The sequence below is a fragment of the Rhyacophila brunnea genome, unplaced genomic scaffold (assembly GCF_057557595.1).
Source record: "Rhyacophila brunnea isolate RB1 unplaced genomic scaffold, BYU_Rbru_1.0 scaffold_1, whole genome shotgun sequence".
In the NCBI taxonomy this organism is placed as follows: domain Eukaryota; kingdom Metazoa; phylum Arthropoda; class Insecta; order Trichoptera; family Rhyacophilidae; genus Rhyacophila; species Rhyacophila brunnea.
This window is the reverse complement of record NW_028232751.1, coordinates 33,036,543-33,168,482: the sequence shown is the minus strand read 5'-3', so window position 1 is coordinate 33,168,482 and position 131,940 is coordinate 33,036,543. Positions and strand designations below refer to the sequence as shown.

Below are 131,940 nucleotides of genomic sequence, written 5' to 3'. Positions count from 1 at the left end.
AATGGCTCGACCGATTTTTATGAATTTTTTTATGAATATTTTTTAGGTATGAGAATAGGTCAACAAGTATATTTCATACCGCTAGGTGATTAGGGTATCTCTATCCAGAATTTTTTTTTTTGTATTTTTTTATTATTTGGCATCAAAAAATACCTATAACCCCAAATTTTCACCCTCCTACCTCCACCCTCCCATTTTTTAATCGCGATTTTATTATTTTTGTATGAACAAATTTAACCGTCGTTCGTATTTCAAACAGAACGAAATTATTTATGTTGTTGAATGACAGATGGCGCTACGTCCGAAATTCAAGAGAAGCATCGTGTCATTTTGACATTTCATTCGGCATATCACAACGCAGTGCGTGCAAAATTTTGTACGATTTATTTTAATTTATCTATTTTTGTGTGCGTGTATTACAGTGCACAATGCCAGCAAGACGCAAGGGGGGCCATTTGGGCCGTCGAACGAATAAAGCAATAAACATGCGAAACCGAGCCAAGTGCGCCGGTTCGTAGTTAACAAACGCAGAGCAAATGACTGACAACGCCAACAAGTACATCGAGCATTTACATCCGCTTCGTTCCTTCGTCTCGCATTCGAGTACGAGTCAGATATTGAATATTCCGCTCATCCGAAAGTGCTGATTGGTGCTATGGACAAAGAATGTCCCCATTGTCATGCGCTCAAATTCAAACATGAGTCAGCCGGGATGTGTTGCGCATCAGGAAAAGTGCAACTACCAGAAATTGAGATACCACCTGATACCTACAAACCTGTTCCTGAAGTCCATTCGCACATTCAATTCATGCTTCCAAATGACTTCGTTCAGAGCAACAGAAATAGTTCACAATACTGCGGCAAATGGTCAACAATTCCATTCTACGTTCAAAATCAAAGGCCAAGTATACCACAAAGTAGTCTCATTGCTGCCAATGCCAAACGAACCACATAAATTTTTACAAATCTACTTCATGGGCGGTGAGGACAACAATCGTGTGGATGCACGTTGCGGCTACAATAACCTCAATTTGCCTAATGCCAGGCGCATCGTCGGCGAACTGGACGCCCTATTGAATGAGCACAATGAATTATTGAAATTCTTCAAAGCACACATGCACGAATTGCAAAGTGACAATCACGCTATTGTTATCAATCCTGATAAAACACCAGCTGGAGAGCACGTGCGTCGATTCAATGCGCCTGTTGTTGACGACATTGCAGGAATCATAGTTGGCGACCGCACATTGATGCGAGAAATCGTGATTCGAAGAAGAAACAATAATCTGGAGTTCATCGCTGACACATACCGTTCATACGACACACAATATCCGCTAATTTTCTGGAAGGGACAAGACGGATATTGCATAAACATTAAACAACGAGATCCTGTCACAGGTAATTCATTCATTATGAACATCATTACTCATTTTGAATTGAGAAAATAAATGGTTGGTGTTTTTTTGTTTTTATCGGCGGTCATTGTCTACAGCGCTCCATTCCTCTTTCTGTCATAGATCCCATCCCCACACACTTACGATAAATTCGGTATTTTTTATTTAACAACGAAAATATTCACTAGAAATAATTTATATGGCAGAACAACATTTGCCGGGTCAGCTAGTAATATATATATCTTACTAATTCATCTAACACAGAAAAATGATATTATGGATCCCCCATTTCGAAAAAAATGCTATCATAATACTTTATTTTGATTTTTTTTAAGGTGGCGAGAGAGCTGGGTGGGGTAGCCTTTTCCATACCGTCCTGGTAAATCCCCTGTCTCCACTTTAGAAATACGTCATTTTAAGGCACTTCAAAAGCTAAATGATCGCTTGGGGTAAGTATGTTTTTAAAATGCAATTTAATTATCTTTTTATACTTTAGTTTGTGTATATAATATGCAATTAACACGTAATTGTATAAAAAATCGGACATCGGAAAATCATTATACTTGTCGGTCTACTTTAGAACTGACTGCCACCATTCATGCCGTCATCAATCGTCACCAGGGCAGAGCGAAGTAGAATATCGATGTGGCGGTGGTTGTTATAAAATCACATATTTTTCGTACGTACGTTCGCCACATCAAATAATACTACATTGAACGACCGAAGTAGTATTATTTTTATAGTACAATATTAGGTACTATAATATAAAGGCGAAAAAGTGATAAGATTAGGTTTGAGTGCTAAATACAATTATTAGGTGGGTACATGAAATGAGTAATTCAAATTTCAAATGTTAGCGTTAACAAGTAAGTGTAATTAATGTAATTAGGTATGTAAGTTATTAATAATGGAATTATGTAAGTGTTAATAAGTTTTCAAACAAAAATATAGGGCAATATGAGTAAAGTTAATAATGCAATAAGTAATAAAATAGGAAATAAAATAACAAAAATAAAAGTACATGGAAGCAGACAGAGTGAACTAGGTTGATCCTATCTTAAAAACTTATAAAATCGCGTCCACCTAAATTCACCCTCACGTAAGTGGAATACATCAATATCCGAAGTGATTTGATTAAACATAGTTATTGCCCTCCCAATTGGCAGGCAGGTTAGTTCTGCACCTTGGGAGAACAAACAACAGAGGCCCTCGATTCCTAAGACAATTATCAGAGACACACAAGCCAACACCACCAAAAATGGCAGAGTTTATGTGAGTAGAAAATATGTTTTCTAATATGTGCGTCGGTTTATAATGTCGTGGGTCCCAGGTTAGAAATTTGGCTCTGGCAAATACGCATATTGTTTTACTAGGTTGAACAACTGACTGACATCCATTTCTTGTAAAAACAAAAATCAGGTCCACATCACGAAGGCCCATATATTATGATCTTATTAGCATTGGACATGGTCAAAAACAGAAAGAAATAGTACTTAAACTGTAAAATTTAGTAACCACAAAAGACTATACCTACCTACATAACTAATAAAATTTTAAAATTTACAAGACACAAAAATATACCGCAACAAACTCAAAGTAAACTTAATGAATCATCAAATGCATAGTTTAATTAGACATATCGTCGCCGTAGATGTCAAGGGAGTCAAGCCACAAATTTGGCGAAAATGAGTTAAGTACACAAAAGCATTTTAAAACCATCAAAGATGCCGTGGTCAATGGATTTGAGCCACAAAAAGCCCTATGTATGAGTATTTTGTAAATTGCCAATAGACCTAGCACACATACATTAAAGCAGTCAATGACGACAAGCCGCATAAGTCTTTTGACTTCCGAATAATTTCACATGATTATGTGGCTTAACGCTGTTGACCACTGGGACTTCCCGCTCAATCTGTGGCCAGGTACGCACGCCTCGGCTCACATTCGACAAAGATTTATAGTGTTGTCTTGCTCCAACTCAGCATAAGAAACAGAGAAAACTGAGTTTAGCAAGTCGGGTTATTCACGCCAGCACCTGTATCATGTCATATTATTCATACTAACATTGCGGTCGGTTTATTTGGTGATCTTCTTTTTTCTTTGGGTTTGCGACTGTAAGCGTTTTTATTCAGTGTATTTAGTGTGATTGTTGTATTCAGTGAGAAAAGGTGATAAACAATGAACTATTCACGTGGGAGACTAATGGTTGCAGCCGTTTTAAATTCTACTAATCAACATACCCGTAAAGGTAAGTGTCGATTAAATATTGAGCTAAAAACACTTACTAGTTAAAAATGTTGATTCAGGCTGCTTTGACAGCAATGAGTAATGTGTGCGCAAGCTGTATTAGTTTTATTTCTTTTACAGACTCTCACGGGAATGCCGTACAAGCTGGATGTGCAGACCTCGAGCTGAATATGCAAGCTCCAGACAAGATTGCTGGTCCAGCCATATATATAGAGCTCCAAAATGTCTCTCCCGTGGGAGGTCAATATTTTAATTTGTTGGTTATCAATAATTGTTGGTTTGATTAAAACCTGTGACCATCAGAGAGTCATTTGCTAATAACAAATTATTAATATTTATCTTGGTGGTTTCAAAGAAATAAACTACTTTGTTTTGTTTTACAGATTGGAACGTCAACCTGGCACCAGCACTACTAGATTGAAATGAGTCATGCCAGCAGGAACCTGCATATTATCAACACAACATTAATGTTTCTGGAACTTATACTTCTGAAATAACCGAGAGCAACCATAGTAACAATCCTGCATCATCCATCCCCACTCCTACAGATCAGACTACAGATGATTTAAGTAGGAAACGCAAGTGAAACCCAAAAATGTGGAGGCGGAATTCACAAAAGATATTGAGAATGGCAGGCAGCGAATATCAAAGCAGATCCGGAAAAAAAATTCGAGCAAGGGCGATTAGAGAAGTTAACTGTAAGTGCCATTATAAATGCACATCCAAAATAGGAAAACCACAGCGGGAGCAAATGTTGGCCGACTATCTGAGTCTGGATTCCGAGAGAGCAAGATGGGCCTTCATTGGTAACAGTGTAAATCGTATTCCAGTGAAACGAAGGTACCATGGAGACTGCACCAAACGAGAGTATAGCTTGCAATACTCTGTGATGTGTAATGAACTGAGATCCCAAGTGTGCAAACAGTTCTTTTTGGCGACATATGACATCTCGAGCAAAAAAGTTGAAAATGCAATGAAAAAGTTGACTCCTTCAGGTGTCACTGATATAGATCGGAGAGGTCACAAAGAACCGCCCAACAAAAAACCAGAGGAAGTGAGGAACATAATCAGGGACCACATCAAATCGTTGCCCGTAGTTGCTTCCCATTACTGCCGGAGCAGCAGTAAGAGAAAATACTTGCCTTCTGGTTTGAGCGAGACTCGTATCTACATGGACTATGTATTCTATGTATTGCAAGGAGCATAATGTTGTACCAGAAAAGCACGGCTTCTACAAATCGATCTTTGTCACAGAATTTAACTACGGCTTTCACACTCCTAAAAAGGATCAGTGTGACTTTTGTACTCAGTACAAGAACAAGTCAGACGAAGAGAAGGCAAAAGACGAGGAGGAATACAAACTGCACTTGACTCGAAAAGAGGAAGCGAGAGAACACAAAAAAATCGACAAGGCCCAAGCTATGTGTGATCCAACAATTAGTTGCTTTACCATGGATCTGGAAAAAATATTGTTGACTCCAAGTTTGCAAGTAGGACAGTTGTATTATACCAAAAAGCTGAAAACCTACAATTTCACAGTGGACCTGGCTACTAGACAAGCGACGAACTACATGTGGCATGAAGGTGCAGGTACGAAAGGTGCTTCGGAGGTCGCCACGTGCCTGTGGAAGCTCTTGGTTTCAGTAGGCCCCAAAAAAGAAGTAACTCTGTATTCGGATACAGCTTCAGGTCAAAATCGCAACTCAGTTGTATCTACAATGTTCTTACGTGCCGTGAAACAGCTGCCCATCAACACAATAAGCCAAAAGTTTATGGAATCAGGGCACTCAGAAATGGAGTGCGATTCTGTGCACTCCACAATAGAGGCCCGAGGAAGGAAAGTGGACGTATTCACACCAGAAGGATGGTATATGGTCGCCCGTACCGCGAAAACTAGTAACCTCTACCATAAGGTTGTGGAAATAGAATATTCCGACTTCTTGGATTACAAGAAATATTGCAGTCAAGTGATGACCAATAAAACTCTGTCGGAAAATGGAGACAAAATGAAGTGGCTAAAGGTAAAGTGGTTCCAATATCGCAAAGGTGAACCCACGACTATCTTTTATAAATACCAATTGAGCCAGAATAACTTTGAGTCACTACAAATCCAGCGAAGACGGCATCGAAACGTACCTACCCTAGAAGTACCAAGGCTGTACAGTTCCAAACCTAGAATTGACCAAGGTAAACTAAAAGATCTGTCAAAACTATGCCAAAAAGGTAGCATTCCGTCCACCTATCACGACTTCTATAAAAAGTTGGAGCCTGAAGATGGTCCAACTCAGAAAAACAGCAGCTCAGAGAGCGATGGAGATGATTAAAATGTGTGTCTAGTTTTATTGTAACTTAATTGTAATTATATATTTTTTTTTCTTTTATTTTGTTAACTGTCAATTCATGGTGTAACTGCATTTTATTGTTGTTTTAATTTAATAAAACGCAATTTTTTTGTAGTACTTATTCCACTTTTAATCAATAAATTAGGACCGGTTTCGTCCGCCTCATAGGGACATTTTCAACTGAAATGAACAAGTTGAAAATGTCCCTCTGAGGCGGACGAAACCGGTCCTAATTTACTGATTAAAAGTGGAATAAGTACTACAAAAAGAAGCGTTTTATTAAATTAAAACAACAATGTAATTATATTTTTGAAAAGCTAACTTTTTGTTTAGAAGGAAGTTAGAATGAAATTAGGTAGATTCTAGGTTAAGGTGGGCACCATAAAAGGTCAATAATAGACTTTCCTTTAGAGTATATCCACAAAATGTTAGTGCTTTGTCCACAAATTCTCGGTGTTCAACAGGCATAAGAGGCCTAACTCTTTTGACTACCGCACAAGTATGCCAACTGTACATGTCAATATTCAGTGGTCAAGAGATATAACACACATAACTTTTAAAATAATATTTTTTTTAGTTATTCATTCAAAATAATAAAAATATAATATCACAAAGTATCTACGTTCAAAGTTTCACGATTCTATCTTTAAAAATAAAAAAGTTCAAACAAAAACTGTTCCTTTTTTGTCACACAAAATCTTTGCGCGCCGATTTCTCAGCTTTATGATTTTGTGGACTGGCTCCCTTGACATCATCTACGGCGACGATATTTAGTATTTTGTAAATACTTATATATTGTTTGGAAAAATAATTTACTACTTACCTTCGAAAAAATATTTATATATTAGATTAGGCAATAACGTGGCATAATAGATTATAACATTTAATTATAAGTATTTAGATATAAAATATAATATCAATGATTCTAACTCAAAATTTTTGTAACTATCTAAATAGTCAGTGCCATATGGCTAGGTACATTAAAATACTAATAAAATGTGTATTCTAATTGTTATTATAGTTGGCTAAGGACAACTAATGTGTACTTTTAATACAATATTCAAAAATAGTTTTGTGCCTTTTTTACACCAAATAATATTATTATATTCCGGGGGGAGACGGGATTCATCCTGAATTCCTCAAGTACAGCCTGAGCGCAATCCTGCACCCTATGTTTCATCTGATGACAAAGGTTGTGGGAAGAAGAGCGCTATCCAAGGGACTGGGTGAACGGTGAAATCATCACACTTCATAAAAAAGGTGAACCTCTAAGTTGCGACAATTACCGAGACATTACGCTACTCAGTATTCCGGGAAAGACTTTGGCAAACATCCTCTTGATAAGAATAAGGGACCCAATAATGCACGCCCTCAGGAAAAACCAAGCCGGGTTTCTACGTGGTCGAGCGTGTGCAGACTAAATCCACAACCTTCGATGTCTTCTCCAGCAGAGCCATGAGCTGAACAGTACGATGGCTTGCTGCTTTGTGGATTATGAGAGGGCTTTCGACAGTCCGCACCGCCTCTCCTTCTGGATGATACTGGGAACCAGTGGCGGCTCCTCTAATAACATGCAAGTGCAACGCACTGCCTGCATTTTTGAAGACATCGCTCAACTTTTCATTGTTATTCATACGTGTATCACTCACTTCGCGAAGTAGAACATGTAGCAGTATTATTAACATTCTCCGTTCATGAGCGCAAAGCGATTGCGTCCAAATAGATTTTCAGTTTGCACAGGATTACAATGATGTCATTATATACTGCTTAAACGGTGGCCGAATGTTCCTGAAATGGCGTTTTGTGTAGAATTTTTTACAGACTTTTAGATCGGCGCACGAAACGAAGGACTCTAGAAACAAAAATGCCAGTTTGTGTTTTATAACAATGTTGGGGAGTAAATTTTTAATATTTTTACAGTTAACATATTTAATGAATCGCCAACAGTTTATGAAAATACAAACCTGCCGCGTTTATTTCTGAACCACTCAATTTCATTCAAAATAATAAAAAAACACATCAGCGGTTATTTTTTTGGCTAACGCGCTAAAGCATTGTTCGCTCAGAGCGTATGCCATAAACTTTGACATTTATATTTCTTTATTGATATTAAAAAACAAAGACATATTTAATTTACATTCTGAGAAGTCGGTAAGAGAACATGGTAGCCTTCGGTGATTGACGTAATCATGAACAGACGCTTTACGACCTTACGTGGCTAGGACACGTTGTACCCTTATGGCACAGCCTCAAGGCCATGGCCGGCCCTCACTCACCCTGCAGCGGTGCCACAAAAGCGACCTACGTGACGCAGGTCTGACATGGCGGGAGGCGCAAGAGTTGGCGATGGACCAAGGGAAGTGGCGCGAACTTGTGCTTGCCTTATGCTCCAATGCTGGGTCGTGACAGGATGAAAGAAGAAGATCTTCTCTTTATAGGAAGGTAAACCATTGCGCACTACCAGAAAATGCTATTCTGAAGACCACCGGCCGCCACTGCTGGGAACATATGGGATCCCTCCCAAGATCATTGCCATAATCAAAAGCCTGCACGAGAATAGCGAATGCTGTGTCAGAATTGGAGACACTGTCACGGAATGGTTCGGGGTCACGACCGGAGTCAGACAGGGTTGTGTCCTTGCACCGTTTCTCTCCATCATTCTCTTTGACTTCATATATCACCTGACAGAGGCATACCTGTTACCCCCACGGTGAAGCTATGCGACCTGGAATACACCGATGACGCTGTCCTATTTGACAACTCAATCGAGGGCATTCAAGAGACAATCGACAAGTTGCATAACAACTCCTCTTGCGTTGGTTTGAAAATCAACACAAAGAACACCAACGTCTTGTGTAATAGCACCTGTCCTGATCCAGATTTCCCTCTGAGTAGCGACGGACACAACATCGAGAGCGTCGACAGCTTCAAGTACCTGGGTACTTCAAGTACTGTACACATCACGGGAGATGGCATTTTGCAGAAAGAGCTCGCTATCCGAATGGGAATGGCTGGAACAACATTCAACTCAATGCGGAATGTCTGGGACTCACGATTGTACTTGGTCAAAACCAAATGCCGCCTATTCGACGCTTGCATTCTGACGGTGCTGCTTTACGGTAGCGAATTATGGCACCTTATGAAGGCTCAGAGCAACCGTATACTGAGCATCGAAAACAGATGCGACGAATACTGGGTGTGCAGTGGTATGACTTTAGGAGCAACGAGGAGATAAGAGAATGCACCAAGCAACCTCTCATCACGCTGAAAGTGACGAGGCAAAATTGGACCTGGCTCAGCCACATGCTGCAGATGCCAGAAGAGAACTTCAACCTGGCTTGCCTGTTCTTCAAGCCGTCAGGATTCCGGCGTCCTGGAAGGCCGCTAAATACAATCTACAGAGTGTATACGGCGGAGCTACGGGATGCTGGTTTGACCTGGAACGAAGCAAGAAGACTGGCGAGCGACAGGGACTCTTGGAGGCGCCGCGTGGTGTCCATCTGTTCCAGTTAAGGCTAAAGAAGAAACAAAAGACCTACTTAATATTATATTAAGCCTAAATTACATAAAAATGTATTATAGGTACCTATTTGAAATGTATTTATTGACGTGGATAACGTCACTTATCTATGAACATCACACTGGGGCCACATGCTACGAATGGGTCACTGATAAGTGACTGATAAATAATGGTAATATATTGCAACAATGGTCATTATTCTAAATCTGGTTTCTTTTGTCTATATCGCCACTGATACAACATAATGCTCACATCATGTACTCTTATTTGAATTTGGACTTGACATTATAGAGCAGCGCTGTACAACTGGCGGCCCGCCAAATTTTTTTTGCGGCCTATGAGCTGTACAGCAAGTTTTTCATCAAACATTGGGAGAGAATTACCCATCATACAATAAAATATGAAAACATTTCATTATAATACTAAATTTTAAAAATACTTTTTCAAAACATAGAAATATACTTACTGCTTAATTTTGCTATATATCGTCTCTGTTCTGGCAGAACACACTAACTGGAGAATACTAGTTTTGAGTAATTTGACTTTGAAGTTGTTAAAATGTTTGAAATAATGGTCTATTATGTGAGTTTATTAAGTAATCGTAAAAAGGATGATTTTAAAATAAAGACTGTTTATTTATTAAGAAGGTTTCCAGACGGTAAAGTTTGAAATAAGGAACATTTTGGTACTAACTGTGTTTTTTAAGTGTTTTCTGCCAGAACAGTGACGATATACTGTTTAATTGCAACACATGTTGATATTGACATAAAATAAATTATTGCTCAACAACTACGACCACAATGCTCCAATTAAATAACTTATAAAAGCGCGTTGACACGGTCCAAGTATGATCCAAGTACACTTGGACCGAATGCCATCTAAGCGACAGCTTCATACTAATTATTCCTATCCAAGCTACTCGGACCACGTCCTACTCATCCAAGTTAGCTTGGATAGGAATAATTAGTATGAAGATGTCTCACACGAGTGCACTTGGATGGCACTCGGTCCAAGTATACTTGGATCGTGTCAACGCGGCTTTAGTACGTATAAGTATAATCTTTGTTTTGTAAATGTAATTAATTATCTATGGTGAATTAAAAATTAAAAAAAAAATAATAACTTAATTATTGTTTTTATTTTTCCTAGTTATGTGTTATTTTTGATTTTTTTTTGTCTAAAAAAATAACTTTTGAATTGACATTAACTGATTTACCATTTACATGCCACCACTTACCATTCATCATTAACCTATTCTCTTTGGCCCCGAAATGTTTCCTAAAGCAAAAATGGCCCGCGGCCTAAAAGAAGTTGGACTGCGCTGTTATAGAGCACAGTGTTGAAAATTAATTTATCTAATTTACTTAAGTAAACTTGTATTATCATGTTAGTTGCAAGATTGCATGCATGGACCAAAAAAGTTCAGTGGCTTCTGAATTTTCACGCAATAGTTCGAACTTGCATAATGTACCTATACACATTATCACCGGCCTTCCGCGTGTGAAGCAGAGATAGCAGGCCGTGATAACGTCAAGGTCAAAGCGGGGGTGGGAGACAGAAACGCACGGGGTATTTGGTCAAGGCTGGTTTATTTTAAGTCGTTACATGTTATTGTCATGGCGGTCGGTCGGTAATTGGCGGGCTGCAAACGTGGCTTCTTTGCGTCCTAGCTGCTGATGCTTGGCATCCGAGGCAATGCTCGCTGTCCGATGGGAGATAGGATCGGGGCTTGCGGCTTGGCGTGCTGCCGATGTGGTCCTTTATTTCCTGGAGATGCTTGAGAAGTCTGCCGACGCGGTCCTTTTGGCGGGATATGTATCTTGGCTTCGCGTCCGAGGCGAGCAGAGACGATGCTCGCTGTCCGGCGGCCAATCGAAGAAGAAGCTTTTCGCGCGTGTTCAACCGTCAGATTCGGCGTCATCCCGCTCTCGGTCGCGAACCTCCCTGTTTTACCGACAAATTGACCGGTGGCGGCGCTATCGGTAGGCCGCGTCTGTTTTGGCGGGATTCTGACGAATTTGGATTTTTGATTTCGAGGCGGGCTCCGCTCGGCCGAGAACCGCGATGAGTGGACGTAGGCTGTGGTGTTCTGGGAAAGTTGATGGTTCGGTCCGCCCTTTGAGGTAATCTCCTGTGGGAGACTTTCATCTGGTATCAACATGTGTAGTAGAATGATAGTGGCAAACCTTCCAGAAAAAATACGAACTACACAGTGCTGCGCATTTTGACGTTTACCAATTTCACAACCTATCAAATAAAATGACAACATCGCATCTCGCTTACTCTTGAAGAGTGAGATTGACGAGACAGTCAACACTATTACGTGTAAAGAATTAATATCGCGATAGTTTAATTTACACAATATTGGTGGGTGCCAGTATATACATGCATGTGTACAGGCGCTATGTCATCGCTTCGGATGATTTCAAATTTTCATTAATCAATTTGTAGTACATTGAATTGATAGTGGCGATGTTATGGAGACAAATATTGATAAAATAATATTAAAAAGTTTTCAGAAATCTCCACTGTCTTATTTACAAAGTGTTATTCATTTTCTTATACCATCACTCAACACAACATAAAGATACACGCCAAATCTATGTACACAGTGTACCAATAACCAAGATCACACTTTTATTTATTATTCATCGCGCATACGATTATTTGGACATATTATTATCAAAGGTTTTCAACAGTCTTTAAAGATGTTTTATGGCAAAAATTGCTTATTTTCCCTTTTCTAATTTATATTTATGGTGTCCACATTTGTTTCATTTCACATCAGTGTTGCTAACCATACTTTAATATTATTATAGTATCTGAACTATAATTTTGGTCCGCACACTATGTATGATGCCCAGTATGCCTGAAATACTATAACTTTCAACATTTCATCAGATTTTTTTTTTTCTTCAAATAAATACATTTATATTTTAAAAAATCTAGGCAGTAGAGGAGTGCTTTTTTTTGCTTCAATTTCATACATTTCAGCTCCATCTCTATAGAAGAAGGTTTTCTTCAACATCCTTGGTTCTGAAGCTATTCTCTTTTTACAACTCAGTTACTGGAAAAGTTCAACAAATGCATGAGGATTATGGTGCGACGCTCATCAAAGCAGGGTTTCTGACTAATATAGCAACGAAAAAAAAAATTCTAAGGTCCACACAGAATTCTCACAAGCTCATTACCATTTATTGACACTCTTGAAAGCATTAATGTGACGCTGACCACCTTATTTTCCGGCGCCAAAATGAAACAGTGTTTTAAGTTCATTTAGGAATTTAGGTATACCAGAGAAAGAGTTTATGAAATGTGGCCTAGACTGGAAACAGAGCTAGAAAAATAGCAGAGCGGTATGAATCTGCACTAATGAATTTCAATTTACCCACAATGACGTCAAAATGAATTAATATAATATACTATAATTATTATATTAATAAACAATTTTAAATTTTATCGAATGATAAAAAAGGAGGCCCACCAGCCCATGAAGTCTTATGGAACGCGACAACAAAACCAATGCTAAATGTTGCTGGGACCCAGTGAACATGGTATCCACACGGCAACCGGATTCCCCAGTGTACCCGAATACAATCAATGTGATAGCCATCATGCTATATATTCAAAATCCCCTGAGGATTCACTCTCAGGACGTCTCTATACTGTTGAAACAGCCGGAGAGTGATACAAGAAAATGAAAGTGTCAGTTGGATCCCTGGATGAACCATAATGACAATGATACACACCGAGGCGGACAAATTACATGTCCAATCTGTTGCTGTTATCAACTGTGCTCGTAGAAGGTGCCTTCCCGGGAATCTGTCAGTTACTGAAGGATACTCTTTCACCACTTGAGGCGTGGCCGCACTGAAGGAAACCCTGTGTGATGACACGGTGGAGGTTCGAATACTACTGATCTGCCACTTGGTGCACTGCCCGATGACAGCTGCTGCCGAGTCTTTCCAATTATATTCATAAACTTAGAAGTGCCAGTTGAATTTGTTAACAACTTTATTGGTGTGTCTGGATGATGTTATGTTCATCACAAATTGGAAACATCATTCTCGGCACTTGCACCTGATATACGAGAAGCACCATAATTTACAGACCTCAAGTGTCATATCGATGGGAATGCTCAGATGTTTTGTTTTGAGAAAATTTAATATGAAAGATTCGAACTGGTTGAAAATCGAATTTGACAAAACAGGGCAGAATTTAAAACTCGCACCTCGATAGACTGGTAGACCAATTGATATAGCATATTATACAGTACACTCTCAGTAATCCGCCGCTCGATTATCCGACAACTATTATAATCCGCCATTAGTTTTACTTGTTGAAAGCACAAAATCAAGCTCTATAATTCGCCGGTATTCGATTGTCAAATTCAATAGTCCGCTGCATACAAGTATCAACGCAGATGAGACGGGTTTATTTTGGAAACTTCTCCTTCGTAAAACATATGTTCTCGCGGAGAAAGTATGTACCAGGGAGGAAAGTGGCCAAGCATAATTATGCCGTGCTCCAATGCAATTGGGAAACACAAACTGAAGCTTTTGGTCATAGGGAAAGCCAGGAATCCTAAGTCGTTCAAGAATATCTGCCTCACTGAACAACTGGTTGTGTCAAGTGATTTACTGTTTAATATTTAAATATGTATAATTTAGTAAATACTTGATTTAGATTATAAATAAAACCGTAATTTGCTAGTACCTACAAATCTCTCAAAAAAACTGTTTTAATTTTTACCATATTTTGTATGTATGCACTAATCCACCGCTTTCACTAATTGGACACTTGTCTGGTTTATGGGGTGGCGGATTACTGAGAGAGTACTGTATATAATATAATAATACTTGAATGAGACAATATGTTTCAATATCATATTTTAACATACAATCTTTTTGCATCTTAAAGGCTAGCGGGTGTTTTGTGTATATCGGTTAACTGTTACAATAAAACATGTGGAAAAGATACATGTTATTTATTAAAGTGAATACATTCGCTTTCAAATAATATGTAATACAGGTTGCCCTCAACTTTTGAACGTTCTACTTTCACACAACTCGCTATTTCATACATATCATAAAATTTAGTATATAATGCAAAAACTGTGCGCTTTCATGCAGTCATCCTCTCTCCTCCGCTCCCCGTTACCTTCTCAAATACGTAAAAGGGTGGTATTCAACTATCTCTTGACAAGTTTATAAAGAAAACACCTAATTGCGGATACGCCTCGTTAACTTTATTATATCCATTGATAAATAAATATTTTAAAGTACACTTTTTGATGTTTTTTTTACATTTCTCTACTTTCGAACATTCAACATTCGAACACGTTTTCAGGAACCAATTACGTTCGAAAGTCGAGGATCGCGTGTACGTAATAGAAATGTACAAAATATTGAATTACATAACTAAAATACTTATATATAATGATGAAAACTTCCAGCTGCCTTTAAAAATTAGACACAATAATTTAAAAAAAAAAATAATCAGTAATAAACACAGATCCATATTTCTTTGATTCATTCTGAAGATTGCATATTATGCAGATTATAGAAGTCTTATAAAAAAACAATGTATAACACATTGCAATTGTGACACATGATCGAGGTAAAACCTACACATTCTTCATGGTATACCCTTTACAAGGAAGGCTGTATCTAATCCATCCAAAATTTGAACAAAAATGTGAATTCAACCCAGCTGAGATTCTAAATAATATGATAAATATTAACATGAAGGGGTTGTCATTAATAATTTATTGATAACATCTACTCAGAAACTTTAATTTATTTGTGTAGCACAATTATTATTAATTGAAAAACTTACACCTAGCTGTAAGGATCTCATTTTTATTAATATATAAATTTTATTCGAAGATATCAAACGTGTGCACAGCGATATGTTTAATCAAGAGAGCATATTCTTATTGTAACGACACTTGTGTTTCAATCGTATTGCTGGGAGAGAGATTGTACAGCACTTCGCGTGGTACACTTGTGAAAATACCGCCAGCGATGGTTGTGTGGTAACGTATCCACTCGGTAAGTTGAAGGTCAAAATTCACATGTAGCTTTCAATGTGTGTTTGGATCCAGAGCGTGGACCTAATAGGTAAAGCGAGTGGCTAACATCTATTTCTTGTTAAAAAAGTGAATGAAAAAAAATACCAGTCAGTTGGGCAAGTGCATGCAAAGGCAATTTCTAACATCACAGTTAATTTTTTAAACCTGACGGATACCAGACTTACAATTTTTAATAGTTTACTAAAATGTTAAAAGTTTGTTAAAATTCAACATAAAGAGTGCACACGAAACTTTGTGAGTCATACTTTTTGTACTACAAATCTAACGTGAATTAAGAATACAATTTGCAGATGGTATTGGTGAGTTTTTAAAATTCCTTCTTCTCTCTCATTGGTAGAAACTTTATTGCGCCAGTTGGAATTCGTATGACCGCCGTATATTGGTGCATTGTTGTTCTCTGGTTGTTGCCAGGATATGGATTCGACTGTATTGCCAGAGCTGTCAAAAGAAACACAAATATAATATTTAAGTAATGAAGGTTTCACGAAATGTCAACAGTAATGTGCTTTTGGTTTGAACTACAGACCATAGATCATAGACTATAGATACATCTAGACGCCACCCGTTGTATTGCTAAATGAAGCTGCGTGCCGTGCGTTTGGTTTGTGGGCGAGCGAACGCATTTGTCTACAAATGTTCGAGACCATAGACCATTTCGCTAGTGCTCGCCCAAAGTGTTCGTACTAGACGCTCAGAATTAAAATATAATTTTTTTTACGTTATATAGTATTTTTAAGCGGTCAAAATGCAACCATTAGGTAAAGATATCCATAATTTAAGTTATTTTAAAGAAACACTAGGTCACTGATATTAAAATATATCATCATCATCATCAGCTGGGGTCAATCCACTGCTGGATGAAGGCCTCCCCAAGCTTTCTCCAACTCTCTCGGTCCTGTGTCGTTCGCTGCCATGTATTTCCACCGAACTTTACCAGTTCGTCAATCCAGCGGCTTTTAGGGCGACCCTGTGGCCGTTTCGTACCCCTTGGGTACCATTGGATGACGGCATTTGTCCAGCGGCCGTCCTTTCGGCAAACAATGTGCCCCACCCATCTCCATTTCAGCTGTTTGGAAACGTCTATTACATCGCGTACTCTTGTCAGCTACCTAACCCATTCGTTTCTCTTACGGTCCTTTTGCGTGATGCCCAACATGCACCTCTCCATGCCTCGCTGTGTGACTCTTAGCCTTTGGACATCTCTCGTGTTGAGGGTCCACGTCTCGCAGCCATACGTGAGCACGGGTAGCACACATTGGTTGAACACCCTACGCTTAAGACATAATGGTAGGTCACTCTTGAAGATACTATTCAGACGTCCGAAAGCACTCCATCCCAGCTTTGTTTTTCGAGCAATTTCATCGTGCATGCTTCCGTCTATGGACACCTGCTGTCCGAGATAGATGTAGCTGCTGACTTGCTCGAGTTGGGTGCCAGAAATACAGATTATCGCAGGGTCCGAAAAACAGTTCCTCATCACTTTTGTCTTTGAGACATTTATCTTTAGACCGACCGTTTGACTGACATCCGCGAGTTCTTGCATTCTACCTTGGAGGTCTTTCGGGTCTTGTGAGAGTATAACAATATCATCTGCAAAGCGCAGGTGACTGAGGTGCTCTCCGTTAATTGGAACACCTTTTTCCTCCCAATCAAGTTTCCTAAATAAGTCCTCAAGAGTAGCAGTGAATAGTTTAGGTGAAATGGTATCACCTTGCCGGACACCTTTGTTAATGGGGAATTTACACAACCGTTTGTGGAGTTTCATGCATGCTGTGGCATCACTGTATATACTGTTCAATATGTTTATGTTGCGTCTGGAAATTCCTTGATTGCTAAGGGCGTCTATAATTGAGAATTTTTTGATGGAATCAAACGCCTTTTCATAGTCTATAAAACCAAGATATAATGGCAGTTTGTATTCCTGGTAGCGCTCTATGATTTCCCTGACGACCTGTATATCGTCACCGTTCAGGCAAAAGTCACCAACCCTGAAAATGGCAGTTTTGAGTTGAGTATGTCACCCGAAGCGTACAATTATGTTCTTTAAGATGCAAAACTCACCACAGTACATTAGTTAGTAAAATTTTGCTTAAATCCGAATTATTTGTTTTTCACTAAATGACTTTCGATAAAATCTTAACAAGCAAAAGTCATTATAGGTGAATAGACATTATTGACTATACAAAAAAAAATAATCCTTCATTATAAATATACAAGCAAAAGTCACTATACTATGGATGGTGAGTTTTACTGATCCTTCTTTTGGCTAACATTGTTCAGATTATTAACAAGCAAAAGTCACCAAACCATAATTGAGCTACCTTGCCTCCTTCAAAACCTTCCAGATGTTTTAATTAGCATCAAAAAGTAAAATTACCTTAAAGAAATTATTAAGAAGACATGAGAAAATAATTTAATGTAGATAAAACCTTAAAAACATTAAAATCTGATTTTTCCTGCATTTTCAAACTTTCAAATTGCGATATCTCAAAACTATGTTTTTAGGGTTGGTGACTTTTGCCTGAACGGTGACGATATGATCCATAGTACTGTAGCCTCTTCTGAATCCGGATTGCTCTCTTGGTTGGTTCTCGTCTAGAACTGTTTCGAGACGGTTTGAGAGTATTTTCGTGAAAACCTTATACAGAATTGGCAGTAGACTAATTGGTCGATAGTTTTTCAGATCTTCAGTATCTCCTTTCTTATGGAGAATAATAATGGAGGCATTTTTCCATGACTCTTGGATGTTCTCTTCGTGCAGACAAGACTTGAACAGACGTGCGAGCACTTTGCTCACCGTCCTCCCGGCCCGTTTGAGAACATCAATAGTCAGCCCATCTTCTCCCGGGGCTTTCCCACTCTTCATGCACATTATAGCATATTCCACCTCTGTGGTAGTAACCTCGGGAAGAGGATCTCCATATTCTCCGGAAGATCTGAATTGATGTCAGTGTCACTTTGTATAGAGCTCTGTAAAACTCTACAACAGTGTCCAGTAAATGATCCCAGTTACGCACGATACTTCCATCTTGCGCTTTTAGTGTCGTGATCTGCCGTCTCCCTATTGACAGATGCTGCTTGTTCTTATGCAAGCTCCTTCCTGGCAACAATTGATTCTACAAGGTTCATATTGAACTTACGAAGATCTTCTCGTATGTTTTTACGTAGAGTTTTGCACAGCGTGGAGTACTCGAGATCATTTGCAACTTGTTGCTCGCTTTTCGTACTCCTACGCAGCTTCATAAGATCCAACGTTTCCTTTGAAAGTTTGCTTACTCGTTCAACCACAGCAGCAACTGTCTCTTCCGAAGATTCTATAATGATTTTTGTTATTGCTTCGGTGTTTTGTAGGGAGATGGGGTCATTTTCAGCCTGGAAAGCTGCTGGCCTGTTCTCCAGCTCTTGTTGGAATTCGACTCGGCTTCTCAAGCCTCTGCGGACTCTGGGCTTCTGCATCAGTTTGGATCTCTCACGTTTGATGTTAAATCGTACTTTACACCTTACCATTCGGTGGTCGCTGCCAGTATTAAATCTGTTAATGACTGTGCAGTCTAGAAAAATATCCTTCTTGTCGGTGAGGATGTAGTTGATTTCGCTGGTTCGTTTTGCTGGGCTTCGCCATGTCCATTTTCGGGAAGGCTTCTTTTTGAAGAATGAGTTCATGATGTAGAGATTGTGGTTTTCCGCAAACTCCACTAACATGTCTCCTCGGCCATCCCTGGTGCCATGTCCAAAGTGCCCGACCGCTACATCATCTTGGTGTTGAGTTCCGATTCGTGCATTAAAGTCCCCCATGATGATAGTGAAGTGACATTTCCGTTTATTTTTCAACGTACTGATTTCTTCATATACCTCCTCCACTTCTTCATCAGGTGAGTTTTGAGTGGGCGCATAAACTTGCAAAAGCAGAATCTGGTATCTTTTGCTGAGCTGAAGTGTTAAACTTGCTACTCTATGTGAGGAGAAATCAAATTCAACTATGCGATCTTTCCAGAGTCTGTGGATTAAAAATCCGACACCGCTTGTGCGTCCGGTCTTAGTCCCATTATAACAGAGTACATGTCCGCTGTGGAGATTGACGATATCGTCTCCTTGTCGTCTTACCTCGCTGAGCCCGACAACATCCCAATGGATTTTTTCGAGTTCTTCTTCGAGCTCTAGAAGTTTGCCGTTGCTGGATAATGTTCTCGCGTTATAGGTGGCAATGGTCATCGGTAGGCAGCCGTTACCGTCTTTCCGGGGATTCTTAGCACCCTCTGCCTTCCCTTGCTGATTGCTGCCGTGATCAGTGTTAGGTTGGCCTCCGGAGAATAAGGGCCGAGATTTTTGTTTTTGTTCTTGTTCCATGGGGGTATTTGGACATAACACACCACGCTGTCCAAACGGGTTGGTTTGTGGTTTTCTGTCTGGGTTTTCCTTCCCGTTAAAATATATAATAATATACAAATAAATTATCACGAACATGTATCAACTTACCTATGAAACGTAATACCATCTTCTTGCTTATCAGTACGGCTACCATATTTTAATACAACACACAGAACCATCTTTCCTACTTAATTAACTAAAAATATTTACCACTGACTTTTATGTTAAACACAAAAAATAACAATTTTGGCAACACGAGCTCGCAGGTTATCAACGCTACGTGAAGCGATTTACCACGATTTGCCGGCGATACTTTTGGAAACTAACTCACACATATGTAGACCTTTTATCTTACTCTAGCGCGTGTCGCAGAGATTATAAGGGTGCCGAATACTTTCTCACTCGCACTCATGCATCGTTTTTGTTCAGGCCTTGCCATAGACTAATTATATATACATCATAATTACTTTTGATTGGATTACAGTGGTGTTACTAACTGTCGATACGAAAAGAAAAAGCGATTAGGAGGTACAAACTTATCTAAAGAATGGTCAAAATGGAATTACGGACTACCATATGGATGCCATATTGAAAACGTTATTCGAATGTCAGATTCTGTCCACTTGCCAGTCTTGATTGGGTACCTATTATATTATGCATGAATACTAATTGATTATGTCAAATGTCAATAAGGATTAATAATCATTATGAATATCTATTTTGCAATAGGTACATCCAGCAACTTTTCAATATCGAGAGTGACTGGCAAAAATATTTGAATAAATTAAAAAATACGGAAGTATGTACCTACCTATAAATCTCTACTACAATTTTCCTTGTTTCATTACCAACGTTGACATCTATATATTATATTATTTTGTTTCAATAACTTCGGTGTTTGACGTCCCTTCGACAACCGGTCGTCAATAATCGCTCATTGTGCACGCCACATAATTGGGTTTTGCGCAGTATACCTACGTAATATCACTGTTATGAAAGGAACTCTTTAATCTGACTATTGTCCGGCAACTTCATCTTGGCTACGTGGCAAATCTGTGAACTACGTACAGCTAATCGAACTTCCGGTTTCAAATTAGGAACGCCCCCAAATTTTTCATTACATTTTTGACACTTCGTATTGGACGCATCTATCAATTTACGTAATTTGAAGCTTTTTATATTCAAAAGATGTCTAACACAATACGAAATGATGTTCGAATTATTATCAGTAAACTTTTGATTTATTGCGAAGAAGAAAAAGAGTCGTATTTAAAAGGTGAGCCTATACAATACTTTCAACAAGCCCATTTTACGGGTTCCTGTCATGTCAGGTATGTCAAAATTCAGTGTTGTAATACTAGAAATATTTCCCCAAATACTGGAAATTATGTTTGTATATTATAAAGTTATGTGTATCGTAATCTATTTTATTAATATTTTTAGACGTATAATAATTAAGTATAAATGATCATTAGTTAGTTAATGAATTGTCCTATTTTTTCCTAATTTTTAAACCGATAAGTAGGTACATATTGTTTTAAAATTTATGTAAGGTGGATATAATTTAATTTATAGAAAATTCTTTTCACAGTATGTGTTTCTACAACAATTTTACTAAAAATACGATATAAAGACATCATTTGTAAATTATAAAACATGTGATTGGGTCATCAATATAATATTGAATATGTTATATCTTTCACTTCTACTTTTTTACTCATAATTTGTGTTCTAGTTATTTAATTAATAAATACCTGCAGCAATATTATCAGTTAATGTGGGTTCAATGATACATTTCCTTCCAAATTCAATAATTACGCTGTAATAATTAACCTAATATAATAGTAATAATTAAGAGGTGAAATTATTTGAAAAAAAAATTCTATTGATATTTATTGAACAAAAATTAGACTTATAAATTAATGTACTTATAAACTTACTGAGAATAGAATTGATATAAACTTAAAACCTAATTTCGCGGGATATGTTTTCTCAAAAAATGACAACACTGTGAAATATTCTATACGCGATAAGAGCGACTTCCTGTTGTTGCCTAAATAATGTTGTCGTACAGTAAATGACATTACATTATTATGACTTTTTGGTGTGGTACTTGTAACATTATCATAATATTCATAATGTGTCTAGGTGCCAAGAGAGTTGTAAAAAATATTTTTTATTGGCATTTGTATTACGAAAGCGAGCAGTTAAAAATAAAAGAAAAAATCACTCGCGAGAGTGGTGACTTCATACTAAAATCGCCGCGAGTACCTACTGGGTAATAATAAAAAAAACATCCGGAGCAGTGGAGCACTACAAATATTCGGTGCTCCGTGCTCCGCTCCAACGCTGTGGTTATAATATAACTAAGTTTAGGTAGCTATTTCTTTATAATACCAAATAATTCTCCTCGATTTGCCGCCCCCAAGCGAGGCTCAATCTGCCTACCCCCACGGGACATCACTGCTTATTGTCTTTCCACTTAACAACACAGACTTTGTTGTCCTGTCGAACCTTCTCATCCCAATCTCTTCTGCGCATCTCTTTATCGATTTTTAACTTTTTTATTACATCGCCAATTCTGTTACTTCGGACGGTTCCAGTAAGGAATATCCCGCCCTGAAGTAACTAACGAATTGGCTAGCTTCTAACTTGTAAAAAATTGATCAGTGTAAATGATAACAGGAGGAGTTATTGGGGAGAGTCCGACAGAGCAACTTTACCACATTAGCATCCAGACCGAACTGCTTCATATCTCCATCTGATACCATTCCTTTTCCTACTACTACTAATCCATCTCTGGCCGCTAAAACAAAATTGGATTACCAACTGGATTGGGCTTATTTGGGACGAATTGTCTGTGTTCACAGCGGCCAGTGAACGGTATCATCTGTTCATCTATGGAGTTATGAGCAGGTCTGGGCAATGTGTGGCATTGTTTAAACACCTCGTTCAAAAACGGGCTTACCTTCCACAATTTGTCGGTGGAGCCTGTGCGGTCGGCAAAATGTAGATGGTTCCGCAGTTCGAAGTACCGGTCTCTGGGCATCACCCAATTAATGATCGGAAGGCTCATATCATACCACCCGTACATTCGAGTCTGCGGATACTGTAGCGTGCCCATCATTATTTGGACGCCGGTGAATACTATTAACTCTTTTGTTGTAGTATTCACCGACTGTAAATCCCTTTTTTGGGCAGAATATAGGTTCGATTGATCTGCTATCGCAGAAAATAGTCTAACGCTGGAGTAGTCGAAAAAGGTCTCCAGCACATTATCGACGGCATGCCCCACAGTGACCAGGTCTTCGCCCAGCTGTGGTCCAACACTCGGCATACTGAAACAATAGAAAAATACAATTATGAAACAATGTAGGTAGGTATTCAGTTTAATATTCCATCCGTCGACTCTTCAGACCACAAACAAAACTATGTTTTTACAAGTAATTAATTCATGTATTGATTCTTTTGAAAAAGCATGTAATGCAAGAGAAACTATTATATGACTTGTCACCAGATGGTAGATGAAACAAATTTATATATTATGAACATTGCAAACTTTTGTGGATTTACGATTTCGTGAGCCAGGGAAGAGCCTTGGACTGCGATGTCGAAGGTTGCGAATAAATCTCGGGCTCGGATTCGTCATCTTGCTCCGGTTCTAGTTCTTGGTCTGCCTCCAAGTGTAAAATATAGAAGTCGTTTCCATCGTCAGAATCATAGCTATCATCAACTTCAAAATCACTGTCTTCCAAAACCTCATTGATTTGGGCAGTATTCAGGAATTCATCTAAATGTAAACAAAAAACATAGCCTCATTACAATCAGATACTCGTGTGAAACGTATTAACTCAGACCTGACTGACGCGTGCGTGTACCTACCGAATTTTCAATTCACACAATAAATTATAATATATATATATAAAGGGTTCATCAATTTCAATTTCTTTATTCCATTCAAATGGGCATAACTTAATTAGCTGCTCATCGCCTGGAAATATTAAGACACAATTAACATACTAACTACCTTATAAAAATAAAACGTATGTTGGTAACTCACAAACAAACGTAACATTTCGATTTATTTGATACATTTCATTTAGAAAACATTTTAAACAAAATATTCAGAGTATAAATAAATTTTACCTGATACCTTTCAATTCAAGATTTCGTTGGTTTCAATATTACTGACATTTTTTTGCCACGCGAAAATTGGTTAGAAAACGCCATTGTCGCCAAAATTCTAAATAGTTAATACAGCATGGATAATAATTATGATAGTAGAAAAGTAAAATAAAGTAGGATAAAGAATAAGTCACACTTTGAAATAGAATAAAATACGAAATATTTTAGGTTATGTATAGAGCATTATTTTGTTATGACAAATGTTATACAAAGACCATAGACAATATATGTAAAAAATATTACTATCACTAACTTGATAGTCAATCAAATATTAAATTTAAATATCATTCCATAATAATATTATATAATTTTTAGAAATAAAGCCATTGTAAAATAAAATATTCATTAGAACTACTAAAAAATTCAGAATCTGGATTATTACTCAGCATTCATATAATGAAAGGAGTTTTACCTACCATTAAAACTCTTATTATTCGAATTTGACTTTGAAGTCCTTGAGAGAGGGTTTGCTCCTTCTTCTCCACGTGAGGTTATATTCTACTAATTTATTTTCCTTTTTCTTGTCGTTGGTCATTCCTCCGTTTTTATTTACTGGTCATACCCGCGCGTCCATTTTTTATGTATGGAGTTTGGGACCCCTTTGTCTTCATTCTGGATTTGGCTTTCTTATTGTTTACATGAAGCGTTTGACAGTTCATTCTAACTATCAAAAAAATATCTTGGACGAACGTTAAGTGATAGTTAAGTGAACGTTAAGTGATCAGTGATTATGGCGCAACATCTGAATGACCGTGAGGGGGATATTCTAAAAGCAACGGACACCAAACGGCGAAGCAGAACTGCTACAGGAAGAAAAGTTCAACGTACGAGCGTCGATTAAGATGCTGATGTTTGAGGTATCCTCGTTACGTGCCTTATTTCAGCAGGAGGACCGGCAAGGAGTGGCACAACGCCCAAAAAACAATTCTTGGCGGCCCCTACGGTCGTAGAGTTAGGTCTAAATGACAAGTTGCGTCGGTGCAACCACTCGTCATCAGCTAACCATCTGACGGAGAGGACCATCGCGGCCCTCCAGAATGCGATGTTTTCCCAACGGGACAGCTACTGAAAGGGTATGCAAGGGTTAGTGGATTGGGCAACCAATTCTCAAAACATCATAACAGCGATGAGCCTGTACCAAAAAATCAAAGAGGGTTTTGGGGACAACGCATAATAAAATTTGCGAGAACATGACTCAGATCCTTACCGGAAGGATACCTTCACTCGGGAGGCACTATCAAGGATTCCTCCGAGCTGAGAGTCCCGGAACACTCACATTATGGCCGGGGTACTCCCAAGGGGCGACGTCTTGTGGGAAGGAAGTTCTCCATCGGAGGTACGGGCTCCACCAGGGACGACATTGGGGGCCGCCTAAGAGACTTTCGGGCAGTCTGGATGGCGTAGTGTACCCCCCCCCCCCCAACGTTGGTAAAAATAATAGCTGTAGCCCGCGTAAGTCCTTCTTTACTTTTACGGAAAGAATTTCAAACGCAACAATCAGCAGAGGTCACTCTCGAGATCGAGGACTTAAAGAACTCAGGGGTTCTAGACCAACCTCCAGTTTTCTCTCAACCCTGTTTCTGATCAAGAAAGAAGACGGGACCCTATGCCCTGTTGTCAACCGAAAGCGTTTGAATGCGTTCCTACAGCCAAAGCCATTCAAACTAATTCACCATTACGAGGTTCCAGCCGTCTTACAAACAGAAGACTGGCTAGTAATAATAGATCTAAGCCAGGCGTACCTCCAGGTACCCATGGATTTTCAACATCGTCGATTCGTTCGACTAACCTACCAAGGAGAGCTCCTACAATTCACGTGTCTCCCGTTCGTGTTGTCAGCCACTCCGATTATGTTGGCATCCCTAACCAATTGGGTCGCCGAACGCCTACGAAAGAATGGCTGAAAATATTCACTTACCTAGACGACTTCTTAGTAGCCAACCAATCCGAGAAACAGTCTCGGTTCAGGTGGAATACAGGATAAATTTCCTACAGTCTTTAGGGTGGTTAATAAATATTAAGAGATCCTCTCTGAACCCAAGCCAACAATGAGGGTTCCTGGACATCACATGGGACACACACAACAAGCGGAGATTTCAGTCGCCCGAGAAGTGTGTAGCACTCCGTCACTATATGCTAATGCAGGTACAAAAAGGCAGTTGGTCCCTCAGACAGGCACATATCCAATCCCTTCTGGGGCGACTCAACTTCACATCCTACCTCCACGAGGCAGGTTGCATTGCCGACGGCTACAACGCTCCAGTCATCAATATGGCCGAGGTCCCATCCTCGCCAATTGATGACAATCCCACCACAGGCCCAACAGGACATCATGTGGTGGCTCTAAGCGATAGGATCCTCAGAGTTGACACAATGCAGGTACAAAAGGCAGTTGGTCCCTCAGACAGGCACATATCCATTCCCTTCTGGGGCGACTCAACTTTACATCCTACCTCCACGAGGAAGGTTGTATTGCCGACGGCTACAACGCTCCAGTCATCAATATGGCCGAGGTACCACCCTCGCTAATTAATGACAATCCCACCACAGGCCCAACAGGACATCATGTGGTGGCTCCAGGTGATAGGCTCCTCAGAGTTGACACACAGAACGACATTCAATCACTTCCTGATGACAGACGCAGCCGACACAGGCTAGGGAGCCCAACTGAATGAACACCACCTATCAGGTACCTGGGAACAAGACCAGTTAGCATGGCATGGCATTCCAACAGGAAGGAAATGTTTACAATTCAATATCGGGTACAATCAATCATAAGATTAGACCTGCTTCTGCAGACAGACAACAAAACAGTGGTGGCATACATCAACAACGAGGGCGGCACAAAATCTGTCACCCTCCTAAACCTATGCCGACAGATACTAGTATTTACCAGTCGAGCCAACATCACGTCTACTGCACAATACTTCCGCAGAAATTACAACTGCGTGGCAGATCATCTCTCCCGCAGACAACTCTTTCCTGAATGGCACCTCATCAACACCGCAACCACCCCCCTGTTTCAAAGATGGGGTGTTCCCGAGGTCGATTTATTCGCAAACGAAACAGCACATGTCATTGCAACGTATGTGTCACGAAACGTTACAGATAGTGACACGCGGTTTCACGACGCCTTCAGCCGAGTGTAGGACTTCAGACTGGCGTGGATATTTCCCCCACCAAACATACTTTCACGAGTCCTAGCGCACCTGAACTCAGCAAAAGGGAAGTACTTACTAGTGGCACCGAGCTGGGAACAATGCTTTTTGGGAGTGGACTTACGAAAAAGGGCGATAGTACCTCCTTATAAATACAATGCCTCACCTACATACGACACTAGTAGGTATGGAGACCAACCGTCTACCTCCAAGGACCCAGGACCTGTCCCTTTAACTATGGATAATTTCGGGTGGGGTGAAATAACATCAAATTGAATGGTGGAAAAAAGGGCACTCCTTACTTCCAGGTGGCGGCCTTTGACTCTAAAAACTTACAAACCAGCTTGGAACAAATGGAATACAATGACATGGTGTAAGCATGAACCTAATGGATCATAATAGCCCTCAACCAATGGAATTGACCAGATACCTAGGCTACTTGCACAACATTTGTTTGGTTTGTCGTACAACACCATCCTGGTGCATAAGTCAGCCATAGCCACATTTTGCAAACCGATTATCATTGTAGATATCAGCATCAACGTTGTAGTACAACACAATATGTTACAGGCAATTTCGGTACATAAAACGAAATCCGTCAAACAACCGGTTTGGGATCCAGGACGAGTGGTAGATCATCTTAGGAAAACAACACCGGTGGAGTACAACCTATTCGAAACGTCTCGCAGGACAGCTACCTACTCGGCTGCTTCTCGCATCGGGACGAAGGGTTCATGATCTCACACTACTCAGTAATAGTAGACAATGGATTAGTGGATAAAAGTGACCACATAATTGTATGGCCAATGTTTGGCGCAAATACAGATACCGCCAAGCATCGTCAATCGGAATGGAAGCTAAGCGCTTCAACGTGTCAAAACATCGACCCAGTATAATTCTGGTTACGAAAACTCGTCTGCATGTCAAACCCAAGGAGAGAGGAAGGTGGGGATATTTCGGAATTATTTATATCTTCAAGAGGACCACCAAAAGCCACCACCAGGACAGTTATAAGGAATTGGATAAGGTCAGTACTGTTGGAAGCAGGGGTACAAGAACCACCAGGCAGTGTCCACTCAGTGGTGGCTTCTTTAAACTGTAAATATACCCAATAGACGATATCTTAAAGAGAGGTAACTGGCGTAGTGAGTCGACATTTTACGACAACTACCAGAGAACGATAGATACACCACAATCAGAAGGGGAAAAGAACCCATTAACTTATCTATTCAACCATATACCTACATGGAAAGTCACGATGGTCTATACCTCGTCAATGAATCATTGTCACATACAGGAATTTAGCATACCCAACACCAGGTGATAACAAACAGATATCTCAAGGACTTCAAAGTCAAATTCGAATAATGAAAGGAGTTGTACCTACCAATAAAACTCTTATTATTCATGTTGGCTTTGAAGTCCAGGTAACTTCTACCTGGTTCCTTGAGCCATATCATAATGAAGACAAAGAGGTCCCAAACTCCATACATAAAAATGGACGCGCGGGGACCAGTAAATAAAAACGGAGGAATGACCAACGACAAGAAAAAGGAAAATAAATTAGTAGAATATAGCTTCACGCGGAGAAGAAAGAGCAAACCCTCTCTCAAGGACTTCAAAGTCAACATGAATAATAAGAGTTTTATTGGTAGGTAAAACTCCTTTCATTATTCTTGTTGACTCTGAAGTCCCTTGAGATGTTGATCGTATTTTTTGCCTTGTGTTCTTCTGTGCTGGCCCCTTTTTACCTCCTTTTCTTCTCAGCGCTCGAAATGGAAAAAAATTACGAACCGGAGCGCTCGACAGTTTTCTGAAGATTTTTACATAGTAAAGTTATCAAAGTTCATGTGTTTTTTTTTCATAAAATTAAGTGTGTTAGATTTTCTATTATATTATGGCCTATCCAGCTCAGACGGTCAAATTATTTATTCCACGATACGGAGCGATAATTTTACCGATTTCACGAACAGGAACAGCGCTCCGGTGCGTTGCGGTCCATTTCGAGTCCTGTTTCTTCTCGATTATTTATCTCTCTGGTTGCTCATCTTGTTTAGCAGGCTGGCAGGACAAACGCTTCTATCGTAGCGTCCTTTGTCTTTGGTTATTCAATTTGATATGTCTCAAAGAGACCAGGTAGGTGTTCTCTGGACTTCAGAGTCAACAAGAATAATAAGAGTTTTAATGGTAGGTAAAACTCCTTTCATTATTCGCTATTGACTCTGAAGTCCCTTGAGATATCTGTTCGTTATCACCTGGTAAAGCAAGATAGATCCTGCAAGATAGGGTGGATGAACCTAACATGAGAATTATGTATAATATCTCCTTGCTTTTAGGCTCAGTGAACCGGGCTGAACAGAGAGGTCAACACATTTTGTTCCCCCGCTGTAGAAGTCTGTGTGTCTATTGGTCTCTGGTAAAATGTTTTAAAAATAGCTTCTTGGCGCCAATTACCTCTCTGCAGGATGTCATCTATGGGGTAATTCTCTAACCAATTTAGAGAGGCGACTGCTGATCGAGTACTGCCTGGTGATTCCTGTACCCCTGCATCAGCGAGTACTGACTTCACCCAATTTCCGATGACTGCTCGAGTCGCAGGTTTTGGGGGGACCTCTTGACGAGATAAATAATGCCGGAATATTACCACCCTCTTCTCTTCTCTCATTGGAAACGCAGATAAGTTTTCGTAGCCAAAATACTGGATCGATGTTTTGGCAACTGGAAGCGCTTAATTTCCATCCAGATTGGCGGTGCCTTGATGTGTCTGTCTTGGAACCAAATACTGGCCATAGAGTTATATGGTCGCCATTATCGACTAGGCCATTATCCGCTACACTGAGTAGGGTAAAGTCATGAACCCGTTGTCCCGATGCGAGTAATAATAATATAGTTGTTCTGCGTGAAACTTCATTTAGGTTGTATACTAGTGGTGTTCTTTTCTTGAGGTAGTCCACGATTATTCTTGGATCCCAAATCGGTGGCTTTGTAGGTCTAGTCTTGCGGGTGGATATGGCTTTTAACATATGACGCACTACTATGTTACTGCTGATGTCTTTACTGATCATAGGTTTGCAAAAGGTAGCTATGGCTGACTTATGTACAAGAATAGTGTTATATGAAAGACCTTCCTTATTGTATAAGTGACCCAGGTATCTAGCCACTTCAATCGGCTCGGGGGTATTATAGCTTATCGTGTTGGCCATGCAGGTCTATAAGTCTTCAAAGTGGATGGTCGCCAGCCGGAAGTGAGAAGTGATCTGTCCTCTACCGACCAGCTAGAAACTAATTCTGCCCACCCAAAATTATCCATAACTGGAGTGATAGGTCCCGGACTTGTGGATGTGGATGGTTTGTCACCGTATCCACAAGAAATGACTCCAAGTGCGGGATCGGGTAGGGGGTTCCAGTGATCTCTGCTGTAGGTCTGCGCTCCAAAAATACTTCTTCCACCATTGGGCCACTAGTAAATATTTTCCCCTTGCCATGTTCAGGTGTGCCAATACTTGTGGAATTAGATTCGGTGGCGGGAATATCCAGGCTAGTTTGAAATCCTACTGTCGACTGATGGCATCGTGGAACAGTGCAAGGGCATCGTTCGGATTTCGTGAGACATACGTTGCGACAACATGGGCTGTGTTGGACGCGAACAGGTCTACGTCTGGGAGTCCCCATCTTTGAAATAGGGGAGCTGTAGCCGCCATAAGTAGGTGCCATTCTGGGATAATTTTGCTGCGTGAGAGATGGTTTGCCACGCAGTTGTATTTTCCTGGAAGGTATTGTGCAGTCAATGATATACTGGCCTGGTTGGCGATTTCCAGGATCTGTCGGCAAAGACTTAGTAGGGTTGCGGACTTTGTGCCCCCTTCATTGTTGTTGTAGGCCCTTGTTGTCGGTTTGTAGGAGTAATTCTGATCCCCTGAGCGTTTGCTCCCGGAGTTGTATGGCTGAGAGTACTGCATACAGCTCTTTTCGGTTGGAGTGCCACGTGGATTGGCGTTTTGTCCATGTACCTGATAGGTGGTACTCGTCTAACTGCGCTCCCCAGCCTGAATCGGCTGCGTCTGTGGTGAGGAAGTGATTGTAGTTTGCCCTGTGAATCTTTCCTGAGGAGCCCACCGCTCGAATCCACCACACGATGTCCTCTCGAGCTTGTGGTGGAATCGATGTTGTTTTGTGAAGGTGGCTCCTTGATAATTGAGCGCTCGTACGTTGTAGACATCGGTAATGCAACCTCCCCTGTGGAGTGACGAAGGTTGCAAAGTTGAGTCGCCCGAGGAGGCGTTGGGCCTACCTCAGCGACGAACTGACTTTTTGGATCTGCAATTGCAGGTGGTGACGAAGTGATGTGCACTTCTCTGTTGATAGATATTTCTGATTGTTGTGAGTATCCCACGTGATACCCAAGAACTCCCGCTGTTGGCTTGGAATCAGACAAGATTTTTTCTTGTTGATTATCCAGCCTAGTTTCTGCATGAATTCTATCATATAAGTCAGTTGCGACAAAAGAATCTCTCTGGACTGATTTGCCATCAGAAAGTCGTCTAAGTAAGTGACGATTCTCATACCTTTTCCCCGAAGGTGTTCGGCCACCCAGTTTGTTAATGAGGCAATCTTTGTGCTGCCGACAGTCCGAACGGAAGGCACGTGAATTGAAGGAGTTCTCCTTGGTAAACTAGCCGAAGAAATCGGCGATGTTGTATAGCTATAGGTACGTGTAGGTACGCTTGACTTAGGTCTATTTTTACTAACCAGTCTTCCCTTTGCAGGAATGTTGGGACCTTGAAATGGTGGAACAGTTTGAACGGCCTTGGTTGTAGGAAACCGTTTAGGCGTTTAAGGTTGAAGACGGGTCGTTGACTGCCGTCTTGCTTCCTTACTAGGAATAGGGTTGAGAGGAAGCTCGGAGATGGTTCTGCCGATTCCAATACTCCCGATTTCTTCAGTTCCGCGGTTTGTGAAGTGATCTCCGGCGATTTTCGCGTTTGGAAATCCTTCTGGAATTGTACGGAAGGCATTATTAGAGGGGGTTTCTTTATAAACGGAATACAGGTTCCCGTTATTATTTTTAATAATGGTGGTGGTGCACCCTTGGCCTGCCAGATTTCCTGGAAATGCTGGAGGCGTCCCCCTTTGAATGTGGTGAGGGAGACCCGGTCACCTGCGTCTAGGGTAAGTGCCCCTCGCACCACCTCGGTTATCTCTGGGAAAACCTCGGTTGGATGGGCGTGGGCCTCTCGGCAATCCACCCCTAACCTGGTCTGGTATCCTCCTCGTGTATCCCTGCCTCCGAAAGGTGTCCTTGTATCCACCTGACGAAGTGCTAGGTTGACTCTCCCTGCCCTGGTCAACCACTTTGGTGGTCTGATCGAAGACCTTCTCACGACCCTCACCTCTTTCTAGGAACACCGCCAGTTTATCTTTATTGAAGATATGTTCGGTGCTAGGTGGGATCTTGTTAAGAGCCTCTCGCGTGAAGGTGTCTTTTATAACGGAGAGGATTTTTTTCCGCCTCGTCTGAACCGACTCTGCCCGTTTTTCCACAAAGGATTCGGGTGACGTCCTCAGAAACTTTGTTGAGTAGTGAAGAGGTCCCGAACTCCTTTACGACCGTCTCAAAAAGAGCCGTACCGATGGTGTGGTCGCTGACAGAGTCGACCGCTCGCTGTAATGCTTCCCGAATACACTCCTTTTGAGCGAGCATCGCATTTTGGAGGCCGGCGATCGTACGCTCCATTAGATGTATCGTTTGCGATGAACGATCGTAGGGGCGTAACTCATCGTTGAGTCCCAACTCAACGAAAGACGGGGCCGCCAAATATTGTTTTTGGGTTTAAGCGTAGCGAACCCCCGCCCGATTATCTGTGTCGAATAGTTGGAGTCTGGTAAGTTCCGCTACCCGAGCTTTGTCTGGCGTCGGAAAAGCAGGCTCCTGAACTACGACACTGAATACAGGCAACGGAATCCTGTTGGGTTTTTCTGCTGTTTCAGGCCTTGCGGGTGGCCGTAAAAACTTACCGGAGAGTCGATGTTTACCGTCGGCTCTGCGGAGTAGGCACCACTGCAGGCAGACCCTGTTGGGTCAAGATTGAAAAAATCTAAGATACCTTGTTATCCAGTGACATTACTGATGCCCTCAGTTCACCTACTGGATCGTCCAACAGTAATTCCGACTCATTCGAGTCGGTCTCCATCGCTTGTCCCTCCGCGACGCTGCTGGCTTCATTACGTTCCATGTTAATGCACAAATTTCACCATTTAACTGTACTTGAACGTTTGACAATTTTTTTTCGCTTCTGACAAAGGAAAAAAAAACAATCAACTATTGAATAACCAAAGACAAAGGACGCTACGATAGAAGCGTCAGTCCTGCTAGCCTGCTAAACAAGATGAGCAACCAGAGAGATAACTTATCGAGAAGAAAAGGAGGTAAAAAGGGGTCAGCACAGAAGAACACAAGGCAAAAAATACGATCAACATCTCAAGGGACTTCAGAGTCAATAGCGAATAATTATTATTATTACCAGATCAATAATTGTCAGTATTTTTATAAAAATATGAAGACAGTTCGATTGAAATTAAATGCAATATGTTATATAAATGTATAAAACCATTGTTTAAATAACAACTGTAATTATTATAACACTGGTTTTTACATTTTTTTATCAATTTATAATACGGAGACATCTAAGATGCCGCAAAGGTTCATTTGAATTGGAATACAATAATTGGAATGAGATTCCAATATAATTTTTCGTATATGCTTCGCAATTCGGATACCTAATAGATGTCTTAATGAAATCACAATTTTTGATGACATCTCCCTTAAAGCATATTATGGAAAAAAGCTATGGAGTCTTAATACTGGTCCTCCGCCCTCGCGCGCCGCTGTCAGCTGTCACCATGTTCACTATGTTCAAAGTCAAACTCAAAAGTATATTGAATCTTCTTCTTTATTTTAAAATGTCATGGGCTAGTGCATTGCGACTGAAGAGGAAAGCCGATACATTTCACGACTGGTCCTACCTTTCCTCCCCTCCCGTTCTCATGGATGACCTGTCATTGTCTATAGAGTGCTCAAAACAAGGCCTGAACAAAAACGATGCACAAGTGCGAGTGAGAAAGTATTCGGCACCCTTATAATCTTTGCGACACGCGCTAGAGTAAGATAAAAGGTTTACAGACGTGTGAGATGATTTTGCTGTGGTGTCGCCGCCAAATATTAGTTTGTTGCATAGCTAAGCGTCGATAACCTGCGAGCGCGTGTTGGTAAATTTGATATTTTTTGTGTTAAATATAAAGTCAGTGGTAAATATTTTTGGTTAATTAAGTAGAAAAGATGGTTCTGTGTGTTGTATTAAAATGTGGTAACCGTACTGATAAGCAAGAAGATGGTATTACGTTTCATAGGTAAGTTGGTCATGTTCGTGATAACTTATTTGTATACCTATTATTATATATTTTAATATCAGTTACCTTTAGTGAGAATTTACCTAACGGTTGTATTTTGACCGCTTAAAAATACTATATAACGTACAAAAATAAAAAAATATATTTTAATTCTGAACGTCTAGTGCGAGCATTTTGGATGAGCATTAGCGAAATGGTCTATGGTCTCAAAAATTTGTGTACGAATGCGTTCGTTCGCCCACAAACCAAACACACGGCACGTAGCTTCTTTTAACAATGCAATGGGTGGCGTCTAGATGTATCTATAGTCTAATGCTCAAACTGACGCGTCTGTCGTGTTCACTTATCGGAGTATTCTTAGTTTCAGATTAATTTAGTGGTTCTGTGTTATTAATAACTGGAAGTTTATACCCTTCAGTCATTATAGAATACCCAACTCTGCTTGCAAGTTTTTTTTATCAATAAATAATATGGCAGCGGACCACTCGTTGCTTGTGCAAAAAGTTATGTTCAGGCTTTATTAATCTAAAGATGGCGGTGACTAGTGTCTTGCTCAAGCGGCAGAAAAATGTACTAAAGCACTGAAGTCAAATGTGGTTCAAGTATCACTTCAAATCAGTAGTCATCATCATCATCAGCCGGGGTCAATCCACTGCTGGATGAAGGCCTCCCCAAGCTTTCTCCAACTCTCTCGGTCCTGTGTCGTTCGCTGCCACGTATTTCCGCCGAACTTTACCAGTTCGTCAATCCAGCGGCTTTTAGGGCGACCCTGTGGCCGTTTCGTACCCCTTGGGTACCACTGGATGACGGCATTTGTCTAGCGGCCGTCCTTTCGGCGAGCAATGTGTCCCGCCCATCTCCATTTCAGCTGTTTGGCAACGTCTATTACATCGCGTACTCTTGTCTGCTTCCTAACCCATTCGTTCCTCTTACGGTCCTTTCGCGTGATGCCCAACATGCACCTCTCCATGCCTCCCTGTGTGACTCTTAGCCTTTGGACATCTCTCGTGTTGAGGGTCCACGTCTCGCAGCCATATGTGAGCACGGGTAGCACACATTGGTTGAACACCCACATTGATTAATGGTAGGTCACTCTTGAAGATAATATTCAGACGTCCGAAAGCACTCCATCCCAGCTTTGTTCTTCGAGCAATTTCATCGTGCATGCTTCCGTCTATGGACACCTGCTGTCCGAGATAGACGTAGCTGCTGACTTGCTCAAGTTGGGTGCCAGAAATACAGATAATCGCAAATCAGTAGTAAAAATATATAATATAAATGTATATTACGCGACCCGAGAACTACAAGGTTCTAAGTGTCGATTTTTGGCCAAACTAAAGTAATAATGAGGCAGTCTTCCAAGTCACATTATCTACATACTATATCAATATGAGGTTGATATTTCTTATATTTTGTCATTAAACCCCAATACTACCGAGTTCTATGTGCACTTTACAGAATAACTGTGGAACTACAGAGTTCTACCATAATCTAAAAAGATCCATCGTTCTACAAAGTTCTATGTGCTTTGACATTTCGTGGTTGTGAATACATTTAAAGTTGTTAACATGGTTTTAATTGCAATATGAAGAGTAAAATCTTGTTGTTATGTATTTTAAATTTATTATTAGGACTTCATGCAGTATATTTAACTAGAAACCACGAGTATTTAAAGAAACTACTATAACTTTGAGATACATAACCTCAAAAAAATGTTTCGTGATATTTGATATGAACAGTAAATTGTGAACTCACTAATAGATGAATTATAATATTATGAAACATAATTAAGGTTTAATTATATTATCGTTATTTAAAAAAAAATATTGAGAGTATTTTAAGGTTATTTCATTCATTGATTTAATGTTTTAGGTTTAAAAGTCTTCCTGGAAGTGATATAAATGTTTGAGATGTTTCAAATCTCAGAGGTGAAAAAATGGTTATGTTGTATTATAAAATCCCTATTCCTGAGATTGCTGGCTTGAAGTTTATTCTAAAACTGAGGCGAATAATTTAATAGAAGAATTTTTACATAACATTCCCTCAACCATTAGTAACAACAATCTTGTATACACAATTACAATAAATGTATCTGATGTGAAGACAACAAGCCAGTTGAAATTGAACAATAAACATTGGGCTTGTTGCATCAACAATAGTTTTGTATTTTTATTAAATGTAATTTTCAACATAATTTAAAATTACAAATAAATATTTAAGTTTTTCCGAATTTCTCATTTTCCCAACAATTCCCATACATTTTCTCCGGAAAATAATATTATATTAGATAACTTTCAAGAATTTTATTCATTTTAACATGAAAAGTGAAACTGTGTGTTCTGAATCACCAGGATTTCCATACAAATTTCAGTTAGAACCTTGTAGTAAAGGCGATTTGTTTGAGTTTCAGGTGGACAAAGTTCTAACTGAATTTATGATATATAAAATTAACCCTTAAAAACTAGTTTTAACGTAGTTTTATTGATAGTTACAACATAGCAGTACCATCATTGATATATTCAATCAAAAAAATAATTGAAAACATTCACAATTAACAAAATACAAGCGTTCAAAACTTCAACAGCCCATAACTTTTTTGCTGCAGTTGTTCACTTAGAACCCTGTAGTTCTCGGGTCGCGATTAGTCTATGGCTAAAATTGTTTATGGTTCTTTGGTGCTGTCATCGTGGACATCGCCATCATACTTTCTTTGCGTTTTCATTTTTCAGCACTTTGACGAGTGTAGTTTATAACATTTGGAATTTCTAATTTCTATTAAATATTAAACTTGGACGATGGCATCACCAAATACTCGCAGGAAACTGCAAGAGCTCCGACTTATTCAGGATAATAGCGTATGTACCAGCTGTTACATCTATTCTAATTTTTAATAATTTAGTTCGATCGTATGTATTAGGCATGTTGATTTAGATTTAGGTACTATTATAAGTGACAAATGTAATTTACTTTTTAACCCAACGATTGATTTGAAGAAGGTCCTGACAATTCATTTTTTTGACATGCATTTACGTCTGCCATTCTGACTGACCTTTTCACGAAAATTTCACAATGTCTAAGTAGGTACTTAATTTATTTTAATGCATATGTACGTAGATTTTTAATTTAGTTGGTAAAACAAAGAGCAAGAATTTAATTTTAGTCACATGTGTACTCAACTCTAAAATTTATGATTATCCGATTTCATATTTTAGCAGATAGTTTAAAAAGAATCAATAAATTAGAAACTGTCAACAGTGTTGAAAAAGCAAGATTATTCGTCTATTTCTTGCCGATATTACAGTAAAACCTAGGGGCGGCAGGTTATATGAAAGTATGGTGAAGCAGGCAGGTTATATAAAAAAAAGTATGTTGAGACAGGCTGGTAATCAATTTGCGGCAAAATTAACATTAACATAATTAATTATATGGGTACGTTATAATGACCAAAGTAAATTCGCCGTGATGCCATGCATTTTTTTTATCACGTCGCTATTTCTCGTAACTTGTCAGCTATTATTAGTCTGCTTCATTCAGTTGTGTGAGAAAGCCGATTCCTTGACCCTCTTTTATTTAATACCTCTATGAGTAAAACCCTGGATTGCGAGCAACTTGGTCTGCGAGAGTTTTTTTGTGAGACAAGCAAAAATTTGGTAATTTATAGTTACTCCATATCAGTGGCGGCTGGTCTAACATACAAGTGCACTGCACCGCTTGCATTTTTTTGACCCATTCATTATCGTGGATCATTTTTCTTCATAGTTTTTCAATATTATCACTTTCTTACTGTAGTGCAAACTATAGTCAATATCAGTCACTATTCATTACATATGCCATTTAAGTGGAAATCGACTGAACTCCTATGTAAAATTAACATTAAGCCATTTAAAACACGGGAAACAGTGTAAATCATTTTAGGGTAATATTATACTACACAATATCGTTTTTGTGATTGTGGTCTTTGTCCATTGTGACCAAAAACCAAACCAAAACCTAACATGAACAGGAAAATTATCCATTTTTGTCATGAGTATACTGCTCAATATCGGTCGTCGCTCAAAAACATGACATAATTTTGGTCCGGGAACAAAGCAATTTCAGTATGAATTATTACTTGCTTTGCAAGCATGGGAATAATTTATTTATTTAAGAAAACAAAACATTGTGGACATAACAAATCTAAATTCAAGACGTACACAACATGAGATTTACATTATAACAAATATTACCCTCAGAAGAAAGAAGAAGAGAATATATAAAATAATAATAATAATAATAAAAACATACAGTACTCTCTCAGTAATCCGCCACCCCAAAAATCAGACCAGAAGTGTCCAATTAGTGAAAGCGGCCGATAATTAATAGTGCATACATACAAAATATGGTGAAAATTAAAACAGGTATTTCGTAAAAACAGTTTTTTTGAGAAATTTGTACTAGCAGATTATGGTTTTTTTTATAATTAAAATCAAGTATTTACTAAATTATACATATTTATAAACTAAGTTTATTAACTAAATATTAAACAGTAAATCACTTGACACAACCAGTTGTTCAGTGTGGCAGATATTCTTGAATAGCTTAGGATTCCTGGCTTTCCCTATGACCAAAAGCTTCATTTTGTGTGTCCCCATTGCATTGGAGCACAGCATAATTGTGATGCGGTCCTTGGGCACTTTCCTCCCTGGTACATTACTTTCTTCGCAATGAATGTACGTTTTACGAAGGAGAAGTTTCCAAAATAACCCCGTCTCACCTGCGTTGTATACTTGTACGCGGCATACTACTGAATTTAACAATCGAATACCGGCAAATTATAGAGCTTGATTTTGTGCTTTCAACTAGTAAAAATAACGGCGGATTATAGTAGTTGTCGGATAATCGAGCGGCGGATTACTGAGAGTGTACTGTACTTAAGTACAATTTTATACAGAAGAATAAAATTTTGAATACAAAATACATAGCACGTCACCGAAAATATCTACGTCTTTGGGGAGCGCATTGACTAGTCTTGCACCCCTCGCTAACGGTTCCGACCCAGAATAAATCATGGCTGCGACCACGTAGGTAATGTCAACTATCAGATATGACAATCTCATATTATGTAAAATGCATGTAAAAACTAAAAACAATCGATTATTTATTGTTTTATAACCTGTAAAAATGTTGAAATATTTTGAATCATGATATTATAGTTAAATTTAAATCAGTATACTCTTCAATCTGGTGAAGGGAAGTCAGTATGGAAGTAAAAATAATTTTGCTGCTGCATTTCTGGAAAATTAATATTTTACTATCATGTGTGTCGTACTGAACGCAAACTGTTAGTTATTTACAATAATGTTATTGTTATTTTACAAAGTGCAGTTTTATAATAATAGCGGTCACTATTCATATGGTGTACTAATTTCGTAAAGATAATAATTACCTATATAATATACGATTACAATCGCTTCAGCTTCAATGTATATTATAGTTTGAAATTCAATTCTTTTAGCATTGTTTTTCGTTCATAATTTTCATCTCTTTAAAATACTACCATGCAAATAGCCAAGATGATTTATTATAAATTTAATTGAACAGACTGACTACGGACAAATTTTATCAAGTCACTAATCAAAGATTAAAGGGGAGAGTGTGTATGTTCAAGATTTTTTGTCTTCTTTAAAGTAGCAACTAGGTTAAATTATTATTGAACTGAATTTTAAAATAAAAATGATATTATTTTACATCTCGCTTATAGATCAAAACATGATCTCTCTCTCATATTGCATTTTCGTTAAAAAAACAATCAACATTAAAAGCGTGTAATTTAATAAAATAGATTTTTAAATAACAGATGTATTTAATAAAAATTTTAAAACGTATAATATTATAACAACAACATAATTTATTAATTGTTTAATATTTAAATGTAATTCAATACAAAACATCATGAAATCTATATCGCTTTATATTAATCTTATGACCCAACATTCAGAAAAAGATGGCTGATTGTTCACAGCTGATCATCAATCGCCATGGCAATAGAAATATTAGTAATATTTGATATATTATGTGGTCGGTACAAACTTATCTGGAGAATGAGATGGGGGAGCCACTGTCGAAAACTACCCAATCATGACTCGTAACTGGCAAAATCTGACATTCGAATGACGTTTTTCAATATGGCGTCCTATGTTAGTTCGATTTTTGGCTATTCTCCAGATAAGTTTGTAGGTCTGTACATATTTATTGTGCTAGGCTTTTTATGTATCCTGCATTTATGTCCAGGTTTATATTCTGAAAATAATAATGTTGTTTTATGTCAGAGGCATCTGAGCCATTTTCACTCGCTTACCTTATTTATTGATTAAATGTGTATTTTCAATTCTCTTCATAATAGGTAGGTACATCAACAACTAGGATTATTTTGTTAAGGAAAATTTATATTTCAATCACACAATCAAATGTTATTTTCAACATTGTATTTTGTAGCAAAAAATGGAGGTTGAGTATTTTTTTTGGCTATCCGATGGTAAAGTGATGTTTTGGCTTCAAACGTCCGCGATCACAAAAACGATACGGAGTACTGTAAAATACCCAAATTTTCTAATAAATTTTAATTTGATAAACAAATGAGGTCTTGCAAACGTACAATGCTCGCAATCCAAGGTTTTACTTTACTGTATATAGTAAGTAGGTTTAATGTTTAATCAATATAATATGGCACATGTAGAATTTATATAGCGAATCGAGTTGAAAATCAATTGTTCTCAAATATAACGTTGCATGGATTCAACTATACAATAAGAAAAATAAAAGTATATAATCAAAGAAGTTGGAGAAACTTTTTTCTAGGTGGAGTTAAGCTGAATAGGTTTACTAAGGTTGGTGATTAAATTGCAGATTCGTTTATAGTTGGTTTGTCTCTTTTATGTATAAACAATGATACCAACACAGAGACTTATCACTTTTTAATAATCACCAGTTCAACCACTTTTTTTTTTTTGTTGTGATTTTACCGAGGCTTTGACTGCGACTCGCTGTCATATCGCCTCTTCTCTTCTAGAAGGGGATCCGTCGATCAGGTCCTCACTCCTATTCTGTTAAATAACTTTACAATTTTGCCTAGCTCTTCCGTCTTACCCACCGCCAGGACACCCTTCAATTCGTCGACATTCTCATAGATATCTGCAATTCGCAGCTGTACTCAGTGAATTTCATATTTGGGGCATTGCAGTGCTATATGTACAATGTCCTCTAAAACATGACATTCATCGCAGAGCTGCGATTCGCTTCTTCCCATGAGGACATCAAATCTTTTGCCCATGGTGTGCCCTGTTCTTAGCCTCAGTATTAACTTAAGCTCATTCCTCGTCAAAAACCACTTTTATTAAATGATGTATTACAAAAAGTCAAATAATTCCATTTCGGTTCTTTTTATATCTTTGTATAGCTTGGAGCAGAGGTTATTGTGCATTTTGATCAATGGTTATCCAGTTTGAGTCCGATAGCAGGTGAAAAATTAACATGCGTGAGTTCAATAAATGCGTGTATTTAGATTCGGGGAATGTGCAGTCTGGGTATCGAAAAAATAGATGAAAATCTTCTGAACAGCATCATCCTATTAAATTTCAAGACTACATTGTCCCCAAACTATAGAGAACAGGAAAAATGACTTTTTTCATTTTTATTCTTTAGAATGTCATTTATATCTTTTAAATTTTAACATTGTTTTGTTTAACCTATAATACCATATTATTTTCTTAACATTTCAGGAATGCTTTGAATGTGGTACTTTAAATCCACAATGGGTCTCAGTCACCTACGGCATTTGGATATGTTTAGAATGCTCTGGAAAACACAGAAGCCTGGGAGTACATTTATCGTTTGTACGCTCCGCCACCATGGACAAGTGGAAGTCCTCAGAACTAGACAAGATGAAGGTATTATTTTGCCTAATTAAAGGTGATCACATCAAAAGTTGCGATTTCATAGACGAATTATGAAATAGACACTTCACAGAAGACTGAAGTACGCTGAAATATTAACAGTAACAATAGTTAACTAGGCAAAGGCCACAGTTTCCTTCATTGCAGTTCTTGAATATGATTTTTTAATTAAATTCATTAGAATTTAAAAAAATAAAATTTTTGTTTCAGGTTGGTGGTAATTCAAAGGCAAAAGAGTTTCTCGAGATGCAATCGGATTGGAATCACGGGATGTCTATAGCACAAAAATATAATTCCAAGGCAGCTGCAATGTACAGACACAAGGTATTACATATTACAAAATATAATTTACCCGGTATTTGTTCATTATAAATCTGTTATATCGTTACAATAGTAATACCAGCGGTGAAGGGTGGAGGTAAGCTGTGGCGATCCAACATAAATAGTGCACATTTTAAACTTTGTCAGTCATACTTATTTGTTTTAATTCTAATTTTATTTATTTGAGGTTTGTACTATTCCATTTGAGTAATTTTTTGCCATCCGGGTTTCGCCTTTCGGCATAAGTACAAACATCAAATCAATTACAATTTAAATTCCATCAAGGACCTCCGATCGATCGTATTAATTTTATTTGATTTCATTGAACTAAGAATACAAATTGTATATGGTGTTGGTTAGTTTTCACAATTCAATTAAATCGTGCCTAAACCAAACAATTGTTTCATTAAATTATACATAACTTTTGATATTCAATAGACAGAAGAATATTTTTATTATTTGTTTATTCGAATTTTAAGAACCATTGCAATTTGTATTCTTAGTTTAATGAAAACAATTAAGCATTACTGAGAAAGTTTAGTATGCACTATTTATGTCGGATCTCCACAGCCTACCTCCACTTTTCGCCGCTGAGAAATAAATATAACGGCTCGCCCTATGTGAGCGACGTCACGCGAAGCGATGAGCGGTGTGCGCAACTCAAACGTATAAACGTACAACCAAAAAAGACTGTTTACGAACATTTTCACACACGGTTATACGTGTGAGTTGCGAGTGCCGCGCAATGCTTCGCGTGACGTCGCTCACATAGGACGAGCCGTTATATTTATTACTCAGCGGCGAAAAATGGAGGTAGGCTGTGGAGATCCGACATAAATAGTGCGAGGCAGTGACGATATCTTCTTCTTTCATTGTTTAATCTAGTGATCTGACCCTTTTCTCATCATCCGAGTGTGTTTATAATTAATCTGGCATACTAAGGATCATGTGATTGCACACCGTTAAATAGCACTCATATAATCTTTTATTTACTGTAATTTAAATCAATTGATGCAAATACTAATCAAATTAAATTGTTTAACGATGATTATATTTCATTAGTTTTAATTTTATGATAATGCCCTGATAGAATTTTTAGGCCATGAACTACTTCTAATTTTCTCCAAATTATTGTTGTGGTCTGCCATAATTTATTTATTGCACTAACAAAAATAATAATTCAACTGTACACTCCGCAAACTAAGCATAAATTAATATAAATTTAAAGTTAAATCACAAAACTTCATTAATGAAGATTTACATCGCGTGGTGTCCATTATATAATTTCTATCTCTGCGAATTTTGCAAAGAATTTTATTCTGGAGATAAGTAGACAGGTATCAATTTTCCATCAGGGCAGCTTGAATTGCCAAATTTGACCATTTAATTTTGATAAACTTTTGAAAATTACAAACTCACTAGTGGACCGCAATAAAATGGACATCTTGCCCACGCCTGTATTATATGATCGAAATATTATTTTTTCAGATAACTTGTTTATCTGAAAACAAGCCGTGGAATGTTTCTCTTTTTAATGAATATGAGAAAAGTATGACATCCAGCAGGAATCAGAGCAATGATTCGACCTATCAAACAAACTACTCCAATGCATCATCCCCACTCAATTCACCAGGATCGGATCAAAATAATTTCCAGTGAGTTCATACTTGAATTATGAAAAATGAATTATAATTTGACTGACTAATGAAGGTACTCCATGAACTTGCGTTCTATATAACTCTCCATGAAATAATCGCAGCATTTAAATCAGTCAATATTATTTATAATATTGCATCTTGTAGTACTAGTATATAATATAAATTTTACCAGATGGTCTTTATTTGTCATTGGACAGTACTTTGTTTGAATGATAATAACCCTTTCCATTCCATAATATAATTTTTTTATGATTTTAAGAATAAACATTAATTGAATTGGATAAACAAAGCAATATAAATCCTAAAATTAATTTTAACCTATTTTATAATTGTAAATTAATTTTAAACACTGCTATAATAATAAATGTCATTGTCAATTCCAACTGGACATTGTAAGCAATATGTCTAGTCCAGATAGACGTACGACTTCTAATGGTTAAAGATTTATTAACTTTTAGAAGTACCGGTGGGGGAGGGAGTGCAGATTATCGATACTCAGGATTTGGAAACACCAATTATAACAATGCTAACAATGCCAACTCCAAGGTACTGCTCGATAACACGTTGAGTTCTTTGGCCAGTGTGAGTACTTTTTAATTATGTGTTAAAAAATTCTTGTTCTAACTCTAAATAAATAAACACATTATAACTAAACTTTTAACCCTTTCTAAGCGTTACGAATCCCGACTTAGTACAACAGTGCGCGTTGTTATTTCAAGCATCAATAAATCGTAATAAATGTCAGTCAAACATACACAAATAGAGTAGTAAAAAATCGGAGTCAAGTTCAAAAATGATTATGACAGAACCTAATATTTTATGTGACTCTAAAAATAAACATTCGTCGCCTAAAACTGATAAGAAATCACGAACAAGATTTCTTCATTGAAAAAATGCCGGCTTACTCGAGCGGCGCCATGACACTTACGAAATGGTGCTGGACTAATGCGTCGATGACAGATTAACAAGTGTAAGAACAGTTCAGTATTATAGTCTACGGCTACGATTTCGACAAATATGTCATACACATAATGAATAATAATATGGTTTATGACTTTTATGAGCATTTTTGTTGAGTGTGTTAAAAAAATATCAGTCATAAATAGCTCATTTTTATAGCATCCAGGACATCTCAAACTGTGTAACTTTTATTTGAACTCCCATACACATTGCAGCACTGCAGGTCGAGTATAAATAAATCATCCTTGAGAACTACTGGCTATTTGAGAGTAATGTACTTACCACCAGTGCCTGGTTTGTACCTACCATTGACCCCGAACTGAATGGAATCGAATGACACATAGTTTATAACAAAACGGTTTATTTTTCGAATACCTATTAGGCTATTACAATTCGTAAAATATTAAATTTCAAACACTTTTTGCACTTCTAAATGCTTTATAGTCACCACAATTTTATTTTCAAGTTCATTTGTTTTTTTTTTTATTATATTACTTCAATAACCTGTGGGTCTATTCTATACTTATCGAACACTAAAGTGATAAATAGTATCAAACTTAGGGTAGGTTTGTATCAAAATATTAGCACTTATTGTAACAATTACACGAAGTTGGTTTTTATTGTTGCAATAAGTGCGATATTTCAACAGCAGCAAGATAGGTGCTGTTAAAATATAGCACTTATTGCAACAATAAAAACCAACTTCGTGTAATTGTTACAATAAGTGCTAACATTTTGATACAAACCTACCCTAAGTATGATAATATTTATTACTTTATCACTTTAGCGGTCGATAAGTATAGAATAGACCCACTGGTACTAGAATAGGTAATCTCTTATTTTATTATAATGACATGATAGTAAGTAACTCGAGTTATTTTCGACTATAAATATAAGAAGAATTCTCCATAAAAAAAAATAGTAGTCATGAATCAAACCCTTTTGAATAGTGTTACGAAAAAAATAATTCTCAAGTGTCTGTCTCACACCAGCAGACGATGATTTGCCGCGCAGTGTATAAAAATTCAGTAGCGCGAGACCTGGTGTAGCGTAATACGACAATTTCCGCATTTATGCGGGAACGGGCATCTGATTGTTCGTGTCTTTTCTTTATAAATGGCTGATAACTAGGGTAAATAAATAATTTTTGTCTGTTTCACCTAATTCTATAACCAGAAAATAGTATTTAAAAATGTTAATCAATGATAAACAAAGAGACATATTGAATCGCGGACTCCTAGGTATATTTAAATGACACCTTGTTCAAATTATTTTCCGAAACTATTTACTCGCGGATAATATAATAGCAGATAGGCGAATGAATGCAATCTCCAAAAGCATTCCTTTTGTAAAAATATTTTGTAAATTCACTTTGATCAATGTAAATTTCGAATATTCTATTTAACAGTTTACGCACCAAATAGTTTTTCAATCATTAAAAAACAATATAACTTATTATATCGCAAACTCGTATCGTTACAAACACGTCAGTCAAATGTCTTCGACGCACATGCACTAAGAAGCGATAAGACACTATATACGCGGCAAATTTGAATTGGCCCGATGACTGATATTTTTTTATTCAAGACACGCTCCCGAAAAATATTTATTTAAATTAGATAGAACAAAAGTTTAGGCTATCCATTGACAGATGTCAAGAGAAGGATGATTTCTGAATAAATTAAATCAATGTTCGAATTATTCGCGCCTGGCCGAAAGGAGTACTAGGCAAACGAAAATCGAAATGACTTTAGTCAGCTGACGCGCGGATGACTCGCGCGTATAGGCTGACTAAAGTCAGTTGCCGCGTTAGAAAGGTTAATAATATTTTTCCCAAATTGAAAAAGATGGAAGACATGAATATGTAGTTTAAAATTATGCTGATAAATTGTTATTTGAATTTTTACATGGTTAGATTCAAAGAGTTCATCAGATATAGTTATAAAAATATAATTAAAAATAGTATGACCTTAAACTTAAACGAATCCATCAGTATGAATGTAGGGCTTAAAGTAGGAGTTCTTAGGTTTTTAATTGATTTATCCCACATGTGTTTCCTTAAGTAATTATTTCAAAAGAATATTCTGTAATATTTTCATAACAAACCGCATAAACTTTAATACAAAACTGACTGCATAGATTTTTAATGAATTTAATTTAATATTTTTTTCAGGGATGGTCAATGTTCACATCATCAGCTACAATTCTAGCACAAAAAGCTAGTGATAATGCTGTAAAATATGGTGGCATCGCATCTCAAAAAGTATTAGAGCTAGCTAATAACATGAACGAGAAGGTATAGTTTAATATTATAAGTGGACATACAGTAGAACTTTGATTATCCGGATTAATTGGTGATGACTGATGAGGTAGTTTCGATAATCGAAGAAAATAAATACCATTAGTTCCGGAATAAACATTTTTTCATGATTTTCAATTTCACCATTCAATCTTAAATGCAAAAGTAAATCTTTTTTTCCCTCAATGCAGTTGCATTGACTCTATGCTCAAATAATGCTAACTAAAAATCTTACCTGAGTCATATCTGTAAGCATTGGATCAATTTTCAGATGAATTCTCGTGGTAGCTGGAATAGTCTGTCTGGTGATAACAATCCTGTGACGGGTGGTGGTGGTTACCAGCAACAGAACTCAAACACAACGTATCAGTCGGAACATTCCTATGGATCTATGACTAGCTCCGCTTCCGAACCATCTGCATTATGGTATAACATTTAACTGAATTAATTATTAGTTTCTGCTTTACTTTTATTGAAGGGTTGTAGAAATAACTGCTGGTATCTTTCTCTTTACCTCGCATTGGGGACTTTCTGTCATTACGTGCTGGCATGGATTGCAGCTCAGCTTTGCCAATGTCTCTCCAATGCAGTGATTCCCAACCGTCTTCCACGGGCTATGTTAGAGGCTCTGCAAGAATTTGCAAGGCAATTTGAAAAGTACAACTGGCAACCTCTTGGTAATAGGGTTTTTCGCAACATTTGAATGGTCAAAGACATAGCTTATAATCAGTATCTTTAGAATTATCTTCAAATGTGGTAATATTGCCCATTTTTTGAATAATAAAATGCCTAATTCTTGTGAAATTTGGGAACACAGAGATTATCAATATAATTTTTTATCGTAAATATTTCACTATAATAATGTCGACATAAATTATACTGATGGTTTTATAAATGCGTTTAAAAATTAATAAATGTATGAAAACTTTAGACCACTGCACATTTATGTACTGAAATATGACTATATTCTAAAACATTAGATCGAGAGGTTTAAAAGAATACTATTTTATGTAATAAAAATACTTTATGCAGTCATCAAATGTCTAAAATAAATATAAAGGATAATAAGGCTTCAAAATTATATAAATAGATTATCTACAACATTTAAAGAATGTTCGGGCTAATGCTTTGAAAATACCATAAAACCTCCATTTTGTCCTTCGTTGGGCATGTGGGCCCTTGATATTGTAGTACTTAGTGAACCTTGGGATAATTTTCATGGACACGTGTCACAATTTTAAACATTTCCTTGCATATATCCATCTTCAATAGCCAACTCCTAAATTATAAAATTTACAATACATAACTTGAAACAAAATAATTACAAGGTAAAAAGAAATTTTTATATACAACGTTTTTAAATATTCTGTTGAATCATATAAACTTGACTTGACTAGCTTAAACGATCAAAAAAATTTGTACTTGATAGAAATAATACTGAAATGTCATTTTGACATTTCATATTGATTTCCATAGTAACGCACGTATATATTAATAATTTAGTTGCTAGGACCCCAGACCCCTAGCAACCAATAATAATTGATTGGATTATGGATTTCTTCCGAAATAACTTTTCATACGATAGAGAATTAACTGAAAATGATTTCAATTCTACTTAAAGATGGCTAAAAGTATTAAAAAAATGCATTGGCATCGTGTTCTGATATATGCTAAAAGTTTCAAATGTCCAGCTGGTCGGGAAGTTAGCTAAAAATCGATTGCAAGATTTGTACCGGAAAAACAACCACCGGACAAATAAGAATACGATCTAATAAAAACGTTGTAACATACTATATAGCAACGTTTTTCGGAGGTATGTAATTGGTTTAAACTCTACATTTGTAATTTACCCCTGTGGACCTTGATGTATTAGGGGAGTTCCCTGAAATTTTATGCTCTAAGGCAGGTATGCCCAACCCTCGGCCCAAATTAAGACTTTGCTGCCCAAGATTGAAGTTTTCAGCTTTCTATATTTTTTGGCATTCATACAACAAAAAAACTTCTCGTAAATTTAACACATTTATATTATAATATTAATACTATCGACCGAAGGTACTTGATGGAATTTGAATTTAAACTCTAATGGATTTAAGTTTTGTACTATTCCATTTAAGTTGTTTTTGTGAAATTAGAACTTTCTTGTTGTGCTGCATGCTAGTACCTGTTTTTATGCTGATGCCGGCTCCACAAACTCTATACTTAATAATGACTGTAAAGATTTTTAAAAATATATTAGAGAAGTCACAAAATTAATTGAAGAATTCGATACCAGATTCACATTTATGCAAAAGTATGAGGAAATGTTGAAAATATTTTTAACTCCATTTAATGTGGATGTGGAATCAGCGTCTCCAAATTTACAAATGGAGTTAATAGAACTGAAATTAACCATAGAGTTAAAAGTGCATGTTCGAAGGGAATAAGCTTGAGTTTTATCAGAAATATATCTTCGAAGATAATTGTCCAGAATTAAAATGACTGGCAATGTGAATCGTGCTTTTCAAAATTAAATTTAGTAAAATGAAGTGTCGCAGCAGATAAAACATGACCAATCAACTGCGATGCGCGTCGGCTAAATTACCAGTCGATATGAAAAAGATATCAAACAATATACAAAGAGTCACATTAATTATACGGTAATAAAATATTTTGAATAACTTCTTTGTTTTATTTATTTATATGTGTGGCCCACTTAAGCTCGGTAATATTTTTTTTGGCCCACCAAACGATTTGGGTTGGTCACCCCACCCCTCCTCTAAGGTTTCCGCAAAACAAAAAAGGTTGAACTTCACTCCTCTAATCTCAATTTTTAGTTTTGATTAGGTATTGTTATGATAGCGGACTTCAACTATTCATTAGTGGTTTCGCCAACTTGTGTGTAATATTTTATGTCATGGGAATCACACTATAATAAAAAAAAATTGACAACAATTTCATTGAATTAGACATTATATTTTTTTGTAGGAAATCCCCTAGGACCTATGACTGTTTTGCAAACCTCCAGATTTTTATTTGTTAGTGTGGTGACATCTAAAAGACCACTATTAAATTGAGTCCTATGTCATTTTATTGTGTTATTAAATTTATTATAATGATCATTTCCTTATCACCATTCCAGGAATCGTAAAAATGATCCAGAAGTTTCGGACACTGTCTCATCTTTCCAACCCCGTCGACCCGTCCAGGATATCAACTTCAACAGTGGCTTAGATGTGAAGAGTCGTAATATAAAGTCAAAGGATGACGCTGCTTGGGATATTCTTAATAGTTAAATACAGAGAAGGTTAGATATAATTCAATTAGTTGTCAATTTTTTTTATTCTGTTTCAAGTCTTGGATTGACACTTTGTATAACTTATGTTGTTGACTTGTATTTATGGGTGGTTAAAAATGCGAAGTTAAAGTCATATTATTGTATATAATGCAATCAATTATACTAAAACGATGTTCTTATTTACTTATCACTTCGTTTTTCTCAATTCAAAAATGAATCTGTTTTAAGACATGGGATTGTGATTAAGGATATTTAATTTTTTTTAATATTATAAATGAGTATTAATGATAGATATCCTTTGAAGTTTGCATTCTTATTATTCTTATGTTTTTTTAAATAGCTGTTATACTGCCGTACTAAGCACAGAGGCCGTAACTGACGTATTTAGGTATTTTCATGTTTTTAGATATTTGGATTCTGCAGAGTTTTTGTATAAGATTGGTGAATAAATCCAAGCCGTAACTGCTATAGTTACGGAGAAATCAAGGGTTTTAATAGCCGTATCTACGGAGTTTGAGAAAAAAACTCGATATATACTAAGCGATTCAATTGTAACTATCATTTACTAAGGGACATTAGCCGTATCTGACATAGATACGGCTAATATCAATACATAATAATAATAACATTAATCAAATTTTCAGGGTATGTAAATAAATCTTAAACCAAAATTAACTATTATAGGCCAATAAAATAAATAAAAAGTTCCCCAGTATTAGCAGGAAAAGTAAAATAATATGAAAGCTCAGATCTCCCACTTGCCTAAAATGCAGATACGACCTCTGTGCTTAGTACGGCAGTAAATAGTCTGCATACTGTGAATTATTTAATTTTAATGAACATGTTCAATACGTTCAATAGTTTGTGTATAATAAATAACACGTAATGCAAATTAAATAGAAAGAAATTTTCCATTTGGACAACATTCCAGATTACATTTGTTATATTGCTACTACTTTACAATTGAAATCATTATGCGTGTGTGTTGCATTCATTCTTTACATGCGCGAATTTGTTATTTGCATTTAAGCACTATTTTGCGCACGCAGTCATACTTATTTATTTTGTTTTCATCGAACTATTAATACGAATTGCAGATGGTGCTGGTTACTTTTTAAAATTCAATCAAACCATGCCTAAACCAAACCATAATAGTTTAGGTATGCTATGGGCGATCTGACAAAAATAGTGTACACTTTTTCGGTCATACCTACTTATTTGTTTTCATTGAATTAAGAATACATGTTATCGATTGTGTTGGTTCGTTTTTTAAAATTCATTAAGCCCTGTCTACGCCAAACGATAATAGATTAAAAAAATCTTCTATCTATAAGATATCTAAAATTATGTTTGATTTAATGGCATAATTTTACGTATTTTATAGATAGACAAATATTTTTGTACTATTATCTATTATGGCTTGGTTTAAGCAGCATTTAATTTAATTTTGAAAACTAATCAACACTATCTCCCAATTTGTAGTCTAAAATTCAATGAAAACAAATACATGTGTTACTAGCAAAGTTTAGTGTGTACTATTTATGTCAGATCTTAACAACCTACCTCCACCCTCCGCCACTGCTACATACCCAGTAAAATATTCGGATTTGCAAAAAGATGCAGTATATCGCAATGGAGATGTTTAGTATAACTTTTCCTCGTGGCCTTTTTAATTCATCATATTTAACCTTTTCACAGCGACCTTCCCTGTTAAAATTGTTAATAATTTTGTATTCACAAATTAGATCAGTAATCTAGAAAAATATTATTTTATACAATCAATGTATTTTTATTATCATTCTTCCTGAATACAGTGTAGGTAATTATATAACACATTAATTTTTAAGACTACTATTACGTAGCTAAAGAAAAAGTATTTTGAAAATTGTGTTTTTGTTGAGCTATTTTACTTAACATACAATACAATCTGAGATTTTAATTTACAAAATTGTAACAGAATATTTATTATTATGAAAGGGTTTTATATATATTTATGTAAATTGTTTATGATTAAATTTTTTGCACACATTTTATGTAATGCATTGTGTGTAATCTACCTAATTATTATTTTTTTGATAATAACGTTAATTAAAATTGTACCTTCTTTCAACAAAGAAATGCCACATAGCATGTGTAAAGAATAATGTTACATATAATTATAAAATCTAATTGTCATTGTACCTATCTATATAATGTATTATCTATGATTTAAGTTTTTGGCGATAAATTATAATTTACACTAAATATTCCATTTTTTTTCTTATATAATATGGCATTCAGTAAATGTTGTATAAGTTTTACTTGAAAGTATTTTGAATTTATATAAATATATTTTGATATTAAAAAAAAAATGCAGAAAGATTACACAACTCATTTGCTGGTTGCTTTAGCGGTTTGATTGCAAAAATTTTCATGAAGACATTCAGTTGCAAAGTCTTGTTGTGGCCAAATTGTTTTTCACATTATTTAAGAGGTAGATTTTGTGAATGCATTTGTTAACATTGAGTGTATCAATCGTATGTCGTATCCTGTCCAACAGTATAACACCAGTTCATTTCACTATGGAAGGCAACTCTATTAGGAGTCTTCACAATGTGTTTATTTGCTTGATAGTAGAAGCGCGTTTTATGCAATAAACATTGATTCAACGTAATCTTTTCTATGAAGTAATATTTTTCAATGTTGAATTCACTTTAGAATTTTTTGCTTTCGAACTGCTTTCATCTGTGGCTGTATACATTATGTATTAATTATCATTTGTCAGGATTTGATCATGTGTAAGGATACCATTGTTTTGATATGTACTTGTTTTTGTATTTTATATTAAATTTCATTATTGAATATACTAGCATTTGAAATCAAAAATTGAACTGTTTTATTAATTTTTACACTATTCATATTTGCTGTAGAATAATACCTCTGACATTATTGGTAATTCTCATCTCAGTGATGCCCGCAGTGGAGTAGTGGATAGAATACGAGTCTTTAAACTGATGCGTTGTGGGTTCGGATCTCACTGTGTGTTTGGATGCAGAGCATGGAGTAAATGGATTGATCAAAAGGTTAATGACTTCCTTGTAAAGACGAGTGTGAATACAACATCAACTCATCACTTGTTTATCAAATAAAACATCTAATGAATTGTAATATTTGCTGTTTTTTTATGTTGTTTCCTTTTGTTGCTGCTATCTATGAGTTATCTGCGACAAACATAATTGAAAGAGATGAAGAGGGGAGGGGGTATAATCAATAATGGACGGTGGCTTCTTAATAACATTTGTCGATTACATGTAAATTGTATGTATTACATTTCACCGTATCACAGTTCCTCATGAGTCATACCGGAAAGAGATGTTCGTATATCATTGAGATCAAAATTGTTGTTTATGGAGCATTGCAGACAGTAATGTTCCAATTTTATTAGATTCAATAAAAACATTAATTTGGTAGGTACTTACGAGTAACAAGCACTAACTAGAATTTTATATAAAAATATGTATATGATAATTCGTCGCCCTCAAGGAAGAACTCACCAAATACAGTTTTTGCTCAAAATGAGTTATTTATAGGCAGGCAATCTTGCAATTTTGAACTCTAAATAATCACCAAATTTCTAACTATGTAGCTATTTAGTGGGCAAATATTTTTTTCGCATTTTAGGGGAATAACTGATATTATAATCTTTCGTAACGTATAATAATGAGTACTTAATCAATAATTATTTTAGTTACATTTTGTTTTTTAGTCATCATTTTGATTTTATTTCTATGGTTCTATATAACCGTTGAACGTTTAAGGTATTGACTTATTTGCAAATAGTAATGAAACCACTTGAATTGGTAATACTATTTATTCATATAAAATTGAAACTAAATACACAATAAAGACATTTAAAAATTTAAAAAAATATATTACAATCATTTTTTGCTTTAAAACATTCAAATGCATAAGACGATTTTTAATTTTATTCACGCAATTCGACGTTATCGAGTTGAAAAGATCAATATTATATTATAACTATATTATATGTCATCATCATCATCAGCCTTAATCTATCCACTGCTGGATGTAGGGCTCTCCAAGCTGATTCCACTTCACTCGGTCTTGTGCGTTGCGTTGCCACGTACTTCCGCAGAACTTAATCATTTCATCGATCCAACGGCCTCTAGGTCTACCTTGCGGATGTTTTGTCCCTCTTGGGTACCACTGGATACAATACAAATACAATAAAAATTGTTATGAAATGCACATGTTCATAAAATCGGTATCGAACGAAGATTTTTAACTTGACAATTTCACATAACACGCTGATATAATATCTATATAATATAAGATAAGATATAATAATAAGTGAGCGGTAATTTTTTGTGCCACTACATATTTTTTTTTATTAATTCTAATCATATTTTTAAATGAAACAAATCATCGCCCAGCAATCAAATTCTTAAAATTAGATAAAAAGTTTTTTCAAACATTGGCCACGGGACATGAAATTGAGGTTATTTTTCATACAAGTAAACTTTACAGTAAGAAAAATGCATAAAATAATGTCTCTCAGTTATGATTTTATATTAATTATAGTACATAAATATTCAAAATATGTTTTGACATACCTTTTTCTTTGTGTAAGTTCCAATAGACTAGTTCAAATCACTTTTCAATATACACAAATGACAGAATGCGTCTGCGGCACGTGCGAAAATGCGCACAGGATTCAAATGTAACCGGCAGTGTCAAACTGTCATAATTTGTTTTACAGTTAACTTCACTCCGCATGGTTATGTTTATGCTCTATGCCAGCGCTTGAAATGGAAAATTTTATGAACCGGAGCGCGTGATATTTTTACAAAAATATCAGCATAGTTATCTAATTTTATATGTATTTTATAAAAATAAGTTTGTTTGATTTTTCATTATATATGGCCTATCTAGCTCAGACGGTCAATTTATTTATCTCACATTTTATGAACCGGAACGGTGCTCTGGTGCGCTCCTGTCCATTTCGAGCCCTGCTCTATGCGCATTCCCGCAGAGTCATTTTAAGCAATACGGGTGACGTTTCATACAGATTTGGTTTAAATATGACCCATACTGCTGGAGGTTACATATGTAACCGGAATTGGCTTATGCCCGCTAATGACTTACAGTTGTTTATCACTTGATCATATTTTATTGTGTACCACCAACAGATTTCGAGGTAAACAAATGTATCTCTATTATGAGCGTTAAAAAATAATAATAATAAAAAAATTATATACATAGCCAGAATGCCAGAAGTTGAAAGTACCAAATATCACAAATTCGTCTCTCCTGTAAAGTTGTCATTTTTGATATACGGTAGTTTACCTCTGGTATACAGTATTGCGATGAATGAAATCAAATCAGAAGAAGAATAAATTGTAAGTTTGAATGAGGTCTGTGTGTAAGACGTATAATAGGTACAAAGGACAAGATTATTTTAGTTAAATACAGTGTACTATTCCTTTATAATGTATTTTATTAATATGATCAGTCGAGATAAAAACTCACCATTTGAATAACACCGTATTACATTAAATAGGCGTGGAAAAACTAACCAAGTAGGTACAAAAAACAGTTTTTCTCGACTTTTTTCTAAGGAAGGTTACATGTTTTAAATAAAATGTACATAAACACAAAGATAAGCAATCAAACAAAAAAAAACCGTTTCCTTCTGTGTCTTCGTTTTCTAATTAGAGCAATTTAAAATTTTCAAAAAGTTAAAAAGCCTATAATTTCATGATTTTACTTTTGTTGGTTGGTGAGTTCTTCCTTGAGAATGTTCCTGTATTTCTAATTTACTTACTAACCTATTTTCTTCTGTCTTTCACTTGATTTTTCGTGGTTTTTATTGTATATTTTTGTTTTATTTAGACATGTATTTGATCTCAATACTATAATGGCCATCTATTTACTATCCAACAGCTCACAGTGAACTGTTATAGAGACAACTGCATACGTACCTACAAACCTCAAGACAAGTAAAATTACCATTATTGCTTACTAGGTGTTTTGTTTGGACACGAATTTGATCTCAATGCTATACAGTTATTGGTTTCTGATACAACATCTCACGGTGAACTGTGAGTGCAAAGCTAATATGTCTATCTTGCTCATTGAAGTCTGGAATTGTTTCTAAATGTTTTTTCAAATGATTAATACAGGTAGTGTATTAAATCTTTCCTGTTATTTTGGGGTGATTGTGTTGGGGTTGAAAGACTGGTGGTTGTTAAATGGAATGTGCTGACTGTTGCGTCGCTGAATCCTCACAGCATTTCGTTGACAAGGCTGGGGTGTTGACCCTCATTGACGTATGGCACACTTGCAGAATGTGCAGACCGTAGATGAAGTGATAATTGGGTAATTCGCTGACTATCGTGTTGCTGCAATCATGCAGCGTTTGATGACACAGTCTGGGGCTGTTGACCCTATTTAATTGTGTAAAAATACTTTACTTTCCACTTTCCACGGATGTCACCTGAGTCGTACATATTATTATATTTAGCAATAATGAAATATTAAAAGTGATATGCTATTATTATTATAAAACAATATGTAGTCAAATGGCTATGTCAGTTGAGTCAGTTAATTAACACATAATTATTAATATTTTAATTTAGGATTAATTAAAAAAAATTTAGATACTTATTGTACGACAACATCTTCTTGGCTAAGCGTCTAGGCGCTGCTGTCTACTAAATGGGAGGAGCTTCTTAGTTTATAATGGGATTCTGGGTAAAAATGGGCGGGGCATGTTAGTTCACAGTATTAACACGTAGCCAAAAAGATGTTGTCATACAATACATATCTATATTTCACAAGTTTATATAAACATTTTTTTAATGAGATCGCTATTTCTGATTGGAAGCAATGATTTCAGCGGTTGATAAGGCATTACAGACAATTTAAGCGTGGAGGCACCACCTCATAAATTTAATTACAATTAGTGAAATATGAAATCATCTTAAAAAAACAGGGGACAATACAACATGACAACAACTACAAGACAGAATAAAATTGTAAATTTATCTTTGATAATATTTATATTGCAAATTAAACTGAATTTGAACCAAAATTCAGAATCAGTTTATTTCTGGAACAGTATTCGGAGGCAGCTTACACTAAGTTGGTGAGTATGATGTATGTATATGAATATTCACTGTTCATGTATTATATTAGGATAAGTGAGTGATAATGTGTGAATAAAAATGATTCCTTAAGGGGGTGAGGCATGGCAGCAGAGAACCTAGCGGAAAAATAAGAAGCTTGCAATTTGAGATTTTTTTTGATAATTTACAATTTCAACTGTGTTATAAATATGTATCTGAAAACACTAAAAAGATTTTTTATTTTTTTTTAAATTACAATTGTAAAAAAAATGTAATAAAATTTGAATTCGTTGCAGGGTCACATCTTATTATTACATTATATTTTATGGTCATATTTATTATTAAAATTTAGTTTATTAAGTTTTCAAATTTTCGTCGTTTAGATTTTTGACTAATTCATCGTTTTAATATTTTTTATATTTATTTTAAAAAACATCGATTTTTATAAAAATATAAATGTGTATAACTTGAAATCCTTTTTATTTGTAATAAGTGGGACAAAATGACTCGCAAAATTTGTATGTGCGGCCTGTCGATCGGGGCCTCATAGAGCGAAAAAACTCGCTGAAGGCATAGAACCGGTTAAAAAATAAAAGTGCAGTACACATGCAAGATGTTCGAGCAGATATAACTGTTTCGTTACTGCAGAAACGTGATGATTGCGAGCAATAGGAATTCTTAGACACTGCGCGGTGTCCATAACTTGGGGATTAAAAAAATGGGCAAACAATGAAGATACTAAACACGAAAACAACAGTTTCAATATGTAAGATTTATTACAGAAAATCATAATATTAATTATAACTAAGAAAATATTAAATTTAAAGAAATACAACAAAATAATACTGTGTTCCATAATGTGAATTTAATGAAAAATTAATATGGAGACATTTGGTTTTTAAAATTAGTCATGTTAATAGTGCTATATTTTCTTTACACTAGTTGATTGTAACTACATAATATATTATTATTTTATATTGTAAAATAAAACCAGACAAAAATAAAAAAGATGCAATAAACTTTATAATATATACATCAATCATTCCATTGAAGTACTTAGATTATATTTTTCAAGATAGTTAATCATTAGTAACCTCTAAATATCCCAACAGTTGTAAATTTCAATATGCTGATATGATGATTATAATAATTGGTGGGTGTTAAGTAGATACATACGTATTTGTGTAATACTGAAAGGCTCAGTTGATATGGGCCATGATTATATAGTTTTACACAGAAGCTGTGTATATTATATTTATTTATTATATTTGATTTCTATTACTTAATACTTGTCTTCAAACACTTAAAATTTTATTTTTTCCCCAAAAAAGTAGATTTCACACACTGTGTCATATTAATAATAAAAGATTTATTTTAAGTTAGTTTTGGGCTTGAATCAAAAAGTTCATAGAAAATTCTTGTCCAAAAAGCATTCATCGAGTAATAGAAAATCTAAATTTCGGGTAAATGTTTTAAAATGGTATAACTTTTATATTATCATTTATAATTTTATATAAATTTTGTATTGGTGCAATTTGAATAAATTTTAATACATCAAGTATATTTAAGAAAATCAGTACAAGACATTCTTAAAATTAAATAAAATAAATTTTGTATAATCTTTTCTTAATTTGCTAACGTCTTAAATTTTCAAGTACCAGAAGATGGCAAACCAATACATATTATGTGAAATGTAAATAATATTCTAATATTTTCCCTGAATTTTTTTTAGTATTGGACAATTAAAACCCTGTACAACTGTGACCTACGATAGGTTAATCGATGATCCACATCTGTTGGTTTATATGTTGATTGACCAATTTTTTCAAAAGAGGAATGAAAACTATAATAGCAAAGTGTCGTCGCATATTCATGATTAAATATATAAAATCATGCGACCAGCTATGCTTAGACCAGTGCCATACAGGTGATTTCACAAATTGTTCGAGATACTTGTGTCAAATTTAGTAAATGCTACACAATATGTAATTTTTACTAATAATTTATCGCCTCAGTGCCACCAAAATCATACAAATTTAGCATAATATTATACCTTACACAAAGTTTTCCATTATTATAATAAATACATGCATTTTTAAATTGAGTGTATCAGCAAATAAAAGATAAGTTGTACATTGCGATATAAAATACTGGAAATAACTGATGACATATTTTTTTTAATTACTTGTGTGAACTTTGTGAAAACTAGCTAGTATTTATGGACTAATAAAATTATACCTTTTGACTCAATTCCTGAAATACAATAGGCAGGTATACATTTAATGTTAAATGCTATTTGAATATTTTAGTACCATTACGTTTTTGGCCGAAGAAAAGTTGGCCACATTTATAGCACTTTTATATTTAATTATTAAGTAACACGATAAAGTTTTGCATTGATTAATAATAATTATACATATACACATCAATGAATTGAAGCTAGTTACAGTTTAATTACTGAATTGATTAGTAATTGTGAAGTACTTCAAATAAAAATAGATCATTATAATACCATGATAACGGGGCTAATACATTATGTTCCAAGGACTACAATAGAATTTGAATTGGCTCTGACGTAAGTCTTTGGCTCTTATAATAATATATTATTTAAACAGATTTTTATAATAAATAATAATAATAACCTAAGAATTTATATGGAAATGTGTAGAACACGCGGCAAACAAAAAGAATTTAATATTTAGTTAACGGTGAGAAGAGATAATATAAAATGTATTTTTAGTCTTAGTTATAAGGTATTGATAGTAGAATGCAGTCATACAAGTTTTTCTTTAAAAATTTGGATTATTTTGCATAAGCATAAATTTCTTGGAAGAATTAATTAAATTGCACATTTTATTAAAGGTTTTTGTGCATTATTTGATTCTAATATAATTAGATTCACGTTTTGTTTTAATTTACTTCTTTCTGGTTTATTCAATATAATCAGTATCAATAATAATTATCGTAATATAATAATTGAATTGATTTTTCATGGAAACCACTCTATTTGCATGAAAACTCAGTGAAAAATGTTATCAGTTATATTTTTTTGTAACTTGTGTACATAATATATATATAGCTGTCTCAAATATGTACATTATTTTAATGTATAACTGCATATATGTAATTAATACATGAATTGGTAATTATAACATAAATATGGTGAGCTTTCTATAATCTATGCTCTATGTCCTATGAGAATATACATACACTATAATAATGGCACGCCCAATGCCTATAGATTCCCATACTGGAAATATGAGCATTATTTTTACCGGGATATTCAGTTAAGAATAATTGTACAGAGAAGAGACTTCCATTATATATTTTTGAAATCTATATAAGCAGGGGCACGTGTACCACATTTCGGGTAACACTGGTACTTATAGAAGATGAATACGTTTTTATAATTGTTTTTTTTTTTATTTTACGACTATAGTAGATATTTTAATTAACTAATATTTATGTGTGTATGGCAGTTAATGTGCTAATTGATTTTAGTGCTATATAGTAAGGTTAGTATATCACAATGTGCAGGATCACCACATCATATTATAGATAAGTAGTTAATTGACTCACAATGCCTAATGTCAGTGTGCTATATCTTGATTTAACTATTTAAAAAACATAAAACCTAAAAAATTAACATAAAAGGAAAATGATGTCACTTCGTAAAGTATGGGACAATAATTTAACTCACTACTTACTCTATTGCATTCTGTTTTAAATAATTTAATTTTTATTTTTAGTACTAATGAAAAATAAGATAATGGGTATATAAACTCTACAAACTGAAATGTGTGTAATGGTGTTTAAAAATATTAATATTTTTTATGTTTAAGAATGATTAGTGAATTCTTTTGAGTTGTGGTTAAAATAAACCACTACTTTTTTGTGGCTAACATGCAAGTTACTTCAATATACTATTATGAGTAAAATCAGGAATTTCCATTTTTTTTGTTATCAAATAATATTCAAGTAAACTTATCATACTTACTTGATTGTATTTTAAAAATACAATTTTTCTTTATATAAAAATTATTAATTTACTGCTCATAATAATAATGTGACTACAGTATCTATTTCAATTAATTGATTCATTTATTTCAAACAATTCATAAATTGAAGTGCACATTATTTAAATGAGTTTCAATATTAATACCTGCGAATGGAAAGAAGTTGTTAGGAATGAATGAATGACACATTGAAAATTGATTCGAAAATTACTATTCAAATTATAAAAAAATATATTGCTTTCTTAAAATCTCATAAGAAGTTATCCCAAGTTATATGCCAAAAATGTTCTACGAGTTTATTAAGGCTGTTCGAATTAAAGTTTACTCAATCTCTACTCTGCCAATTATTAATTTGCCTCGTGTTCTACAATTTTGTAATGCCATGGATTTTTCCCAGGTTCAAGAATAGATGTTGTTTATATCACATTTTAAGTCAAAAAAATAAAAATTGACATTTTAAATTTTACTTCTTTGGGGCTTGATCAGCAGGAGCGACGTTCTGCACAGCTGGAGTGGGCTCATCCAAGAACAGTGGGTTTTTCACTTCCATTTCACCAGTCTAAACAAATAAAAATACGTAATATTGTTTTGTACCTAGGTAGGTACTTTATTGAGATGGCTTTTTGGATGAAAGAAGATAATTTTACAAAACAAAACGTATAATATTAATTTGTTAACCAAGAACTCCGTTGACAAGAAAGGACAATAGATAATGTTACAGCTGGGGAAGAAGGAGTCGAATACACAAACTTGTAGCAGAGAGGTAGGTATTTAATTGAAAATTTAATTGATGTTGGGCATGCTATGTACGAGGGCTGTATAATAAGTCTGTCAAAAATCAAACAAGGCATGATTTTTTCAGCAAAAAATCATTTTATTTTTCAACATAGTTGAGCTCGATATGCTTCGTCCACCGTTCTTCTAATTTTGTGATCTCTTCTAAATAATATGATTTCTTCAACCTTTCAAATTAGGCATTTGTTTCATTGATGATCTCATCGTTAGTGCCAAATCTTTTCCGCCGAGCCATTTGTTTACCCGGAAATAGGAAATAATAGAAGGGGGCTAAATCTGGAGAATATGGTGTATGAGGAAGCAATTCATGCAATTTTCCTATAGAAACGAAGCACTTGTGCTGCACCCGTGCATTGTTTTGTTAGAAGAGAACTTTTTTCCTCACAAAATGCGGTCGTTTTCCATTTAAAGCGTCATTAAAATGGTCCAATAAGTTACAGTAGATAATATTCGCAGTAATCGTTTTTCCCATTTTATTATTATGCCATCTGATTACCACATTTGCCTTCTTTGGTGCCGATTCACCAGGAGAATCCTATTGTTTGCACTTTTCCTTGACTTTGATGTAAGTATATATAGGTATATATATATAGTCATGTTATAAATCAACACGGAAATTCATTTGTTATACGCTTGGAACATCTCCAGGCATGTCATTGAATTTGTCGTACGTATGTGTTAATTGTGACCAATCTCAGCTCCCATCTTGTGGAGAGCTTTCTCATATCCAAATGACTATGAAAAAGGTTCTGAACCCCTTCATTTGAGATGCATATAGCCTCACCAATCTCGTTCATTTTCAATCGCCAGTTGTGCATCACAGTATCATGGATTTTCTCAATCATTTCTGGTGTGGTGATTTCAATTGGATGTTTGAACCCCCATAACGGAAATCGGTAAACCACTTGTGAATTATTTAAATTGATGGCCCCGTAATATTTTTCAAGCATTGTTTTTGTTTGCGTAATGGTTTTTCCATGCAAAAAAATAATGTTATAGCAATACCCGAAATTCACTTGTTTCCATTTATATTAAAACACAAGAGGATGTCTGCTTTCAATAGCTGTTAAAAATAAACTAAAACACAATTCTGCCTAAAAATTTGAATGTAGTCTAGTAACAGATGGTAGATGTCAGATTTGCGATTGTGACTTCATTTCTTAGAATTTAACCTGACTTATCATACTGCCCCCAGTGCCCCCGTAGTAAGTAATATCCAAGTGAGACAAATATAGTAAATTAATTATGTTATGTTATAATAATATGGCATGACTATTTTAAATATACAATAGGTAGGTACTGAATGATATTCAGCTTATGTGGTGCAGATAATATTATGTTCTTTAAAATAGTTTAGTGGGTATAAGCTGTTGCATTCCAAGACAATACTATTTTGCTGACCGGTATGAGATTGGAATAACTCTCAAAGAGAATTATAAATAATGACTTACAGTTGCAAATCCAGGACATTCATAAACAGTATAATCTCCTTCCTCATTCTCATCTTCAGATTCTGCATCAGAAACTGAACCATTGCGTTCTGCTACACCACCACGACTGCAAGGTAATTATCACATATTGAGGATGAATGGTAATGATGATTATGCATAGTCCAGACCAAAATACATTGGCTCATGAACAAATGAACATCTATACAACCTGTTTGAAAATTTTATCAAAGCTGTTTAATAACTTTTCTTTCCCAACATTTAATATCTTCTGATACAAATGTCCATGTGTCCACCGTGGATGGAAAACGTTGTTCATAAACAGATGTTCTTGATCTGGACAAGACTTTACATGGGATTATTATAATACATGGCAGCGAAAAGTTAATTATATGATTCATTCAAATCGCAGGCGCAACGCGCTAACCGCTGCTATACTGTGGATGGCAAAATTAATAGGGAATCATATTTTTTATAACAACTACCCCGAAATGGGAATCTTAGCAGTATTTGAAACCAATCTCCAAATTACTACCATTTTGATGTTTTCGACGAAATGCATAGTCATGTTTATTATTATTAAGTGTTTTGTTTTCAGTAAATAAAGATTCTCACTTTTCCATAGCAATGATCTGCTGTTTTTGATGTTGATAATGGTACATCTGAGCTGAATGTGCCAGACGTCGGTCACCTGATGGACTGACGTCCGTATTAGGCCCAGTTACCCCATATGCAGGATATTCAACATCTGCAGCGGACTTTGACTTCTTGTGGATTCTGCAAAGAGAAATATTTTAGTACAAATCCATATTTTTCTCAAACCACCTCAATTTAACAATCATTGATACACTTTATATTCAAAAGAAATTATATATTATAGATATTCATCATAGGAAGATTAATCGTTGTTTTGATTTCGCATTTCAACTATCTTCTAATTCTGTTGTTTAATTAATGTATTGATAAGAATGGTTAACTAATTTATATTGATAAACTTAGAATTTGTCTTTGCGGAAACTGCCAATATATTTTTGCTGTTTTTAGATTTATAATACTTACGTATACCAGCCAAAAGTAAAGGCGCCCACTGCAACCAGTGCTGCGGCACTTATTCCAGCGACCATAGCATAAATGTAAACATTCATTGCTTGATCCATGCCTGGATTATTTTTTAACGCCTGCTGGATGACATGCTGATGGCGTAGAGAGGTGGGAACAAGTGACGTTGGGATGTCACGTTCAGCATTAAACTTGCCAATTGAATAGACCCTTGAAAATAAGGAAAGACCAATGACATTTACTTATTTCCATGAATACTTGTACCCAGTGGCGGCCGGTGATAATAAAATTAGGGAGTGCAAATAAAGACATGCATTTTCCTTTTCGTGGTATTGAAAAAAAATCTGCAATAGCCTTCGTGGTGGAGTTAGGCGTATGCTAAACGACGCTTACATTCACAGATAGCATTTATTTGTTGCCAAAGTTACAAAGTTCAAGCCTCTGGTATGATAAGTATGATGCAAAAGGCAATAGGTATACACTCTTTTCGATTTTTACTGTACCTAATTACACTTCATATGTACTGACATAGTTACCACGTTTGTCACTCATATCTTCCATAAATCGTAACTGATGTAAGTATTTTAGACATGTGTTATTGAGCCACAGAATTCTCATTTTTCATCCCACATTATTCTCATATACGCGCTGTATCATTTTTATAAATACTAGGCATGGGTCATTAATTTTCCAACGGGATATCACTTGTGTTAAAAATTTGCTACTGCTTTTGTACACCTCAATTCCAGAATTGCACTCCAAATGGGACTGATTTGAAAGACATTCAACGTCAAAAATAATAGTGTGTATAAGTAGGTATATTATATGTATTATGTTACTTACTTATTTTGATGTAGATTTATATTAAAATTATTTAGTGTTTAATTTTGAAATGTAAAATAATTATAAAATCGGTATTTGTATGGTGAGATGACTGTACCTAACTTAATGGTGACAATATTACTCTAATCGATATTCTGATTGATTCAATATTAATATGGCGCATCATACAACAGAGCATTTACCTCATAACGTCATAACGTATGAAATAATAATATACCTAGTATTTTTAAATATTGCGCGGGAAACTTTTAGCTACTTCATACGTGCGTACAATAATATTATTATAAACGTGACATCTATCGATTATGCTTAGAAGCACGCAGAGGGAGACCACTACACAAAGCAAGGTAAAAATTGTACGTTCATTGAGCTTACACATCGGCAGCATGCAAAAAAACCATCTACAGGCGGGCAGTACAGGTCTTCTTTCGAACATTCAACAAATACTATGAAAGACGTACATGTATAATACATCCAGCTCAGCGGCCGGTCAAAAATACGCCAGAAATACGTATGTGAATGCGCGTAGAGGATGGGCGACAAATTAAAGATATTTTACAATAATTAATTATTACTATATGTAGGTATTTGAATATGTACATATTATTACATAAGAATTTGGGAGATTAGTGCAGCCTTTGCTCCTATAGAAGAGCCGTCCCTGCTTGTACCCGATGGTTATATTGATTATTACATGATATCATTACTCACTTCATTACTTAAATACTGTAAACCAGATCAAGAAGTTAATGTTTGGGTCATTTAAGGGGGGACATGCTCAGCGTAGGTCAAAATGGAGCTTTTATTCTATTTTCAAAGCATGATCCTGGACATTCCTTAAACGTTGTAGATAATCTATTTATATAATTTTGAAGCCTTATTATCCTTTATATTTATTTTAAGCATTTGATGACTGTATAAAGTATTTTTATTACATAAAATAGTATTATTTTAAACCTCTCGCTCTAATGTTTTAGAATATTATATATATAATTTCAGTACATAAATATGCAGTGGTGTTAAGATTTTTTACGTTTATTAATTTTTAAACGCATTTACAAAACCATTAGTATAATTTATGTCGACATTATGATAGTGAAATATTTACGATAAAAAATTATATTGATAATCTTTGTGATCCCAAATTTTACAAGAATTAGGCATTTTATTATTCAAAAAATGGGCATGATTAACACATTTGAAGATAATTCTAAAGATACTTATTATAAACTATGTCTTTGACCATTCAAGTGTGATAAACATCCTACGAATAATGATTGCTTTATAATAATTATTGACCTAAGAATAAGGTAGTGTTGTTTTGAAATACGCCATTTCTTTTGGCTTTCCCCAGTGGTAAAGCTACAACAAACGGCCGTAGCCATAATTTGACAAACTATAATTGAAGTAGGGAGTAAAATTTGTTACAGTTTGAACGTGTACCGTTTAAAAATAAAATAAAAAAATTTCCGTTAGGTACACGTTCAAACACGCACGTTAACATCATTTTACTCCCTATTTCAATTATAGTTTGTCAATCTGTGGCTACGGCCGTATGTTGTAGCTTAACCACTGGGGAATGCCAAAAGAAATGGCATATTTCAAAAAAACACTTCACCTTATTCTTAGGTCAATAATTATTATAAAGCAATCATTATTTGTAGGATGCTTATCACACTTGAATGGTCAAAGACATAGCTTATAATCGGTATGTTTAGAATTATCTTCAAATTTGTTAATCTTGCCCATTTTTTGAATAATAAAATGCCTAATTCTTGTCTAATTTGGGATCACAGAGATTATCAATATAATTTTTATCGTAAATATTTCACTATAATAATATCGACATAAATTATACTGATGGTTTTATAAATGCGTTTAAAAATTAATAAATGTAAAAAATCTTAACACCACTGCACATTTATGTACTGAAATATGACTATATTCTGAAACATTAGAGCGAGAGGTTTAAAAGATTACTATTTTATGTAATAAACATACTTTATGCAGTCATTAAATGTTTAAATAAATATAAAGGATAATAAGGCTTCAAAATTATATAAATAGATTATCTACAACGTTTAAGGAATGTCCAGGATCATGCTTTGAAAATAGAATAAAAGCTCAATTTTGACCCACGCTGAGCACGTCCGCCCTTAAGTAACATGGCCAAAAATACTAAAATATTTCATATTCAAAGTAACTTTTCTAATGAATAGTTAGCTCTGCATATTCAGTTATAAAATAAGATGTTAAAATTATTATACTACATATTAAATTTAGTAATATAATGTTGTCAGTTTACGCTATTAAAGTGATTTTAAAATTAATTACCTTGGTAGTAGTCCAGCACTATTTAGTCCTTGGTCAGGCATATCGACCACTTTATTAATTTTATTTGCAGCCAGATTTGGGTTTTGCCTCTGATGGCGAGGTTCTTCGAAGGAATTCTCCAATTCTTCAAGTTGAATAGAATCATCAACACTTGGAGCAGCATTGAATTCGTACTGCAATAATCCATCCTTCGCATCTGATTCTTTAGATGGAATCTCCTTTATTGCTCGTTTTTGTTCTGAAATATATTTTTAAAAGATTAAATGCATTCTGACCAAAGAAGTTGAGTCTAGTACGCATTTCATATTAAGGATTTTGAAGGCAGTTCGATTTTTGAATGGAAAAATAAATTGTACCTATGTGTGGTTGTATTGGTAACAAGTTCATTATTTTCTTCTATTGGCAGCCACAAAAACAAAATGGCTATTGCTTTGTTAACATAACCTAGGGTTCTCGGTGTTTTACTTGATTATTCATCTTAAAAATAATGACCATTGCATTGATTTTGGTTGCTCATAAAGTTGAAGAGGAAGTAACTTTTGACAGGTATTTTTAGATAGGTAACTTTTGTATTAAAATGCCTCCTTTGATACGGCAAAATTTGAGATGCTTGAAATGTCAAATTGCAGTCGAATTTAATTAGGCACTACCCAGTACTATGGATTTAAGTATTCACGGCTTATTTAGCAATATATGCAAATATAATAAAATATGTAATTAACTAATTGGGTGAATCTGAAATTATAGTGGAATGTCATATTAGAAGTGTGAAGTTGTCTTCAAATGAACATGTAATGCAAAATTACTTGTAGCTAACTAAGGGCGCGATGCATAACCATACTTAGGCGCGTAAGTCCTTAAGATACGCGCCCAACATTATGCAATTTATACTCTTAATTTAACGAAAACAATTCAGTATGACTGACAAGGTGTACACTATTTTTGTCGGATCTCCACTATGATGGTTTGGTTTAGGCAGGGTTTAATTGAATTTTAAAAACTAACCAGCACCATCTGTATTCTAAGTTCAATGAAAACAAATAATTGTGACTGACAAAGTGTAGTGTGCTCTATTTATGTCTGATCTTAACAGCTGACCCCTCCACCTTTCGCCATTGACAAATATATGTATTTTTGTGTAGATGTTGGTTTTTATGAACATTTCGGTGAGTAACTATTAAAATAATTATTAAACATGCATAATTCGACGACATCTTCTAGTGCTTTCATTAGTGTGAATCCAGTGGATGTGGGTTTGAATCCTGCCGGGTATTATATTTTTTGTATGTATATTCAATAAAGATTATTGCATTCTCGAAACTTATGAATTAATCGTTAAATATTGGTGCGTTAATATTGAAAATATGAACTCACCCAATCTGCCTGTGGTGTCGGGAACTTGTTGATAATATCTGCTGTCAACTGGTGAAACAGCAAAAGGTGTTTTTCTGTCTACGGGTTTTTGTTTTACTTCCAAGCGATACGTAAACTCAGGCACTGGCGGCAACTCAAATAATTGAACAGCCTCCGGTTGAATGTCATAATTCTCAACATTCTCCTCTTCTGCATTATCGTTCTGGTCTCCGTGATGTTGGTGCTGAGGGTACTCAAGATTTTGAAAAGGAATCTGACTGAGGTTAGGAATGTTTGGATATTCCTTTTGACTTTTTTGTGGTATATCCCTCTCCTGAGTCTGCCGATAATAGTTTGAAGGCGACAAAGCCTGGTAATCTCCCTTAAGGAATTTTGTCAGCTGATGTATTGCATAGTCTTCTGATGATTCTTGGTTGAAATCTGTGAAAAAGAATATTAATGCCTACAATGATTAGTGTTAAAAACAAAATATTCCCTGTGAATTTTTAATTCATATACATTTTTCCATGAATCCTATATTATTCTGTTAGAAATACTGCTAAAGTATCTTTTGTAAAAAATACAAATATGAATAAAATGCATTTATATAAAAAATAATACAGAGTGGTATAGACTATTAAAAATAAATTGACCCACATATTGAAAACACAGGCATTGTAGAGATATGACTATGGGTTATAAAATGAAAATATTCCCAGTTTTATATGAGTGGTTTTATTATTACCCTCTCTGTTAAAAACAGCTGTAGATATTCTCATCAAGATGCAATTATATGATATGCAATTACTTTGAACATCGATTAATGATAGCATTGATTTTATCTTTCATTATTTTAACGTGTACAGAATTCTGAATAAGCTTCTAATTACTTCAATACAACAGGGATCTATGTATGTTATAAATTAGGTATGTACAATTTTTATGTTTTTTAGGTTGCCAGCATTTTATGATTATCATAAATTATAGCGGTTATTATTATTTGTACTATAAACTGTAGCAGTATACCTACCACTTAATCTAATATCTGAATATTAGAACTTTAGTCTGCATTAATAATAAATAGTTAAAGAAAAGTAGCGCAAAGACCACAAATGAAACAGTGGATAAGGAGTCAAACGAAAGTACGCAATGTGATAGATGTCGCCAAGATGATGAAATGGTATTGAGCCAGACATGTCGCACAGTGAATGGATGACTTATATAGTTATATATTATTATTAAATTAAAAGAAAACAATTGTAGTAAATAAGAATAACGATCCCACACCACACCACATTTGTTTCCATAGTGGGCAGTTCTGGGCAGCTAGTAGGTATATAATATTAAAATCATAAGGAATGTGAGATATGTACATTACTTAAGTCATTGACAGATTTTTAATACACATCAATATGTTGAGTTGCTGTCATTAGTTCCTAGTAAATTGTACTTACATAGTATACAGTGTTTTGCTAAAATAATGGGGAACTAACTGTTTACAAAAGAAGAAAAAGATATTACAAAATAGCAAGTCCTACATCATACTCTTTTGACCGGGCAGCTAGCATTGTGTCAAAATGATATTATTACATTGTTGATGTGGGGAATGATCCAGAAAATAATCTCAATATAAGGAAATTGATAAAATAGAAAATTACTTTTGGCAACTCGTGGCCGTTATCAGTAATATAATTAATAGAAGATTTGTTTATATCGCACATAATATAGCAGTACATAAAATTAAATATTCAATATAACATGTTATATAATAAAGTATGATTAGCTATTTTCTTGGACGATCTACTCTAATCGACATTTCAGCCATTCTCTATCCTCTCCTTGTTGTCTCTAATATCATCGGTTGTATCATTTGATTTAATGTATTTCCACCAAACTTGATCATCTCAATGATTTTTCTTGAAATTCTTGATCGTCCTTTAAATTGAAAAAGAGTTTAAAAAACTTAGAGTAATACATGCGGTGTGAAGAGATGTCCATTGGGCATAACGCGCAGGGATAAAAAAATAAATATGTAAGGGAAGAAACAAAAATATTGGGTATATATAATACAAAGAGAAAATATCTTGAAGTGGAGATAGGCAGGTCACATTGCTAGACCAACCGCTCATCATTGGAGAAAACTATCATCCGGTGGTACCAAATAGCCATTAGACAATATGAAGGGGTTAATTCATGACAATGATAACCAAGACGTTATTGATCTAAGTTGTGTTTTTACTTAAACATTCCTAAAAATAAATCCACATTTTATTTAAAACATGTTCGTATTTTTAAAATTACATGGATGGTTTACTCTAAAGGTTATTTGTAATTTCAGACTTATTTTAAACATTAAATTGTCCATATTATTCCTGAATTAGGTTTCTGTGTCATATGATTGTCATGCAATAACCCATGATCAATTTGCATTGGTCCTAAGGTAAAAAGCATTATTTGCAATTTTTAGAATAATTCTTTGAAACCTTAAATTGCCCATATTATATTCTCTGAACTAGGTTACTATGGCATGTCATTGTTTTACATATTGCAATAACCCTTTCATATTATCTAATACTATCTATTATTGATTTCCTACAACCAATCTGTTTTCATTTCAATAATATATATTTTAGTACTATTTAGACTATATTGTTGTTGGTATGCGCCCTCCTCACGGGGAGGGGGTACATTATAAGGTTTTTCTCTTTAAAGATAATTCTGGTATAAGATTATTATCATTGGGTAACCGTAAATCGTTTTCAGGACAAAAAACTTTGAAAATTCGTTATGCGCTGAAAAAAAAATATCAGAACAGATAAATTTAAATTACCATTTACCAAATTTAAATTCCCAACCCATGGGTCACGCGATTTATAAAGGGTCATCAGCTACTTTAATTTTAACTTTAATTATAATGAAACGTAACATTTTCATACACTACTAATTTATTCCACGAAAAATAAAAAAAATCGCCTGCAATGCAATTTTGTTTCACATACATTAACAATTAAATAATGTATGTTGCCGTGTGACGTGCACAATATTCTTAATTTTTTGTATATATTGATTATATTATAATCCCTAGAGTTCTGTGAAATACCAGTTGGGAAACGCTGTTGCAGTGTATGACACTGCCCTTAGCTTTATATTATTGTTTATGTAAACATATTATAATAACAACTGTACCTATAATACATATTATTATAATAGTTTTGGTGAAAAGTGGTTTCTTGAAAATAAACAATTCACGTTATTTTTCCATTTATTTGGTATGTATTATATTCGTGTACCAACCAAATTGATATAATAACACTGGCGAAGGGTGGAGGTAGGCTGTGGAGATTGGATATAAATAGTGCACAATAAACATTTCCAGTCATACTTATTTGTTTTCATTGAACTAAGAATACTTTTATGATTATGTTTGACTGATAAAGTTTAGTGTGCAGTACTTATGTCGGATTTCCACAGCCTATTTTCTCTATTCGCCACAATAATATTTTTTTGACTTTGGAATGAAAATATTTCTCCTTGCACTATGAATGGGAAACGTTACATGTACATTTTTTAATATTGTAAAACTTTTTTATAATTTACAATCTACCAGCTATAGGTACTAATGAGCTAGCCACGAACAAGCTATTAGTTCAATTCTTTCACGAATGAAAGAACAAAAATATCATATAATATTTTATTCCACCGCTGACAATAGAATACATTTTAGAAATGTAATCACCAAAATAGCACCGTACCATAAAAAATTCAATTAGGGACTGTAATTTGCACAAATTTCATTGAAAAAAATTAATCACCAGTATAAAAAGGAGGGGTAGATTAAAATCTTCTGCATATTATTTATATACGACCCTGGCGGTCTCTATTTCTATAATGTTCAGATGGAAGACTTACGTATGGTAGGTAGTCAGGGTATCGTGACAATGTAGATTATAGTATTATAGAATATAGAGCATCTAGATTCTGATATAACTGAATCTGCTGAATATAATATACATAAATTATTCTACAGTGGCACCATGCGTACGGCAAAAGCGGTATGCAGTTACATTGGTATTGTTTCCATAGGTACCTTTTTAGTACTGTTACCAACACATAAATACATCATCGACTAATAAACGTGTGTGAGGCGATGTAGTATTTATTGTGTAGGAGTAATTTCACTAAAACAGTTCTGTTGATTTTTTAACGAGATTTTGTAACAATACGGTTCGAATGAAAATCAACATGCGCTTCTCTGATCAAATACGGTTGGCTGCCTTAGGCTATTATTCCTCATGGGACAATTTTATTCTTTTGGCCAAAGTACACTATGTACCCTGAAAATTGACGGCGTGGTTCATAACAATTATCAATGAATTTTTCTTTTTTTCTTATTTCTCAAAAATGCAGCAAACATTAACTACGTGAAAAAAAAATATCCCTGAATAAAAATATCAGCGGTCAATTTTCTGTGAATCTACCTTTATTATAAAAATAATTACTACCCATGTCAACAGAGATATGGGTAGATACTAGGTAAATAGGTGTCGCGAACTTAAGTGTGTAGTCATTTCCCTCATACTTTAGATAAAAAACATGAAAAATTAAAAATAAAGTCTGTGTTAAAAATAATGTTTTGCTTTATAAAATGTCATTATCATAATTTAAAAATTTTCCAACTTAGTTCACAATTTTGAATAATAATTTGAGTAATAGTCAGGTTCAGTGGCGAAGGGTGACTTTTGGAAAGAGGTTGGCTGTGGAGATCTGATAAAAAGAACACACTTGTCAGGTATACTTACGAGAAATAAGAAAATAATATGATATGACTACTAATGAATAGGTACACACTAATTTAATGAAACTTCAAAAACTCACTGAAGACATAAAATTAAGCGATCAGCTGTTTAAATTACGTATTTTTCCAAAACATTTATACACATAAAAAATCATCAGATAAAAGCTCTTTTTATTTAAAAAAAAAAACAAACAATCTGTATTTATTAATATTCACCATGGAAATCATTTTTTTCATTTAAATTAGGCTTAGGTTTTAGGCTCTGCGATCGGAGCTTATCTTAGTTCATACAATTCGATAGACTGGGCGGGGCTACGTGACGTAAAGTCCATATAAAAAAATTGAGAATTATTTGAAACATAATCCGACCTTTATTTACGTCAAGACAGATGGCGCGCTGTGGTATATTTTTTAAAACCTTTGCAGATTGTTTTGTTATTATCTGTGTAATACATTCCTACACATACGGCATCGTTGGCAAAATAAATTATTCTATAGAATATATAATCAGGTGATTATATAAATAAGTCAATATGCAATTAAAAAATATTTTTAAATATATAAGTTTGATCTGCAGGTGAACAAGCCACGGCTAAACAATAATAATTGTACGTTAGTCGGCACAGAGTACGTGTCGATCATTTCCAGAACCAATCTGTGATTTTAAGATTATACTACTATGTGTCTAGGGAGGTAATGTATTTTTAATATGCCATTTCTTTTACTTGTAGTTTGGAATTCTGATATGCATGTAGGCTGTGTAATAATTTTAATTCTATTCAAAATCATTTGTTTTCTTTGAGCCAACGATGTACCTTTTAGAACAATGTTTTCAACCTTTTTACATCCGTGGACCGGACCGGATGGTGGCAGGATGATGGTGGATGAAACAATCGGCACTTAAAAAATACGTACCTAGGTATTATTTAATTTAATTTCCGCCAAATACCAATTTACTAACCTTCGTTATTTAGATTCTAATATTATTATTTTGTTTGCTATTTTTGAGACATAAAGTATAGTAGGTAGATATTTAAAATTACTGTAAGTAAATATCATAATAATAAGATAGCTATATTTTAAATTATTATAAATTGTTTCCATAAGTGGGTAGGTACCTAATTGAGATTAAAACAGCCTAAGCATAATTGATTTGTGTTTTTTCAAATACATATTCTAAAATTACCTTTAAAAAGTATGTCATTAGTTAATTTTTCAAGCACAATAAGTACAGTAATTCTTTGTGAACGGCATATTTATTGTAGAAATTAACTTTCCATATGATTCAAAAAGATGTAGGTAACCCTAACCTTGGTTTTCCTATGAGCGTATAACTTTTTAATACACAAAATTAATGAAAAAAAAAATTTGTCCATTAAAAATTTTCAAGCTTCGTTAGGGTTTGCAGAATTTTGAAAATTCATCGGCGTTTTATGTCTGAATGGAGCCCTGTTGGACTTGTTGTATATTATTAATAACACATGCGAATTCAAAGTGATAACTGATATCTCATATAATATATGCATTATGCAGTTCTAATGGGGTATTTTCTTTTACAACTGGTATGAGTAAAAACCTCTTTTTTTGTAATCATTAGTGTCATTCATATTCAGTTTATTATTTTTAGTTATATCTTATAGTTCCTTGTATTTAATTATAGTTATACACAAGGCTTTTTAAAAATAAAAAAAAACAAAGGTGCCGGAACTCACTTCTTGCCAAAATTCTTACCTACGAAAGAAAATTAAATTCAAATATCATTTAAAGCAACTTTTCCTATACCACGAAGCGCATAAAAATTAAACAAACAAATAAACAACTAAAGTTGTATAACATAAAATTGTAAAAACTGCATATTATATTTGAATAGAAGTATGTATATTGTTACTTCCATGGCCCCCACATCCTGAAGCGGTCCCCCAGTCCAGGATCTTTGGCGGGCCCCCTACCTATAACACTAAGGTTAAAGGCAGTGTGAAGCTCTATAGTAGCTTTCTTCAAAAGGTATTCGAAGTAAAATTAAGGGTATTTAGTGTAACAACAAACATTAATAAAAAAATGCAATTACGCAACCACATATTTTAAAATGTTAATACGCTTGAAGGAAGGCGATGTTTTTACCATCAGAGCGAAATTGTGATGTGCATTTATCTCACTTATCAGGTCGATCCAGACCCCCTGTCAGCCCCACCATGGTGATTTCCAAAGTTCAGTCCAATTTCCCTCTGGAAAATCGTCTCGATTCCTTTTCTTGGTGAGAATCTATGGGCAAATTTCTTCCACTGAGTAACCACCGATCAACATATTTTGAAGGATCGAAAAGTGTCAAAGGTGGTCCAACGACTTTGATGAACAAAAGTGCCAAAACTATTTTCGTCTTCAACGAAGCTCTTATTGGCATAATAATTAGATTCATTTTCTAAAATTCACGTTCACATTCTATTAAAGAAATGGTAATAGAATTCAATGCATATATCAAACGCGATAGTTTTTCAGGATATGCCTTTTCATATAATATGAATCAGGAAAATAAACTTGTACTATGTCAGCGCGAACATTGTTTCGTCTAATTGCTTTTGAAACATTAAACATACCATTAAAAAAAGTGCCGGAACGCCGTTCCCTGGACTTACATAATGACTGTAGGTCATAAAATATGAATGGTATGGTGAGAAAATAAGCTAGGTAGTATACAAATTTTTATCCTAGACTTTCTCAAAACTAAGAAAATGTTTAGAAAATTCCATTTAAAAAATCATAATTACGCAAATGTTTTGACAATAACAATGATTGAAGAAAAAAAAATGTTTCACAACTAATAAATAAGTAATACAACTAACATAATTGTAGGTATGAAATTTAGTCGTCAGTGCATGTTACTTTTCAGAAAAATATTTGTAGGTAAATTTGTATTTTTTAATGATAAATTTTAAGCTGTACTAAAATGCTGTATCTGGTTAGAAAAGCGCTAAATTGGCAACGCTGCTGTAGCGGTTTCCGGAAAAATACATCATTTATAATATTGTGGTAGGACAGTAGGTAGGTACTAACTTCACGTTAGTTCCAGCTGTGGTATTATTTTAATATGTGGGAGGCACAGAAAAAATATAAAAACTTACACGTAGGATATTACAATAATAACCTGGCGATCGAACTGTTTTATGCAAATTGGGGCGGGGCTAAGATATCTATTATATTATTACGTATGTAAGTACACTTTATAGAACAGGTCACACATTGTTAAACGCTGTCGAGCTAATATTAAATAGACATATTATGTAAAAAGAAATTACTTTTTTGACGTTCAGCGATACCCATTCCTCGTAATTTATTATTTGTCGATTTTACTTCCATTGAACGATTGTAATGTAATTTGACTGATGCTCAAGACGAAATAATGACAATTTATATTTAAGTTTCGAACTACCCAAAATCATAAAAAAATGTGATGTAGGTAAGTTATAGCAGTGATAACGAACATTTGACCTGCGTGTTTATTTCTGTCTACTATACATACGGTACAGGAGTGTTATAATCAACATTGATATTCAATGTAACTTTTACTATGTTATTCGAAATTATAATATTGTTATATTTCATTGTACGTTGACTCAATAACACCTTCAATGCAATCGTATGCATTGAGATCACTATACGCTAGTGGGCAGATGTTTTCTTCATTCAATGTATTTTGTGAGATCTAGAGAAAGAAAATTACCCGAATTAAAGATTAAAGACTATGAATCACAGACAACAAAAATATTATCATCATACAAGCAACAGTAGATTTTCTATTAACACCACATGATACGGAATGCTTTTCATACTTTGTGTGTATGACCTTCGCATATAGTGTCGCTGCGTCGAACACCTGCCGTTTGCTACTAATAGCTAGTCCACCACAGCTCATGGCTAAAACCCCGTGGCGGTTCAATGTTGCCAATACCATACCTAATACACTACACCACTGTTCAGGCCACAAAACGCAAAAAATACAAAGCCTCAGAGCCGGTCTCAAATATTATCATTATTGAATGCGTGCTTCGTTTACATGACAAAATTTAATGCATTACTATTGAAAATAACATATTCTTTAACACATGTTTAAGTTAATCCTATATTTTTAAACACTCGACAATTATACAAACGCACTTCCCATTATTTTTGTGTTCCTTGATTAAAATATCTACATACACTTTTACATTATATTATTTTCGCTTGAAATATTTAAATTACCGAGCCGGCGCACACGGACCATAAGCAATCACAGGGGCTGCATGCGGTCGCACGTTGCCGCATTTTTGTGGTTGCTTGCGGTCTGCGGTCTGCGGCCCGGCTCTATGCTCACTTGGGCGACTCCCTACTATTCCGCGACGACAAAGAATCAGCTGTTAATAAATTTTCATAACACAAAAGTGACAAAAACCCATTTGTAACCTATCAATCAATAGTAATATTGACAGGAAAGAAAAACTTTTTAATAGGCAACTGTACTGTGGCTTAGTGATCGATTGGAATTTTAAACCACATAATATTTTAGCTGGTTTATAATAGCAGAATCAACAACATTCTATTTCATTTAGCTCAACAATCTTTATAATAATAATTTATATAACATAATATACATTATATAGAATTATATTTCGATGAAATAAAGTATAAAAGAATATCTACGTATTGTTTTAATTTATAAAATATAAATATTGTAGCTAGTGAGTAGCTATAAATATTAGGCCCCTATGCAAAGTCCTCAGTCTCTAAATGTTGGTTAATTTTATGGTTGCGTGTAAAACTTGGAGCTTAACAGAAGCAAGATAGGGTAATCCAAGTATTCCTAAACAAATTTGTCCGAAGAATACTTGAACCGAGACAGTGGAATTTTCTATCCCGTGTTCGAATCGGGGTTAGGCATTACTTTTTAAAAATATGTATTTTAGTGCTAAAGATAATGGGCCTTCCACATATGACGTCACACGATTTTGGCTATTTTTAATCCCCCACATCGTCACATAACCTTTTACCACCCTGTCTATTTTACGTCACATTTTGACACCCCCATAAACGTTAAAAAACATACAAAATGTTTTTTTAGTATTTATACTTAAATCCCCGATCCCCAATATTCTGTTTACAGATCCTTTTGTGTTTGATGTGTACTTTGTGACGTCATATTTTCTCTGACCCCGTCTCCGCATCGTCACAAATCATCACATTATATCAGACCCCCCAGAGCGTAACGTCAAATATGGACGGCTCCTGTACAGTAAAATACTGAATATGAACCAGATCCAAATTTAAGTCCTGTAAATATGGCAGTCTTTTCTTTCCGTTAGACTACTACAACCCTCAACAGGCAAATCCTCAAATTGTAAACGATACAATAATAATGTATATATATGTGTGTAATTTATGGCCGAGCGGTAACGTGTCGCCTTATAATGTCGTAGGTCCCGGGTTCGAATCTCGGGTATGGCAAATTCACATGTTGTCTTTCAATGTGTGTTTGGACCCAGAGTATGGAGCTAAGTGGCTCACACCCATTTCTCGTAAAACATTTACTAATATAACCTCTATATTATATCATCCCATTAGGATCGAACATGATGATGTCTATGTAATTAAAAACAATTATAGGAAAAAAATCTAGAACCAACTCTTGTCCGGGCAATTGTAATTGAAATATTCTATGGAAATACGAAAAGATAAATTTAGAGCAGAGTGGAATGGGCTAGGGTAGGACTTCATCAATCGGTAGATAAGCCCCGGATGGTCATGATGATGTACGAAAAATTAGAATTATAAATACGTTTTGAGGAATGGTATTACTTCTAATTATATATTAAGGATAAGATATAATCACAGAACAATAAATAGAATTCAGCTATACCGCAATACACTACATTTTGAAGCAGGGGTTTGAATGTGAGTGTCCTACGAAAATGAAACACACAATGTGCAATCGTGTGTTGCAACCTTCAAATAGACCAATATTGAATGAGCGTCGGTGCATAAACCGAGAGCAGTTGTCAGAACGAAGGACAAGCTTAGAATGACGTATTCTTGACACGTGTTTAAGTTTATCACATATTCTTCCACACTCGAGATAGGTTCCATATTACGCCACACCTGTTAAGTATTTCAGTTCCCATTATTTCTTTGTTCCTTGGATATAATATTATTAAACTTAATAATCGCACAGTATCTGCAAATATATTTTTTTAAATGTCAGAGAATAATACCAATACGAATAAATAAAATCCGCCGATAAAGTTTTAATATTAGACATTGGATGGATGATTTCGGTCAAAATAATATCGTCTCTGTTCTTGCAGAACACACTAACTGGAGAATACTAGTTATGAGTAATTTGACTTTGAAGTTGTTAAAATGTTTGAAATGGTCTATCATGTGAGTTTATTAAGTAATCGTAAAAAGGATGACTTTAAAATAAAGACTGTTTATTTATTAAGAAGGTTTCCAGACGGTAAAGTTTTAAATAAAGAACATTTTGGTAAGTATAACTAACTCAATATGTAATTTTTTCGAATTAGTGTGACGTGACAGTGACGATATAATAAATCGATAAGTACCTATTGTCTATCTATTGCATAATATACATCTTCGATTCACATTAATAGAATGCCCTAATAATGTTGCCCTTTTACAGTCGATTACGTAATGTTACAATCAAAAGAACTGTTTTCAGCCAATACCTTTTACTAGAAACCGATTGCATCTAATAATAAATTTAAAACCGCTTAGTATGTACATATTATATACCCAGTGTATCTGTATCCGAAAATGGGGTTAACATTATATACCCACCCGCGCGAAATAAGTGGTGGGTAGGCAGGTAGGTAAGTGGTATATTTTGCGAGGGTCGCTGAGAGTCGGGGTCTTTTTTCCATATTATATAATAATTATGTCAATGGTGGCACGCGACACTTTGATAATTTAGATAATATATTATATGAATCCAGTTTGACAGTGAGGGCAGTTTGTTTCGCCTTGCATTTTAGTGGAGGAATTGTCTTAATAGACAACGATACCATATTATTATGCGAACTCATTAGAGGTGAACATAATATGTTACGTATCATCATCATCGTCAGGGGCGCGACAACCCGGTGTGGGTCCTGGCCTCCTCCAACAGCTCCCTCCACCTGTCCCTATTCAGTGTGGCCGCTTTCCAATTTGGTACCCCCAGAATACGGCAGTCACTGGCAGCTCCATCTAACCAGCGAATCTTTGGCCTCCCTCTTCTTCTACGTCCTATTGGATTGCTGGACATCACTCTCTTTGCCGGTTCATTGTCATTCATACGGTGCACATGACCTAGCCATCGCAGTCTCGCAATCTTAATTGATTGAACTGCGTATATGTTACGTATGAAACTTACTAATCATTTGAAGGACATATTTTTATATATTATTTAGGTATCATATACATCAATAGCAAGGGCTGGAGGTAGGTTGTTAATATTCGCCATAAATAGTACACACTAAACTTTGTCAGTTATACTTATTTGTTTTCATTGAACCAAGAATAAAATTTGTAGTTAGTTCTGATTAGTTTTCAAAATTCAATCAAACCCTGCCTAAGCTAAGCCATAATAATTTAGGTATGTTATGGACGATCAAACAAAAATAACAGTTTTGTTTAATTAAGTATACATATTACAGGTGGTGTTGGTTAGTTTTTAAGCCCTGCTCAACCAAACCATAATCGATAAAAATATCATTCTATCTATAAGATACCTAAAATTATGCAATATTTAAAGGCATATTTTTAGATATTTTATGGACAAACAAATATTTTTTTTAACTATTATCTACTGTAAATTGGATTAGGCATGGTTTAATTAAATTTTAGAAATTAACAAACACTATCTACATTTATTGTAGTCTTAATTTAATGAAAACAAAATACGTTTGACTGACGTGACTGAGTTTAGTATGCACTGTCTGATCTTAACAGCATAACTCCACTCTTCCCCACTGATAAGTATATATATAGTTTCAAAAGATATTAATTCACAAATGTTCGTAGTTTCGAGAAAAAGCGAGAAAACCGACACGGTTTCTATAGTATTGGCCAATAGCTGTACTGCCATAATGCAATTATTTAGTATTGTAATTAAAACGTAGGCCATCAAAAATATAAAGAAATGTAAATGTGTCATATAAAACTAACGGAAATCTTTAAAATGTGTGTTTCATCCATTAAATTGGCAATTAACATAATTTTAAACTACCTAACTGTTGAAATGTCGCACATGAGTGTACTGAGGAAATTTAGGTCAGGTGGAAAATGACATTAGTTGAAGAAGTTCTATTTTAAACTTGTAGACGGAGTTAGTATATATTATTAGAAAATTTTTGTCATTTCTCTAATAATTTTCAATCCAATTCAGTTTAAATTTAATATGAATTGTAGTGCTTTAAGAGTTGTGAAAACTGGCATTGATAAGTCAATTCATGCCAAAATGAACTTAACAACTTTTGAAACTATACGATCATGACTCACTTCAAATGTCGTATTTATATCTATCCAGGGATCCACGCATTCCGTCGTCAAAATAATTTCAGATGTAGAGAGTTCCGTAGCATCTTTGGTCGGACCTTTGGAGACATATTTTAGAGTATTTCTTTCAGAATAGAGATATTCGTGTTCTTTACCGTCCGTGGAATCATTTGCAATTGCCTCCTCCTCAAAAGCATCAATCTTAAGTCGTTATTTTTCTTTTATACTCTTAGTCTTAATAATACGAAGAAATATGGAGAATTTCATTGTCATGGCCAGGTGATAATATTTTTCCATATTTTGTTCAAGCACATCATTGTTCTAATTGCGTTTTTTATTCTGCGATTAATCTTTTTTTCGCAACCTCCGATATTTGTAATGCAAGAGTCATATAAAATCATCAATCTTCAGCCATTATATACATTTACATACTATACATAGTCCCCACAGCCTAACTAGCCACTTCTTGAACACGAATATCATTGTCGCTTTCCTTCCATGGTCAAAAAAATAGGTTATACATTATTTAAAAGTTTATAGATTTTCGTGTCGTGAACCAGAGATGCATGACATCCTATAAAAATGTGACTACTTATAGGGATTTTTAAGATCGTTCGATTTTCGAATCGAACAATTATACGTATTGTATTTGTTCAGTATTTTCTTCTTATATTGTAATGCCTAAAAACAAAATGGCGGCTCGCGTTTTGGTTTGAAGTCTGTTGATTTGTTGACATTGCATTTATCGGTGTTTTACTTGACTATTCGCCATTAACATAATAATTGTTAGTGCATTGCTTTTGGCGGTCCACATACGATTGATGAGGAAGTATGTTTTGACAAATATTTGACAGAAATTTTATATTAAAGGTCTTCTTTGATAGGGAAATATCATGTGAGATGTCAAATTAATGTCAAATTTAATTACGTGTATACTATCCAATTCTATGATTTTAAGTATTGAACGCTCACTTTGACGATATCTGCACATATTATAATAACGTATGAAATTAACTAATTAAATGAATTTGAAATTACAGTGGAATCTCATAGTATTAGTGTGAAGTTCTCTTCGAATGAACCGGCAATGCGAAGTCACTTTATGTATAGCTAACTTAATCAGGGGTGATTTTTTGTTTCAATTTCATACATTTAAACTCCATCTCTATAAAAGGTGTTTTTAACATTGTTAGTTAGATTTTTTTTTCACCCATCGAGGCAATTCCCTCCTGTCGTTAAATGACCTGCGCATTCTATTATACCCTCCATACACGTTAAAAAGTGCATGCGATAGGATAGTATGTACCCGTGTCGAGCACATTTAAAATATATAAATGTATATACACGGTCAAATTTGAAACTGATTTACCAAAAACTACAAAATAACCGATAAAAAGTGATACCAAATGGTATTTGAATATCGTTCAAGATTTGAAAGATTTAAATTTAGAATATAGGTGAATTAATATTAATTTATCGATGGTACAACATTGCCCTCATTTGATGATAACATGCAGTGGCGCACCCAGGAATTATTATTGGGGGGGGGGGCCAAGAAGGAGAATGTAAATTAGTCCCATAGGCTCTTTTTCTTCTTCATATAAATATTTTTACATATTTTCACAATACATGGCGATATACATAGGGACATTTTCAACTAGTTGAAAATGTCCCTCTGAGGCGGACGAAACCGGTCCTAATCTATTTAATAAAAGTGGAATAAGTACTAAAAAAAAAATTACGTTTTATTAAATTAAAACAACAATACAACATTTATTCCGAATTCCACCGAAAAAAATGTTCTTTTGATTTACACCACCACCGTAGTGGGTGTAGTCGTTCTTTTCGCAGAATGTTGCAGATTTTTGGTATTTTAATATTTAGGTTCCAACATATTAATTGAAAATGGACAAAAAAAGTATTATTGCCTTTAAATTATACACAACCTACTCAATACAACACAGCCTTATATCTCGTTTATCGGTCTTTTATCTATTGCACTCGGTGTACCTACACCATGGCCCCCACATCCTGAAACGGGCCCTCAGGCTAGGGCAGTGGTTGGCAAACTGCGGCTCTTTGGCCCTTTGAGTACGGCTCTGCCACAGATGCTCTCTGTCATATTTGACATGGCTACAAAGAAGAAGCAAAGAAAATGGAAGAGGATAATCGTAAATGTAATGTTGAGTAGACCGAGACTTCGCGTTTATTCAAAACTTAAATGGCTTCCCGACCTGTATTTATGTGTCGGGAAAAATTGACGCATTCAAATTTAGAGAGATACTACAACTAAAAACTAGTAATTTTGCGCTAAATATTCTGTCGATGATGCAAGGAAGAAAGCAGCTGAGGAGAAGAGTCAAGAAAAATAAAGTTCTGTATTTAATTAGGTACTGAATAAAATCTTTCAACAATGTTAATATTGCAAGTTTTGTGGTTAGTAAAAAGATTTCCAAGAGAGGAAATCAAGAGTAAATTGAGAAATCGATTTATTGATGAGAACCTGGAATCGTGCTTAAAATTAAATCAACAACATACGAACCTGACTTACCCAAACTTTACAAGGAGATACAAGGCCATTATTCACATTGAAATTGTCAGTCATTGTCATGATTCAATTGTATGGATACCTTACTTACAATTTAATTTTTATTAATAAATAAGATCATTATTACGTATGATATTCAGTTTTATTCAGTGTACCTACCTATAATTTAATTAGGACTTTAACTAAACTACCTACGTATATAATTTAAGTTTAAGAAATTTGGCTCTCAAAAGAAATCTCAATCGTTGTACTGTTGATATTTGGCTCTATTGACTAATGAGTTTGCCGACCACTGGGCTAGGGTATTTGACGGGCCCCCTATCCACCGCTTAGATTAAAGGCAGTGTGAAACACTACATTAACGTTTTTCAAATTGTGTTTTAGTTCAAATTGAGGGTACTTATACAGTGAATTATTGGCGATTTTCAGTACGTCATCTACTTTAATAATGGAGCTATCGACACATAATAATCAGAAAATATATTGGACATTTATATAAATTAAAATGTTCATAGTCATGAAGTATAATAGCGCCGCAGGCGACTTTTTTTACTATTAAAGCTAATTTATGATATGTGTTTATCTCACTTATCTCGTCAACCCGACACGCCGGGCCCCCCACAGCCCGGGCTCCCAGGATAGACCTGTCAACCCTCCCCGGCCATGACCTATACCACTCCGGAATTCGGGTGGACACCGAGAATTCCATTAGGGAACGGGTTTCTAAAAAAACCTGTTTCGAAATTTTTGTATTAGAAATTAAAATCTAAGAAATATTACTAAAAAGGGTGCTGGAGAATTACAAATCATTTTTTGCCGTGTTGTTTGTCTAAGCCCAAGCTATAGTTTATTGGCTTTCGATTTCAATATGTAAAATCATTCTGATGATTTTCATATTTTGGGGGGGGGGGGCAAGGCCCCCTGCCCCCCCCCTAGGTGCGCTACTGATAACATGTATATTGGTCATACTATAGTTTTTTTTTTTTGTATTTACAGTCATGCCCGCAGTCTTCGTTCTCTGGTTATTATTATAATATTTTCCTTTATTCCGTTACTTACATTGTCTCGTGTAATCGATATCAGCAAAAAGATACCTACACAAGAAAATAATTTTTCCACTGACTGACTTTTGTAAGTATTATAATATTTAGGTAATATTACCTTCTTAAGATACTTTCGGATTAAGGGTCGATAGGCGTATTGCGTATTATTATTATAATAATACAACAATGAATATAGAGAATAATGTATTCTGTGAAATCGAAGACAACGTATAACAACAGAAAACGTAGGTGTTTTTGTTATTTATTCAAAACCTCTTTGTTTATTCAGTACCTACCTATCTAAATGTAATATAATATAATATTTTGAAGGCATTTAAGGTAATACCCATATTAATTAATTAATTAATAATGATTGAAATAAAATTAGTAAGGAAGAGTCAAATAAACTCTTTCGATAGGAATGCTGAACTTTATCAAAAAAAAATGAAAAAAAAACTCTACACCTTTGAAAGGTCTTCGAAACTGTATACGAATAAATTACAACCACAAACTATGCGCATTGTCTGATGATTCCACCGTTGCTTTACACGTGAAAGTGCGGCAACTCCTTTGGGCAGACCATGACTCAGGAATGGAAGAAGCCCAACTACCAAAGAGACTCATCTTCAACAAACCAGAAGGTGGAAACAATGGTCGGGAGAACTAGACTGATGTAATTAGACTATGTTAAAAGAGACACACTATCCCTGGGGTGAAGACGTAGGGGCTTACGATAGACAGAGGAAAATGAAGCCCCCTCGGCTAATTGGCTGGATTATGATGAAGAGTAAATACCAAACTTTTCTTACCGTAGTCTGTCATGCTGATGGACGAGCTATGAAGTCGTGGGTCTCGGATTTGAGTCCCACGTCTGGCAAATTTACATAAGGCCATATTCCATTGGCAGACGCACAGACCCAACCCGATCCAACGATCGACGCCAACCGTTGTCGCTAGCTATTTGCAATTACACGCAACGATTCAATCTCGTAGGTCCTTGATTTGATTGGTTAAAATAATACTAGTGTTGCTGTTATTAAAAATATAGATTGAGTGAAAACTAGATATTTCTTAGATTGGTGGCTACACTGAACGCATTCCCGCGCAATTTTACGTCAACAAAACTGAACTGTCAGCTGTCAAACCTAGCGAGCATCAGATCTGTTAAAATTTATGCGGCCGTTTGACATTTATAGAAAGTTTGTATACTTATTGTTATTTTACATCATGAATAACTGGACGAGCTTGAATCTCCAAACCAATTGAGTAATTCGAATATCGAAATCGAATAATCCAAAGACTAATTTATTGTAGCAAGTATGGCTATATTTCAACTGGCTCAGGCGGTCAGGACTAGCCGTAAACGAAAACACTGGGTCAAAAGTTGGCTAACTGAAGAACAGCGTGATCGCCATTGAATATGGCGGATTTTTTTACGTTCCACACTATATCTTTGGCGTGTATTTATTCGACGAGGACTGTGTCCTCGGTGATACTCCATATATATTTTTTTAAGTTTTCGCCATCTTGTAGTTGTTCTGTTGAAATCAACCAGATGAAATGAACGACCGTTTGCATGACTCAGGCGCATATTCGGCTATTTTCGTACGCTTTCGGCAATCTTCGCTTGATAATGAAAGGATCGCACGACGGATAATAGAAAATTTTCCACTTTCGACCCGATCGCTCACGATCCTTGAAAACCATAGAGAATAGAGTTTGACAGTCGTGGCAGACGATCGGGCCAGACGCAATCTGCCAATGGAATATGGGCTTTAGTTATACTGTTTGCTTATAAATATAAAATTATTGGAAGAAAACGTGTAAGTACCTTGCCTTTTCTCCTTTGTTTTTCTTCAATCGTAAGAACACGATTCTCAGGATCGTTTGAACCGAGAATATGAAGGTAATAGGTTGAGCAAGTAGTTAACATATATTTCTAGTTAAAAAATGTCTTTATGAGGTGACCAAGAATCACATCAATTTATAGAGCAAATAGATAAGATTTTTCGTGCTATTGATGTGTGAGTCAGGGTTCAGTGTTGTTTTTTGTTCAGAGTATCGATCTTTATAATGTCACAACATTCCTCCTACTTATTTTGACCTCTATATATACAAGATACAACGAATAACAATCAATTCTGCAAAAACAAGTACATGCCCCATTAAAATACTTCCCATACTCTTAGGGTTTCATAGTCTGATTCTGGAAGGGAAATTGTGATTTACATTTATTTTTAAATATTCATAGCAACTAAGATTGAAATACCGTATGAACATAATTAATATGAAGTCTTCCATTATCCTTCTTTTACAGTGTATCCATTAGTTACGGCTGTCGATATGAAATTGTACCTAATTCCCTATTTACTCTAGGTAACGATATTACCACAAGGAGGGGGGAGGGTACACGTCCCCTAATTTGGAATTAGCTCCCAGGGAGGGACCCTTGAAATATTTCGTGTTAGGAAAAACTAATACCTAATATACCTATTCTATTTTAAACACTATTCTGACAAACTTAATAATTGCATTCACTATGGGATTACTAAATATTATTTATAAGTTTTTTTTTAACATGGAACATGTTTTACTCATGATCTCCGACGCAAAAGCGTTACGAAAAATAGACGTAGAATAACTATAGGCGCGCAGCCCACCCGCACAGCCCACCCGCACAGCCCACCCGCACAGCCCACCCGCACAGCCCACCCGCGCAGCCCGCGCCCCTCCCCGATTACTTACGCGCGCTGATTATTTTCATCTTACGTTCAGTAAGTAGCCTACATTATGTGCGATGTATTGTTCGTCTGTTATTATTACTTCATTAGTTTTATTATTGTAATTACATAATTTTCAGAAAAGTATAATTGTTCGAATCCTTTGGATTCGGTTACTTTGACAAATAAATTTTCTATCGAATTTGGACCACCAGCATTCAGAGAATCAGTATACAAAGCATGTTCCATGTTTAATAAGTTTAGCTGTCAGAGTCTACGTAACTATTATCTGTTTTTTTATTGTTTGTCGATAGATTTAGCTTGTCTGCTATATTTTTTTTTATGTTGAAAATTCACTATTTTTTTTAAATCGTTATTTCAAAAGTGCTGTTGGTTAATAAAAACCAAAAAAAAGTGAGCCGCAATTTATTTCAATTAGATTTTGTGTAGGCACTATAAAAAATTTGAGAATCTCTGATCTATATTAGGTACGGATATTGAATTTGTGTCTAAAAATAAAGTCACCTATGTCATCACGGAAATAATATAGATTTTTAAAATACATTTTCTACCCGTGATCGTTTATGGAAAATTAAACGGAAAACGATTTTGAAAATTGGGTTGAGATACTCTACTACGCTATGTTCCGGATATTAGCAAAATAACATGTTGTCGTAGTATACATAGATTTTAAGTTATATGAATTGAAGATGGATTCAAACATATTTGAATGCTGTATTTCGAAAACGTTACAAGTCACTATTGTGTTTTAGTCAAAATAGTGAAAACAATCCTATATAAAAATAAATGAAAAGTTATTATATAAAATATGTTATTTAATAGTAAGTGTTAAGGGGACGCTCTACAGAATTGCCCTTGAGAATTGAAAATATGATTTTTTTACATGTGGTCCGGAATTGTTGCTCTACTGGTAATATGCAAAGGTCGCCGACAATGCTTTGGTCTAAAGTAATAATAATGATCTCTTATTTAATTTAAATCATAACACTGTCAAAGTGTATAAAATATGGGGTGACCAAAAAATGATATCTTCTAATATACTTACGTAAATGTTACTAAATTCAATTTGGTGGAAAACATTGCAACCAATATGATGGATAGCCACGATATAAACTTAATAATAATATATTAATAACGTTTTAACCTGAAATTGTCCGAGAGCTAAACATACGAAGGATGTTGAAATACATATCTACCTACATTTTTATTTCATGTGCTATCCAAAAAACATTATTAATGAATAGTATTTATTTTGAATATATAAGACCTATTACATAACTATTAAAAAAAATAGGTACATATTGTTTAATTCTAATGCATATTTAAAAAAAATTAATATAGTGATGTCTGTTTATTATAAAAGAAAGTGACTTTTTATTAAAAGAAATGAAAATATAATTAATTATATTTTCATTTCTTTTAAAATGGAATTCTACCAAGTAAATGCTAACTCAATTAATGACTTTTTATTACTTACCCGATTAGTTTAATTAATTTAGTCTGACACTTTTACAAAGAAGTAACGCAACTTTACTTTTAGTTGGTAGGTACAATAATTATTAATTAATAAAAGCCAATGCAAGAAATAATTTATACTCATAAAAAATGATTATTAACGTGGTCACCCATAGATTTTTTTTTTCAAAGCTAGCGATCGCAGAGAACAAGACAAAAAAAACTGCCGACTTTATCGAATCAATCACCCAGGGCTGTCAAAGACGTCTTACTTGTTTTTATGATAAATTGTTTTTAATTGTGTGCAATTTGGCGGGAAAATATAATATATACAGTTGCTTACCATTCGGTTATCCCATGAGCTGGGTTTTGTTTACTCTTCTGCTGACATACTACAGTGTTATCTGATATTATAAAAGTCACACAGTACAACAGTGTTTAAATCTAATATGTAATTGCACCGGTTTAATTAAAAACTATAACGAAATTAAAATTTTAATGATTTACAGATTTTCCTATGTTATATCAACTTAATAGCAATTTTAATGAGACCAGATACATATTACGATATATCCAAAATACACATCATCAGATAATATGTGAAATATTTTGATAAGCAAAAAAATAAGAACAATACAAAAATAACATAACATAATCAGCTAGTCTTTTCATAATTATTTTAGATGAATGTTGTATGCCGTTTGACGCTTGGAAGTATGTAATTATTCCATCTGTACAGTAAGCTATTTTTAACTTTAAATTTTTTGACAGCCCTGTATTCCGTCGGCCGGCACCAGGCTACGTCGCATATGTTATGTTTGGAGGTAATAATAATAAAAGTAATAATGATATTCATTCGACCGAGAATTGTAAATAATAATTATTGCGTTCCTTAAAATAAATCCCCGATGGTTAGAGGTTTTTGAGGTTAGACTGAATTAAAATGACGTCCTTTCAACGCTGAGATTAGTCTCTGAATGAACTATGAATGACCTTGTTCCTGTTCAGCTCAGTCTTAAGCGTCGCCTATAGCATCGTGGATCCCCGGTTCGAATCCTGGGTCTGGCAAGTACACTTATTGTTTTTCAATTTGTGTGTGAGTCAGAGTATGGACCTAATAGGTTGAGCAAGTGGCTGACATCCATTTCTCGTATAAACAAATATGTTAATACAAACCTCCACTATGTGGAGGCCCATACGATCTTATTAGGATCGGACATGGTCGAAAACTTAATATTCACTGTTATTAACTGTATTAGTAATTACATTATTAACTGTTGTCTTAAAAAAACTACAAAAATACTGTACATTTTGTGTATTTAGGTCATAAGAAGATTTTTGAAACGTATCTCACTTTCATTTATTTCTATACTTACTTATAAACATCTTATTTGTAACTAGAGATACATATATTTTTATTAAATAAAACAGCAGGTATGTTATAATTTAAAATCAATAATAATCATCCAAATGCAAAATAACCATGCACAAATCGCTTTGGCTTAGAAGCCTTATAAAATCATAAAATCTTTAACTTAGTAGATCTACGTATCTAATTATTGTGAAACCGTTTTTGAAAGGTACGTACGTAATTTACCACGTATAGTATAATATAATGGTTCTATACTAATAGGGAAATGTTACAATTACTTAATTAATTAACGTCTGAATAACATGGTAACCCAATATATTCATGATTTATGGATATTGCCACTATTAGAAATTAATTTAGTATTATCTGTATAATAAACGAGATAATCGAAAGGAAGATTCTACAGTGGATAGGTATATTATGAATACGCACTCACTAGCGAATTCAGCGAATAGCCAAGGGGGATTTTAGTGAAGATAGGTAGATAGTTCTCAAAAATTAAATAAGTAGGTAGATACGTTTAAATGATTTTTAAATTAATAGATTATTCTTTTATTCAGCGAATAATCAACAAGATAATGTAATATTCTTTATTAAAAATACATAAGTAATTTGGAAACACCAATATAATATGACTATACAAAGATTAGAAACAACCATATTTATAAAACTTCAGAACTTTCAAGTGGGTGTGACATAATATTATTATCTAGTTAGCGTATGCCGGACAAAAAAAAGTCCTCGTAGGGAGCCTAGGGAATGTTCCCATTCAGGAACCTACCGAAGCGCTCGGAAGACACTATCGAAAATCGTATGGCGTAGATTGCCGTAGAGGCGTAGAATGTAGATGATTGAGCCGAGTTGGGAAGGCTATATTGTCTTAAATTGAGCCGTAGATTCACCGAATAACATTTAGAAGTAAATTATTTTCACAGGTTTCTTGGATGAACGATGAACCCTAGTGCAATCAATTATTAATAATTCGCGTAGCTACAAAGGCATTTAGAATAAAAAAAAATCAGAAGTATTTTTAAAAGATGCCATCACCGCATACGTAATATCTAGATGTGTGACAAACATGATTCGAAATTGTAATTACTTTGTATCAACACTGGACAGTTATAATAAACATTATTTTACGACTAACATTAAATTATATCCCATGGAAATGGAATATAATATGTATATAATATAATAATATAATATATAGCGTTTCTAATTTAAATAATTTAACATGCTTTGTCCTCATTCAAATACTAAAAACATGTTTTCTTTAGATGGTAATATTATTCGTGAACAAAACTACATACTTACACAATAAGTATGTCATACATTAATAACATATTATTTTAACTTTGAAGTCGATTTAATTGTTTTAGTTCCATCCTCAAGACCTTAATTAAGTATTTTACTAAATCATTCATCCACTCGTATGGTGGCAATAATGTAGGCGACAGCGTGTAGATATTTAAATAAAATCACAAACACAAAACTACATTGTCTGTCACTATGTTATTGATAAATAAATACAATATGGAGTCGGTACGTATCGGCGTTTAAATCTATTTGAAGAAGGAAAATAAATGGAAAACAGAGTATATATATTTAAACGTGTTTTATTATTTAGCGGTCATTCGTTTTATGTTTATACACACTTGATGTTTTATACCGCCAATTTATGCTGCCATTTTAACCACAGACAATTTGCCTTATACAAAATGCCAACATTAATTTTGTATAAACACACGCGTTTGTAGAGTTGGCACGTTCTCGTGCATGTTAAATAACAACACAAATGGAGCAATTGAATGTTGACAGGCAGTCACAATACAAACGTGTCATCGCAGGCTCAACAAGTTTGTAAGTAAATACATATACAATAACATGTATCTACTTACTATTGTGCTCAGTTCATTATTGAATAGTGGTGGAAATTAACTGCCTTTTTGATGGCAATAAGCGGTGACACGAATATTAGTGGATATTTATTTTAGACTGTCATACACGTAACACGAAAATTTCGTATACAAATTCCTGAATCACTCACGTAGTAACATTTTTTCTATACATTTTAGCGTGCATTGATGAATGGATAATTTCATATTATTATACTGGTATTATATTATTGCTATCAGAATAATATAATACCACTGACGTCCATGGGGGTAGACAAGTCATGTGTTGCATAAAAGCGGCACATTATAAAGGGCGGCGAATGAAAGAACGAATATAAATATTAGAACTTTTGAGAGCTGTGGCAGTTTTCCACGAAGCAAACGATACGCTTGAGAGTAAGTTTAGTGGAAATACTCTAATTATTACCAGAAGATGATTTGTGATTTGAAACTAAAAATGAAAGGGAACGGCACTCTACATGAGGGCCGTTTTTTCCTATGTACATCATTGTATACTGCTAATCGTTTTAAGAGGTCCACGCAATGGACGAGTAGTAACGTGTCCGCTTATTTAGCCGTGGACCTCTAGTACGAATCTCGCGGCTGGCAATTCATGGATCTAATTTTAATATATTGAGAAAGTGGCGAACACCTATTTTTCGTAAAAAAATATTGTTAAGAAACCCCTTCGAGAGACTGCCAGTTCCATATCGGATTGGAGAGGCAATTAAAAAAATCTTTTCGGGAAATTCAGTATTTTTATATGTGAGGATAATCACGATACTTATTTTCGTGACTATACGAGTATATTATAAACACATATTTTACAACACGTGTTTTGCTTGCTCGCTTGCCAATAGAAATGGCGTATTTCAAAAAAAAATACTACCATATTTTTAGGTCAATAATTATTATAAAGTAAACTTTATTCGTATAGCTTATAATCAGTATCTTTAGAATTATCTTCAAATGTGTTAATCTTGCCCATTTTTTGAATAATAAAATGCCTAATTCTTGTCAAATTTGGGATCACAGAGGTTATCAATATAATTTTTTATCGTAAATATTTCACTAAAATAATGTCAACACAAATTTTACTAATGGTTTATAAATGCTTTTAAAAATTAATAAACCTAAAAAATCTTAACACCACTGCACATGGATGTACCTACTGAAACATGACTATATTCTAAAACATTATATCGAGAGGTTCAAAAGAATACTATTTTATGTAATAAAAATACTTTATGCAGTCATCAAAAAATGTTTAAAATAAATATAAAAGATAATAAGGCTTAAAAATTATATAAATAGATTATCTACAACGTTTAAGGAATATCCACTATCATGCTTTAAAAATAGCATAAAATCTGAATTTTGACCTACGCGGCGCACGTCCCCCCTTAAGTACATACTTATTACAATGTTTATAGAATAAGCTTGCAAGAATAAAACTTTTTTTTTTAAATTGTTAAATATTCGCATACTAATAGTCTGGCTTCCCCCGCTGCCATAAAATTGATATTCCATGAACAATATTATTTATATTTTCCCCTATATTTCGATTAAAATCAATATGACACTGCATTGCATTAAAGATTAGAAGCATCAATCCATTACTATAGTAGTTTAATTATGTACTTATGTATAAATATGATCCACACGGATAATATTAAATTATATTGAAGGATTGACGAAAATATTGATCATGCATACCAGCGCATCTATTCTTTACACAATACTGCTATCAGCCGCTATCGACGGCTATTGAGGGTAGTTTTTCATATTTTTATAAAGGTATTATAATTTTTACAATAAGTTAGCTGTAATTGTTACATTGAGTCCTATGTTTTAACATACTTAATACTTACAAAATATGATAAACTACACTCGCTAGCCCCCGACAGCGGCCGATATCAGTCTTGTGTATACAATAGATGCGCTGGGCATATCGACGATAAAGTACAATAATAATGATTATGTTGATAGTTAATATATTTGATTTGAGAATTTTGTATAAGTAAATCAATTTGAAACGAGAAAGGGCGAATCAATATGTCAAGCAATCTGGGATCTGATTTTGACAGCTGAACAGTGGACCACTCGTTGCTTGTGCAAAAAGATATGCTCAGGCTTTAATAATCTAAAGATGGCGCTGCATTGGCAGATTCTCAGGCTAACCGTGTGCCACGATCGCTCCCGTAGACGTACGAAAATATCCGAATTAATTTTCCTTTTAAGCTTCCAAGAGTGCCCGCGCGAGCGTGTCTTGTCTTGCGTTTGTCGTAACAAAACAAATTTTAAATTTACATAATTAAGGCTGCCTGACTTTATTCATGGTTTTAACAGACAATAATAAATACAAAACAAAAAGTAATACCCTAATAAATATAATCAGCAACTCGTTACTTGTCTAAATGTCATTTGTTGCTTTATAGCGCCTGTACACGTGCATGCATTTACTGGCAGCAATAGTGTGTATTTCAAACTATCGTGACAATAACGGTTTACACGTAAAAGTGCTGACTGTCTCTTCAATCTCATTCTTCAAGCGTTAGCGAGACGCGATGTTGTATTTTTATGGTACTATTAGACAGGTCGTAAAAATCGGTTAACCTCAAAATGAGTCTATCCGCATGTTTGCCACTATCGTTCTACTGCGCAAGCGCAGATCGAAAAAATCCCAACTATTGCATGACAATTCAGAAACTTCCGAACTTCTTTGATTCATGCATGCAATCTTATCGTTATGTAAGTACTGTCAGCAGTAAATATATGCTCGTGTAAACGGGGTATTACTTATAATTGTTCACAGTAGCAACTGAGCGTATATTATGAAACAATCAAATCAAGCTAGTTTGTAGGTGAATCGTTCCGTGTAATTGCTATCGCCGAATTCGGTTGGATCTGTGTCTTTTGGTGTACTCAGGCCTTAAGGCCGTACATCAGTTGAGGCACGGTCTAAAAATATCGTTGCTAGGCGATGCGCGGATTGCGGGTCGCGGGTGCAAATGACGCCTGTCAAACGAAATATTATTTGTAATATAAATTCAACATACGTCCATTTTATGTTCTGTTTATTGTTCTATTAGTAAGGGTTGGCTTTGCCACAAACTCTCGAGTAAGACGTACATCGTGTAGCTCCCGGGTCTTTTGTGCTTTAAAAATCGAAAAGTCATCCGATTTTGAAAAAAAAAAGGTTTCTCTGTTTTGGCTCATGAATGTCAACCTGGTGATACAAAACTTTTCCGAGAGATTCCTCCGGAAAGCCGTAAAGCCGGAAAATCTTTTTGAATGTTAGTTTTTTGATAAAGTGTCGCGAGAAAGTGTTTCAGAAAAGTCGGTTTTTGCTCCCAGGCGTCGACGGGAGCCCCCTTGCATTCGAAGTCGTCGGAAGGTTTTGGGAAAATCTCAAGGTTCTTCGTGAATCGAGTGAAAAACCATTTTTTTTTGTCTTTTTTGTGCTATTTGTGACATTGTGAAGGCCCCCTTTGGGCTATAGTGATAAATTGTTTGTGGGATACAGGCGTATGTGCCCTCAACGTTTTGGTGTTTGTCCGAAGAAATTCGGTTCAGACCAACCGATTCTAGCTCCAAAAAACCATAATTTGTATTGTACCATTCCCCGAACACGTGCAAATTATTCATGTTTTGATTTGAACGATTTCCAGAACTTTCTCGAATGATCTGGAAGAATCGAATTTCGAAATCCGCATAGCAATTACACTTAACTGCAAATCCTTCTAGAAGTTTCTCGAAACTACTGGAGCAAATCGAAAACTTCGAGGGACTTTTTTATAAATAATATTACTTGCATATATATTTTAAGTTTAAATTTAATTTAGATTATTTTATTGAATTGAATATTATCATTTACCTAGTTTCTTTAATAAAGAATATATATTTTATATATATTTTTTAGAAATATTTTTTAATTTTTTTTTATAATTCTAAAAAAGGATTTTTTAAATGGTTTTTTAATATTTTTTTTAAATAACATTTTTTTTTTCTTTAAATATTTTTTTCAATAATTTGAAAAAATATATAATTTTTTTTTTAATTTAAAATTTTTTTTTTTTTTTTTTACTTTTTCTTTTATTTTAGTCATTTACTTATGCCACTAATCTTATATATATATATTATATAATAAGCTTCTCCACAGCAACTCCACAAGAAAAGCAACGGCATGGGAAAACCTGCAGTCGATCCGCCCCCGGGAGGGGATAAGCCAATAGTTCCCGAGGACTGGTACAATACGCAATCCGACCCCTCCTCCGAGGACTCTGACACAGATGCAGTGCTTGACACCACCAAATCCGAAAAGGAAACGGTGAGAACTAGGGCGGAGGCTGCCACAAAGGCGAAAATCCTTGCTCGAAAGGCTGCGGATCTGAAAGCGGAAAAAATCCTAGCGGAAGCTGCCGTGAAAGCCAAAGCATCCGAACGCCAAGCGGCCACAGAAAGAAAAGAGAAGGAAGAGGCGGCAGCCACCAAGGCCAACAAGAAGGTCAAAAAGGTCAGGAAGGAAAGACGTTCCCTGGCTGAGGAAATACCACAGGACTCCGAGGAAACCCCGAGGCCAAACGCCAAGAATCCAAAGAGCGTTGCCCCTCCCGGGGATAGGATAGCCGACTCGGATGTTACGGACTCACAAAACGGGGCTACTAAGGTTGCTCAAGCAATCCAAAGAGTGAAAGAATTACTCACCGGCGACGGAAATATCCCCGCATCGACAATTAAGGCGATAACAATGGAACTGGAGGCAGTCGTCGCGGAGACTTGGTCTCTCGCAATCAAGCTTGAATCCAGCAAAGCCATACTGGAAGATCGTGCCTCCTACATAAACGCGGTTGCCGCTGCCACTGGTGACGCAGTCAGTGAAGGAACCAAGTATTCTTGGAGCGACGTCACTCGAAAAGGCGCCAAGCCGGTCAGACAGACTTCTCCGGAATGGCCAATTGTGCCACCAACAACCGCCGCAAGGCCCGGCGTGTTCTTTTTTCCTACACAAGAAGGAATGGAGTCTCCGGCCACTAAAGAAGTCGTCAAGAAAGCCATCGTGCCCGCGGAACTAAAAGTCCAAATAACGGGCTTGAGAATGGTACGTGGAGGTGGGGTAATCATTCACCCCAGAACCGAGGAAGAGGCCAAACGACTGGCCGCCGCTCCTGGTCTAAAGGAGGCCGGTCTCCGGGCTGAAATCGCAGGAAAAAGGCTCCCGCGGATAATTGTATTCAACGTGCCGGTCAAGACGACGGAGGACGACCTTAAGGAAGCCATTAAGGCCAACACTCAAGAGGTCACGGGTCTCCCCTCGGAGGCATACCGCCATGTTAAACTGAGCCACAGGGCAGGCCCCAGAATCGGAAAATGTCACATGGTGATATCAGTCCCGGCAAAGGTGAGGGAAGCGCTCATCAATGACGGGCGCATATATATGGGATGGGAATCCTTCCCAACCAAAGACTTTTGTGGCGTCGTCAAGTGCACAAGGTGTCACTTATACGGCCACATGGCAAAGAATTGTTCGGCGAGAAGCGCCACATGCGGCCATTGCACCGAGGAAGGACACGATAGGGCTGAATGCCCTAATATTAAGGCCCCCGGAAAGTGCCCGGCCTGCGCCAGGCACAAGAAGCCGCATCAACATGCAGCGATCGACCCTGATTGCCCAGCGCGCAAGTACGCAATGGCACAGGAGCGGAACCGAACGGATTATTCGATTCAATGATTCGGTTCGGTCAGTTAAATGCGGGCAAAGGGAAGGCTATAACGGCGGAGCTGATCAAGACGGTTCGGGAAATGGACATCGATTTGGTCCTGGTGCAGGAGCCTTACTCCTACGGCCCCAACCTGGGTTTCAGTGGGGGTCGGGTAATGCACCACGGCCTGGGGTCCATGGCCTGCATCTTCGTTGCGAATCCTACCCTAGTGGTGCTACACCTTGCCCACTTGTCGAGCGAACTCTTTGCCGTAGCGGAGGTCTCCGACCGATCGGGGAACTCCATTGTGGTGGTCTCTTCTTACTTTAAATTCAGCGTAAACATCCTGAAATGCGTCGAGCAGCTCGATAAAATTCTGGTTGCATGCCGCGGCAAACAGATTATAGTGGGAGCGGACGTCAACGTTCAATCATGGCTGTGGGCCCCCCGGGGGCCGCGGTCTGGCCGGGACAATCCGGCGCCCCTCGAGGAACTCGTGGCAACTCACGACCTGACGGTGCTGAATAACTCTAATGGTCCAGCCACATTCTCTACCAACAATGGGGAATCTCACATTGATGTCACTTTGATATCCAATGGTTCTGCCGGACGCGTCGTGAACTGGACTGTCCATTTGGAAGCGTCAGCAAGCGACCACCGTCTGATCACGTTCGCCTACAGGACCGAGAGGGGCCACGCGTCTCTCGCTCCACTTGTGAGCGAGTCACTGCCGAGGCGTTTCAGGACCAAGGGAACCGACTGGGTACGTTTTGACCGCGAGTTTGCTGAGGGTCTGGACAGGATGGCCTCGCGCCCTCCGCCAAAGGACATGCACGCTGCGGCTGAGGACCTCACGAATCTCATTATTGAAAAAGCGGAGGGCACTATCGGAAGGACGACCCCGAGACCGCCGAACCTCGCACCCTGGTGGAAGCCGAGACTGACAAGACTGAGAGACACGATGAGGAGGGCCAGAAGGGCCTTACAAGCAGCGCGAAGATCGCTGGAGGGGCCGCTGCACGCGGACCATCCGCTTGCGGTCACCTACAGGACCACTAGACTCAAGTTCAAAAAGGCAATCAGTAAGGCTAAGAAGGTGCACTGGAGAGAGTTCGTCACTGAAATGGGTGGCAATGATCCGTGGGGCCCCCCCTTCCGCGTGATGAAGCTTGGCCTACGGCCCGGAAAAGTCATGTCGGCGGTACGGCGCCCCGACGGATCGTTCACCAATAGCTCTGAAGAGTCCGCCACAGTCCTGTTGGATGCTCTTATCCCGCAGGACAACGAGTCGCTCGACATTGACAACGACCGATTTCAGCAGCTTCGCGTCTATGCGCTGCTCCCCTTAAACACTCCGCGATCCGCAGCCACTACCATGTCCGAGCTAGGGATCCTGTTTGCCAGCCTCCCGATTGGCAAAGCCCCGGGGCTTGACTGCATAGATAACGCGCTAGCGAGAAGGGCGTGGTCTCTTGCCTCACACGAGATCACGCAACTCTACAAAGAATGCATGAGTAGTGGCATATTCCCCGACTGCTGGAAAAAGGGTCATCTCACGGTGATCCCCAAAGCCGGCAGTCGCCCTCCTTGTGACCCGAAAGCGTATAGACCGATTACGCTCCTTCCCGTCTTCGGGAAGATATTGGAAAGATTGATAAACAGCAGGATTGAGTCCCACCTGTCGGAAAACTGTCCAATCTCGCAAAGACAATTTGGGTTTAGACCCGGAAAGTCCACCGAGGATGCGATTCGCTTTGTGATCGATTCTGTGGAGAGCTCTGGCAAGGACCTCGTTGCCGGGATTTTTCTCGACATAGCGGGCGCGTTTGATACTGCGTGGTGGCCCTTGGTTCTGGCAAAGCTTAGGCTGAAACAGATCCCCGGGGACCTCTTTGCCTTAGTTCAAAGCTACTTCAGCAATAGGGAGATAACCTACGACTCCGGCCCCAGCCTGATTCACAGGAGGACCACCATGGGGTGTCCTCAGGGCTCCGTCCTGGGACCCCTTCTGTGGAACATTCTGTTTGACGACGTTCTGTCCCTGCCACTGCCTCCGGGCTGCACGCTCGTTGCGTACGCCGACGACTTGCTCCTGCTTGTTGGGGCGACCAGCCGACCGGCACTTGAGCGTGCAGCCACGGACGCCTTGGGCAGAATCCTTAATTGGGGGTTGCTGAACAAGCTGACCTTTGCCCCGAGCAAAACGGAAGCTGTCCTCCTCAGGGGTAGTTCTCGGGTCAACATAACTCGACGGCCGCCCACGGTTCGTTTTGGCCAGACCTCAGTGCGTTTCTCCGAAAGGGTTACGTATCTGGGAGTAATTCTTGATGACAAGCTGTCTTTCGTTCACCACGCCAAGACGGCCGTCTCTAAGGCCAATTCGGCCTATCAGAGAATGGCCCGAATGGCGGGCAGCAATTGGGGACTTAAGCCTAGAGCCCTTAAGGTTGCATACGGCGGAATTTTCATGGGAATTGCCGGTTACGCCTCCAGCATTTGGCATTCTCGAGTAAACTCCTTAACTCTCGTGAGACGCGCACTATTAAGCGGGCAGCGACTTGCGCTGATCTCGCTTACCAAAGCCTACCGCACAACTTCTACTGACGCGCTTGCCGTACTCGCGGGGGTGCTACCCCTCGATCTGCACGTCCAAGTCAGAGGATCGATCACCCTCCTCTTGAGGGGGATCAGCACAATACTCGCCGGTGTCCATCTGACACCACCGCAGAGATCCGAGGACGTTCCTTACAGGAAGACTGTAAGTGACATTGTGTACAAGACCGCATTTGCGGCATGGCAGGCGAGGTGGACCGCCTCCCCCAAGGGGCGGCACACTTACCGTTTTTTTCCAGACGTATTCTGCAGGCACCAAACTAGAAGACTCCAACCTTCGCACTGGATTAGCCAGTTCCTCACCGGCCATGGCAACTTCGCCGCCAGACTCCACGAGTTTGGCTTGATAGTAGATGGGCCGGGTTGTACCTGCGGGCATGACCACCAAGATGTTGAACACATCCTCTGGGATTGCCCGCTTATGGAATTCGAACGAGCGGAGCTGTTTGCCAGGGTCCGTCTTCACACGGGCCCAATTGGTCATGGAGATCTGGTAGCAACCGAGGCCAACTTTACGGCATTTGAGAAATTTGCAGTGTCGTATGGGGAGCGGGATAGTCCCGACTCTTCTATAGACTCATCCATTTCAATTCGTGACACTCAGTATGCGGGTACACAAAGCGCTTAACGTCAGCGGACAGCAGAGCCAGTCCAAAAAACAAAAAATTTTCTTTCTTAACTTTCTTCTTTAAGCACTACGGTGCATGGTTGCAGCATCAGTCCCGTGCGGCTCCGTCTCGGGACGGAATGAGCACTTAAAATCACTTCTTTCAGACACGTTTAAAGCGTCATAGAAAGCGGCCGTGCATATCCACGGTTGTGCATATATGACGGGTGGTGGTGGGCACTTTAACGTATGTTCTATTAGTAACAATAATAATATATTCATTGACATGTTTTCTTTTTAAAGTAAATGGGTAACGTTTTTAGTCATCTTTACACGATTTAAGAATTAATTGGCCCGTCGCCATCACGAAGCAAGGTGATGTGTTTCTAGCTCGACGTTCTCTCACTGAATGCGAGCGAGTCCAAAATTTCGTCGCGCCTACAGTTGAAAATTATTTGCCGTTTCACTGATGCGTCACCTTAAGAAAATCGTCGTATTATGGAATTGGTGTTGTTTTTGTTGTTGTAATAGAATTGTTTGAAAATACAGTCATAATAAATTAGTTAGGTGTACCTGCGTATTTTACGCTATCTTTACGAATAATTTCGCGTCGGTGCGGATTTACCGGTACTCCGAGGACCTGGACAACGCACTCAATACAAGCTAGCAAGTAAATGCGCGCATAGGGAGATTCGCACATGTATAGGTAGACGTCACGCAATTTCCATTATGCGATATCACGCATCGGGAATTTATAGCAATATCACCTTTATTGTAATGGCGTTAGAACAGTGTTTCTAGTGTCAATATTCATTTGAGCGAACCCGTTCGAACCGAACCATTCAGCAGACCTGACAAAAAGGATCGGGAATTTATAGCAATAGCACCTTTATTGTAATGGCGTTAGAACAGAGTATGCCATTCGGCAGACCCGACAAAAAAGTGAGTGTAATTTTTTTTCCAGATGCTTCGTCCATATTAATGTCATTGCCGAGGACGCACTCAGGGACACTCAAATTCAAATAAAATATATTTTTTTAAATCATTTTCACAAGAAAGCTTTCGTAATTCGACATGCCAAGGAATGAAACACAGAGAAAATTTATTGCTTCTGAAAATTTCAATTAATATTCCAATTATTGAATTTACGGGTGGGTCCCATTTTTACTATGTCTGGCCTATTCTAATTCTTAAGGTACTGTATTTCAAAATATTAAAAAGTAACTAACTAAATATTATAATGTGTAAAATAATTAGTATATTGTAAATCAAACGGGTTTTTTTTCAAATCAAATCAAATCAAATTTATTTATTTTACATATAATGAACATAACAAATTATAAATTCAAAGCGTTCACGACATGACATAAAATAAGTGTTAATAATAAAAAAAAAAAAAAAAATACAGAGAAAAAGTAATAAAATAAGAAAATAAATTAAATAAGTAACAAAATAAAAGTAGATGGAAGCACACAGAGTGAACTTTGATAAACCCTATCTTAAAAACTTATAAAACAACGTCCACCTAAATTCACCCTCACGTAAGTGGAATATATCAATATCCGAAGCGATTTCATTAAGCATGGTTACTGCCCTCCCAATTGGCATTACTAATGGCAGGTTAGTTCTGCACCGTGGGAGAACAAACAACGCATGCCCTCGATTCCTAAGGTAATTATCAGAGACACACAAGCCAATACCACCAAGAATGGCAGAGTTCACATTTACGCCGCGTATAAGTCTGAAAAAATATGTAGCTAAATAAAGATCCCTTCTAAATTTTAAGCTACAGTATGTAAGCATCCCTAAGAGAAAATCAGTCGGATAGAGCCACGGATAATATCCATACAACCGAAAGTAAAGGAGTCGTAAAAATTTCTTTTGGACTCTCTCCACCATAAGGCCGTACTTCAACTGATGCGGGGCCCAAACGATAGACCCACTCTCAAGTCTGCTTCTAACTAAGGAGTTATAGAGAATTTTTAATACCGTAACATCCGAAAAGACCCGGGAAGTACGCAAGACAAAGCCCAACATCTTTAGCGCCTTTTTACAAATGGTATCTATATGACCACTAAACGTCAGTTTACCGTCAAATGTAATTCCAAGATCTCTTACAGATGCTATTCGCGAGAGAACTCTGCCATGCATCGAGTACTGGAAAAACAATACTCGTGAGGCTTTAGTAAACGATAAAACATTGCATTTATCAATATTGAAGTCCAGTTTGTTACGCCTGCCCCAATCTAATATATTATCTATATCAAGTTGAAGTTGACGACAATCGTCCAAGGTGACAACTTCCATGAAGAGTTTCAAGTCGTCAGCAAACAACAAAAACATAGCACTTTTAATTACCAATGCTATGTCATTTATAAAAATCGTGAACAGCAATGGCCCTAAGTTTGAGCCCTGGGGGACACCAGAAAATGTGTAAAAGGTCTGTGACTGATAAAGGCCGTACGAAACGTATTGTTGACGGTTCCTAAAATAACTCCCGAATAGCTTTAGAAATCGATCCGACAATCCAATAAGTTGGAGTTTTTCCATTAGAATATCGTGATCGACTCTGTCAAATGCCTTCGAGAAATCATTGTAAGAACAGTCAACCTGGCTGCCTCTATCTAGTACTGACGACACATAATCAGTGAATACCATCAGGTTGGTTTCCGTTGATCGGCCTGCTCTAAATCCATGCTGTTCATTCATTATAAATGACTCAATTTTTGGAGAAATCATGCTGTGCATGATCATCTCCAGAACTTTTGCTGGTGTAGAGAGAACAGCTACCGGCCTGTAGTTTTCTACTGACGACTCTGTACCACTCTTATGAATTGGAGTCACCTTCGACATCTTCCATAATTCCGGAAAGATACCTGTCTCCATTGTAAGATTATATATATATGCAAGTGGGCCTTTGACAAAATCAACACACCCTTTTAAAAAAAATGTAGGGACGTTATCCGGTCCCAAAGAGCGCGTATTCTTAAGTTTTTTAATAAATCGAAACACGTCACCTTCATCAATTGGGAAGATGTCAACGGATTGGGCACCGCACGATCGTTTTCTTGACGTTGAGGCGACATCCAGATTCGGAATACTACTTGCGTAGACGGACCTGAAATGACCAGCAAATGCTTCTGCCATTCCATGTCCAGTCACCTCTTCGCCCTTCCAAGTCATCGAATTGGCAAATCCACCATCCTTTCTTAATGATTTTATATAATCCCAAAACGATTTAGGATTTTCGCGAATGCAATCCCTTACCGATTCCATATATGTTCGATAGGCCAGCCGAACAGCTTGTCTCACTCTCATACGATAAAGGCCAAACATTTCATAGTCATGCTGACCATGCTTAGCCTTCCAAGCTGTATGATAGTAGTGTTTGACTCTAATGTCTTTAATAATTTCCCGTGAAAACCACTTCGGATATCGTCTTCCACCTCGACATAGTGACTTCCTTGAAAAACATTTATTAAACACATTATATACAAGTAGGGCTCTCAACTGGCTAAATCCGCTCTTGATCCAACACAATACAATCGACACTATTAACAACAACCAGTGACTTAAGAATATGTAGATTTACCAGGGTCAAGGATTCAACTGTAGATATAAAAATATCAACATTTAAGTGGACACGTCATGAATGTGAATTTGTAATATGCACTCGTATTGTAGGTAGAAATTATTTTTAAACCATATACAGTACCTATGTAATGTATTAATTATTGTATGTGATATTATTTACACGGACACGTTAGCAGAGCAGGACTATAATTGCATAAGTTGCAATTTGCATCCTAATTGCAACATACGTACTGTTCATTTTTCAATCATAATTAAGGAATAATGAAAATTGTATACACATACCCCTATGTCGATTAAACTTGGTCGTGGGGGGCACTTTTATTATTCAGATTCTACATTCGTTAGTAAAGTCAATGATATCCATATTATTTTTAAAATTATGAGAAATTATACCTATATCTCATAGTCATAAATATTAATATATTTATCACTTAAATTTTTTTTTTTATAGTAGTGTTATGAAGAAAACCCGTTTTCTTTGTACAAACGATGAACCAAATTTGTTGCATAACACATTTTCTATAGAAATTGAGTCTAATAATATAATAATATGAAAGTAAAACAAAAAATGATCCCATGTCAACTAATTTTCATATAAACTCTGAACTGCGGTAACCCTATTCATTGTTTGTTGCATATAAAAATGGCACTCAGGGCAAACTAAAACTTGCTTTAGCGACTATAATAATTATATTAATACTAATGACTAGAGGTTTTTTTTAACAGAATAAGGGTTTCTTGACAATGACGTGGTTAGTGACTTAAAGGCACAACGCACCGATTGATTTTGAACCCCCCTACGAAAAAAAATAATAGGCAAATTTTAATTGGTGAGAATTTTATGTTTTTTTAGTGTCAAAATACTTGATTGCAATGTATTAGTGTGATTGAATTGGTACATAACACATAATGTAATTCTTTACTTTGGTACATTCAATGAAATATTGCAACAATACATCATTGTTAATTCCCACCAGCTTTGATAGCTGATTTAACAGTTTAGTCTGTATGTATGAAATACACGGTTTTTGTGATTGTTAGTCTTAATATTCAAAATTTACGTGAAGTACAAAAAATTAATAGAACGAAAATATCGTTTTGTCAAAACAACAAGTACATTTTGTTACGTGAAAGCAACAGTGAGATAAAGTGAAAAAAATGATTTAGATATAAGTATGCCAATCGATTGCTGAAAAAACATAATGAATCCTTGAGATTTTGTTTAAATAATTGTAATAGGTACCCCGTTTAAAAGCAAAAATACCGCTGCTGCATTTATTAAAATTGTCATATTGTAACTTCAAAGCAATCTCACTGTCAATAATGTTATAAGTACAAAAAATAAAAATAAAAAAACAAAATAACTAATAATATAGTTAACTATTTCATTTGTGTGACACAGACGTTAAAGTTCAATTATCTCGAAACTAGTATTTTTGACTCATCCCACTGTTAGTTGCTTTCAGGTAGCGATTTGTCAACTTCAATAAATGTTTCGACAGCTGTCATATTATGTTAATGTAGTTACATCGAATTTGAAATGCGAATATTGTGTATTTCCACTGCGGGGTCTTGCGTAATGTAGTTTCGCCACATTACCTAACCACTCCTACGGTAAAGCAATGTTGTTCGTTGTATGAATGTTTTTCTGACCACAGCCACCTTTACAACTCGACAATAATAGACGGGGTGAAACTCCCGTCAAGTGCAGAGACCTCTGATTTGCGTCACAGTTTCCCCGCAAAACATTAATTCATAAATGAAGCGGCTAGGTAAAAATAATAAGTTGGGTATATCATGGTCACTCCTAACTAGGGTTTCCAATCCCGGGATCCCGAGCTATTTTCGATACCTATGAATCCCGGGATTGATAAAAATAATCCCGAAACTTTCAGGATTGATTTTTTTATCAATTTTTATGGAAAATAAAATAAAAACGAAAATATAACAGAAAAAATACTTTTAATAACAAATTACTACCATTAGAAATTTTGAGTGAAGTTTGATATATACCCATGTGTAAGTTGCCGATTCATTTTATTTTTTCACATAAATTAATAAAAATGAGAAAGATTGGAAAAAAACAATGCTTCGCACTATTAACAAAGTAATTCCACCATGATCTCATACGTTTTACGGCAATTTCATATTTGGCTGACTAATTAGATTTATGAAGCGGAAAGGCCATAAGTACACCATGATTTGCTTTACTATTTTAAATCTCGCTAACCCATTCATTAAGTCTTTACTATCAGAAACAGCAATCTCATATTAAATTCACATTATTATTTATAATACAATAATATTTACTCCATTAAACTTATGTATTTCCAAGATTGAACGTATACAATATTAACAATAAATGTCTTAAGTAATATAAATTATACTAGATTTATTTGTGACCGCATTTGCCACTTGTAAATATAAAATTTTTATAATAACAATGGAAAAAATGCCAATCCCGGGACCAATCCCGGGATTGTCAAATTGTAATCCCAAAATCCCGGGATCATAATTTTGGCTCGGGATTGGATTCCCTACTCCTAACCACTTACATAACATTTTCGACGTAAAAATAACATCGCCATCAGAATTATTGCAGTACCTCGTAATTTTGATAATCGTTCAGGAAAATCACATATAGTAAATATATATACAATTAATTTCACTGTTATGACTCTGTGAAAATATATGCATAGGGATTTTAATTTGAGAGTTTAGGGTAATCCATGTTTAAAGAATATACCATAATCTACATTTCGTATTTCTTTCAATTCTTTTTGAAGTTATACTTCTTTTGGCGCGTTTGGGAAAACATATCAGAGTCTACTACTAGCGCACCGATGTAACACATAATTTATTATTATTATTACGCATAGTGTCATTTAGTTAGTCGTTCAATACAACCAAGTAAAGAGCACGTATTGTAAACATAACCAATATTGTGTAATAATAAATGTATATGTTTATAAACAAATTTCTGGAGACTTACATTCTACACTGTTAATTTATATTCATAATATTGGAGTGTATATTTATTTTTCATTGTAAAGATTGTGTATCAAGATTTGAGGCTATATTTATGTAAGTATTATTTATGAGTAAAATTATATATCAATAAATAAATAAATTTTGTGAATGTTGAGTTGGTAAATAATTTTAATTCATTATGGGCACTTCTGAATCGATTATAACCGCTGTATGGCAAATATGAGTTTTGGTCCAATACATTATTTAAATTACAATAAATTATCATGTTCTATATGAGACACAGATGAATCGTGTACGTTTTCATAAACCTAATCCACTGTCATATTAATAGACTCGGGTAACGGCTTATTTTGTTTTGTTACGCCAAAGAAGTATAACTTCTAACGCGCGCACATAAGTACACACACCGATTTTTTTTTTTAAATTTTCGGTCATGTTACAAATGTTTTATTAATATGTTCCTGTTCAATGTTCCACGCTACTATATCACATCTCAATATTAAAATGGAGTCGTTAGCAGAATAGATAAAGTCAAGGTATATTATATAGTTAGAATTATTTTTTTAACTAAATAAATACATCTGACTGTGTGTGGTCATATTTAAGTCTACACCTGCAGTCGTGTATTGCATAATAAAACAACAGTGTTGTAAAAAATGAGAACATGTACGAATGCGAATTTACAATAATGATATTGCAATAAAATTAATTTATTTTTTCAACAACATTCATCTGCTTACGTACCTACAGGCTGTGGCGAGTTTTTTTTACCAGGTGACAATGTATTCGTCAGGATATTTAAAAGGGCCTCAAAACAGTTCAAACCAAACATAGATGCGTAATTCTCACAAATTTACCCCAATTAATATTACCCAAAACGTAACAAAATCCTTGTAACTGACATCAAGAGGGCCAATAACATATCCACTCAAGACACATAGGCACTTACTTGTACACAAAAAAAAACTAGTAGTCTAGTAATATTATTATATGGCATTACTGTCATCTTCAATAATAATTATTTTTAGTAAAATGTCAATTTATTTATTAGGGGTTTATAATAATCGAAGACAATAATGTTTATTATGTTTCATCACAAAAGCCAATACCACGTTTCAGTTAAACCATTAAATAGACTATGTTTATTTTTGATTTGTAATAAATTATTATTGTTAACGAAAATAGTTGTACAGTCATCTGTTTAAGAAAGATGGTCGAAATAGCGGTTTGCTAAATTTTTCAAACACAGGTTTTGAGATTTTGTTCTTCCAAAGTAGGTACGTACATTCTGCAATAATATTATTTATTCGCATACATAATATTATTGCTGACGGCACCTATATCGATAAAATACCCTTGAGATCGAAATGAATATAATCATAATAACACGCCAATAAAATTTGATTTTTTCTTAATTCATCATGGGCACTTCTGAATCGATTATAACCGCTGTATGGCAAAGATGAGTTTTTTGTTTTGTTACGCCAAAGAAGTATAACATCTAACGCGCGTACATAAGTACACAAACTGATTTTTTTTACTATTATCAGCTACTATAGCTTGGATTAGGCAGGGTTTAATTGAATTTTAAAAACTAACAAACACCATCTACATAATATTGCAGCATTAGTTCAGTGAAAACAAATACGTTTGACTAACATATTTTAGTGTGCATTATTTATGTCGGATCTTAACAGCCTACCTCCGCCCTTCGCCACTGTGTGATACACACAACAGACTAAAATTAATTAATTAAACTAAATATTATATACTAACAATGGAGTTTTAACAATGGTGAACCCGACGTTCCACGCAACCGCAAATTCAACATTTTCAAGACAATGCCGAGAGGATATGACGACACCTACAGCCCCGCCGCAACCAGTAACAGCGAACTTATGGAAGAACTGATCGAGACCAGGATGCGGAAACTTACATTGTCATTTCAGGAGCAAATGACAAAGATCCGAGATGAAATCGCCAGCATCCACAGCCGTGACTCACGCCCACGGGTAAAAAACCACGGCCAGCGATTCAATAACCGCTCACGAAGCCGTACAAGTTCATCCAGTCGCAACAGAGAAGATACCCGAGGCAAATGCTGGTACCATCATAGGTTCGGAGCAGCTGCACAGAAGTGCAGACAACCCTGCAGCCATCAAGAGGGAAACGCTCCGGGCAATCACTGATAGCGGCCAGCGAATACAGCCCGATGTCAAGCCGCTTATTTGTCACCGACCGCAACATGAAAACACAGTTTCTAGTCGACACAGGTGCCGATCTCTGTGTGTACCCACGTTCTAAGGTTCCAGGACGTCTAAAAAAACGATATACGAGCTGTCAGCGGCGAACGGAACAGTAATCACTACATGGAAACCTTCCGCTGACATTAAACTTGGGCCTACGACGAGACTTCACATGGAGGTTCGTCATTGCCGATGTTAGTAAGCCCATCATTGGAATTGACTTTTTAATCCATTTTGGGTTCTTAGTCGACGCCAAGAATAGACGTCTGTTGGACCAAACCACTCATCTCACCACTTCCGGAAACCGCAGTACGGGAGAGGTTCTGTCGATCAAAACCATTTCAGGCAGGTCTGCGTATCACAACCTGTTGCAACAGTTTCCAGACCTCACACGTCCTGATGGCACAGTCAAAACGCCGCATCACACATCGAACACCACACTAGTGACCCAACACATCATTCTAACTAATTATTATCGGATTTTTCTGTTTATTTTTTTTTTGTATCATGTATAACTTTGCCGCGAGCAGACTACCTTGAGCTACTGATAAATAATCACAAAAATATTATGGAATAAATAATGATAAATCAACATTTCCGGTACAAAGTGCGTAGGAACCGTTACGGATATTTTCGAAAAATATTTTATATTAGATCTTCTGTCAACCCCTCAGGTCCACGGTCTATGTATAAACATATTTTTTTGTTAAAAACAAACTTACACTGAGGTACATTTTCTATGCTAGTTAATAGGTATGTTCAAACGTAACCAACTACGCCCTGGGGAGCGATGAAATATATATATATATTAAATTATTAAAGCTCACGTGTTCTTTGGATGAAATATATATGGGTTTTCATAGCACTACGAAAGCTAATAAATAAAATAACTACGTAAAATAAGTATGCCGCCACTAGTATTGAAAGATAATATCCGATTCACCTGCGCTTTGCAGGTGACATTGTCTCTGTAAAATACGTACAATACCTCTGGGATATGCTTCAGTTAAGACGATTGCAAATGACAGCAGCTAAGTAGATTTTAAAAGCGAACGTCTCGAAAACAGATGTAACGCTACACTGATCTAAAAGCGATCCTCACTCAAAACGAAGCAGTCAGCAACTGTTTATAATATCTCAAACTAAAACATCATGTCTACAAATTAACGAAAGGGTGAGATTACACCCAAAACCAAATTGGTATCTAACACCGGTGATGTGACCCCCACATCCTAAAGCGGGCCCCAAGGCCAAGATCTATGGCGCCCCCCTACCTATCGCTAAGGTTAAGGGCAGTGTGATTTTTTTACAGTAGTTTTCCCCAAATGGTTTCCACGGAACCCCAGGGTTAAGGGTATTCCATGTATTTTTACCGATTTTTAAATAAATCTAGTTAATTTATTGAGTTGTCGGCACTCGGCATATTATGAAGCACTGATCGCGACCTCATCTTGTGGTACCCAAGTAACATGGAACCCTTCGACATATATTCGCTAAAGTCAGGAAACACACATAAAATAATTATAAAACAAAATTACACGCGTGAATTATCATTTAACTATATTATCAATCATCATATAACATCAAATTACATCGCGCAGACACATAATTTTATATGTTAATAATCACTAAGGAAAATGCGACTTTTTTTACTATTAGAGCAAATTTGTGGTGCATGTTTTTCTCATTTAACTGGTCGGCTTGCCACGCCGGACCCCCAGGCTAGAGCCCTGTCGCCCCTCCCCTTGTGGGGGCCATGATGTTACCAGTGACATTCCGTGAGTATAGGCTGGTCATGTGTTGCTAAGGGGCGGAAAATGAAGGAACGAACACGGATATTAGAACTTTTGAAAACTTTCTTGCTAGAAAGTTCTGACGTCTTAGTTTAAAAAATAAATGAAGAATTAAACATCTTGGTAACCTATCCTAGTATTCCTACTTTGTATTGTAATACTTAATGGCGGTTTATTGTATTGGAAAAATTTTCACGAGGGGTCTTCCAAACCTGTTGGCGCCCCAGACTCCCACGTTCACTAAAAACATCGCTGTTTGACACTCAACTGTGTATCGCGGAAATAGGTCGTTAGACACCCTACAAATTTGCATTACATTTGAGACTAAAAATTAAAGGGGGTGGCATTATAAGTCTGTCTAAGGGCAGCACTTTGCGCAGGCGTCACTGTGTGTGAATAATATTTTCAAAATTAAGTACCTATTGTGCCTGAAGCGAGTGTCCAAGAATGTATAGAAACATTGCTAAACCGATGATATGGTAATAGGTCATATATGCCCCTCGTCGGGTAGATAACAGCTGGTAGGGGCACTAAACGGCCACAGGGCCACTCTAAGATCCGCTGGAATAATGAACTCATCAAGCTTAGAGTAGAGCTGGAAGCAATAAGGGCGTAAGGAGCTGCTAAGGAAAGGTCTTCGTCCAGGTTACATGTAAGTTGTATGTATTACATTTCGCCGTATCACAGTTTACAGAGAGCTGTATTGCCGGAAATAGATGGTCATATAGCATTGAGATAAAAATACGTTGTTCGTGGAGATTTTCATATGTTAATGTAACAATTATTTTAGATTTAATAAGAACATTAATATGCTATTGTTTGGTATCAAATAATATTTGATAAATACTGTCATTATACTTTATTATGACTTCAGAAAGTCTTGATACTTAGAGTGTACGTTTTATAACTTTGTACTTTTTTGCAATCTTTACTATAATACTGACACGCCTCTTTGCCTGATTACCTCGCATAAAATTAGATCAAATGATATTTACTTGTATTAATATATGTAGTAATAAAAAAAAGACATAATATAAATTAAAAAAAAATATATTTTTAGAATATATTACATCTTTTTCATCCTAGAGCCGGAGTGCAAAGTTATAAAGCATATGCTCTACGGGCACCTACCAGAATTTTAAATAATTATACGATATGATTGCATTCCTAATTTACATATCTACGTTCTTCTGCCCTTCCCTCGTGTTCCGGTGGTTTTTATTACGAACGTACTTCATTTAGACAAGATTTTAATCTCAATACTGTGCGAACTCTTTCATTCTTAGCAGTGTTGACCAGCATGTAACTATCTTAGAAATCGGGAGCATCGGTTGTTTATTCTCGCAAGGTGCAGAACTAACCTCCTATTGATCATGTCGATTGGAAGAGCGATAACCTCTGTTCAACCAAATCGCTTCGGATACCGATATATTCCACTTACGTGAGTGTGAGTACGTTGCTTTATAAATTTTCAAAATAGTTCTACTTTGCTCATTCGGTGTACTATTTACTCTTTATACTCTTTTTGTACTGTTTCTATTTCTTTATTTTTCGTGCCTTATCGTGAACGTATTGAATTTGTAATGACGTTCACTATAATGTATTAGATCTACATCCGATACAACCAGGGCTCGAAATGGACCGGAGCGCACCGGAGCGCCGTTCCTGTTCGTGAAATCGGTAAAATTATCGCTCCGTCTCGTGGAAAAAATAAATTGACCGTCTGAGCTAGATAGGCCATATACTAGAAAATCTAACACACTTATTTTTATGAAATACACATAAACTTTTATAACTATGTCTTCTAACTATTATAACTATGTATTGTTCTTCAGAAAACTGTCGAGCGCTCCGGTTCGTAAACTTTTCCATTTCAAGCGCTGGATACAACGTCCCACGTTACACTGTATATACCACAGAACAGATTAATAAATATAATTCAGATAGGCTATACTCCAATACACTACATTTTGAAGCAGGCTTATAAAAGTGTGAGTGTGTGTATCCTACGAAAATGAAGCACACGTTATAGACAGTGTTTTGCAACTTTCAAATACACCAATATTAAAAGAGCAGTTTTCCGAACGAAGGACAAGCGTATTTTTGAAACGTGTTTAAGTTAATCCCATTTTCTAACACACTCGAGATCGGTTTCCTGTTACTCCTGTTAGGTATTTCAGTTCCCATTCATTCTCTGTTCCCTGGTACATACGTACAAAGTTTCGACCACGCGTCGTCTAGTAGTGGTTGTTTTCTAGCTAATATTACAAGCTCCTTACTAAAAGATTAATTATATTGTTATAAAAAGAACATAATATCCTAATAACATTAATGCGAATACATTCAATAGTACAAAGGTAAAGAAAAACATGGCAAATAATAGACATAAATAAAGCATCAGTGTCGAAATGAAATTTAGTATCGGAGAAAACATGGTATTTTGTTTCAGGCTTTTATAATTTTTGAAGGGTTGTATGCAGAGAAAATGTGTGTCGTGTACGCGTAGGCGTTAGAAAAAAAAATATCAATATATCATTGCCATTGTGGAGCGTCATGATAAACTTGGTATTAGGATACCTATCTACTCTGTTTTTTGGAACCAACGCCCCCGCGCACGAGTTGATAATTTGCGCAAACCTATGTGGCGCAACAGGGTGCTTCTAAATGGAAATGACATCAATACAAGGTCGAAGAGTTCGGAGAAAAACCGTGTTGTCCAATTTTAATATTTAATTGGCTTAGTTATACATAGAATTTTTTAAGATAAACTTTTTACAATCGGTACGGTCAATGACATTATTATGAACAACGCACTCAGTACAGTAGCTAGAAAGTAAATTCGTGCATAGCTACATTCGCACATGTATAGGTAGACGTCACGTGACAAAATTTCGCAACTTCCATTATGAGATATTATCACGCATCGGGAATTTATAGCAATATCACCTTTATTGTAATGGCGTTAGAACAGTGTTTCTTGTGTCAATGTTCATTTGAGCGAGTGATATTGATATTAAAATATGAATTATGCCATTCGGCAGACCCGACAAAAAGCATCGGGAATTTATAGCAATATCCCCTTTATTGTAATGGCGTTAGAGCAGATTATGCCATTCAGCAGACCCGACAAAAAAGTGAGTGTCATTTTTTTCCAGATGCTTCGTCCATATTAATGTCATTGGGTACGGTACAGCAATATCGACGGTAAGATAAATCCATTTATGTGAAACGAAAAAGCGTCACAGCCGAAAAGCGAAAAACAAAAAAAAAAACAATTTTTCGATCTGCAATCAAACCGTCCCAGACTGGTGAATATATTATCGCCTATTATATTTCTTTGCATATTTAAAATGAAAACGTGAAAAAAAACGCCATCAACCTTTGCGTATACATATACACAACACAGGGAACAATACATATACACAACTATGTATATTTTAAAGTTTACATGGCACTTACTTTCACTTCTTAATATAGAAAATATTGTCAATAACAAAACAGAAATCGTAAATTGGAAATTACGTTTCTTTATTTTGCTGCTGTTTTGCTATGTTTGTCCATTTCACCAAACTTTAAGGGAGTTTCAGATGTACTCCAATCTATGGCAATGCCTCAAAACAGTTAAAACTAGAGTCAGAGATCAATATATTCTTCCAAAGATGACGAGATCGGAGACATGGATACTGAGAGCCAGTTTAGTATAAACATGATGAATGCCGCAGCGAGAAATGAAACGATCATTTAATTGAAGTATAATTATCATCTAACTCGAAGCCGGTGACACTATTAAGATAACCCTCAATCACATACTGTTTGATAATTCATGGATTACAAAAGCAATCACAAGTATAGATCTTCAGCGGTTCTCGTGGTGCAGTGCGTAAAGCGCTGGCCATCCATCCGGGAGCTCTGGGTTCAATCCCGGCGAGGACACACAATTTTGTATTTTGTAATTGTTCAATGTAAAAATTGTTGTTGTAAAATGTTGTAAAATTACTGCCAACCAACCGCCTTGTAGTAAAGATGAAGAACATGGTTATTAATAGTACAAAAAAAGTATATATCTTCGAGTTGGCAATTGAACAGGTAAAAACTAAGTAATTTGGTTGATGTTATTTAGTGAACTATTTTATTAAAATAAGCACTCCCTATAAGACGAAATTGTAGAGATAATAATATAGATACCTACGCATATTGCTACTATCGCGCAAATATAAATGCCTCATGAATGTCATGATTATGATAGGAGTTTATTTTTATGGCATGCACAGGTGAATATAATGTAGCAAAATGAAAACAGGCATGTAGGTACATCGCCGATAGCGTTCGCTAAGGAGTGCAATAACAACATTAGATGGTTTACTGGCTTTATCCAAGTGAATTAAATCCTTTAGAGAGTAAATTAGATCCTTACTTCTATTTTGTAATTAATACTTTACGAGGAAAATGCTTGCCATCGCCTGCACTTGCAATATTAAATTAGCAGTGGTGTTTTCTAATTATATCACAACATGTTGTGAGTTTAATTAACGGAAGTAGGTGATCGGCAATGCTCTGTTTTCGAAAACAACGGTTTGTATAATGAAATTAGTTTAGTGTCTGGATAATCTATTATATATAATTAAAGATTAGAGTTAATCTAGTGGAAAATACGTGGACTTTTGAAAATTTACATTTTAAAGTGTTTAATCAAAGTTTTAATTCATAAATTCGTATATAAAAACATTAAAAAGTAAAATTGATTTTAATTAGAAGTTAAAGATAAACTTTACATTAAAAAAAACTTATACAAAGTGAATTCATTAAATGGTTCCATCTTATTATTACATATTATGTCATGGTCAAGTTGATTAAGTTTTCTTTAAAGTATTGAAAAGATTTTTGACTAATTCATAATTTATTGTTTTTTATATTAAATTTATTTTAAATAAAACCTTTTTTATTTTTATTTTTAACAATAAATATGACAATAAAATAATACGACGGGATTCTTTAACGAATTCAGATTTTATAACGTTTTTTTAAGTCCTGTGGTTTTTAGGGTAAAAGTACTTAAGTCAGGTTGGTTGCAGCTGAGAAAATCACAGTTTTCAAAATACTCTTTCTTAGAAGTTAATTATTGGCGTAACTTACATTATTGATGTATAATTAAGTTTTTGATATTGTATTATATTCAATGCTTTGAATAAGTAATTTTACTTAGAGTTAAGAATGATTTTCTCAATTTAAGCTGTTACTAAAAATTAAAATATCTATTTATTTTGCTTATATGATACACAAAAAAGAGCACAATTCTTTACGCACATTGGCATTACAATCTTAATTTCGTAAAAACACGACGTAAGAACTTTTACCCTGCAGCCATAGAATTGTAATTTTATCTTTTAAATACTTGAATTAAAAAATATTTTTATTTGTAATGATTTCAGATAGGTACGTATTTATTAATTAAAATACATTAAAATGTAAATTATCAACAAAATCATTGAAATTGGTATCGTATTTTTTCCGCTAGTTCCCTCTGGTATGTGGAGTATTCACATTAAGAGAAAGAAGCGGGTGGAGTGAAGTGTAGGCACCAGCACACCAGCTATTGCATATTTTTACAGTTGGGATTGACTGGCAACTGAAAAAGTCGATACACCTCTTCATTCTATGTTAAAGATTTCCAATCTTTTTTTATTGTTGGACCCCTTGACACATTTTGAGAAATCTCGGGAATCCTTTATTGGCTGGACCTATTATTATGTTCGGCTAGGGAAATAATGATAATACTATGTAAAACATATTCACTAAACCTAACGACTGGCATACCGGTTAAAACAAATATTACGGAAAATTTGCAAAGATTACGTATTCATATAATATCTAAGTGCAATATTTATAAAATATTTGATAATAAACATACCTACCACAACTAACAAAACCAATTTAACTAAAAATGGTACGTACCTACTAAAATAAAAGGAAAATCTGATTAAAGAGAAGATATTTTTTCCTACAGTAGTAATGCAAACAAATGATTCGCTTATAAATAGTCGTATGTTGTAATCGGCCTATCTACATGCCTACATTATCATCAGTTATTATTTTCTTTAATATAGGTTGTCATCAAGCTCGCAATGTAATATTGGATGGATGTAAAAATGTGATAACAAAGTAAGTATTTAATAAATTAATAGGTAACTAAAATTTAATTTAATCATAGCGCACAATATTTTCATTTTTTGGTTGATAAAACAAAGGCATATAAAAAATAAAATCAATATTATGAAAAGAAACCTCAACACATAAAATAATAAATATTTTATAATAAATGTGATAAGAGGGAATGGAAGAAATTCTCAGTACATAGACGAATGTCGGTCGAATGGTCTCTTCCAGGCCAACGAGAATTGCGATGACGTCCACAAGAAGCTTCGGAAATATGGCAAAAGCTAGAGGCTGAATCGCAAGTATTGACAGCGAAAACAAATAAACAACACGATTATTTAAAAAAAAAATCAAGAAATAACGATTATAAAGGAATAATAACTTATTGACGATAAATAATGACTGACTGAATGAAACTGACATAATGTAGCGAATCAAAATGAATTATTTCAGTAAGACATAACATTATTATTATTATATTTAGCCACAAAATAACCTAGAGAGAAAATAAAATAATTGTATCGAACGAAGTACTGAGATATTGTTATGTATTAATTACAAAATTGTGATGATAATAATATTCAAACATAAAAAAATGTCTAAAGAATATAATATATTCTAATGGAATTAAGTTTGGTACCTACTATTCCATTTGAGTAGTTTTTTGCGACCCGGGTTTCGTCTTTCGGCATCTTCAGGCACTATGCACACTGACAACGAATTCTTGTATAGGTAGGTATGCATTTAAAAAAGTAGGATGTAAATTTGTTTAACTAATATAAGTTTTTTAAAGTCTGACATTTTTACCAATAATTATGGATTATTAATACCCATTGTAATTTATTATTAGTGGTACTTATGTTATCGATATTTATCATTAGTTAACTCCATTAAATTCACAAACGTTACCCAGTATGTACCATTGTTTTTCCAGTAATGACAATATGGACACCTATTGGATGTATTATTAGTGATTAGTTATCTAATGATCTATTATGTCGGATTTTCACGTTTTATGTGTCTATTGAATGTATTATTAGTAATTGGGTATCCAATGATCAATTAGGTAGAGTTTTTTTTAAAACACTTCAACTATCCGTAGTTTGTGTGTTATATTTTTCTTGTGATCCATGACTTAATAGGTAGGTGATAATTTTTTTACCTACTTTATTGTATTATTATATATGTTAGAATTAATTGTATTCGTTCTCAGTATGCATTTACCCTTGGTGAGTGGGCATAGTGCCAGAAGATGCCGAAAGGTGAAACCCGGGCAGCAAAAACGACTCAAATAGAATAGTAAAAAAACTTAAATCCATTAGAATTTAAATTTAAAATTAATCAAGTACCCTCGGTCGTTGGTAATATTAAAGAATATGTTATGAACTGTTCTGTTTTTCATTATATAGTTTGATTTTTGGTTGTTCTTGATGATCAATTTTCATTAAAATTTATAAAATCATATTCTTATACCTGTAAATGTATTTTATTAAAAATATTATTCACTTTCTTTAGTATGTTTCGGGGTTCACAGAACACAAGAATATATTCGGAAACTTCAAAAGCTCTCCTTGAATACGGGAGTAAAATGAGCACTTAAGAGTAATTAAGTTAAAAAAAGCCTGCATTTGTTGCATAGATTAAATTTGTATCATTCAAGTATGTATATTGAAGCAAAATGAGAAATAACAGACCACATCTTAAAGTTGATCCTTCAAAAACTGTAAGAGCACGAATTACCTACATACTTAAATGATTTCCAAAGACTAATATAAAAATGAACATAACATAATCATCACTCATACGCACTTTCAGATTATAATTAAAATTTTAGATGTATTTTTAAACAATGGGTACTGTAAATAGGCATAATGTTAGATAAGTTTTCTCGTGGTATATTGTAACTTCCGGTCCGTGGTGTCACTTTTGATAATACGTATGGCACACGTACAATACACAAACACCTATTTGTTTACATATTTATCGTAAAAAGCAGTTGAAGTAGCAGTCAAATAGTTTAATATGTCAGTTAATTGACGTAGCATTTATTTACGTTGTAGAATTCCATTTTAACATTTAAACAATTCGATAGAGATAAAGTTATGTTGGTTTTTCGCATTATTAAGAATAATTTTAATTTTTAAATCTAAAATGTTAGTACATAGGTACCTACAAATATTATTTATCTACCAGTGTGGTCAGTAGCAGATTGCGCAAGACCCAGTAGTGCGGGGGGTGGCCTCCTTTTTAGATTAAGTTATTTGAATTCAAGATACATTATCATATAACATAACAGATAGTCAAAACATGCATTGATGATAACTTTAATGAACCATTCGATTGTTTTATATAATACAGATGTTTCCAAGACAATTATATTGTTAAATGTCATAAGTCATAACATAACACTTGATGTGCAACCGCTGCTCTAAAAAAGTACTTCTGTAAGATCCAATATATTGCAACTCAATATCAAAGTGCACGCTACCAACTTGGGACAACGGATCTTCTTGAAATTTCATTCCATTTCACTCAAAACTTATAATTCTGATACATTACGATTTCTTACACTTATCTTATAAATTTTCTCAGTGGTCCTTGTTCCTACAGATACAAATTTCATCAGCACCTGTGGTGCAATTTTGTTTAGTAGAGAAACACTGATTGAAACAGGGATTGATTCAGTATAATGCTGCTACTATTTTAGATAGTGGTTTGGAACCGTAAGGATTAATAATTATGAGATTATTAAATCTGTACAGTGAGTCCAATCTGTGACAGTTGGACATCAACACTTTACGACTTTGGAAATTATTGTAAAGACGGGAAAAATAATTCGATAACTATTTATATCATTAATTACGACGCAATTTATATTTTTGTATTAAATATTTTGTTGTTTGTATTTATATTTATATACAGGGTATATATACATTTGTATATATGATAAAAGTGTAGGTACCGCACTCGATACACCGGTTGCTTAATTTGTAAAGCACATTGTTCGGAATACGATGGATGCGAGCTTAGGTTCCGTTCGGTACCAATATTTGTCGAAAATATATGTTATAATATGTACACATTATGTTCTTGGGATGTTAATGTGTACGTTATGAAAGAATTGTAAAAATTATGTAATAATTGACAAGTTATTAGTTAATAGTAGGTATGTAGGAATGATCCATTTAAATGTTCTAATAATTAATTGTTATCAATGTGATTGTTTTAAAGAAAAAAGTCAATAAATGCAAAATTACTCAGATCATTGACGCCCCTTGGGGGTAGGCAGGTTTTATATAAAGCAAAAGTAGCAATGTCGAAAGTATCGACATCTTAGTTAAAATAATCACTTAGCTAAAAAAAGGATTACAAATCCTGACAACAAAACTATATGTAAGTAAGTAGGTATCAAATGAATTTGCAGACAATTTTAAGCTAACAATGAAAGGGGATGGCATTCAAAGCTTGCTGAAGGACGTCACTGATTCGGATCAGTGTTTCCAACCGTACTATAATTATAGTATTTGTACTATATTTTTGGTCCGCGAACCATGTACAATATTAGAAAGGTATAGTACGCCTTTTTTTATCTTAACTTCGACTTAAAAAAATACGCCAAAATTTCGATATTTCCGTACTATAAATTCGTGCAAAATACTATAATTTCGTGATAGAAAAAAATTTGGTGAGCTGAGAAAGAAGTTGCTCGAAAGAGGTAAAAAAGGCCGTTGACTTTGATTTCAAATGAAATTTCTTAAATTCGCCGGTAACTATTTTGATCACAAGAGGTACATACCTAAATAAAAGAGGGCCCCTCGGAATTTCATAAATTCTCCGATATTTTCTGTAAGAAACCAAAAACCTATACATTTTCAACATTATAACAACGCGTACTATAATTCGATGACAGAATGATGGCAACACTGAGTCGGATTAAATCGAAAACCAAGAAATTTACAGAGGCCTACGGCCTACGCCCAGTAGTGGATTGACAAAAAGGTAATTTATTAAAATATGTACCTACCTATAACAAAAGCAATGCTAAAACTTTGAACTAGAAATGTGAAATATGACAATTCTTCACCTTCTTTCATAATCCTTCTTTAAGGTGATTATTATTTTTCGCAGTTGATGAAATGACAAAGCTGGGATTTTTTTTGAAAATACCTTTTCGGAGAATTCCATAATAATTTTAGTTGATTGTACAGCTGGTATATTCTATTTAATTACAACGTTTTTATTAGCTCGTATTATTGTTTGTCCAGTACAAATCTTGCAAATATAAATAATTTTAGATATGTTATAACATATCTAAAATTATGTACGATGTAATGGCATAATTTTAGATATTTGATAAACAAACGAATAGTTTTTGACTATTCTACACTATGGCTTGGATTAGGCAGGTTTTAATTGAATTTTAAAAACTAACAAACACTATCTACACATTGTAGTCTAGAAGAGTATTTTTTATCGATAATGATTTGGTATATGTAGGTCTTAATGAATCTAAAAAAACTAACCAACATCATAATGTTATTATATAATTCAACGAAAACAAATAAGTATGACTGAAAAAATGTGCAACTAATTTTGTAGGATCACTCATAACATACCTGAACTATTATGATTTGGTTTAGGCAGGGTTTAATTGAACTTTAAAAATTAACCACCACCATCTGCAAACAGTATTCTTAGTTCAATGAAAACAAATAAGTATGACTGACAAAGTTTAGTTTGCACTATTTATGTCGAATATTAACAGCCTACCTGCATCCTTTGCCAATGGGTCGAGGGGTATGTGAATGTGAATGTGAACGGTGAAAATCACAAATATTTTCATACTAATGATGAAAGTGACTGATTATCAAAAATATTATAGGTATATTGTTCGGAGAATTATTGTGCTGGCCACAGCTATACGATGTGGTGGAAATATCTATCATCAGAGGAAACATTGATGCTCGACGCGGTTGAGGAATGACTCCATGTCCTCTGCTCGATAGAGCGACCGAGCCACGGTTGGAAAATGGCCTCTCAAAACCAATAACATCACTGTGCAGACAACGAAATGAAAATATCGCCGAAGAGATCTAATGAATTTAGCGACGTCCCTAGACAAAATGCCCCCCCATTTAAAAAAAATATATTATCTATTTTTTTATCGTCCTTTCTTGACTCCATTATCTAAGGAATGTATTGTATGGATAGGTACATTACTAACAAAATATACACCACTAAAACATACAAAATTAAATTTAGATATAAAAAGCGAATAAGTAAATATAATATAGGTAATTAAGCTAGACACTCAAAACACTAGTCTCAGGTTATATTTGGTTGACATTTCTGACACATTTGGTTTGTACCATTTACCAATACGCAGAGTTATTATTTTGATACCATTTTTACTACGATATTATGGTACAACATGTAAGTAAACAAAATAATTTTAGGTATTTCTATATATACCAAAAGATTCTCTTCGATTTGCCGCCCTTCGAGTAACTGCCACCCCCAAGCGACGCTCAATCTGCCTTCCCCTACGGGACGTCACTGAATGAAGGGAACCGTTAGTGACAATTTTCTTTGGTGCAGATAATCGATTCGTCAGAAGATTTAAAGGCAGGCCTCAACTCACTTGAATACAAAACACTATTCCACTAATATGTGTCACTTCTTCAATGAAAATCGGGAAGGGAATAAATAGATTTTTACTAGTTACGTTGGTAGTTGGAATAAACGGTTTTTATATTATTGTATTTAATTGGGGGCCTCAAAATCAATCAGTGCCTATCCCTAAACCCGCCGCTGGAATCATGAACCTCAACGAGTAGGTAAAATACAAATAAGAATATTACAAGGCAATGGGCCATTTTTCATCACATTATGTACCCACCTACTTACATTTGTTTGCTGCGCTTCATGAAATTATTATAAATGATAATAATTAAAGTATAGTCTTTCATAACACTATCATACATATGATCAATGAATAGTGCATTATCTTCTGGGTGTGGAGAAATATGTGACAAATTTAAAAACGTGTTAAAGAATATTATATATACTTATGTCTGTATCATAATATACATTAAAATTTGAAAAAAAAAATGAAAATCTAAATCGCTCTCATAATTGAGATAATATGTAGATTTTTTGTGTTTTTTATTAAGATCATGAAGGATAATACTAATATTTACTCAAATCATCAAGAACACAGCAGATTATATCTAATAATAGGGGTTTCTAATCTCTAATCTAAAATCAAGATTCATTATTTGATTACATTATTAAATTCGGTACGGTTAAAAATAATATTCCTTACTTAAATCGAATTGACCATAAGGCAACTTTATTAATAATTATAAAATTTTCTCTCCATGCACTACATACATATCCTGTAATCCAAAAGCTCGCATAAAACTTCATAAACCGTTAGTGCAGATTTCCTATTCGCAAAGGTGTCCAGTCCAGTAATGTGACACGATCTCACCTAAACTATTCACCGCTACTTTGAAAAAACTGTTCAGACAACTTGAATGGGTGGACAGAGAAATCGCCATTACGATTTGAGAATATCTCAATCACGCGTTGCAGACGAATAATGTTTGTATTTGCGAAAGATCCAAGACTTTCAGGTTAGTATGCTGGACCTTGCAAATGAAAGCCGGAAAATAGGTTTAACGATAAATTGTCTCTAAGGCAAAAGTAATGATAAACTGCTTCGCTGACCCAAAAGGCCCTCAGCAATGGCACTCAAATCGTACGAATAAACCTAAGACAGTCAATTGACGTTGTATGTCGAGATTACTAGCAGAACCAAACTGTTATGCCAGCGCTCCATTGGCGAGCCAAAAGTCCGAGGACAATAAATCGTCCGATTTGTCTATGCTCTGCTACTGACAAAGAACGAATAAAAAAATCGACCGGTCAAAAGCCAAAAGTTGCGATTATTGTAATGTCTTCCGATAATCCTATAATTTTGTGTTATTTATAAGTAGACTTGCATAAAATAATATAGCAGTGAAGACAACACAAGTTTAACGTTTTCTTTTATGAATTTCATAAATATAAACAAAAAAATAATTGATAAATCTCTCATTTTCTAATGTGTAAATTAACAAATTAATCAATGAAAATGTTTAAAACAATTAGAGATTTTTTTCGGTCCGAACGATCGCGTATTAATGTCAAACCGAATTTGCTTAGTGATCGACTGACAAAGTCTGGCAACTCGGAGAGTAAAATATCAAACATGTTTCAAATCCAACGAGCCTGGTCTGCGGATTAAAAAGTCCGCAGATCTGGGGTGCTCCACGCGAAAAAAAGTCCGAAGACTGTAAATCGTCTGACTTGCGTGCCAATGGAGCGCCGGCATTATAGAGCGCATTTAGGCTTCTGAAGGTATCGTCAAAGGCGACCTTTGTAGTCTTCATCCAATGTGTGATTATGTATGCATACAAAGCATGGACCCTAAATGCAAGAAAAATCCAAAAGATACGACTAGCGCAACGTGGCATGGGAAGGTGCATGTTGGACATAGCGCGGAAAGACCACGAAAGAAAAACATTGATAAGGTGGAACACGAGAGTTTTCGATGTGATAGATGTAGCTAAGCTGATGACATGTCGCTCGGCTAGTGGATGACCGCTGTACAAATGGAGTGATCCCTAGGGCCACTATACGAATACTCGGCTAGACGGCAGCGACTTGCCTGCGCGGTATTGACTTTTACAGCGCTTTTCGGTATGTGCACGCTTCCGTTTTTTCATCCATACGCACGGGTTTCCCGATACAAACCGGTTTGCGCAGGTAAGCTTGTCGTAAAGGTAAAGAATGAGCGTCTAGCCTATCACTTTAAAATCCGCCGGATCGGCGAAATCATTAAGTTTTATGGATGTAACGAGACCGAGAAGAATGCAATGAGCTAGGGGAGGCCTCCATTCAGCAGTGGATGATAATAATATATTTTGAATGTATGTATGTAATAATGATATAGTAGATAGATAATATGCGGAGTTATTTCTTTTGGATGTAGTGAGTATTGTTAGGTTGATGATGGGATGGCCGAGCGGTAACGTGTCGGCTTATAATTTCGTGCGTTTCGGGTTCACGAGTCTATCAAAATCACGTATTGTTTTTCAATGTGTGTTTGACTGAGAGGATGGACTTAATTGGGTTGAGCAAGTGGCTAACATTCATTTCTCGTTTAAAGAATCTGTTACGAAACTTCTAAGTGAGGCGGCCAAGATTCACAATGGATTACAGAGTCAATTAAAAAAATGATATTGGTAAATCTATCATTAAATAATATTATAATAATGATATAAATTTTGAGGAAAATTTGATCTAATGTAATGTCGACGACTTTCGTGTAAAAAATATCTACCTCAATAATAATTAGTAAGTAGTATTTGGTGATTATCTATCATTAATGTTTTTGAAGTAACAATGGATTTTATGGATTTCTAATACATGCTGCAATCATTACATATATTGTATAGGTACATACTATTTTACAATAAAATATCTCGAAATGTTGAATATTATGTAAATAGGTCAAAAAGTCTGACCTAGTCAACCACAATAATTAAATTTACAGTCCATTTATAGTATAGACAGGACAAAGCACTTCGAAAATATATAAAAATACATAGACATAGATATAATATTATTAATAACGAGCTGTCAAAACGGTTTCAAATGTTTGACAGCGAATAAAATTGCGCTGCTTTTGCCATCCAATTGGAAACTCATACGAATCTTATATGTAACAGGTGTGTGTGTGTGTTTGTCGTATCATTGTAAGCAGCATTATTAATATCAACATTTATATTGAATGGTAAAGGATAGGAAAATAATTAATAAATCGTGTAAGTAAGCAACAATCACACTATTCAATATAGTATTTTTATCAATTTGTAATACGTCTTGTTCTGTCATTCAAATAAAGATTTAATGATCAGCTCCATTGTAATATTTTTGTTGGATAAGCTGGTGTGTTGACAAATTTAAAAAAAAAAACATGTTATCATGAATACTAATTTGTTTTTTAAGTGACATATTGTACATATAATTGCAAACATACATATTTAAAGTCCGCACAAAGCAACAATATGTTAGATGTTTTGTTCATTTAAAATCCTGTTTATTCTATCAAGACATGACACAGGCAATAATAACAATGCAATTCAAAAACAAATAATTATTAATAAATTTACAGTTTAAAACAATGCAGATTTAAGATATAGTGTATTTTTAAAGAAGTAGTAATTTGTCAAAAAAAGTTTACTGTAGGGAGAGAGATGAAAGATGTCATAAATACCTGGATAATACTCGAGATCGCCGAAGACAACAACCAAGCACGTCATAAATATGAGCGAAAAGCCCTTTAGATTGGGCCTCGCCATGGTGAGAGCCTACGAGAATTGCGCGCGATGGGACGCGGGTTCGGAGCGCACTGCCTCGTCGGAAAATTCGCGCGGACTGCGTCAATTCACCCGCCCAGCCGATTCATTTATGTTTACTGAATGAGCGAGGGCGGCAATCGCAATCGGAGACTCGCTTGTGGCGCTCGCGACCAACTGCCGACGCGACGCTTACAATCAATACTGAAACACTTCAGCGCGTGCAGCTGTGACGTAGGTTGGCGCTTCTCAAAGTATTAGTTCGAGATTTTGCATCAGATTATCCATAACGTTCTTTGCAAGTGCACGTGTCAGGGGCGGTCTTTTCTGATGATCTGTCAAAAAATTCCTACCAGGTCGACAACTTTCAAGTTAGAGCATGTTGATTTTGGCGTTTTTGACACCGCAACAGCTTGACTTTTAGTCGTATGACATTTTTTGGTGTTTACGAAATAATGCATTTTATTCTTTCTTTCTGTACCCTTTTTCAAGTCAGTTGGGCTCTGGACTCCCAGAAGGACGCTACTGACATGCCCTGGGAGAAGAATTATTGGAGGCATCCACCTGGTGTCCATAAATGGGAAAGACGCTGAGTTGACATGGACTAAAATAAAGTCTTTGTTCTTGTGTTCAACATAATAAGTATCTGTAATGTCAGAATTTTACTTTTTTAATTAAAAAAATATATTTTTTACTGTCTACCTCTAACTGCCTACTTTTTTTAACATTCTTTGCAACACTGGCGACAGACAGTCAGTCGGTCGTGAGTTGTTTGTAGTTGTAGTGACGAATTTTCAATCAGTTTCAGACGGCAGAAAAATGGAAGGCGGCGGTTGCTTGGGAGCGGCACTGTCAGAGAGTTTGACAAACGCTGGCAGGCTATCTCTCCAGGGCGATACGACCACGACACAACGACGGGGCGTCGAGTAGCGAATGTCGGCACACGACACATCCTTAATCTGCTCAAGCCAGGGATACAAAAACTTATAAAACAACACTAATTTCAGATCTTTTTTTAAAAACTGGGCGTGGCTTTGTACTCCAGACATACCGAAAGGGCTTAATTAAATTCCCATGATAAAATACGAACAAATTTTAGTGTTGTTTTATTTACTTTGCATAATTGCGATGTGTTTTAGTAAACCAAGTTGTGATAAGTTACCTTATATGTATATGTATATAACATATAATTATTCGTAGGTATATATAGTATGTCATGCATGTAAAACCACACCTCAGCGCCATTCCCAGAAACTGAGAGAAGTGTATATTTTTTACTTAAAGCAGTGGTTTCCAAACTTTATGTTACTAGCCCCAATTTAAAAATATATATATAAAAGTTTTGAGTCAAAATATGTGTTTTATACGAAAATTAATACACGACTCAATAAAGTATTAAAACTTTTCACCCCCCCCTCCCATTGAACTAGCATGCGCCCCTCATTTTGGAAACCGCTGACTTAAAATACCTGACATATCTTTTTGATTCAATACCTTCATAATTTGAGTTTATCACATGGTTTGAAATAGATCGGAGCGGACTGGAGCACACTTCCGGATCGTGAAATCCTCTAGTAATAATAATTATTGATGACTAATATACGCCAGTGGTCTTCAAACTTTGTCGACTCATGGAGCCCTTAGAATTATAAGTTTTTTTCGGGGAACCCCATCCCATCCTTAATAAAAATATATCTTAAAATAATATTGAAAGTAGATCAATGTGTTATAACTTTATGTAAAGACAATTAAAGAAAATTATTGTATTTTTTATTAATTTTTTTAACATTAAATGAATGCAATTCACTCACTAGTAACATCAACTCTTTCCCCAGTTATCTCCTACCCTTGCATTATATTTAGTGACTGGAGTGTGCTTGCATTTTTTTTTCTCTAAGTCTAGCTCTATTAATAAAATTGATGTTAACTGCAGTCACATTTCATATTCTGCATTTAATTTGTTTCGATATTTTGTTTTTGTTGCCACATACGTTGAGAAAGATTTTTCGCTTAAATAACTAAATAAGTTGTTCCGAATGGCATTAAAATGTTTTTAGCTGTGTGAGAAACTTCAGGGTATTCTGGATGAATCTGCAACCAAAAATTTAGGGACTGCATTGGCTTAAATTTAGATTTTAACGTCGCATCTATTGATATCTCGATAAGTTGTTCCCTCTCCTTCATTGGCAAGCATTCTGATTTATCATAGTACTCGAATGGATTTTTTTTATCTAGTCATACTTAGTTTCTTCTTCTGGGAAATATTCTCTTATAGTTTTCTTCAGTTGAAAAGGGTACTCGGTCATATTTTTTTTGACTCCCGGAATCC

At 35.4% G+C, this 131,940-nt stretch overlaps 3 protein-coding genes across 4 annotated transcripts; 2 read left to right on the top strand and 1 right to left on the bottom strand.

The window, feature by feature from the left end:
• The first annotated feature begins 37,381 nt into the window (after window positions 1-37,381).
• On the top strand, window positions 37,382-51,896 carry ArfGAP1 (ADP-ribosylation factor GTPase-activating protein 1). Of its 2 annotated transcripts, XM_085943318.1 has the most exons (9): window positions 37,382-37,570; window positions 42,473-42,640; window positions 42,857-42,970; window positions 44,456-44,622; window positions 45,084-45,207; window positions 47,759-47,881; window positions 48,156-48,310; window positions 51,003-51,167; window positions 51,525-51,896. In XM_085943318.1, the coding sequence occupies exons 1-8, from the start codon at window positions 37,511-37,513 to the stop codon at window positions 51,154-51,156; spliced, it is 1,065 nt and encodes a 354-aa protein (XP_085799444.1). In that variant the 5' UTR covers window positions 37,382-37,510; the 3' UTR covers window positions 51,157-51,167; window positions 51,525-51,896. The 2 variants fall into 2 exon arrangements, with proteins under 2 accessions (XP_085799444.1, XP_085799436.1); XM_085943310.1 differs by having other exon boundaries at window positions 51,003-51,881.
• Window positions 51,897-61,336: 9,440 nt separating this feature from the next.
• On the bottom strand, window positions 61,337-129,755 carry LOC147079693 (uncharacterized). Its single transcript, XM_085943301.1, has 7 exons — window positions 129,530-129,755; window positions 70,155-70,574; window positions 68,781-69,018; window positions 65,604-65,813; window positions 65,160-65,321; window positions 64,548-64,653; window positions 61,337-62,860 (listed from the first exon to the last, which is right to left on the bottom strand). The coding sequence occupies exons 1-7, from the start codon at window positions 129,612-129,614 to the stop codon at window positions 62,765-62,767; spliced, it is 1,317 nt and encodes a 438-aa protein (XP_085799427.1). The 5' UTR covers window positions 129,615-129,755; the 3' UTR covers window positions 61,337-62,764.
• Window positions 97,967-101,538, top strand: LOC147079694 (uncharacterized). The gene is made up of 2 exons (XM_085944412.1): window positions 97,967-98,115; window positions 98,657-101,538. The coding sequence occupies exon 2, from the start codon at window positions 98,692-98,694 to the stop codon at window positions 100,234-100,236; it is 1,545 nt and encodes a 514-aa protein (XP_085800538.1). The 5' UTR covers window positions 97,967-98,115; window positions 98,657-98,691; the 3' UTR covers window positions 100,237-101,538.
• Window positions 129,756-131,940: the final 2,185 nt, after the last annotated feature.

Bases quoted from the DNA above. Each gene is read 5' to 3' on its own strand.
- ArfGAP1 (XM_085943318.1), top strand. From the start codon at position 37,511: ATGGCATCACCAAATACTCGCAGGAAACTGCAAGAGCTCCGACTTATT. The intron at 37,571-42,472 runs GTATGTACCAGC...TTAACATTTCAG, and splicing joins GACTTATTCAGGATAATAGC to GAATGCTTTGAATGTGGTAC. The intron at 47,882-48,155 runs GTATAGTTTAAT...ATCAATTTTCAG, and splicing joins CTAATAACATGAACGAGAAG to ATGAATTCTCGTGGTAGCTG.
- LOC147079694 (XM_085944412.1), top strand. From the start codon at position 98,692: ATGGGAAAACCTGCAGTCGATCCGCCCCCGGGAGGGGATAAGCCAATA.
- LOC147079693 (XM_085943301.1), bottom strand. From the start codon at position 129,614: ATGGCGAGGCCCAATCTAAAGGGCTTTTCGCTCATATTTATGACGTGC. The intron at 69,019-70,154 runs GTGAGTTCATAT...AATATATTTCAG, and splicing joins CGACACCACAGGCAGATTGG to AACAAAAACGAGCAATAAAG. The intron at 65,322-65,603 runs GTAAGTATTATA...TTCTCTTTGCAG, and splicing joins TTTACTTTTGGCTGGTATAC to AATCCACAAGAAGTCAAAGT.